At 50.4% G+C, this 144179-nt stretch overlaps 1 protein-coding gene across 1 annotated transcript; it reads left to right on the top strand.

Annotated features, from left to right (window-relative positions):
- The first annotated feature begins 28508 nt into the window (after positions 1-28508).
- LOC142302108 (NXPE family member 3-like) lies at positions 28509-128320 on the top strand. Its single transcript, XM_075343195.1, has 6 exons — positions 28509-28614; positions 101063-101572; positions 105386-105606; positions 108045-108115; positions 124282-124497; positions 127672-128320. The coding sequence occupies exons 1-6, from the start codon at positions 28558-28560 to the stop codon at positions 128205-128207; spliced, it is 1611 nt and encodes a 536-aa protein (XP_075199310.1). The 5' UTR covers positions 28509-28557; the 3' UTR covers positions 128208-128320.
- The last annotated feature ends 15859 nt before the right edge of the window (positions 128321-144179 follow it).

Below are 144179 nucleotides of genomic sequence, written 5' to 3'. Positions count from 1 at the left end.
ATCTCCTTCCTCCACACGGCGATCTCCCGCCTGCTCTGCTCCTTCATCCTGTCGGTTCATTCTCCCGACTTCAGCCTCCAGCTCAGCGGCGGTCATCGGCCTGGTCCATCCTGGCTCTTCCTGGTCTCCGCTTGCCGCCTCCATCTTGTCTTGCTCGCTGTTCACCAGGTTCTCCTTACACACTCCGCTCAGTTTCGTTTCCTGCACCCGACTGCAACATTCCTGGCATTCAGGGTCAGATCCGCCCCATCTTCCTTTCTCACGGCACCAGAGCGCTCCAGGGGTACTAGGCAAGCCACACCTCTTTGTGGGCGGTTACTTCTTTTTGCGTGGGCTGCTGTTGTTTCTTTGGTGCGTTTTCTGTGGTGGCAATATGGCAGCATTTCAAACTTTTCAAATCGGACCTCCAAAGGCGCACGGTCACCTGTCTTAACAGGTCTAGTCCTTATCCTGTTCGTGATGTCAGATGAGTCGCCCACCACAGCGCTGCAGTGGTCGCCTGCGGGACACTGCGGGGACTTCTCTGTAGGGACCCTTCTGGCCACAGGTATGTCAGGTTCACTTTCATAGGAGTCGTGACGCCACTCTCGGTTTTGCGGTCAGGGTGATGGGGGACCGCCACTGCAGTTTAACAACCATCTGGGGCTGATGGTGTCTACAGTCTGGTGGTATGGCCTCCCAAGAGTGAGGCTGGCCCCAGGGGCTTGGGTATATGTGTGTAGAACCACAGGTCGCAGAATAACTCAGTCGCAGTCCAGAAAGTCTTTTAACTTGTTTACTCACGTTCAGCTGGTTTTGTGAGGTAACCCGGGCGATACTGAGATAGACCAGAGAGAACCAGGTATCCTTTAGGCTAGTATAGGGGTGACTGCTGACTCGCCTTCCTAGCACTTCTTGTTTCGGACAACCCCTGACTTAAAGTACCGTGGGATTCATCCAGGGAAGTTGCAGCTGCCTATTCTCCCCTTTCTGACCCGTTTGCTGGCAGCGTAGACTAAGGAAAAGATGGCTCCAGGCTCGATCCTCCTTATGGGCCCCCTCGTTGCTGCTGATGCTCGGCCTCTGTAATGGTTGGTGTGGAACCTCTAGTCCTACCACATGCAGGATTTAGCAGACCACTAAATGGATGTCTGGCTCTAGGGACCTGTTCCCCGTGCGTGCTTTCATTACCAGGAGTCCTCATACTCGATTCCTTACTGCTCTCTCTCTTCAGGTGTCTTTCAGACTGAATGGGTGGTAATCTACTCCCCCGCCAGCAGCCACTAGTCAGACTCAGACTCAGACTTCAGACTCGGCTGCTCCACTCCTGCTCCTTTGACTGCCACCACAACACTCGTTTCCAGCTTCTCCTATGTGTATGTGTGCGTACACCCCCTACTCAGCCTTCAGGATTACCTGTTTGCACTCACCCAGCATGGGTGCAGCACTCAGTGGTGCCTGACCAGGTCAGGGGCGCCACACATACAGGCCGATATTGAGGTTTTGCGCAGGCGCACTTTGATCTGTCCTGCTTAGGGCAGATCAAAGTACAGTGGAACCTTGGTTAACGAGAACAATCCGTTCTGGGAGTGTCCTTGTTAACCAAGTAACTCGTTCAGCAGAGCAAGATTTCCCATAGGAAATCATTGCAATGCAGAAAATTCGTTCCACAACTTGTTAAATGTCCCATCCTGGTCCCCTATTGTGCCATTGCATACACGTACAAACACATACAAACACACACAAATACACACGCACGCACACATACACGCACACAGACATATTATGCTCACCTTACCTTCCATTCCATCGCCGGCCTCCTGGAACTTGCAGTTCGCCGGTACAAGATGTGTATGGGGTAACCATCGTGATGAGGGAGGAACTTCCGCTGCCAGAGTGCTGACGTCAAAGGCAGGAGCCACTTGCCTCTGATTGGCCAGTGCGCTGCCTTTGAGTAGCGGCTGACAGTGGAAGTTCCTCCCTCGTCGCGATGGTTACCCGATACACATCTTGTACCGGCGAACTACAAGTTCCAGGAGGCCGGCAATGGAACAGAAGGTACACATATTATGCTCACCTTACCTTCCGTCCATCGCCGGCCTCATGGATCTTGCAGTTCTCCGGTACAGGACGTGTATCGAGTAACCATCACGACGAGGGAGGAACTTCCGCTGCCAGAGCAAGTTCCTCCCTCGTCGCGATGGTTACCCGATACACATCCTGTACCGACGAACTACAAGAACCATGAGGCCGGCGATGGAACGGAAGGTAAGGTGAGCATAATATGTGTGTGTGCGTGTTTGTGCATGTTTGTGCGTGTTTGTGAGGACTGCAAGAGCGGGTTAGAGCGCAGTGAATGTACGGAACCGGAAGTGTGTGCAGTGAGTATTTCGCTCGTACAGACAAAGCTTGCTCGTAAACTGAGTTACAAATTTACAGCAAGCTTTGCTACTGTAGGTAAGCGACATACTCGCTAACTGGGTTACTCGTTAAGCGAGGTTCCATTGTACTGTAATGTGGAGAGTGCAAGGAAGAAGGGAATTTTGTTTACTTACCGTAAATTCCTTTTCTTCTAGCTCTAATTGGGAGACCCAGACAATTGGGTGTATAGGCTATGCCTCCGGAGGCCGCACAAAGTATTACACTCAAAAGTGTTAAGCCCCTCCCCTTCTGCCTATACACTCCCCGTGCTCCCACGGGCTCCTCAGTTTTGGTGCAAAAGCAAGAAGGAGGAAAAAGAATTATAAACTGGTTTAAAGTAACTTCAATCCGAAGGAATATCGGAGAACTGAAACCATTCAACATGAACAAACATGTGTACACAAAAAAACAGGGGCGGGTGCTGGGTCTCCCAATTAGAGCTAGAAGAAAAGGAATTTACGGTAAGTAAACAAAATTCCCTTCTTCTTTGTCGCTCTATTGGGAGACCCAGACAATTGGGACGTCCAAAAGCAGTCCCTGGGTGGGTAAAATAATACCTCGTAAGAGAGCCGTAAAACGGCCTCTTCCTACAGGTGGGCAACCGCCGCCTGAAGGACTCGTCTACCTAGGCTGGCATCCGCCGAAGCATAGGTATGCACCTGATAGTGCTTCGTGAAAGTGTGCAGGCTCGACCAGGTAGCCGCCTGACACACCTGCTGAGCCGTAGCCTGGTGCCTCAAAGTCCAGGACGCGCCCACGGCTCTGGTAGAATGGGCCTTCAGCCCTGAGGGAACCGGAAGCCCAGCCGAACGGTAAGCTTCGATAATTGGCTCCTTGATCCACCGAGCCAGGGTTGATTTGGAAGCCTGTGACCCTTTACGCTGGCCAGCGATAAGGACAAAGAGTGCATCCGAGCGGCGCAGGGGCGCCGTACGAGAAATGTAGAGTCTGAGTGCTCTCACCAGATCTAACAAGTGCAAATCCTTTTCACATTGGTGAACTGGATGAGGACAAAAAGAAGGTAAGGAGATATCCTGATTGAGATGAAAGGGGGATACCACCTTAGGGAGAAATTCCGGAACCGGACGCAGAACCACCTTGTCCTGGTGAAACACCAGGAAAGGGGCTTTGCATGACAGCGCTGCTAGCTCAGACACTCTCCTAAGTGAAGTGACTGCAACTAGGAAAACCACTTTCTGCGAAAGGCGTGAGAGAGAAATATCCCTCATTGGCTCGAATGGTGGTTTCTGAAGAACCGTCAGCACCCTGTTCAGATCCCAGGGTTCTAACGGCCGCTTGTATGGAGGGACGATGTGACAAACCCCCTGCAGGAACGTGCGTACCTGTGGAAGTCTGGCTAGGCGCTTCTGGAAAAACACAGAGAGCGCCGAGACTTGTCCCTTAAGGGAGCCGAGCGACAAACCCTTTTCCAGTCCAGATTGAAGGAAGGACAGAAAAGTGGGCAAGGCAAAAGGCCAGGGAGAAATACCCTGAGCAGAGCACCACGACAGGAAAATTTTCCACGTCCTGTGGTAGATCTTGGCGGACGTTGGTTTCCTAGCTTGTCTCATAGTGGCAATGACGTCTTGAGATAGCCCTGAAGACGCTAGGATCCAGGACTCAATGGCCACACAGTCAGGTTGAGGGCCGCAGAATTCAGATGGAAAAACGGCCCTTGAGATAGCAAGTCTGGTCGGTCTGGTAGTGCCCACGGTTGGCCGACCGTGAGATGCCACAGATCCGGGTACCACGACCGCCTCGGCCAGTCTGGAGCGACGAGGATGACGCGGCGGCAGTCGGCCCTGATCTTGCGTAACACTCTGGGCAACAGTGCCAGCGGAGGAAACACATAAGGGAGCTGAAACTGCGACCAATCCTGAACTAAGGCGTCTGCCGCCAGAGCTCTGGGATCTTGAGACCGTGCCATGAACGCTGGTACCTTGTTGTTGTGCCGGGTCGCCATGAGATCGACGTCCGGCACCCCCCAGCGGCAACAGATCTCCTGAAACACGTCCGGGTGAAGGGACCATTCCCCTGCGTCCATGCCCTGGCGACTGAGATAATCTGCTTCCCAGTTTTCCACGCCTGGAATGTGAACTGCGGAGATGGTGGAGGCCGTGGCTTCCACCCACAGTAGAATCCGCCGGACTTCCTGGAAGGCTTGCCGACTGCGTGTGCCGCCTTGGTGGTTGATGTATGCCACCGCTGTGGAATTGTCTGACTGAATTCGGATCTGCTTGCCTTCCAGCCACTGCTGAAACGCTTTCAGGGCAAGATACACTGCCCGTATTTCCAGAACATTGATCTGAAGCGAGGACTCTTGCTGGGTCCACGTACCCTGAGCCCTGTGGTGGAGAAAAACCGCTCCCCACCCTGACAGACTCGCGTCCGTCGTGACCACCTCCCAGGATGGGGGTAGGAAAGATTTCCCTTTCGATAATGAAGTGGGAAGAAGCCACCACCGAAGGGAAGCTTTGGTCGCCTGCGAGAGGGAGACGTTCCTGTCGAGGGACGTCGGATTCCTGTCCCATTTGCGAAGGATGTCCCATTGAAGAGAACGCAGGTGAAACTGCGCGAAAGGAACTGCCTCCATTGCTGCCACCATCTTCCCCAGGAAGTGCATGAGGCGTCTCAAGGTGTGTGACCGACCTTGAAGGAGAGATTGTACCCCTGTCTGTAGTGACCGCTGCTTGATCAGCGGAAGCTTCACTATCACTGAGAGGGTATGAAACTCCATGCCAAGGTATGTCAGCGATTGGGCCGGTGTCAGATTTGACTTTGGAAAATTGATGATCCACCCGAAACTCTGGAGAGTCTCCAGGGTAGCGTCGAGGCTGTGTTGGCATGCCTCTAGAGAGGGTGCCTTGATCAACAGATCGTCCAAGTACGGGATCACCGAGTGACCCTGAGAGTGGAGGACCGCTACTACAGTAGCCATAACCTTGGTGAAAACCCGTGGGGCTGTTGCCAGGCCGAACGGCAGTGCCACGAACTGCAGGTGTTCGTTCCCTATGGCGAAGCGCAAGAAGCGCTGGTGCTCTGGAGCAATCGGTACGTGGAGATAAGCATCCTTGATATCGATCGATGCAAGGAAATCTCCCTGGGACTTTGAGGCGATGACGGAGCGGAGGGATTCCATCCGGAACCGCCTGGTCTTTACGTGTTTGTTGAGAAGTTTCAGGTCCAGGACAGGTCGAAAAGACCCGTCCTTCTTTGGGACCACAAACAAGTTGGAGTAAAAACCGTGGCCCTGTTGCTGAAGAGGAACAGGGACCACCACTCCTTCTGCCTTCAGAATGCCCAGCGCCTGCAGAAGAGCCTCGGCTCGCTCGGGAGGCGGGGATGACCTGAAGAATCGAGTCGGGGGACGAGAGGTGAACTCTATCTTGTAACCGTGAGACAGAATGTCTCTCACCCAGCGGTCTTTTATTCGTGGCAGCCAGGTGTCGCAAAAGCGGGAGAGCCTGCCACCGACCGAGGATGCGGAATGAGGAGGTCGAAAGTCATGAGGAAGCCGCTTTGTTAGCTGCCCCTCCAGTGGTCTTTTTAGGACGTGACTTAGACCGCCATGCATCAGAGTTCCTTTGCTCTTTCTGAGGCCTTTTGGACGAGGAGAATTGGGACCTGCCCGCGCCACGAAAGAACCGAAACCTCGACTGCCCTCTCCTCTGTTGGGGTATGTTCGGTTTGGGCTGGGGTAAGGATGTATCCTTTCCCTTGGATTGTTTGATGATTTCATCCAAACGCTCGCCAAACAATCTGTCGCCAGAAATTGGCAAACTGGTTAAGCGCTTTTTGGAAGCAGAATCTGCCTTCCATTCCCGTAGCCACAAGGCCCTGCGGAGTACCACCGAATTGGCGGCTGCCACCGCCGTACGGCTCGCAGAGTCCAGGACAGCATTAATAGCGTAAGACGCAAATGCCGAGGTCTGAGTGGTAATGGACGCCACTTGTGGCGCGGACGTGCATGTGGCTGCTTCAATTTGCGCTTGACCTGCTGAGATAGCTTGTAGTGCCCATACGGCTGCGAATGCTGGGGCAAAAGAAGCGCCGATCGCTTCATAGATGGATTTCAACCAGAGCTCCATCTGCCTGTCAGTGGCAACCTTGAGTGAAGCCCCATCTTCCACTGCAAGTATGGATCTAGCCGCCAGTCTGGAGATTGGAGGATCCACTTTGGGACACTGAGTCCAACCTTTAACCACGTCAGGTGGAAAGGGATAACGTGTATCCTTAAGGCGCTTAGAAAAACGCTTATCTGGACAAGCATGGTGATTCTGGACTGCCTCTCTGAAATCGGAGTGGTCCAGAAACATAGGTGTACGCTTGGGGAACCTGAACCGGAATTTCTCCTGCTGAGAAGCCGACTCCTCTGCTGGAGGGACTGAGGGAGAAATATCCAGCATTTGATTGATGGATGCAATAAGATCGTTCACTATGGCGTCCCCGTCTGGAGTATTAAGATGAACAATATGATGATGTCGAGGGAAAATCTAAGCGAGCTCGCTTAGTCGGTCTGGGGCTGGGGTCTGTGTCAGAACCCTCAGCTTGGGATCTATGAGATACCCCGGGAGGACATTGTTGGTCCAACTGAGGGGGGCCAGGGAACAAAGATTCAACAGAGTCCCTGTGCTGAGATACCGGCCTGTACTGCAAGGCTTCTAGTATCTTAGCCATAGTCTCAGAGAGTTTTGCAAACTCTGTCCCCGTCACCTGGACATTGTCAGCAGGTGGCTCCCCCTGGGCCCCTCTTAGCAGAGGCTCTGGCTGAGTAAGTGTCACAGGGCCCGAGCACTGTATACAATGAGGGTCAGTGGAACCTGCAGTAGCGGGGTTGTACATGCGGCGCAGGCAGCATAATAAGCCTGTGTTTTGGCACCCCTGCCTTTTGTGGGCGCCATGCTATTATCTTCCCTGAGCAACACAATAGGGTATATAGCCAGAAATCAACTGTGCACTATACAGTGTAAAATAAACATATAATGTTACACTACTGCACAATGGGGCTAGCACCACAGGTGCTGCTTACCACCCGCTTAAAGCGGTTGTGATGCCACCAGAGTCCCTGCCTGGGTCTCCCAGATTTTGTCCCCCTCTGCGGCGTCCGAGGAGCTGACAGGAATGCGTCCTGAGGAGAGGAGGGAGCTGTGGGCGTGACCCAGAAAGAGCGGGAACTGGTGCCTGCACTGTGCACAGTGAGGGGAGTGGAGTATGCAAAGCATGCTCCAGCCCTCAGTGCTGCTCGTTCTGTGCAGCGTCCCGCCCTTCCCCTGCCTGTCAGGGCTATGGGCGGGAGGAAAGGAAACTAGGCCGCAAAAAGCCGGGGACTCTAGTAATAAACGCGGCCGCCGTAAAAGCGCGGCCGGCGTGGAAGTCCCCGGCGCACTACAAGTCCCAGCCGCGCCGCAGTGTTTCCAAGGCAGCGGCGGTCAATGCGGCAGTCCCTATACATAAACACACTCAGCAACGCTGAGTGTGTAATGGCACATATTAACCCGGTCAGCGCCGCGGTCCCCGGTGCACTAGCACACCCAGCAAAGCTGGAGTGTTGCTGTGCGCGGTCCCCACGGGGACACAGAGTATCTCCAAGTAGCAGGGCCATGTCCCTGAACGATACCCAGGTCCTATCCAGCAGGCTCCACAGGAGTTGTGGATGAAGCACGGTCTCATGTGCCTGGAGACCGATAGGATCCCACTTCCACCAGAACCCTGAGGGGGATGGGGAAGGAAAACAGCATGTGGGCTCCAGCCTCCGTACCCGCAATGGGTACCTCAACCTTACAACACCACCGACAAGAGTGGGGTGAGAAGGGAGCATGCTGGGGGCCCTATATTGGCCCACTTTTCTTCCATCCGACATGGTCAGCAGCTGCTGCTGACCAATCTGTGGAGCTGTGCGTGCGTGTCTGACCTCCTTCGCACAAAGCAAAAAACTGAGGAGCCCGTGGGAGCACGGGGAGTGTATAGGCAGAAGGGGAGGGGCTTAACACTTTTGAGTGTAATACTTTGTGCGGCCTCCGGAGGCATAGCCTATACACCCAATTGTCTGGGTCTCCCAATAGAGCGACAAAGAAAGGTCAAAGACTGCCTGCCCATGCGCACTACAATACTTTGATCTGCCCTGAGTAGGGCAGATCAAAGTGCGACTGCGCAGATCCTCATTGCTGACTAGTGTGGATGACGTAGGACGTTTCATGCACACGGGCCTCAGAAGAAGGAGGACGGCGATCACTGCAGAGAGGTGGCACCGGACCCAAGAACAGCGACACCCATCGAACTGGATAAGTGAAGTGAGCACCAATATATATATATATATATATGTATACAGAGTGCAAGCCAAAAAATACATAATCAATAAAGATGAAGGCTGCACATCCAATAATATGATAATGGTATAATGCTACAAACATGCTGACAATTATAATGAAAAATGCAATTTGCTAACTGGAAAGTGAACATGTGAATCATGAAATGCATACCTGAAGACTACAGGTAGTCCTCGGGTTACGACGGTCTTGAGTTACGTCGTTTCGTTGGTTACGACGCTCGGTCTCGAGTTACGTCGTTACGACGCTTTTTACGACACTTCATTCTGACTTCTTGTAGAGGCCAGCGCTGTACACTGTTCCTGGTTACATTGGAAAACAAGTGTTCTGCACCCCATAACACCCTTCATTATGGCTCCAAAACGAAAGCCAGACTCATCTGATACCAGTTCATCAAAGAAAAGGAAGGCCATCACTATGGAGGTGAAAGTGGATATTCTAAGGCGATCTGAAAAGGGAGAAACACCAACAGAAATTGTCAGGTCATTAGGACTTAGTCGTTCGACTGTCGCTACGATTATCAAGGATAAAGATCGTATCCTTGAACATGTGAAAGGATCTGCTCCTATGAAAGCGACAGTGATAACAAAGCAACGTAGTGGGCTTATTATTGAGATGGAAAGATTATTGGTGCTTTGGTTGGAAGACCAAAATCAACGCCGTATCCCTGTGAGCCTTATGGTTATTCAGGAGATGGCTAGGTGACTGTTTGAGACGTTGAAAAGACAAAAGGGGGAAGGAAGTGAAAGTGAAGAATTCGTGGCGAGTAGGGGTTGGTTTATGAGGTTTAAGGATCGTGCCAATTTCCATAACATTAAAGTGCAAGGTGAGGCTGCTAGTGCTGATGAGAAAGCAGCAACTGAGTTTCCTAAAGCATTGGCTGAGATAATTGAAGAGGGTGGTTACTGTGCCCAACAAGTGTTCAATGTGGATGAGACAGGCTTGTTTTGGAAACGTTTGCCTAACCGTACTTACATCGCCAAGGAGGAGAAGTCAGCACCAGGTCATAAAGTTGGCAAGGAGAGACTGACTTTGCTTTTTGGGGGCAATGCTGCTGGTGACTACAAACTGAAGCCCATGCTGGTGTATCAGGCTGAGAATCCAAGGGCACTCAAGGGCATTTCAAAGGGTCAACTACCAGTCATCTGGAAGTCTAATAGGAAGGCATGGGTGACACTTGCAGTGTTTGATGACTGGTTCACCAACCATTTTGTGCCAGGCGTGGAGAGGTATTGTACCTCCAAGGATATCCCGTTTAAGGTGTTGCTAATTCTGGACAATGCCCCTTGACACCCTGCCCATCTGGATGACTTTAACCCTAAAGTCAAGGTGGTTTACCTTCCACCAAATACCACCGCCCTAATACAGCCTATCGACCAAGGAGTCATTGCTACATTCAAGGCTTTCTACCTCCGAAAGGTCATTGGTAAGGTCTATCCCCCTCCTTTTTTTGCTTGGATCTGCACTCTCCCCATTTGGCACAGGTGATTTTAATCAGCAGGAGACTGCAAGAGGAGTCAGCCTTCTTTTTGCTCCCAGTCCACATATGGGAGCCAGTGGGAGGTGAGTGCACAGCTCCTCTCACTGTGTGCTGGTGCTGTGTGGTGGCTGCTGTTGTGGTGGTGTGGTGTCGGTGGGGCGGCGCGGCCTGGAGCCTTGGGGGCTTTGCCTTGCAGCATGGGTGCTGTGAGGCACCAGGTCGCCCGCCCTGCTGGCGCTTTGTCGCTGCGGCGGTGGTCAGTGCACGGTGCCGCACAAAAAGGTCAGGTTAGGGACCCACTCAAGAGGTTTGCCGTGACGTGGCAGTGGGCTTAATACAATCTGATCAGAATGGTAACAAAAGAACCTCATGTTCTATTTAATTTTTTGCCTAGCGGCTTTAGATCATTGTATTTTTGGGATGTGCAATCCATGTCTTTTTCTTCATAGTATGGTAATGCTGTAACAGCAACTGAAAAAAATAAGGACTTGACTCTAAAGGACTTTTGGAAAACATACAATATCCTTGATGCTGTGAATAACATTGCTTATTCCTGGGATGAGGTTAAGCAGACCAGTATGAATGGTGTGTGGATAAAACTGTGTCCCCAGTTTGTGAATGATGTCACAGAGGTCCAAGAATCAAGGACTAGTGTCATGAAGGAAGTGGTTGATATGAGTAGGATAATGAATCTGGAGGTGGAGGAGGATGATGTCACAGAGCTACTGGCATCTCATGGAGAAGAGTTATCTGCTGAGGACCTTATTCAACTGGAGAAGCAGATGATAGAGGAAGAGGAAGACATACGAACCACAGAACCCAAGAGATTTACAAGGCAGGGCTTGGCAGGAGGTTTTGCCCTGATAGAGGAAGTGTTGTCAAGGTTTGAAGCTGAGGATCCCATCATGGAGAGGTACACTAGGGTTGCCAGAGGAGTCATGGATTCCCTTAGGTGTTACAAGGAGATCTTGGAGGAGAAGAAGATGGAATCCTTCCAAACTAACCTGCAGCAGTACTTCAAGAACACAATTGAGTGCCAGATTATTTTTTTATATGAAGACAGGGTTGGACCTTATCTGAGCACCTATCATAACCCCCAGGAGTGCCGTGAATCCGTAATTTAATGTACAACCAATCGCAGACACTGTTACAGAGGGTGGGCGGAGAAAGCAGTGCATATTCATGAACGTTAATGATGTAGGTGGGGGTAACTCGATAAGTGTAATTCTCCTGGTTTAATCCCCGTAATACTCTGACATTATTCCTAGAAACCAACTGTGAGTTAGAAATGCATCCTGGTGTCTTCCCCAGGCTGTTACCATTCAGTTTCAGCACTTTTCCACCCATTGCAGCATTTTTACAGGCCTACTTCCAAGGTCCTCCAGAAAATTATTTGAGTTTCCCATTGGCTTGCATTAGGTTTGTTATTTTCTATGGACACATGAATAATAGAAATTATTTGGCACGAAGAATCCGAACCCAAATATTTAACAATTTCTAATCACAATGCCACAAAAGACTGCTGCCTATTGATTAATTAATAACCTTATTTTTAATAATTCACTAGAACTGCACTGTTCATGCCTCATGGACATAATCATAAATAATACATTGAAAAGACAATGCCTCTTTCCATTAGGGCAATACAACCTGTAGGTAGCCAAAATCAAGTTCAAGCAGTAAAGAAATTTAAATGAAACAATACCACTAAAGTATGTGTAATTTTTGACCTTTTATACCCAATCAGGGCAAGCATATAGATGTGTATTTTTCACTTAATTTGATATATATACTATATTCAGGCAGCAGAGTAAAGCGGGCTTTACACGCTACGATATATCTAACGAGATGTCGGCGGGGTCACGTCATAAGTGACGCACATCCGGCATCGTTAGTGATATCGTAGCGTGTGACAGCTATGAACGAGCAGAAATTCTCACCTTCTCATTCATCGTCGACACGTCGCTCATTTTCTAAAAATCAAACGTCCGGTTGTTCAATATTCTCGAGGCAGCACACATCGCTCCATGTGACACCCAGGGAATGATGAACTGCATCTTACCTGCGTCCCGCCAGCAATGCTGAAGGAAGGAGGTGGGCGGGATGTTATGTCCCGCTCATCTCCGCCCCTCCGCTTCTATTGGGCGGCCGCTGTGTGACGTCGCTGTGACGCCGAACGTCCCTCCCCCTTCAGGAAGTGGATGTTCACCGCCCACAGCGAGGTCGTTTGGAAGGTTAAGTACATGTGACGGGGGGGTTACAGCATTGTGCGACACGGTCAACAAATTGCCCATGCCGCACAAATGATGGGGGCGGGTGCGATCGCACGACATATTGAAACGTATAAAGCAGGCTTTACTCTGGACTCTGGCCTCTGTTCATCGGTGTCCGTGTTTTCGAAGTTGAACAAAAAATGACCACACTTTTGTGCACTCTTAAAAAGACAAGTAAAAAGATGGACACCGCAGGACCACAGGCCAGCTGGGAATTAAAGGTGACTCCCTCTGCCTCATTACAGTGAATTTTCTGTTGAGAATTATGCCTGAATCACGTTTTTTTTTAGAGATTTCCACGTAATCCCCGGTGTAAGCGCTCAACGTAGAAAGCAGGGTAAATGTGAGCTGCGCTGTACTGCGATCTATGGGAGATGGAATAAAGAAAATCAACAGCAGGTGAAGAATTGGCTTTATATATTTACTAGCTGTATTACCCGGCGATGCCCGGGATAGTAACCGTTTCTCTGTCTCTCTCCCAGTCTCTGTCTGTCTGTCTCTCTATCTCTCTGTCTGCCTCTGTCTGTCTCTGTCTGTTTCCATGTCTGCCTCTGTCTCTTTCCCTGCCTGTCTGCCTTTTTTCCCCTGTATGCCTTTGTCTGTTTCTTTATGTTTCTTTTTTCCCTATCTATCTCTGTCGGTCTCCCTGTCTCTTTCCCTGTCTGCCTTAGTCTGTCTTTGTCTCTTTCCCTTTCTGCCTCTGTCTCTGTCTCTTTCCCTGTCTGCCTCTGTCTCTTTGCCTGTCTGCGTCTGTTTTTTCCCCCATGTGTCTTTCTGTCTGGCTTTTTTTCCCCTCTGTTTTTCTCTGTGTCTTTCGCTGTGTGCCTCTTTCTCTGTCGGTGCCTGTCTGTCTGTCCCTGTCTATCTCTTAGTCTGTGTCTGTCTGTGTCTGTCTCCCCACCAATATCATATTACCTCACATATAAGCTTCTTATACTATGAATGTCCTTTGTTCCTATAGCAACCAATCACAGCTCCTATTAATGACCTGTAGCTTGCAGCTCCATTCACTTTAATTGAGGTTTTTTGGAGGGTAACTGTATAGCAATGGGTTAAATTTTCCTGTCAAAACATAGTCTATGACGTTCCCTGAGTTACATGGGGAGTCTGTGCAAAATTTCGTGATTGTAAATGCGACGGTGCGGATTCCTTTAGTGGACATATATATGTCGCGGGCGGCGGGGCGCTGCGCTCACCACGCTCGGGTCCAGCACTGCTGCTGCTCGGTGGCTCGAGCGGTGGGCCGGATCCGGGGACTCGAGCGGCGCTCCTCGCCCGTGAGTGAAAAGGGGGGGGGGTTACTCGGTTTGGGGATTTGGTCCGTGACGCCACCCACGAGTTGTGGTGAGGTTGGGCACTACCGCTGCTATTGACGGGGATCCCGGGAGCGATGGCAGGGAGCAGCTGGGATGTTTCTCTTCCCTCCGTGGGTAGTGGGGGTTGGTGGTCCCGGGGCCTGGTGAGGTGACAGGGAGGCAGGGTTGGCAAGGTGCAGGGTCGCTTGGACTGCGCAGCGCAGTGCCGGATGGCACGGTAGTACTCACTCAGCCACAAATGGATGCAAAGTCTCTGGTAAAACAAACGGCTGGATGGATGGGTCCCGCAGCCGGCTGCTGTGGTTTCTCCCTGACGGGTGGTGGTGGCTGCCTTTCCATGCACCTTTTGTGTATGTTCGGTCCCGATGGCTTCCCACTGGTAACCCGCTCCCCAGCGTGTATATGTGCCGGAGGAGCCCTTTTGCTCGCAGGCTCTGGCCCTGGGAACTCTAGCTGTGGCGGTAGCTGTATTTCCCTTTTACTGGTTGGACGGTTGCCTTCAACGGGTCTTGGCTGTGAGGAAACCCCTGGGGTTCCGGTCATGAACGGATTTGACCTGTTTAACGGCGACTCCAAACCTGGTCGGGGTCCGCAGGCCCTGCCGGTTTGTGCTGGCTTCACTTCGCTCCCTGGTTCGGTACCGGTGGGCCACCGCCCGTCCCTGGTCCTACGGTTTCGTGTCGATCTGCCTCTCTTGCAGACGGCCACCACCGTCTGCCAACCTTGCTCTCGGTGCCTGGGCCACGTACCCAGACACGGTCAGTTTACTCCTCTACTACCACTTCCCTAACTGCACTCGAGCTCTGCCCGAGCTGAACTCCACTAACTTCCTTTCCCGCCTCCACGACTGTGAACTCCTCAGTGGGTGGGGCCAACTGCCTGGCTCTACCACACCTGGTGTGGACATCAGCCCCTGGAGGCGGGGCAACAAGGATTTGTGTCTGACTGGTGTGCCTATCTCGGGGTGGGGGTGTCATGTTGTAGTCCCTGTGACAACCTGGCTAGTCCAGGGCACCACATATACATAGACTCAGCTTTATATATTAGGCTAGCTGTATTACCCGGCGCTGCCCGGTATCGTAACTGTCTCTCTGTCAGACTCCCAGTTTCTGTCTGTGTGTCGCTGTCTGTCTGTCTCTTTGTCTGTCTCGTTCCTTGTCTGTCTGTGTCTGTGTCTCTATATGGAGAGAGGGTATGCACACCAGTGACTATGTAAAGGGAATATATGAAAAGCAGAAACTGCTGTGTGAATTCTGACATGAAAAATTCAATAGCTATATGGAAGAGTGAATATGTGAAAAATGGAACCTGCATTACTGCCATGAACATATGAATAAAGAGAAATTTAGCTATTGAATTGATCAAAGCAATAGAGCCCCAACACTACGCCAAAGTATTTCTCTACGTTGGGGTCCCTAGCTGTGTATGTCCTCTCATGCAGTTAAAAAAAACTTACTGTGTATGGGAAGCTGAGACCCAGGCTTTATATGCATATAATGTGGACTGGCAATAGGTGTGAGTGGGGCCGGGTTCACAAACGAAAGACTACAAATCAATCATGAAATAACATCTGGAACACCATTCTGAGTCTGAACTGGGTGCAAAGATCCAAAAAAAATCTACACTATATGGAGAGAAGGTATGCACACCAGTGACTATGTAAGGGGAACATATGAAAAGCAGAAACTGCTGTGTGAATACTGACATGCACCCAGTTTTGTATGCTGTCCATCAGTATGATTACAGTTATACCAGATTTATGTAGTTTTTTAGATTTGGCTACTATCACATTATAAACATTTTTGTACATAATAAAGATTTTTTGCATCACTGTATTTTGAATGCTATAGTTTTTTTATTTTTCTGCCAACAAGGTCATGATAAACCTTGTTTTTTGTGGGACAAGTTAGATTTTTTTATTGGTGCCATTTTGGACCACATAATCATTTTTGATCGCTTTCTATTCCACTTTTTTTGAGGCAAAATCAAACAGAGCAATTCAGGATTTTTTTTTTTTACGCCGTTCAAACAATGCAAGTGGCTTGCATTGAGCGTACCAGAGCACCGCGATGTTCACGTGTGTGGTCAGCATACATAAGGCACCCGAACTCCAAACTCGAACTCTGATTTTATAGCAATGTCCATGTTAGGTATGAACACCAAAGTCCCGATAAACCCGCAGAACCCGAACTTCCATGAGTCCGCTCATCGCTAATAAATATACAGATTTCATTATAGGGTTTTCGTGGAGTTCAGCTGAGTATCACGGGTGCTCGGATTGTTCTCCGTGAAACAATAGAAGCTCTGAAAGTGTTCGACGTGAGTAACAAGAATAATGGAAGTCAACAGCCAGTTCTGCTCTCCGCCCATAAACACCCATAAACACAGCTTTTCCAGGTGAGAGAACGGGTTTTTTTAATTTGACACACTGCGTTGATTTATCCCCAGTGAGAGGCATTCAGAGGCTGTGAATGGCTTTCACTGGGGTGCCGGCTTCCATCATGGAGTGAAGCAAGCCTGTGCGTTGTGGTTGTTATTTCACAGATAAAACATCCCAGCACTCGGGATACTAGACCCAGCACTGCAAGTACCCGAGCACCCCTGTGGTAAATGAAGTAACAAGTAACGCAGGATCCACCTTCCACAATAGCTGATATCACAGCACACCTCCTCTCGTCTGTACAATGACTGATAACACCTTTATATATAGTAGATAACACAGTATCCACCATTCCCAATAGGTGACATCACAGCACACCTCCTCCTGTACAATGATTGATATATCTGTTATGATTCAGGGACTGAGAAGGATCAAAAAATGCGGAATCCCAAAAAGGTAACAGAGTGGCTGGAAACTTAACGGACTGCAGACCTAATCCTGACACACAACTAGAAGTAGCCGTGGGGCGTGCCTACGATGACCTGGACGCCTTGACAAAGCTGGAGAACTAAATAATCTCACAGATAGAGATAAAAAAGTTAATCTGCCTTGGAGCAGTCCCCAAAGATAGAGAGATAGCCCCCCACATGTAAAGGCTACTGTGATATAGAAAAACACAATACAAAGCCAGAAAAGACAGATTCAGCAAAGGTGAGGCCAAAACTATCTTTATAGGAAAGAGCACTTTCTGCAGCCGTAAAAACCCTAACATATACCAGCACTTCTGATACGGAAAAATCCTGAGGTCACACAACCTCTCCCCCATTGAATCAGCACTCAAATGTTACTGGGATCCAAAAACACTAAGGGCTCGTGCACACGTTGCGTACTTACATGCATTTACGCTGTGTATTGCACTGCAGCGTAAATGCATGCGTCCTGCGTCCCCTGCACAATCTATGAAGATTGTGCATGAGATGTGCGCACGTTGCTTTTATAAACACAGCGATTTGGGTGATAAAATTTTGACCCAAATCTGTGCATTCATAAAAGCAGCATGTCAATTATTTATGCGTTCTGGATGCAGCTCCCACTCTGTCTATGGTGGGGGCAGCAGCCATGGAGCATGAAATCGGCTTTTTTTAACAAAAATATGGCATGCATTATGCAGTGTTTCTGCAGCGATTTGAAGCGTACATGTGGTGTCAAATCGCTGTAGAATATTATGCAGTTACGTGCGCATGTGACTCGCCCACCCCAGGGCTATGGGACACCCGGTGCCGGGCCGGACTAGTCCGGTGGTAGTCAGTGGTGGCTGGGCCCGGCTCCGTGGCCCTGGTGGGTGTCAGTTGAATATGTGGCTTGCTTGTTAATGGTTGCGTTCGTGACGCCACCTGTGGCATGCGGCTATTAAGCCGCCGCTGCTGTGTGAGGCCTCCGGGATGATGATATAGCAGCTATGGTAGTACTGCTCCCCACAGGTGGAGCAATGCCCGGGGCACAGTTGGTGCTTGTGAAAGTCTATGGTGCTGTGTGACTAACACGGTGCAGGGCCGACAGGCGAGGAAAGAACCAGGCACAAACAACAGTCTCTTTACCTTTTCCTCTTTTACTCTGGGAACCGTCCAGTCCTGGGAGACCGTTACAGGTGGTGATGGGGATCCGGTCGGCCTGGAAGTACTTGGGGTGATCTTTCTGGCCAGCTGAGTATGAGGCCTACTCCTGTACCTTTCTTGGTGATGATAGGACCCTGCTTCTCTGAATCCAGCAATGGCCCTCTTCGCTGCTGGGACCAATAGCACGTCCCTTCCCTCTGTAGGTGGCTGCGCAGGCCCACTCCCTGGTGCTTCTCCGCTGGGGTCCACACCGGGCCCTGATGCTGCAGCTGTACCTTGGATGTCTCTGGGCCAGGGGCTTGCAGCTCCCCTGCCCTTCGGATTCGGCTACCAGGGACGGATTTTATACCCTGGCAACCACAGACTCCGATGTCCGAGTCTCTCTGCTGCCTCTCAGCTACTCCTGCTTCTCTGGGCCAAACTGCTCCAGCTCTAGGCCCCAGATTCGCAGGACAGCTCACTCTGTGTCTGTTCACTTCTGCTGCTCCCTACAGACTAACTAACTCCTCCCCCAGGTCAGGCTTAAGGAAGCTCCCTGAAACTTCAGGTTCAGAGCTCCCCCTACTGGCCTGAGGGAGAAACTGCGGTGGATGTTAACTTACTGGCCAGTAGATTTCCCCATTACCTCCAGGCTCAGCATTAACCCTCAGGAGGGCAATGCCGTTGTGGCGACCAGGTCCTAGGGCGCCACACTCCCCCTTAGTTAAATTCAGTACTCCCGGACTGTAGAAACAAAACATAACATGTCATACATTTCATCCCAATATGGGAGGCACATTCTCTTTAACGTTACAATCTTAAACATTTCTATAAGAGTCCAGTGTGGCTCCCTGCCGGGTGTCCATTACACTGCTCCATGGGGGACCCGCCGCGATCAAACCCCCAACGTAGGCTCTGGGCGTGCGTCAGAGCATTGATGACCCCACTCTATGCACGCCGGACGGGTTTTTCTTCAGGGGTGTTTGAGCACACTGGTGCTAACTATGAACAATTTAGGTGTTGGCCACCCATAGTCCAGTGGCCCAATTGTCCATTTTCGCAATCAAAGAAAAAGAAAACATTTTGTGCACAACATGACAGACATTTTGCATAACTATTTACACTCTAATAAGTACTCTTTACTTTATACAGTAGACTCCCTATACCTTAGAGGGGGTTGTCCCCGAGTGCTGCGCTGGGACCTACGTAGCTCTGGTGTTTGCCCCTGACTACGTGGTGCGTCTTCTATCTCAGCACTACAGGTGGGCCTAACCCCAATAGGTAAGCGTGATGGTTGCCTTTGTGGTCTAGGAGTCGCCAAGGGTATGACAGGTTCACCACTGACAGGGGGTTGATCCTCCTGTTCCACTGCTGGCGTGTCATCTCGTGCTGGAGCGGACGATTCTTTAGGTGGATCCGGAACCTTTTCTGTTTCTGGCTCGACCAACTGCGGAAACGCCAAAACTGGTACCACTATGGCATTGTTGATTCGGGTCCAAGTTTTGGGGAACTTCCCAAGGATGGTTTGAATCATCTCCCCTTCTTTCTCTTGACTTTGGGGACTTCCTTGTACTCCTTCCATTTCTCTTTGGATTCGGCACCGTTCAGGGCACGCTTTCAGGCGGTCTCGGGAAATTGCTTGACAGGTCTTGCCTTCATCTTTGCTTATGAGGCATACCTTACTATTGTCAAAGTTGGAGGGGATAATGGTGTAGGGCTCGTTTTCCCACTGATCATCCAACTTATGCGTCTTCCGCTTCTTCTTGAGGACTTGTTCTCCAGGTGCTAAGGGAGTTGCTGGGGCTGTTTGATTGTAATGCTGTTCTTGTCTCGTTCTTGCTTGAGACAGGCTCCTTTCCACGCACTCCTGGACCTTACGGTACCGCTGCTGCCGTTCTGCATCCCAATCCTCTATTTCTTGAACCGCCTCAGGCGACACAGTCCCCATCTCAAAGTCTACAGGCAACTTGCCTGGTCTGGCTCGCATCAGGTAAGCGGGGCTGCAGTTGGTCGAATTCACTGGGATGTGGTTGTACAAGTCTACCAGATCTGGCAACTTTTCTGGCCATTGGTTCCTCTCTTCCAGCGGTAGGGTCTTCAGCATATCAATAACCACATGGTTCATTTTCTCGCACAGTCCATTGGTCTGGGGGTGGTACGGTGTGGTTCGAATTTTCTTACAACCGTACATGTTACAGAACTCTTGGAACACTTCAGCCTCGAATGCAGGACCCTGATCCGTCAGTACCCTTTCCGGATAGCCGTGCGGTCGACAAAAGGATGCCTGGAACGCTCTAGCTGCCGTCCTGGCTGTCTGGTCCTTCACAGGCACTACTACCAGGAAACGAGAGTAATGGTCCACAATGGTGAGGGCGTACACATAGCCTGACCGGCTTGGTGTTAACTTCACGTGGTCCAGGGCCACCAACTCCAGGGGCTGCTTCGTGACAATTGGCTGTAGGGGAGACCTTTGGCTGGCATCATCCTTCCGCCTCAAGTTACACGGGCCACAGTCTCGGCACCATTTCTCGATCATCTTTCTCATGTGCACCCAGTAGAACCGATCACGGAGTAAGGCCTCCAACTTCTTCCACCCGAAGTGCCCTGCGTTATCATGATACGCTGCTAGGACCATTGGAGCATCCCTCTGCGGAACCACTATCTGCCAGACAAGTTCATTTGTTCGATAGTTGACATATCTCTTGCAGAGCTTGCCCTGGTAGGTGAACAGTCGTCCCCTCTCCTTCCACAGCTGCTGGGCTTCCTCTGGAGCGTCTGGGCCAAGATGGGTCTCAGCTTGCGCTAGCTTCTCTTTGACCAATCGCACGGCCGGGTCACCATTCTGTGTTTCTTCCCAATTATGGTGGAGTAATGGATTGACCGAGACCTCGTGCTGGTTTAAGCGCTTCACTCCCACAGCATGCTCACACTGTGAAACACCCTGGTGATGGAAAGCCGGTAACTCTATCTCTTCGAGTTCATCCAGGTCTTTTCCAGACTCGGGTAAGTGAGGCATTCTGGACAGTGCATCAGCATTGTTATTCTTCTTGCCAGCCCGATACTTGATGGTAAAGTCAAAGTTAGACAGCCGGGCCATCCATCGCTGTTCCATCGCACCTAACTTGGCTGTTGCCAGGTGTGTCAACGGATTGTTGTCCGTGAAGATGGTAAACTTGGCCGATGCCAGATAGTGCTTGAAGCGTTCAGTCACTGCCCACACAATAGCGAGGAACTCCAGCTTGAAGGAACTGTAGTTTTCTGGATTCCTTTCCGTGGGCCGAAGCTTCCTACTGGCGTACGCTATTACCCTCTCTCTGCCTCCCTGTACCTGGGACAGAACTGCTCCCAGTCCCACGTTGCTGGCGTCTGTGTACAGTATAAACGGTTGGCTGTAGTCAGGGTAGGCCAGAATTTCTTCTCCCGTGAGAGCCCCTTTCAGCCGGACAAAGGATGTTTCCAGTTGGCTGCCCCATTCAAATGGAGGGCTCTGCTTCTTAGCCTGCTTCGGCTGGCCCACCAGGAGATCTTGAAGGGGCGCTGCTATCTTGGTGAACCCATCAATGAACCTTCGGTAGTAGCCCACCAGTCCAAGGAACTGCCGCACCTCCTTCGCCGTGGTGGGTCTTGGCCAGTCCTTAATTACCGTGACTTTCTCCGGATCAGGTGCCACGCCTTCTGCGCTGACCACATGACCCAGGTACTGTACCTTTGGCTTCAAGAGGTGACATTTGGACGGCTTGATCTTCAGGCCATATTTCGACAAGGACTCAAACACTTCTGCTAAGTGCTTCAGGTGGTCCTCATAAGTCTTGGAGTAGACTATTACGTCATCCAGGTACAGCAGCACGGTTTCGAAGTTGTGGTGGCCCAAGCAGCACTCCATCAACCTTTGGAATGTCCCTGGGGCGTTGCAGAGCCCGAATGGCATACAATTGAACTCACAGAGACCCATTGGTGTCGTGAATGCAGTCTTCTCCTTGTCCGCCTCTGCCACGGGAACCTGCCAATACCCACTGGTGAGATCCAAGGTGGAGAAATAGTTAGCTGACTTTAAGGCTGTTAGTGACTCCTCTATTCTGGGTAGTGGATAGGCATCTTTATGTGTAATGCGGTTAATTTGCCTGTAATCTACACACATTCTCATTGTACCATCTTTTTTCTTTACGAGCACTAGTGGAGCTGCCCAGGGGCTACAACTATCTCTGATAACCCCAGCCTCCTTCATTTCCCGTAACATTTCCTTGGCACACTGATACTGTGCGGGGGGTACAGGGCGGTATCTTTCTTTAATGGGATGATGATCACCCGTGGGGATTTGATGTTGAACCCCTTTCACCTGCCCAAAATCTAGGGGGTGTTTGCTGAAGACCCGCTCGTACTCCTGTACCACCCGGTAAACCCCATGCTTTTGGTGTGAGGGGGTGGAGTCGGTGCCCACATGTAATTTTTGGCACCAGTCTTCCGGCTGCCCCTTGGAGCCATTGTCTTCCGCCTGGTCGGACGGGATCAAGGGTTCCACTGCTTTAATGGTATTGTTGCTGACAGTGTACAATTTTGCCACAGTGGCATACCGGGGCAATTTGGCTTCCTCCTCCCCACAATTCAGGACACGGACGGGCACTCTCCCCTTGCGGACGTCCGCTACCCCTCTGGCTATCAGGACTCCAGGCCTACTGTCTGAATACATTGGTTCTACCAAGGCATGGTAATCCTGACCCTTGAGGCCTATTGCTGCCCGACACCATATCAACATTTCACTTCTTGGGGGTATTACAATGGGGAGGGGGTCACTTACCCTCACACTGCCAATTTCTCCTCCGGCCAGCTCTACCTGCTGCCTCCTCATCAGGGCTCTGATCTCCCTCTGTAGGACACGCTGCTGCCCGGAGCTGGCAGTTTCAGACGCCTGTTGTAACAAAATTATCACTTCGGCAATACAATTTTCTATCACATTTGTACCAAGAGTTAGCAGTGGGTCAGATTCTTTGCGATCAATATCTACAATTATCATCCCCTGACATGGCAATTCCACCCGCCCCACTTTAATGGTTACTTCTTTGTACCCAATTTGAGGTAAGGGCTGACCATTACTGGCCACAATTGTTAAATCATCATCTGGGCCATGGTCAATGTCTGAATCGGCCCAATATCTTTTGTACAGTTTGTGGGGGATGGTTGTTACCTGGGACCCCGTATCCAGGAGGGCATTCAAAGGGATCCCATCCAGCACAATAGGAAGGACCGGTCGTCCTCCCACATACTTGCTGCGGCTGGGGGTTGAGCCGGGCTTCCTTACACCTGGGGGTCGGCTCCTGGCCCCAGGCTCGGCCCATTTAAAGGACAGCGTCGTGCAATGTGGCCCGCCTGGTTGCAGTTGCGGCAGATCGGTTGTCCTGTTGAATCGTACCGGTCTGTGTCTCTGCCTCGGGTCGGCGGAATCCTTCTCTGTCGCATCCATGGGACGTCCTCTGGGCTGGAGGCCAACTCGATTTTCGCAGGCGAGGGGGTCATTTGTAGAGACTGCACGGTCTTGGCAAGGGCAGCCACAGTCTTGGTCAGCTCCTGGACCTGTTGTCTGAGCTCCGCAGTGGGATCCTTATCCAGGGACTGCGCCTCAGCCCCTGCAGTGGCTCGTGTTGCAGGCACCACCCCGGGGTACGTGATAGCAGGAGGCCGGAGGGGTACTGGGTCATTCAGCGTAGATTCTCTCAGTACCCTGATGGCCTGGTCCTTAAACTTGGCAAAGTCCAGAGCAGGGTTCTGCAGGACCAGGATACGCAGCTGGGTCCTGTGGGCATCTGACAGGAGCCCCTCTATGAACTGCTCAGTTAGGAGTTTGTCTTCTTCACGTACACTCTCTGGGTCCACCTGTTTAACTGCTTTCAGGGCCTCTTGCAGGTTTAGGGCATAGTCCCTTATGCTGTCTGTGGCCCGCTGCTTGCACCCAAAGAATCTCATCTTTATCTCTGCTGCGGTGCGAGTGTCAAAAGTACTCTTTAGCTTGGCCAGTATCTGGGCTGCTGTCCCTTTATCTGTATCAGGCCATGACTTCGCTTCACGCTGGGCTGCGCCGGCTAGCTGTCCCATTAATATGCCCACCTTCTGGCTCTCAGTCAGCGGATACACCCGGAATAAGCTGTGCAGGCTTTCTCTGAAGTCACTCAAGGTATGGGACTCCCCGGAGTATTGCGGCAGCCATTCTGCTCCCGGTATGTATGGCATGGTGATCGGCATTACCGGCGCTACAGTGGGGGCCGGGGCGACGGCGACTGGGATTGCTTCTGCTGGTGCTGCGGCGTCTCGGGCTATGGCAGCCACCTGCCCTCCCTCTGAGTCGGACATCTTCCTCCCCCTTAGTGAACCTTACCAGGCTCCGTTCACTTTTCAAATTTTCTTCCGGGTCGCGCGGGGTTAACAGCGCTCTGCTCTGATGGCGCGCTCCCTTCGCGCTCTTTGTCAGGCACGCCCCCCTTCTTCCTGCGCTCGGCGAGGCTAATGGCGGCGGTGGTCTGCAGCCAGTACACAGTCTTTTAAGCACAATTCCGGCAGGCGCACAGTACCCGGTGGGACCGGGCACGAAATCCTGTTCGTGACGCCAAAATTGACTCGCCCACCCCAGGGCTATGGGACACCCGGTGCCGGGCCGGACTAGTCCGGTGGTAGTCAGTGGTGGCTGGGCCCGGCTCCGTGGCCCTGGTGGGTGTCAGTTGAATATGTGGCTTGCTTGTTAATGGTTGCGTTCGTGACGCCACCTGTGGCATGCGGCTATTAAGCCGCCGCTGCTGTGTGAGGCCTCCGGGATGATGATATAGCAGCTATGGTAGTACTGCTCCCCACAGGTGGAGCAATGCCCGGGGCACAGTTGGTGCTTGTGAAAGTCTATGGTGCTGTGTGACTAACACGGTGCAGGGCCGACAGGCGAGGAAAGAACCAGGCACAAACAACAGTCTCTTTACCTTTTCCTCTTTTACTCTGGGAACCGTCCAGTCCTGGGAGACCGTTACAGGTGGTGATGGGGATCCGGTCGGCCTGGAAGTACTTGGGGTGATCTTTCTGGCCAGCTGAGTATGAGGCCTACTCCTGTACCTTTCTTGGTGATGATAGGACCCTGCTTCTCTGAATCCAGCAATGGCCCTCTTCGCTGCTGGGACCAATAGCACGTCCCTTCCCTCTGTAGGTGGCTGCGCAGGCCCACTCCCTGGTGCTTCTCCGCTGGGGTCCACACCGGGCCCTGATGCTGCAGCTGTACCTTGGATGTCTCTGGGCCAGGGGCTTGCAGCTCCCCTGCCCTTCGGATTCGGCTACCAGGGACGGATTTTATACCCTGGCAACCACAGACTCCGATGTCCGAGTCTCTCTGCTGCCTCTCAGCTACTCCTGCTTCTCTGGGCCAAACTGCTCCAGCTCTAGGCCCCAGATTCGCAGGACAGCTCACTCTGTGTCTGTTCACTTCTGCTGCTCCCTACAGACTAACTAACTCCTCCCCCAGGTCAGGCTTAAGGAAGCTCCCTGAAACTTCAGGTTCAGAGCTCCCCCTACTGGCCTGAGGGAGAAACTGCGGTGGATGTTAACTTACTGGCCAGTAGATTTCCCCATTACCTCCAGGCTCAGCATTAACCCTCAGGAGGGCAATGCCGTTGTGGCGACCAGGTCCTAGGGCGCCACACTTGAGCCCTAATACAGATGAGGGACTGAATTAATACCAAGCATGTCAAATACAATACTTTGCAAAATCATGGAACTAAGTACACAGACTCTCCCAGCAGGGAATGATCCTATTCCACCAAGAACTCCACACAGACAAAATAGGAATCAAGGATTAGTATCAAAGCAGAAAAAACAAGAAAGTGGAAAACAAACAGCAGAGGTACAAAGACCACTTATCTGAGAGTAGTTCTGGTAGTAAGCAGAGCTGGTTACAGAATGTCCTTAACATACAGGAGACATTGACCACCGGCAAGTAACAAGAGAAAACTACTCAGTTAAATAGCCCAATCTGACCCTGATTGCCAGTCCTCCACAGGTGTGTGGCTTTCATTCCACACATCAACTGCACCGCCAGCACTAACCACAAGAGGGAGCCCCAAACTGGAAAACGTATTCACAACATATATCTATATATAGTAAATAACACAGGATCTGCCATTCAGAATATGTGAGGTAATAGCTCACCTCCTCCTGTACAATGATTGATAACACCTCTATATACAGGAAATAAGACTGGATCCACCATTCACAACAGGTGATATCACAGTTCACCTCCTCCCCCTCCTGTTCAATGACTTATACTGTAACACCTCTATACAGTGTGTCCACCGCCATTAACTTGAGAACGGCGGCAGCTATACGCATAGAAGTGGTGTCTAGGTGTATCCATGCGTTATGCAATGAAACCACCTATAGCGCCACCTGGTGGAAATCAACGGAGTTAGCATTTTAATCTCGAAAACGGAACGAGGTAGAGAAAAAAAGTGAATTACAAAGTCGTAGGGCATCATCAATTCAATACGAATCAACATCTTGCATACATAAATGCTATGATTAGAACGTGTAAAAGTCACAAGGCTGCGGACGTGAAGCGATACCTCATGGAGACCATCCTACAAGTCATTGGGTATGGTGGCTGTGTGGAGTGGCCTCCACACTCACCTGACCTGACCCCATTGGAATTCTGACTGACAACACCTCTATATACAGTAGATAACACAGGATCCACAATTCACAATAGATGATTTCACAGCTCACCTCCTCCTCTTCCTGTACAATTACTGATAACACCTCTGTGTACACTATATAGCACTGGATGCACCATTCACAATAGGTGATGTCACAGCTCACCTCCTCCCTTTCATGTACAGTGACTGATAACACTTCTATACACATTAGATAACACAGGATCCAACATTCACAACAGGTGATGTCACAGCTCACACCCTCCTCCCGTATAATGACTGATAATACATCTATGTACAGTATATACTGTAGCACTGGATCCGCCATTCACAATAGGTGATGTCACAGCTCACCCCCTCTCCAGTACAGTGACTGATAACACCTCTATATACAGTAGATAACACAGGATCCACTATTCAAAACAGGTGATGTCACATCTCACCTCCTCCCTTCCCAATGACCCAGTGACACGTGAAAATTGCAAGATTTCTCATTTTTATTTTTAACTAGCTGTAGTACCCGGGCGTTGCCCAGTATAGTAAATGTCTCTTTGTCTCTCTACCTGTCTGTCTGTGTCTGTCTGTCTATCTCTTTCTGTCTGTGTGTCTGTCTCTGTGTGGCTCTGTCTATGTGTCTGTCTCTTTCACTGTCTGTGTGTCAGGCTCTATCCATGTCTGTCTGTCTGTTTGTATCTATCTCTCTGTCTGTCTCTGTATCAGTCTCTCTGTCTTTCTATCTCTGTGTCTGTCTGTCTTTTTCCCAGTCTGTCTCTTCCCCCTCTATCTCATTCCCCCTCTGTCTCTTTTCCCCCCTCTGTCTCTTTCCCCCTCTGTCTTTTTCCCTCTCTGTCTCTTTCCCTCTCTGTCTCTTTTCCCCTCTGCCTCTTTGACCCTCTATCTCTTTCCCCCCTCTGTCTCTCCCCCCCTCTGTCTCTTTCCCCCCTCTCTGTCTCTTTCCCCCTCTGTCTCTTTTCCCCTCTGTCTCTTTCCCCCCTCTGTCTCTTTGCCCCTCTTTCTCTTTGCGCCCTCTGTCTCTTTCCCCCCTCTGTCTCTTTTCCCCTCTGTCTCTTTGCCCCTCTGTCTCTTACCCCCTCTGTCTCTTTTGCCCCTCTGTCTCTTTTGCCCCTCTGTCTCTTACCCCCTCTCTCTCTTTTGCCCCTCTGTCTCTTCTCCCCTCTTTCTCTTTGCCCCTCTGTCTCTTTGCCCCTCTGTCTCTTTTCCCCTCTGTCTCTTTGACCCTCTGTCTCTTTCCCCCCTCTGTCTCTTTTCCCCTCTGTCTCTTTTCCCCCTCTGTCTCTTTTCCCCCTCTGTCTCTTTTCCTTCTCTGTCTCTTTTTCCCCTCTATCTCTTTTCCCCCCTCTGTCTCTTTTCCCCCTCTGTCTATCTCTTTCCCTGTCTGGATTCCTCAGTCTGTCTCTTTGTCCCTTTCTCTCTGTCTCTTTCCCTGTTTGCCTCTTCCTCTTTTTGTCTCTCTATCCGTCTCTCCACTGACATCTTATTGCCTCACACATAAGCTTCTTATACTAACAATTTATTTTGTTCCTATAGCAACCACTCACAGCTCCTATTAATAACCTGTAGCTCGCAGCTCCATTTACTTTAATGGAGAAAGGTGTTTTGTAGAGTAACTGTAAAGCGCGGGGTTAAATTTTCCTGTCAAAAAATAGTCTGACGTTCCCTGAGTCACATGAGGCGTCTGTGCAAAATTTCGTGATTGTAAATGCGACAGTGCGGATTCCTTTAGCGAACATACACACATACATACAAACACTCAGCTTTATATATTAGATATAAAGTGTGAAATGAGAAAAGAAAAAATCAATTTAAAAAAAATAAATAAATAAATAAAAAAAAAAATATATATATATATATATAATATACATTTAATAAAATAATTTGATGTAAAGAATAGGTCAGTGTCTGATGACACATTCCATTGAGTATTTACAGTGTTTTGCAAAAGTATTTAACCCCTGAGGCATAACCCAGAGGCAGTGTGAACCACATATCTGTGAGTGAGCAGATCCAGGGCTGGGGCTGAGCCTTCATCAGGAGAGGGTGAGGTGTGTCCGGGGACTGAGTGTGGATGTCGTCCGCCCGTCCTCACACTCACAGATGGGGACCAGCAAACAGCTCCTGCTCCTGCTCTGCTGCCTGGCCTGTGTTATGGGGGTGAGTACATCTAACACCTGATGGGGTTGTAGTTTATGACTAAGTTTTTAGGTTGTCGTAAAAGGAAGAATCTTCCAGACACGACTGATATTAATGGAACGATGTGGTTTATATCTTACACGGAGCTGCATATATAATTACCGAGCTCGTGATAAAACATATTACACTCCGGATGTCAGCGCTGCGGGAAATACTAACTCTAGATGAAAAAACACACATTTTATTAACCCTTTCCCGTGCTGCCAAATTTTATTTTTGTGCTTTTGTTTTTTCTTCCGCTTCTTCCAAGATCCATCACTTTTTTTTATTTCCCCCCATATGAAGGCTTGTTGTTTTATTTATTTATTTATTTTTTTTAATTTTTATTTTTTGCAATAAAAATCGTAGTGAAAAAACTAATCCAGGTGGGAAAAAATATCCACTATTCCACCATTTATTTTTTTATTTGGGAAGTTTTATTGCATTTATTGTGCGGCAAAACTGATGTAGAGACGATAGTGGTGATACTAAATTTATAAGGGTTTTTTTAAAAAAAATAAAAATAAATAAATAGATAAAATTAGTGGTAAAAATTCTAAACTTTGGAAAACAAAGTTTAAAAAGGTTTTGGTTTGCGGTATTTTTTTTTTCTACGACCCGTAAATTGAGCTGGAAAACCCTTGGGAGATGCCTGCACTGGAACCTGATTGTATCTGTTGGGCGTATTCACTTTATATGTGTAGGGTCGGATTTTTTTGTATCCAGTATATAAAATATATTAAAGGTAAAGGCTCATTCACATTCTAGATTTCTCACAAATGTATAAAGATGAGTTTAATCAGAGTTTGGTCGGAGTTTGATTAGTTTTTCTCATGCATGAAACAAAAAAGAAGGTTTCTCCACCTTCTCCTAACAGTCCATGAAATCTGGAGACAGCGTGGTTTCTCCACCTTCTCCTAACAGTCCATGAAATCTGGAGACAGTGTGGTTTCTCCATCTCCTCCTGACAGTCCATGAAAACAGGACACAGCGTGGTATCTCCACCTTCTCCTAAGGCCCGTTTCACACGTCAGTGAAAAACACAGACGTTTTTCACTGGTGTGTAAAACACGCACATGTCCCTGCGTGTGCCGAAAATCACGGCACACGTGGGTTGTCTAAGTGCAATCCGGGCTCCGTTCTCCGTGGCCCGTGATTGCACTTAGAAATCAACTCACCTGCGCCCGCTCCCGCTCTCCGTGGTGCTGAATCCTCCCGCGACGCAGCATCCGGCCGGCGGTGACCCCCGCAGCAGCTGCTTCCGGGTCGGCTGTGTCGCGCATAATGAATATGCGCGAAAGTAATGAGCCGGCTCAGAAGCAACAAGCTGCACGGGCTGCAGAGGACATTGCTGGACGCCGGGTGAGTTAAAATGTTTATTATTTTAAATGCACGTTTTTTTCTGGCACGTGTTTCACGGACCACACCACTGCGTGCTCCGTGGGACATCAGTGATGCCAGAAAAAAATGGACATGTCTCCGTGCAGCAATCACGCACACGCGGGTACGCCGCACGGAGACACGTGCAGTGACAAATCACTGACGTGTGAGCAGACCCATTCATTATAATGGGTCTGCGTATGTCAGTGATTCTGGTACGTTTAAAAAAAAGCACAAACGTCCCAGAATCACTGACGTGTGAAAGGGGCCTAACAGTGCAAGAAAACTGGAGACAGCGTGGTTTCTCCACCTTCTCCTGACAGTCCATGAAAACTGGAGACAGCGAGGTTTCCCCACCTTCTCCTGACAGTCCATGAAAACTGGAGACAGCGTGGTTTCTCCACCTTCTCCTGACAGTCCATGAAAACTGGAGACAGCGAGGTTTCCCCACCTTCTCCTGACAGTCCATGAAAACTGGAGACAGCGTGGTTTCTCCACCTTCTCCTGACAGTCCATGAAAACTGGAGACAGCGAGGTTTCCCCACCTTCTCCTGTCAGTCCATGAAAACTGGAGACAGCGAGGTTTCTCCACCTTCTCCTGACAGTCCATGAAAACTGGAGACAGCGAGGTTTCCCCACCTTCTCCTGACAGTCCATGAAAACTGGAGACAGCGAGGTTTCCCCACCTTCTCCTGTCAGTCCATGAAAACTGGAGACAGCGAGGTTTCCCCACCTTCTCCTGTCAGTCCATGAAAACTGGAGACAGCGAGGTTTCCCCACCTTCTCCTGACAGTCCATGAAAACTGGAGACAGCGTGGTTTCTCCACCTTCTCCTGACAGTCCATGAAAACTGGAGACAGCGAGGTTTCCCCACCTTCTCCTGTCAGTCCATGAAAACTGGAGACATCGAGGTTTCTCCACCTTCTCCTAAGGCCGGCGCCACATGCTAAGATATATCGGGCGGTATGTCGTCAGGGTCACGGATTCCGTGACGCACATCCGGCATCGTTTGACATATTGTAGCGTGTGACAGCTACGAACGACTGTGAACGAGCAAAAATACTCACCTTATCGTTGCTCGTTGACACATCACTCATTTTCAAAATGTCGGTCCTCCTTCTGTGCTCCGGTTGTTCATCGTTCCCGAGGAAGCACACATTGCTCCGTGTGACACCCTGGGAACGACGAACACAGCTTACCTGCGTCCTGCTGGCAATGCAGAAGGAAGGAGGTGGGCGGGATGTTACGTCACGCTCATCTCCGGCCCTCCGCTTCTATTGGTCGTCCGCTGTGTGACGTCGCTGTGACGCCGAACGTCCCTCCCCCTTCAGGAAGAGGAAGTTCGCCGCCCACAGCGTCGTCGTCTGGGAGGTAAGTACGTGTGACAGGGGGTTAACGACTTTGTGCGCCACAGACAACTAATTGCCCGTGACGCACAAACGACAAAGGCGGGGGACGATCGCACGATATATCGTCCCATGTGACGCCGGCCTTACAATTCATGAAAACTGGAGACAGTGTTGTTTTTCCACCTTCTCCTGACAGTCCATGAAAACTGGAGACAGCGAGGTTTCTCCACCTTCTTTTTAGGCTATGCGCGCACGTAACTATTTTTTGTGGCTACAAAAATTCTGCGTTTCTGGCCGCAAAAAAACGCACAAAAACTCACCCGCCGCAAAAACGCAGCGGTAAAAACGCAACATTTTTAGTTGCAGTAAAAAACGCAGCAAAGCGCGTTTTGTTGCGTTTTTGACACCTGCGTTTTTCCAGTGCATTGGATGGGTTGAAAAACGTAACAACGCAGAAAAGAATTGACATGTTCATTTTTTTTTTCACTTTAAAAATGTAGCTTTAAAAAGAAGCCTTGTGTGGACAACAAAAATGAAAAGTTCTAGACTTTGCTGGGGAAGCAAAGTCATGCAGTTTTAAGACCAAAAACGCATCGCAAAACGCACAAACACGCGGAAAAAAATGCAAGGTGCGCACATACCCTAACAGTCCATGAAAACTGGAGTCAGCGAGGTTCGAGGTTCTCCAGCTTCTCCTGACAGTTCATGAAAACCAGAGACAGCGAGGTTCAGGCCCGGACTGACAGGCGGGAGGGGTGGGACTTCTCCCGGTGGGCTGGCCGGTGGAGGGGTGGGGGCAGGGCCGTATTTGCCACTAGGCACCCGTGGTCCATAATTTTTTTTTTTACATCCCCGCCCCCGTCCCTCCCTCCATTACACTCGGCTGTGTTCGGGGGGGGGGGGGTTGAGAGGGAGGAGAGGCGCACTTCTGTCTATTTAAATACATGGCAGGCGCCAGGCATAGTGAGCTGATTAACCCCGGAAGTTCCATCGCCTGCACTTCCGGGGTCAGAGGCGCGCGGGCGCGACAATCAGCTGACTGCCCCGTGCTGCAGCGTCCAATGCTGCAGACGACACACGCCGCGGAGGACGCGTCTGAAGCTGGAGCCAGCCAGAAGAGGAGCCAGCCAGAGCAGGGCGACGGGCACCGGGCACCAGAGCAGGTAAGGCAGAGGCAGAGCCTAGAATGTATGGGCTCCTTACAGGTTAGTTGATGATCGTTGCGATGCCTCTTTTTGTCCACTATAATCATGCAAGGGGAGGCTGGGGGGAGAGAGGCTGAGGCTGGGGGAGGCTGGAAAGAGAGAGAGGCTGAGGCTGGGAAGAGAGAAAGGCTTAGGCTGGGGGGAGGCTGGGAAGAGAGAGAGGCTGAGGCTGGGGGGAGAGAGGCTGAGGCTGGGGGAGAGGGAGGCTGGGGGGGGAGAGACGCTGAGGCTGGGGGGAGAGAGAGGCTGAGGCTGGGGGGAGAGAGGCTGAGGCTGGGGGGGTAGGCTGGGGGGAGAGAGAGGCTAAGGCTGGGGGGAAGGCTGGGGGGAGAGAGAGGCTGGGGGCAGAGAGGCTGAGGCTGGGGGGAGAGAGAGGCTGAAGCTGGGGGGGAGGCTGGGGGGAGAGAGAGGCTGAGAGGAGAGAGGCTGATGCTGGGGGAGGCTGGGGGAGAGGGAGGCTGGGGGAGAGAGAGGCTAAGGCTGGGGGGGAGGCTGGGGAGAGAGAGAGAGAGGCTGAGGCTGGGGGGAGGCTGGGGGGGAGAGTGAGAGGCTGAGGTTGGGAGGAGAGAGGCAGATGCTGGGGGAGGCTGGGAGGAGAGAGGCTGATGCTGGGGGAGGCTGATGCTGGGGGAGGCTGATGCTGAGGGAGGCTGATGCTGAGGGAGGCTGATGCTGAGGGAGGCTGATGCTGGGGGAGGCTGGGAGGGGGAGGGGGAGGGTTGGAGGAGGGAAGCTGATGCTGAGGGAGACTTGGAGGAGAGAGGCTGATGCTGGGGGAGGCTGGGAGGAGGGAGGCTAATGCTTGGGGAGGCTGGGAGGAGGGAGGCTGATGCTGGGGGAGGTTGGGAGGAGGGAGGCTGATGCTGAGGGAGGTTGGGAGGAGGGAGGCTGATGCTGGGGGAGGCTGGGAGGAGGGAGGCTGAGGCTGGGGGACGCTGGGAGGATGGAGGCTGAGGCTTGGGGAGGCTGATGCTGAGGGAGGCTGATGCTGAGGGAGGCTGATGCTGGGGGAGGCTGGGAGGGGGAGGGTGAGGCTTGAAAGAGGGAAGCTGATGCTGAGGGAGACTTGGAGGAAGGAGGCTGATGCTGGGAGGAGGGAGGCTGATGCTGGGGGAGGCTAGGAGGAGGGAGGCTGATGCTGGGAGGAGGGAGGCTGATGCTGGGGGAGGCTGGGAGGAGAGAGGCTGATGCTGGGAGGGGGAAGGTGAGGCTTGGAGGAGGGAGGCTGATGCTGGGAGGAGGGAGGCTGATGCTGGGGGAGGCTAGGAGGAGGGAGGCTGATGCTGGGAGGAGGGAGGCTGATGCTGGGGGAGGCTGGGAGGAGAGAGGCTGATGCTGGGGGAGGCTGGGAGGGGGAAGGTGATGCTGGGGGAAGCTGGGAGGGTGAGGCTTGGAGGAGGGAGGCTGATGCTGAGGGAGGCTGATGCTGAGGGAGGCTGATGCTGAGGGAGGCTGATGCTGGGGGAGGCTGGGAGGAGGGAGGCTGATGCTGGGGGAGGCTGGGAGGAGGGAGGCTGATGCTGGGGGAGGCTGGGAGGAGGGAGGCTGATGCTGGGGGAGGCTGGGAGGAGGGAGGCTGAGGCTGGGGGAGGCTGGGAGGAGGGAGGCTGAGGCTGGGGGAGGCTGGGAGGAGGGAGGCTGAGGGAGGCTGGGAGGAGGGAGGCTGAGGCTGGGAGGAGAGAGGCTGATGCTGGGGTAGGCTGGGAGGGGGAGGCTGATGAGGAGGGAGGTGGGGAGGCGGGAGGCTGATGCTGGGGGAGGCTGGGAGGCTGATGCTGGGGGAGGCTGGTGCTGGGGGAGGCTGGGAGGAGGGTGGTTGATGCTGGGGGAGGCTAGGAGGAGGGTAGCTGATGCTGGGGGAGGCTGGGAAGAGGGTGGCTGATGCTGGGGGAGGCTAGGAAGAGGGTGGCTGATGCTGGGGGAGGCTAGGAAGAGGGAGGCTGATGCTGGGGGAGGCTGGGAAGAGGGAGGCTGATGCTAGGGGAGGCTGGGAAGAGGGAGGCTGATGCTGGGGGAGGCTGGGAAGAGGGAGGCTGATGCTGGGGGAGGCTGGGAAGAGGGAGGCTGATGCTGGGGGAGGCTGGGAAGAGGGAGGCTGATGCTGGGGGAGGCTGGGAAGAGGGAGTCTGATGCTGGGGGAGGCTGGGAAGAGGGAGGCTGATGCTGGGGGAGGCTGGGAAGAGAGAGGCTGATGCTGGGGGAGGCTGGGAGGCTGATGCTGGGGGAGGCTGGTGCTGGGGGAGGCTGGGAGGAGGGTGGTTGATGCTGGGGGAGACTAGGAGGAGGGTAGCTGATGCTGGGAAGAGGGTGGCTGATGCTGGGGGAGGCTAGGAAGAGGGAGGCTGATGCTGGGGGAGGCTGGGAAGAGGGAGGCTGATGCTAGGGGAGGCTGGGAAGAGGGAGGCTGATGCTAGGGGAGGCTGGGAAGAGGGAGGCTGATGCTAGGGGAGGCTGGAAGAGGGAGGCTGATGCTAGGGGAGGCTGGGAAGAGGGAGGCTGATGCTGGGGGAGGCTGGGAAGAGGGAGGCTGATGCTGGGGGAGGCTGGGAAGAGGGAGGCTGATGCTGGGGGAGGCTGGGAAGAGGGAGGCTGATGCTGGGGGAGGCTGGGAAGAGGGAGGCTGATGCTGGGGGAGGCTGGGAAGAGGGAGGCTGATGCTGGGGGAGGCTGGGAAGAGGGAGGCTGATGCTGGGGGAGGCTGGGAAGAGGGAGGCTGATGCTGGGGGAGGCTGGGAGGAGGGAGGCTGATGCTGGGGGAGGCTGGGAGGGGGAGGAGGGAGGCTGATGCTGGGGGAGGCTGGGAGGAGGGAGGCTGATGCTGGGGGAGTCTGGGAGGAGGGAGGCTGATGCTGGGGGGAGGCTGGGAGGAGGGAGGCTGATGCTGGGGGGAAGCTGGGAGGAGGGAGGCTGATGCTGGGAGCAGGGAGGCTGATGCTGGGGGAGGCTGGGAGGAGAGAGGCTGATGCTGGAGGAGGCTCATGCTGGGGGAAGCTGGGAGGAGAGAGGCTGATGCTGGAGGAGGCTCATGCTGGGGGAGGATGGGAGGAGAGAGGCTGATGCTGGGAAAGCGATTTTTGCATGTTGGCTGCTTTGGTTTGAGTTCCAGGGCTGAATTTCAGTCCCAGTCCGGCCCTGGCGAGGTTTCTCCACCTTCTCCTGACAGTCCATGAAAACTGGAGACAGCGTGGTTTCTCCATCTTCTCCTGACAGTCCATGAAAGCTGGAAACTGCGTGGTTTCTCTACCTTCTCGTAAGTCCATGAAAATCAGAGACAGTGTGGTTTCTCCACCCTACTCGTAACAGTCCATGAAAACTGGAGACAGCGTGGTTTTTCCACCTTCTCCTAAAGATTTGGTCAATTCTAGTGTCTGTCCTAATGTCACCAGGGCTAATACTATTGTTATTTAAGAATTTAGGGCCAACAGTGGAGAAATACAAATCTGGATAATGATGAGTGATACTCGATCTAGCATCGGGGAGCTCGAGTATGCTCGGTTCTTGGTTGAGTATTGCGGATGCTCGCGTGTGTTATTTGGGAACAATCCAAAACATAGAGCTGGTTCCCTTCAGTGAATGATGGCAGCCGGCACCCGAGTGAAAGCCACTTGCAGTCGCTGCATGTTTTTACCCTCAGTGATGGCCAATGTGTTTGGTTACATGCGCACGCTGCATTTTTTGTCACGTTTTTTGGTGCAGTTTTGTTGTCAGAACTTTGACATTTGACTTTCCAGCAAAGTCTATGAGAAGTCAGATTTGCTGTGAGCACCTTGCAGTTTATTTGTCAGTGTTTTCTGTGACAAACGTTTACCACAAAAAAGAAGCGGCATGTTCATTCTTTCTTGCGTTTTTGTTAACATTTATCACAAAAAAATGCACCAAAAACGCACCAACACACACCTACATTTTTTTTACATTTCCAGGCTCTCTCTGACAAGGTAGAAAAAACAAAAAGCACAGGCCACAGGCTATTTACTTCATGCAGCATTTGCTTGGACCTGTCCCGCCCACAGCCATGACTCAGTCATGGGTACGGGATTGAAATAGACCAGGTGAGTGCTGCTGAGAGCAGTTCTACTATTCATATGTGAGGCCGTATGGCACATTTTATAAAAATATTTTAGTGTAGGACTGCCTCTAATGAGATTTGCCGTGACGTGGCGAGGCAGCTCAAGAAATTGCAATTTTTTGCCAAAAATCTCAAAAATTTTTTATAAGTACAGTTTGGAATGTTTAGTGCTGAAGTGCACATTTGGTGCTGGCTTTTTGTTTTTTCTCTCTGACAAGGTGCAGTTTTGGTTGCCTTTGTGTGCAGAAAAAACTGCAGCGTGCGCATGTAGCCTCAGAATGTTGTGTGTCCAAAAAACTAAACAACCCTCCCCCAGAAATGCTCTGTATATGGCTGGCTTTATACAGGCGGAGAGCCGAACTACTCAATCATTGCTTTCCATTATACTCAATACTTGAGTTGAGCCTGTCCAAGTGTCTGACCTGCTCGACTCTGTCGCGGGCGGGGAGGAGGATGTCAGCACACTACGCTCACCCCTTCTGCTCGGGTCCGGCGGTTGCTGCTCAGTGGTGGCTCGAGCTGTGGGCCGGATCCCGGGGGTTCTCGAGCGGCACTCCTCGCCCGTGAGTGAAAGGGGGGTGTTGGGTGTGGGGATAGTTTATTGTCCGTGACGCCACCCACGGTTGTGGTGATTTCACCACCGCTGCTCAATATGGGGATCCCGGGGATGGTGATGCGGAGCAGCCAGGTGTTGTGTTGCCCCTCCGTGGGTAGGGGTTGGTGATCCCGGGGCCCCGTGATGGTGTGGAAGAGTGCAGGGCCTGGTGGGCGCAGGGACGCGGGGGCAGCGCTGTGCCTTGCGGCACTGTGGTACTCACTCAGCCTGAGACGTGGACACAGTCTTACGGTAAACCACACGGCTGGAAAGGCGGTTCCCACGGACGGCTGCACTTGCTCTCCCAGTAGGTGACGGTGATGTCCCTTTTCCTTGCATCTTTGTTTCTGTGTTGGTAGCGATGGGTTCCCACCGGTAACCCGCTCCCCGATTTCAAGCTGGACCGCAGGAGCTCTACTCTTTGCCCGCAGGCGCTGGCCCTGAGAAACTGGTGCCCTGGCGGTGGCGGTGTCTCTGCTACAATGGTTGGGCTGTTGCCTTCTATCGGGACTTGGCTGTTGTTGGATCTACGTCCCCTTCACTGACGGATTCGGCAAATTATGGTGACTCCAAGCCTTGCCGGGGTCCGAGAGGCCCCTGCCCTGGTGCTGACTGTCCTTTGGTACACTGCTCCAGACCGCCGGGCCACTACCCGTCCACGGTCCTTCCAGGAACTTCCAAACGGTCCCCCTCCAGACAGTCACCGCCGTTGCTGACCTTGCTGACCCTGTCCTGCACACAGCTGGACTCTCTTCAGGCTTTCTTTCTGTCACCTTTCACCTTCCTTCAACTTCTCCTACTCCTCCTTTACCACTTCACTTCGACTCTGTTGTTTACTCCTTCACTCCCCTAGCTTGACTCCTCTCTAGCCCTCAGCTAGACTTCAACTCCTTCCACTTCCTCCTCCAAACTCTATCTGCCTGGTTCTTCCCGCCTCCAGAGCTGTGAACTCCTCGGTGGGTGGAGCCAACCGCCTGGCCCACCCCCTGGTGTGAATGTCAGCCTCTGGAGGAAGGCAACAAGGATTTTGGGTTAGCTTTGATGTTCCTAACTGGGGTGTAGGGTGTGGTGGTGTGATGACCTGTGACCCCTGGCTTGCCCAGGGCGTCACAACTCGATTAAAGAATAGTTGAGATCTTTTGGGCTCACTCATCGTTAAATCTGGACTTTTCCACCTAGAAGCTTCATGTATTCGAGCAGCTCGCGGAATAAACAGACTATTAATGAGCGAGCACTACCATGCTCGGGTGCTCATCACTAGTTACGAGTATTGAGCACCCGAACATGGTAGTGCTCGCTCATTAATAGTTAATGTGGTGCCCCTGACCTGGTCAGGCACCACTGAGTACTGCACCTGTCACGGGCGGGGAGGACACCGTCACTGCTGCGCTCTCGCTAACGCTCGGGTCCGGCGCTTCTGCGGCTGCTCGGTGGCTCGAGTGGTGGGCCGGATCCGGGAACTCGAGCAGCGCTCCTCACCCGTGAGTGAAAGAGGTGCAGGGACGCCAGGACTCTGCTGAAACAAGTTCCTGGATCCAGCCGCAAAATGTGCCAGGAGCTCCAGGCCCAAGTCCACTTCATGCTGGTGAAGTGGACGTCGGAGATGAAGGGCCTGGCCACAACCGTTTGAGCATCCAGAGTGGAGGTGGTCTCAGAGGAGCGGGTAAGTGACCCACGCCCCTATGTCCCCGAGGGACCGGTCGATATGGCTGAGGGGCCCGGCCTGCTGCCGTCCACCACACTACCTCCCTCACTGCCCATGCCCGTGGCCAATGCCCCGATCGACCCGTTACCCCTGTCACCGGTAGCGGAGCCCGCAGCGTCTGAGGGGGAGGGCCCAGACCTGTGACCCCCGGGCCTTACCTTTGTCACCGCCCTGGCACCCGTCCCGGCTTCCACCCCGACTGCGACGGAGATGACGACGGCCCCGGCAGTCCGCCCGGCCGCAGCAGAGGTGATCCTCGACCAGAGGCCAGCGCCGCAAGTCCCGTCAACCGCTCCCAGACCCCGGGCCTCGGCTGAGGCACGGCGGGGATGCAGCTGCCAGGAAGCAGAGCAGGTCCCTCATTATCGAAGGTACTGGTCATAGCCGGCACGGAGGGACTCTGTCTGGGCCCATCCCCCACACTGCCTGAACTGGAGCAAGCAGAAGGTGCTCCACACCGGGAGCGGCAACAACGGCAGCTGTGCCGCGGGATTGCTGTTTAAAGATGAGGAAAAGAGAAGTTGTTGTCCCCGTTGGGACCCTGAGCAGAATGAATGACCTTAATCAACCGTGATTTTCATCTGATTATCTGTGTGATTATCCCGGCCGTTGCCAGCAAGTAGTCCCCGGAGGGACCCTATGTGTTTACAACCTGCATGAGAGACTACATGGACATGGCCGAGAACTGGCAGGCCACCCACGAACTTGTGGGCTTGTAAATAAGTTGAAGGGTGATATTCCGTTGGAGCCGCCTCCGGAGAGGCGGATTGGAGGAAGGGCCCGCAGCAGAGCAGGCTGGGGCCCGGCCACCACCAGGACCGGTGGCCATCCTCCGGGGGTCAGGGGTCCCCCAAGGACGTGGAGTCCCCTGAAATGACAGCCAGGTGCGAGTCACCGTACCCGTTCCCGCTTGGGCAGCCTGAACTGGACTGGGGTCAAGGGGTGCTGCCCACTTCTTAGGGGCAGCATCAGGGCTAGGTTGCTTGGGTGGGAGAGCGGAAGACATCCGTCCGTCCGTCTGTTATTATTAAAAATGTTATATATGTGCAACGTTTGAAGTGTCCTCACAAAAATTCTTATATGTTTAAAATGTTTTACATGTTATTTATATCTTTTTACAGTTAAAAAATAAAGTGCAGCGTGCAGCACTAGTTACATGCCGCCGCGGCTGCGACCGCCGCTCCTCCGACGGCTCCGTCGGGCGCAGACATCTTTTTCCCGTCCCCCCCCTTGGTACTCTTCAGCACTTCCGTTTGTTAAGGGCGGGGCTTCGCTTTCGCGCCTTCCCTGCTCGGAGAAGATGCTCGAGCGGGAGATTTTCGCGCCAAGATGATGGCACTTCAAAATTTTCGGCCGGACACCGCCGGTGGAGATCACAAGACACACTTCTACTGGTAAGTAGATGGATTCAATCCTGGTCGTGACGCCAAGTTGTCGCGGGCGGGGAGGATGCCGTCTCTGCTGCGCTCTCGCTAACGCTCGGGTCCGGCGCTGCTGCTGCTGCTGCTGCTCGGTGGCTCGAGCGGTGCTCCTCGCCCATGAGTGAAAGGGGTGGTTGGTTTGGGGGATTTAGTCCGTGACGCCACCCACAGGTCGTAGTGAAGATAGGCACCACCGCTGCTGTTGACGGGGATCCCGGGAGCGATGGTAAGGAGCAGCTGGGATGTTATTTTCCCCCTCCGTGGGTAGGGGTTGGTGGTCCCGGGGCCCAATGATGTGACGGGGAGGCAGGGTTGGTGAGCTGCAGGGTTGCAGGGACAGCGCGGCGCGGTGCCGAATGGCACGGGTGTACTCACTCAGCAAGAAAGGTACAAAGTCCTCGGTAAACCAAACGGCTGGATGGACGGGTCCCGCAGCCGGCTGCAGTGCTTCTCCCCGGACAGGTGATGGCGGCTGTCTTTCCCTGCACCTTAATGTTCTCTTTCTGACTACTATAGATTCCCACCGGTAGTCCACTCTCCGGTGTATGGGTACCGGAGGAGCCCGTTTGCCCGCAGACGCTGGCCCTCGGGTCTCTAGCCTTAGGCTTAGCTGTATACCCTCACGGTGTGGGCGGTTGCCTTCAATCGGGACTTTTGCTGTTGTGAAACCCCTGGGGGTCCAGTCACATTCGGATCTGACTATTGTCGGTGGCTCCAAGCCTGGTCGGGGTCCGATGGCCCTGCCTGTGTGTGCTGGCTTCACTTCACTTCCCGGTCGGTACCGGCGGGCCGTCGCCCGTCCCCGGTCCTACAGTTCCACATTGCTCCACCACTCCTGCAGTCGGCCACCACCGTCTTCCAACCTTGCTGTCAGTGCCTGGGCCACAAACCCAGACACCCAAGGGCATACTCCTCACTCCTCAAACTACAACACTAAACTGTCACTTTTCCCGCCTCCAGGCCTGTGAACTCCTCGATGGGTGGGGCCAACCGCTTAGCTCCGCTGCACCTGGTGTAGACATCAGACACTGGAGGGAGGCAACAAGGGTTTTTGTTTGGCTGGTGTCCCTGTCTAATGGGGGTGGCGGGTGTTTGAGTGTTATCTGTGATGACCTGGCTAGGCCAGGGCGCCACACACCCATGCTGGGGGCAGTGCAATACAGGTAATCCAGATGGCTGACGTAGGTGTGACTACACAGGCGCATAGTAATTAGGTCTCACATATGTACCTTTGGGAGGACTCCTGAGAGCTTCCAGGAGGGGGCGTGGCCTCCATGTTCACTCAAGGGGTGTGGTGGAGAGCCTGGTTGCTAGGTGGCGTAGGCAGGCACAGTGGAGGAAGAAGGAGGAACAAGCAGAGTGAAGCAGAGTGTTGAGGAGTATGGAAGGGAGCAGAGGGGCTCTCATGCTAGCCAGGCCCTGCGGAGTGCAGTAGCTGAAAACTGGGTAGAAAGGGTACCTGTGGGTCAGCCTAAAAGACACTTAGAGAGAGAGAGGTGGCTGAGTAAGGGGATCCCTGGTATTCCAGCACGCAAGGTCCCCAGAGCAGCGAAATGAAACTGTAGGGATGTTGATGAATAATAACTTTCTTTTTTATTCCATCAGTCTATGCGTTTCGAGGTCGAAACCTCTTCCTCAGGACCAGTACATCAACAAAAGCCCTGTACAAACTGAAGGGGTTATTTACAGGGGAATTTAAGTAGTTCGTGATGCCACCCGTGGTGTGCGATAATGGGGAGTACTGCTGCTGACGTTGGGAGTAACCGGGGCGATGGAGTGGGGCAGCCAGATGACGTGACCCTCCACGGGTACGGGATTACCCCGGGACTCTGGATGGTGCCTTGGGAATGCAGGGGCTCGCAGGCTCGCTGTTTGCAGGGGTTAATCAGGTACTCACTCAGAAGAACGAAGACACTGACAACATAGTAAACCAAGTCTTTGAATGCCGCTGTCTCCTGAGGGGAGCTCATTCGGGTCCTGTCCCCTGCAGCACTGCCTAGTGGCCTGTGGCCTATCTCCTGGCACCTGAATTTAGATTGTTCATTGTGGCCCATCAGCCTGGAGTTTCTGGGCCCCGATCCTTGCTGTGGCTAGCAAGAGGAGCTTTCTCTCAGGAGCTCACGCTTGGGATTTCAGTGGGCTGCTTTTCTTGGAAAGCCCTATCTCCCTCGTTGCGCTAGTGCCCCCGATCTCTGAGCTGGTGGGAACAGTCCATATAGGCCCTGCCCTCCGCAGGTTAATTGCTTGAAGCTTCTCCCCGACCTAGGGTCCGTGTACCCCGACGTGCCTTCGGTCCCAGCCCGGCTGTTGAACTGTGGCTGCTGGCTATCCTCCGAGATTAGCCCAGCACCCAGTCACAACCTCCCGTGACTGGGTCTCCGACTCCTCCGGGCCCAGACCACCGTCTGCGACCTAAGCTGCTTCTCCTCTGGGAGCTCTAACTCTAACTGTTGGTGGAGGCAGTACTGCAAGATGGGGACCCAGAACCATGGGGGTTGAACCCTGCACAGGGAGAGAAAGATTGTGCAGAACCCTGTGATGACCTGACATGCTCGGGTGCTCGGTACCCATAACCAGGGATGAGCAAGCACTACCATGCTCAGATGCTCAGTACTCATAACTAGTGATGAGCGGGCACTACAATGCCCGGGTGCTCGTGTAGCACCCCATGGGACCTGCAGGGCTTACTCGTCACCGGACCAGTGGTATTTGGGGTTGCTGTTAATGGCCTGACCCGCCTCCGTGGCCCTGTCGGCTACATAACAGAGGGTGATGGGTAACAGGGAATGGGGGTTTGCTTTGCAGCACCACCCATGGTGCGCGGCCAGGGATTAGCCGCCGCTGCAAGATGTCACTCTCCACCAGGGCTGATGGCAACGCAGCTTAGATAGTCCAGCTCCCCACAGGTGGAGCGAGCCCCAGGGAGGACGGTGGTGATGGGGGAAGGGTCGTTGGTGCTGAAGCGCATGCGACGGTGCTGGCAAATCAGTCTCACACAGGGGCTGCGGTTCCAGGTGTTTTACTCATAGTTCTGTGCTCCCTCAGAGTGCCGGTCATCGCCATGATAGGCCCCAGCTGATCCTGGATGAATCAGAGGTCACCACCGGTGTTGTGAAGCGTGTGAGACCTTTCTCCTTGCACCTTGTAGTGTGGATCCCCGTGGCATGTAGCTACTTGGGGACTCCAGTGTCCTTGGCTTTAGTTGCCATCCCGTACACAGGCAGCGCCAAACTTGTTATGGACCTGACCGTGGCTGTGGCTCCTGTCTCTATATGCTGCTGGTGCCCAGGGACTTTTGGTGGTGGGCAAAGGGATGTGAAATCCCCCTTCCCTGCAGATTCTAGTAGTCCAACATGGAGTATGTTCTAACCTAGGGCTTCTGCACCCTATGTGGCGCCAATCATGAAGGGGCTGTTGGGGCTCACCCTCCGACTACCGTGCTACTCCTTTATCTCACAACTCCACTCGGTAGTCTCCTGCTTCTCTCTGTCTGTCCAGTACCCGGTCAGTCCCTCTGCCTCAAGCTGTTCTCTCTGCTGTGTCTGTTCTGAAGTCCTGCAGTGTTCTGCAGTGAAACGGTGTGTGTTCGCTCACTTCCCCAGACAGTCCCCACCTTCCTGATGACTCACCAGTGCTGGGTAAATACCCGTTGCTATGGTGCCCACCTGTGTTGTATAACTGCTGACTCATTGTGTTGTGTAAGCTAGAAAACACCAGTGGTTAACCTCTTCTTACCCGGATAAGCATTGCATCTTAAGTCAGATGCAATACCCTGTGGCATAACTCGGGATGAGCGAGCACGGGGTGCTCGGTACTCATAACTAGGGATGAGCGAGCACTACCATGCTCGGGTGCTTGGTACTCGTAACTAGTTATGAGCGAGCACTACTGACATGCCCACCAGGGCCGTGAGGCACTTGGAACTGGGTCGGTTTTATTTCAGGGAGGTTGTCACGGCGGCAGGGCCCGACTCCATGACGATGGCGGTGTAGTTTAAATGGAGGGAGTTATTTAAAAGGGGAGATGAGTTGTGATGCCACTCGTGGTATGCGGCAAGATATAGGCTGCCACTACTATTCAGCTCTGCTGAGGTTAATTGATATGCAGAAGCGGTGGTTCAGCTCTCCATGGGTAGAGCTTAACCCCAGGGCAGGTAAAATAGGGCGATGGAGTCTATCGTGTTGAGATGTAATGGAAGGGTGCAGGGCCTGAAGCACAGGCAATAACTGGGTAACACAAAAATGCAGTCACAAGTTCTTTACTCCTGTTGATAGTAACAGGTTACCACGACCACTCAGATGCGGCCCTCGGAGTGCTGGGCCCTGCTGTGATGGGCCCCAGCCGATCCACGGATATTTCAGAGGCACAACCCAGTGCACCCCTCTGTGTTCCTTCCCTGGTTATCATCCTGCGCTGGCCTTTCCCGCCTGCCCTGCACCTCTCACACAGTGCCCTGAGCCAGTGTCCGCGGATCCTTTTGATGGGTGGCTTTCCTGCCTTGTCCCTTGGTCCTATGTGGTCACCTTTTCAGTGGGTTATGTGCGGTGGTGGCTTCGGTACTTGAAGTAACCTTAGCCTCCGGTTTACTAGCTGAACCTGGTTGTTCTCCACTAGTCTAGGGACCGGTTCCCTATTGCGGCCAAGTCCCTCCACACCGGTATACTGGCTGTGGATACGAGCCCACGTGTGGATGGCTCACTTCCCATAGCTCTAAGACTCCTTCTTTTCTGATCCTGGGACAAGCTACTCCAGACCCCAGAACCTCTCTCCTCCACGTCCACCTTCCAACTCTCTCGTTCTACAGACTCCTCCCACTCACTAAATCCAACCTCCAGACTGGCTTTGGGACTGTGCTTTCCCTAAGGTGCAACTCGCCCTAACCACGGCCTAATGGAATCTCGCTAAATTAAGAGTGTGCGTTTGTGTATGTGTGTACAACGACCTGTGGCCTCCTCCTTACCCAGGAAAGGGATACCGCACCTCTGGCTGAAGTGCAGTACCTCTGTGGTGACTATTCCCTCAGGGGCGCCACACTACCATGCTCAGTACTCATAACTAGTGATGAGCAGGCACTACCATGCTCAGGTGCTCAGTACTGGTAACTAGTGATGAGCGGGAACTACCATGCTCGGGTGCTCAGTACTCGTAACTAGTGATGAGCGGGCACTACCATGCTCAGGTGCTCAGTACTGGTAACTAGTGATGAGCGGGAACTACCATGCTCGGGTGCTCAGTACTCGTAACTAGTGATGAGCGGGCACTACCATGCTCAGGTGCTCAGTACTGGTAACTAGTGATGAGCGGGCACTACCATGCTCAGGTACTCAGTTCTCGTATTGAACAGTCGGACGCTCGTACAGGCTACACTCGAGTAGCGAATATAACGCAAGGCAATGTGAAACTTGAGGACTTTTATTGGAATCTTCACTGCTAGAGCCGACGTGCAGGAAAAGATGAGGGCTCAGCATGTGAGCCCGCACCCAAGGCAGGAGAGACACCTATGACGTAGATATCATTAGAAGGAAAAGAGGGAGGGAAACATATCCAGCACCGATGTCTTTAAAAAAACTTGGAATTTATTAAATCGCATTAAAAAACGTATTAATCATCATGGCCCAATTATCCAATGCACGCCAACGGCTACTGTCACTCTTAGACCAAAGCTCACGCAGTTTTCGAGAGCGAATAAGAAGCAGATTTTATCAACTTGGAGATAGAAGCGGTAAGATGCTTTCCAGAGCATTACACCCCCGTAACTTAAATACATACATTCCACATATTTTGAACTCCTCTAAAACGAAGGGAGTTCACGTTGGAGGAGGTATCCGCGGCTATTAAAAGTGCTAAACCAGGGAAGAGCCCTGGGCCAATGTGGATTTCCTGAGTGCTCCTTTTCTTTCACTATGTAATTATATATCCGTGGGGGGATCTTTCCCACCTCAGGCACTCAGGGCACACATTTCGGTAATACTCAAGCCCGGAAAGAACCCATCTCTGTGTAGTAGTTATCGCCCGATCTCTCTTATAAACACAGATATAAAGCTATTCTCCAAACTAATAGCAAATAGACTGCGCTTCCTCCTCCCGACAGTGATAAACCCCGACCAGGTTGGATTCGTCATGGGAAGGGAGGCCAGAGATAATGTAATTAAAACGGTGTCTCTGATAGGCAGGGCGGGGGGTGGGGGGGTCTCCAATGTGCATCCTGTCGATAGATGCTGAAAAGGCCTTCGACAGGGTGCACTGGGAGTTTTTATTTCAGGCCCTTCGCCATATAGGCCTCCAGGAGGCCATGATAAACAGAATTCCCGCACTCTACTCCTCCCCCACAGCCCAAGTAAGAGTTAACGGCTCTTTGTCACCCCCTTTCCAAATTGGAAAGGGCACGAGGCAGGGGTGTCCCCTCTCACCCCTGCTTTATGTTATTTGCATGGAATTTTTGGCAGAGGCTATAAGACGTAACCCCTCCATTAAGGGCTTTCCTCTCAAGACTAAACTTTCATTATTCGCAGATGATCTACTTTTATACATTACATCCCCTATAATTAGCCTCCCCAACATTATGTCCGAATTTTGCAAATATGGCCACCTAAGTAACTTTAAAATAAATTTGCACAAATCGGAGATACTAAATATCAATTTGCCCGGACCTCTAGTCACCCATTTGCAGTCAACTTTCTCTTTCAAATGGCAGGGCCCCTCACATATCTAAGAGTCAAAATATCGGCTGACGTCACAAGTTTATTTGCTCAAAATTATGTTCCTGCCCTGCGGGTTAGCAGAGCGAGATCTTGAGCAATGGAACAAACTACACCTGTCTTGGTTTGGTAGGATGAGTGCGGTTAAGATAGACTTGTTGGACTTGTTGCCACGACTGCTATATTTTTTCCAAAGCCTCCCCATCTGGCTCCCAGCATCCTTCTTTTCCCGCCTCAAGAAAGCAATTAATAAGTTTATCTGGGCATCCAAGCGGCCCAGGCTATCCTTCCAGTTACTTAGTAGTCCTAGGAAGATTGGGGGATTAGGAGTCCCAGACTTTCGACTCTACAGTATGGCTTCCCTAGTTACATGCATACTCGACCTATATCACCACAGGGGTGGGAAGAGATGGGTAGACATTGAATACGACACGCCTGGTTGTAGCCCTCTGGTTTTCATCTGGTCTAACCATACCCCTTCGGCCTTAAGTATCATGCCCTCTTTCATTGTAAGAAACCTAGCTTGCTTTGTCAGACAAGGATCAAGGCTCTTGCGCCTCTTCTCAACCCCTAATCCCCTCATACCTATCTATGACAACTAACTCTTTTCAGCGGGGATTAATAGAACTAAATTCCTACACAAACATAGAGCAGATCATCCGACGATATCAGATTTTAGTTCTCCAACTACTATTATACCTGTCAGTAACCTATTTCAGAACTCCCAGCCCCCCCGACGCACGTTTTTTTTCACAGACAACTACGGAGCTCTCTCCATCCACAGGGAAACATTTTTAGATCATTGTTGCCCTTCGAGTTGCTCTTCAAGGTGAGGGACCCTCCAGAACATACTGTATCGCTGCTCTACAAAACTTTTATGGAAAGTAGAATTGCGTCAGTAGACCCACCCAACTTCTTCTCTAGATGGGAGGTCGATTTGGGCAGATCCCTGACTACAGAAGATAGAGGAAAAAATTTTGCTCTTTACACAGAAATCTTCACTCAGCGCATTGACACAGGGGGTACAAGATACTATATAGATGGTACCGTTGTCCGACTGCTGTCCATGCGATGTTCCCAACGACTCCGGACACCTGTTGGAGATGCTTACGAGACAGAGGCTCATACATGCATATATGGTGGTCATGTGAATCCATTAGAGGCTTCTGGTTGGCAGCATTTGATCTCATTAACCGGCTTTCAACGAGCAGAGTCACTCCCTCCCCAGAGCTCGCGCTTTTATCGCTCTGCAACTTTTCGATCTCTAGATTCAAAAAAAGTCTCCTTCGACACATCCTAGCGGCAGCGAGAAGACTCATACCTAGATTCTGGAAACAGGCAGAGACCCCTTCTCGGTTGGACTTGATCACAGAATTGAATGACATGTTTAGATTGGAGGAACTGATCGGACAGACCACGGAAACATCAGTGAGAGTCCTAGACCTATGGACTCCATGGATCTTGCTCAGGAATTCGCCTGATAGAGACTCATGGCTAGCCGAGGGGGACTAAGATGAGCAGGAACTGGTCCATCCCTGTTTGGGAGGGGGGGCCCGCGCAGGCTGGATGACATTTTTTTTCCCTCGGACTTCCCTTATGTTTGTTCCCACTTGCTTAATCTGTGATCCTTCTTGTTCCTTCCTCTCAAGTCCTTGTTTAATTTTCCCCTTCCTACTCCTTTTCTTACTCAGATCTTTCTAACCTACTCACCATCTTAAAACCTCCTGAGCTCCCACGGAGGAGATGTTTATTTTATGTTAACTGTTGGGATATAAACTCGTCTTATCTTTTTGTAATTACATGCCTTCTCAATGTGATTACTCCATATACTGATAAATTGATTTGCAATGTTGATGTTACTTTTTGTGCAAAATTATAATAAAACTTAATTTGAACTAAAAAATGTATTAATGGATCAATACAATCTCTCCTTATGCCTTACTACGCCTTACGCGTTTCAGAGAAAAACTCCTTAATCATAGGCATGAGGGTTTGTTTGTTTTTTTTTATGACGTAATTATGTCACTGGTCATGATGGAGTTAAAGGTTTGTCTCCTAGTAAGCAAAAAGACAGTAAGTTTGGAAATTTAGCTCCCCTAAACAGTGGTTTTGGATGTAGTGTGACAAAAAACAGACAAAGCAAAACTCACCCTCCTTTTCCCTCCAGAAATGCTCTGTTTATGGCTGGCTGTAAGTGGGCGGAGAGCTGAACTGCCCAATCAATGACTTCCATTATACTCGTTACTCGAGTTGAGCCCGTCCGAGTGTCTAACCTGCTTGACTTGAGAAAAGAGCCCCTGAGTAGTGTTCACTCATCATTACAAGTAACAAGCACTGAGCATGGTACTGCTCATCCATCACTAGTCTTATGTAATGATGGTCCAGCAATACAGTGCCCGGCACTGTAATACATTATGATGCTCAAGTTGAGCAGGTGAGACAGTAAGGATACGCAGGCAGTGTCAGCATCCATCCACTTTAAGACTGGTGAGGAGACTCTTTGGTAGTGCTGGCAGGACGGGCAGACTGAGAGAGACAAGAGAAGCCTGAGGACATGTTGGAGAACACTCTGTGTTGTTCTTGAGAGATCCGTGCCCAAAAGTTCCCAAACTGTCCTCTATGCTGCTGTGTTGAGAACCAGTGACGCTAGCGCTATTTGAGAGACTGTCCTACATGCTGGTGTGTTGAGTAAAGCAAGACCTGGGTGTTGCTGTGGTGAGAAACTATTCCTGGGAGTGGTTGCGGTCTATTATTGGAGCTGTATCCCCCTCAAGTGTCTGCATTAACACGGCTGGAGGAATCACATGCAGCCTGACAGAAAACCCCACCCTGTAGGACAAGCTACATAATCCAGTTTGGTTCCACCTTTCCCAGACGATCAAAGAACCTACAGAACTCTTGCCCATGTAGGTCCTCAGCTCAGGACTTACGGAAAATGTGCATGCAGAGTTCTTAATTGGCGCCAAACTAGGTTAGAAAGGCTGCAGCCCCTGTGAGGAGAACAAAACTCTGCTTTAGTGCAGAGGTTTAGTGCAGGTAACCTTTTGTTGTTTTGTGCGTTTTGGGCTGTGCTTAAGTTTGTGAACCATGAAAAATAGAGGATTATAGGGGGCACCACAGATATGTATTGGGATCTTAAACCAATTAACACACCAATAAACAGTCCAAGAAACAAAGAAAGCAGAGTGTGAAAATAATTGGGATCTCCAGTAAATGACAATAAAGAATGTAAACTTTATTATAAATGGTCAAAAACACACTAATACAGCATTAAAACATTTAAAATACCCAAAAAAGGGTGTTACAACCACATGTGTGTCCCTGTAAAGGGAACATGTCGCGGGCGGGGGACAGATCACAACCGGGGGGCCACTCGAGGCACTTGGATCTGAGCGGTGGCTGTGGCTCGAGTGGCAGCCGGATATGGGGCTCACACAGCTGTCCGTCGCCCACGAGTGAAAAGGGGTTTATTTACAAGGGAAATTGTCTGTGACACCACCCGTGGATTGCGGTGAGGAGATGGTGGCACCGCCGCTGCCTCTGGGGACACTGCCCGGGACCGATGGTGTGGGGCAGCAAGATGGTATCCCCTCCACAGGTAGGGGAGGTGTAGTCCTGGGGCCCAGTTGGGAGTTGTGGTGGTGGCAGGGATAGCACAGCGGAACACCGTCCGCAGGATTGGACCAGAGGAGACGGGTGTACTCACTCTGAGGATGACGCAGTAACTTCACACAAGTCCGTGAAGTAAACCAGAAATTGCTGTCGTCCGTGGACCCTTAGGTGGGTTGGTGCTCGGATCCCACATACGGTACAATGGTGCAGAGCCCACTCTCCTGCACACAGTTGAAAGTCACTTTAACTCCTCTGCTTGGAACAGGGGAAGTCCTCTTCCCTGCACTAGTCGGGATTCCCGCTCACAATACCGGCGGGCCACTACCCTGCCCCGGTCCACTTCGGGTTCCTTCATACAGCAACTTGTTGTGTGTCGCCCGGGGACCAGGGGGTACTCAAATCCGGGCCACAGGGTCACTTCTGCGGGTATCACGATGGCGTGACCCGGTCTGTGATCCCAGGCTCCACAGTAAAAGGGGTATTTGGGTGTTGGGATATTGTCCGTGACGCCACCCACGGTTGTGGTGATGTGTAGCACCACCGCTGCTCAATACGGGGATCCCGGGGATGGTGAAGTGGAGCAGCTAGGTGTTGTGTTGCCCCTCCGTGGGTAGGGGTTGGTGATCCCGGGGCCCGGTGATGGGGTAAGCAGGGAGCAGGGTGCAGTGCTGCAGTGCAGTGCCCGAGGGCACGGGTGTACTCACAAGAAAGTCACACGGAGTCACTGGTGAACTAAGAATTGCCGGTGTCCGCAGCCTTCGGTACGGGGGTGTTAGTGTCCCACACACGGTGCAGCAGCCCTTGTTGTTCCTTCCCTGCAGCAAAGTGCCTTTTTCTCCTCTCTCTTCCTCTTTCTCCTCAGCCAGGGACGGGGAATCACTCCCCTGTAGTGATCCGGGTACCCAGGTACCGAGGGGCCACCGCCCGGCTCCGGCTACCTGTTCTGGCCCCTTCCTCACTACGGCCTGCCCCGGCCCTTTTGGAGAACGCTTCACTCCCAGCCTGGGAGCTAACTCCAGACCTCTATCCTGTCTCCTCTCCACACACTGTCTGCTCCAGCCCCTCCCCTCTCCTCTGCTTTTCTCTTACACTGGGGGGCTGTGCTTTGTCATGCTGCACCGGTGTGAGATCAAATTACCAAGGAGGATTAACTCTTTCTGTGACAACCTGGCTGTGCCAGGGCGTCACACACCCCCTTGGTAAAACATGGCCCGTCCTCGGGCCGGCTAGGCACCAACATTTATTAAAACTGGAAAAGAATAAAACATTTTAAACATTTTCAATCTTCCCACAGCGGGATGCACATTGCTTCAACGTTGCAACAACAAACAACACTTTTAATAATAACTGTGTAACGGGTCCTTCAGTCACTCACCCAAACAACCTAGCCTTGGTGCTGCCCCTAAAGCCCAGGCAGCACCCCTTGACCCCAGTCCAGAAACGGTTCCAGATTGGTCAACGGGACCGGTACTTTGCTGCCGTTGCGGCCGGGCGGACTGCCGGAGCCGTCGTCATCTCCGTCGCGGCCGGGCGGACTGCCGGGGCCGGTGGCAGGGTGGTGACAAAGGTGAGGCCTGGGGACCCCAGGTCTGGGTCCTCCCCAACAGGCGCTGCGGGCTCCGCTACCGGTAACAGGGGTAACGGGTCGGTGCATCGCTGCGGCGGCCTCTCCAGGAACCAAACGTTGGCAGAGTCCTGGCGTCCCTGCCTTTACAGTCCTTGTCACATAAGCTGCGGTTCCTTCCTGCTGCTCCCCCTTGGTACTCGGGAGCAGTCCTTCCAGCAACTTTAAAGTTTCTCTTTCGCTTCCGGTCCTCCGGAGCTTCACTTCCGCCCGCGTTCTCAGGGGGCGGAGCCTCTTTTTCGCGCCCGCCGCTCGGAGAAGAAGGCGCCAAGCTGTTGTTTTTGGCGCCTAAAATGGCGGACTTCTGGATTTTTTTCCTCAGCGGGACGCCGCTGACGGACGGGGCAAGGCGCACTTCCTCCAGGTGACTGGATGGGCTCGATCCTGTTCGTGACGCCAAATGTGTCGCCCGGGGACCAGGGGGTACTCAGATCCGGGCCACAGGGTCACTTCTGCGGGTATCACAATGGCGTGACCCGGTCTGTGATCCCAGGCTCCACAGTAAAAGGGGTATTTGGGTGTTGGGATATTGTCCGTGACGCCACCCACGGTTGTGGTGATGTGTAGCACCACCGCTGCTCAATACGGGGATCCCGGGGATGGTGAAGCGGAGCAGCTAGGTGTTGTGTTGCCCCTCCGTGGGTAGGGGTTGGTGATCCCGGGGCCCAGTGATGGGGTAAGCAGGGAGCAGGGCGCAGTGCTGCAGTGCGGTGCCCGAGGGCACGGGTGTACTCACAAGAAAGTCACACGGAGTCACTGGTGAACTAAGAATTGCCGGTGTCCGCAGCCTTCGGTACGGGGGTGTTAGTGTCCCACACACGGTGCAGCAGCCCTTGTTGTTCCTTCCCTGCAGCAAAGTGCCTTTTTCTCCTCTCTCTTCCTCTTTCTCCTCAGCCGGGGACGGGGAATCACTCTCCTGTAGTGATCCGGGTACCCAGGTACCGAGGGGCCACCGCCCGGCTCCGGCTACCTGTTCTGGCCCCTTCCTCACTACGGCCTGCCCCGGCCCTTTTGGAGAACGCTTCACTCCCAGCCTGGGAGCTAACTCCAGACCTCTATCCTGTCTCCTCTCCACACACTGTCTGCTCCAGCCCCTCCCCTCTCCTCTGCTTTTCTCTTACACTGGGGGGCTGTGCTTTGTCATGCTGCACCGGTGTGAGATCAAATTACCAAGGAGGATTAACTCTTTCTGTGACAACCTGGCTGTGCCAGGGCGTCACAGTTGCAGCGGTCCCGGAGCTCACTTTCACTTCAGTTTCCTGAGCTTACTCCTCACTTCAGCTCCCAGCACTTGGCTCACACTGCACACTTCCACAGCAGCCCAGGAGCTCCAACCCCTGTCTGCTCTGCTCTGCTCTCCACTTCCTACTGCTTGTTTTCTCCCCAGACACTTCATATCCCCTGAGTGGGCGTCCCTACTGTTCTAGGACGGGGGGTTGTGTGTCTGTTGGATTGTACCAGTGTGGAATCAGGTGATAAAAAGGAGGATTAACTCTTTTGTGACTACCTGGTTTTGCCAGGGTGTCACACTCCCCCTTGGTAAAACACAGCCCGTCTGTGGGCTGTCCGGCCACCGACTTTTTTGCTTTTCAGAAGCAGTTAAAAATAAAACAAAGGTTACATGAAAAAAAAAACATTTCATCCCCCTAAAGGGAAGGCACATCACTTTCAACGTTAAGAAACTGTCCTGTCACCCTCCACCTGGGGGTCCAGATGGCCTCCTCACGTAACACGAGGACGTTCAACAAGGGTGCAGTCCTTAAACAGTCATTCTTTCAACTTTCAACTTGCGGGTAGCTGTCCATGTTCTGCTACCGCTGCTGCTGCCGCTCCCAGTATGGGGCACGGGTTCCGTGCTCCGCCTCCCGCTCAGGAGCCAGGGCCACTCGGATGCCCTCAGCGCCGGCTACGACCGGCCTCTCATACTGCCGTGGGCCCCATCGCTCGGTGGCCTGCTCCTCCTCTCTGCAGGTGCACTCCGGCTGCTCCACAGCCGGGCCGGAGTACCTGGGAGTGGCTGGCACCGCATCTGGGGTAGACTTCAAGTCGGGTGCCGCATCTGTTGTGGCCGGGCGGACTGCCTGAGCCGACGCCATCATCGTTGTGGCCAGGCGGACTGCCGGAGCCGACGTCATCGCTGTTGCGGCCGGGCGACTGCCGGAGTCGACGTCATCACCGTTGCGGCCATGCTCGGGGCTGGGTGAGATGTCATCGGGGTTGCAGCCTGCTGTGACATCTTGCCACGTTGGTGTCCAGGAACAGGTTTTTGCAGAGTCCTGGTGTCCCTGCACTTTACAGTTCTGGTTACATGCCGCTCCTCCACCTTACCCCTTGGTTTTCAACAGCAGTCTAGCGGGACCCACTGACCTTTGCGCTTCCTGTCTTGGAAGTTACCGGTTTCCGCCCGCGTTCTTAGGGGACGGGGCTTCGGCTTCGCGCCTTTTCTGGGGAAGAAGATGACGCTGTTGTCGTTTTGGCGGCAAAGATGGCAGGCAAAATGGCGGCAGTTCAAGACTTTGTAACGGTTTAAAAGAAGGCGCACGTCATCCAGGTCATGGATGGGGTAAGAATCCTGTTTGTGACGCCAAATTGTCGCAGGCGGGGGACAGATCACAACCGGGGGGCAGCTCGAGGCACTCGGATCCGGGTGGTGGCTATGGCTCGAGTGGCAGCCGGATCCGGGGATTGCACAGCTGTCAATCACCCACGAGTGAAAAGGGGTTTATTTACAAGGGAAATTGTCTGTGACGCCACCCGTGGGTTGCGGTGAGGAGATGGTGGCACCGCCGCTGCCTCTGGGGACAGTGCCCAGGACAGATGGTGTGGGGCAGCCTGATGGTATCCCCTCCACGGGTAGGGGAGGTGTAGTCCCGGGGCCCAGTTGGGAGTTGTGGTGGTGGCAGGGATAGCACAGTGGAATGCCCTCCGCTGGTGTACTCACTCTGAGGATGACGCAGTAACTTCACACAAGTCCATGAAGTAAACCAGAAATTGCCGGTGTCCGTGGGCCCTTGGGTGGGTGGTGCTCGGATCCCACACTGTCTTGCTAAATTCTACTAAAAAGGGGGCTGAAAGCCCGTACTTACGAAGCGCTCACTGATATCCTAATCAGGCACGAATACTAATATTCTTTATAGCAAGATACTATTTATTTTAATAGCACATGAATATATATAGTCAATGGTACATAGGCATAAGAACTATAGTCATAGAAACTTATACAATAACAGAAATATGCATCAACATTACCGTTATGTTGTAGCAATCCTTTCACATCGGAGGGAACTCGAGTTAATGATAAGGAATCAACATGGCATCTTGCATCACAGGAACAGTGCGTACGTACACTTCAATGTCCTGGAAGGTTTCCCTAACATTAAGCGAGTCTGGTGTATTTTTATAGGAAAACATTGTAGGTTGTGTTAAAATGGTCACCAGCATGTGACAGCTGAGTCATGTTCATGTAACTTGACCACAAAATGCTGTGGGCACCGGCAGCTTCCTGCACATTTCCTGCACATCCTGCCAGTTGACAACTGACCGACCACAGTTTGATCATAGTGTTAGTGAAATATTGGAATGAGCCGTAAATTTCATATGCAAGCTTCCTTAAACCTGTCTTTAAGCCAACCACAAGTTTCCGGTAAGTGGAACTGTAAATGTGACTTCCTCGTTATCTTGAAAACTGCTTCAAGACATGTATTCTTTGGTCATCATATTGGCCTTCCAAAGGACATCTCTTTGATACTGAATTATTGATAGGTCAAATAATATCTGGGATCACTCCTATCTTTTGATTATGATTCCTATCTAATTACATTCAAACTTCAGTCATATCACATTGGTATCACACACACACGGTACAATGCAGCAGAGCCCACTCTCCTGCAAACAGTTGAAAGTCACTTTAAGTCCTCTGCTTGGAACGAGGGAAGTCCACTTCCCTAAACTAGTCCGGATTCCCGCTCACAATACCGGCGGGCCACTACCCTGCCCCAGTCCACTTTGGGTTCCTTCCTACAGCAACTTGTTCCAGCGGTAATGGAACTCACTTTCACTTCAGTTCCCTGAGCTTAAAGGGTACTTTACACACTGCGACATCGCTAGCGATCTCACTAGCGATGTGAAATTCGAGATCGCACATGCGTAAAATAACCTATGTGCGATCTCGAAAGATCGCACTTGCGATCTCGCTAGCGATGTCGCAGCATGTAAAGTAGCCTTTACTCCTCACTTCAGCTCCCAGAACTTGGCTCACACTGCACGTGTGACGCCCTGGACTAGCCAGGTAGTCACAGATAGGGCCCCGCATTACACCAGTCCCTAACTAGGTAACACCAGCCAACCCCATAAAACCCTAGTCACCTCGCTCAGGGCTGGATGAACACACCAGGGGGTGGAGCCAGGCGGTTGGCCACGCCCACCGAGGAGTTCAGAGAGCATGAGGCAGGAAAAATAAGCAGTTCAGTTTTGCAGTTCTCAGTGAAGTCAGTTCAGAGTGGAGTGGAGGAGGACAGGCCTGTGTGACAGACCTGCAACAGACTGACAGGTGCCATTGTTGGAGCCCGGGCACCTTTGGCTAGGAGGCATATGGAGGCCTCTGCCTGCAGGAGCCAGGAAGACGGCTCGGTGGAACCGTGGTGGACCAGGACAGAGTAGTGACCCGCCGGAACCGACCCGGGGAACCGACTCGGCAACCAGAGCAGAAGAGGGGGTACTCAGATCCTGAAAGGAGGTCTAGAAACTACTGGACTGAGTTAATTAACTGACTGCGGTCTGGACTTTAGGTCCTTTCCCACCCAAAGTCCCTCATAGAAGACAACAGCCCAACGAGGGGGATAGAAAGCCACCGCCAAGGCTCAGAGATCCCATGGGCCAGCGTCTGCGGGCAAATGGGCTCTTCCGACATCCACAAGCCGGGGAGCGGACTCCTGATGCTGCAAGCGCAGGCAGCCCAACAATTCAAACAGGTGCAGGAGAAAGGCAAAGACCACCAACCGGGTGGGGGAACCCGACTGCAGCCGGCTGCGGGCACTGACAACCATCATCTTGGTTTACCAGAGACTCGAGTGTTTCATTTTAATAGTGAGTACACCAGTGCACTCCGGCCGCCCATCTCCCTGCACCGCCAAAGCACCCCCAGGTGCTTAATCCCTGCCCACGGAGGGGTTAATAACTTGCTGCATATCATCTCCCCCGGGTGCCCCGTAATTGCAGCGGTGGTGTCCACCTTCACCACATGCCGTGGGTGGCGTCACAAACTTAAAACACGGCTCCGGCCGTACACCTACGTCCCAAAACCGTCAACCCCCTTTTAGATTGGAGTGACAACAGGACCCCTGGGTCCGGAGACGCTCGAGCCACCCACCAGTGAGCCCGGATCCGAGTGGCTCGGTTGCAGCCAAGCACGGGAAGGCACACACGCTTCTGTCGCGGGCGGAGGAGGGGGCGCCACGCTCCCCCACTGCTCGGGTCCGGCTGCCGCTGCTGCCGCGGCCTCTGCTGCTCGGTGGCTCGAGCGATGGGCCGGATCCCAGGGACTCGAGCGGCGCTCCTCGCCCGTGAGTGAAAAGGGGATTGGTTTTGGGGATTTATTGTCCGTGACGCCACCCACGGTTGTGGTGATTGTGTGGACACCACCGCTGCTCTGTATGGGGATCCCGGGAGTGGTGGTATGGAGCAGCTAGATGTTGGCCCTCCCCTCTGTGGGTAGGGGGTTGGTGATCCCGGGGCCCGATGATGGGGAGTTAGGATGGTTGACAGGCGGGTTATGGGGCCTGTTGAGGTGCAGGGACGCAGGGGCAGCGCTGTGCCGCACGACACGGAGGTACTCACTCAGCCCAAGGATGATGACACAGTTCACGGTAAACAAGCGGCTGGTTGGATGGGTCCTCGGACGGCTGCGGTGTTGATGTTCCCTGCAAGTTAGCGGTGACTGTCTCTTCCCTGCACCTAAATACGGTTGTTGGTAGCGATGGATTCCCACCGGTAACCCGCTCCCCAGCTTGGATATGAGCCGGAGGAGCCCCTCTCTTGCCCGCAGGCGCTGGCCCTGAGAAACTGGTGCCTTGGCGGTGGCGGTGTCTCTCCAATATGGTTGGACGGTTGCCTTCAATCGGGACTTTGGCTGTTGGGAGACCCGGAGGTCCCCTTCACTGACGGATTTGGCAAATTGTACGGCGACTCCAAGCCTTGCCGGGATCCGAAAGGCCCCTGCCAATGGTGCTGGCTTCTCTTTGTGTACCGGTCCGGTACCGCCGGGCCACCACCCGTCCACGGTCCTTACGGTAGACTCCAATAGGCCACTCCTGCAGACGGTCACCGCCGTCTGCCAACCTTGCTGTCTCAGTCCGGGGCACACACCCGGACCAACTTCAGGCTCTGTTGCTGTCACTTTCTTCTTCACTTCACCTCCTTTCACTTGCTCCTCTACCACTTCCCTCTCACTTCCTTCAACTCTCAAACTAATCTGCCTGGTTTTCCCGCCTCCAGGACTGTGAACTCCTCGGTGGGCGGAGCCAACCGCCTGGCCCACCCCCTGGTGTGGACATCAGACCCTGGAGGAAGGCAACAAGGATTTTGTGTTCTGACCTTGGTGTTCCTGCAGGGAATGTGGGGTGTGTGGTGGTGTCATGACCTGTGACCCCTGGCTTGCCCAGGGCGTCACACTTCCACAGCAGCCCAGGAGCTCCAACCCCTCTCTGCTCTGCTCTCCACTTCCTACTGCTTGTTTTCTCCCCAGACACTTCATATCCCCTGAGTGGGCGTCCCTACTGTTCTAGGGGGGGTGTGTGTCTGTTGGATTGTACCAGTGTGGGATCAGGTGATAACAAGGAGGATTAACTCTTTGGTGACTACCTGGTTTTGCCAGGGCGTCAGAAATACACCATACCCCAGTATACAGGCTGTTTCATGCACAAACTCCAATGCAGAATAACGTTATTATTTACCAAAAATAAACAGAATTAAAAAAACTTCCCTACAATAGAATAAATGAAGTACAAATATTGTGCCAACAGATGGTTAGAGAATAGTTACCCTCCTGCAGCATGAGCTATGGTGAGGAATGAGTATCCGGGGGATGTGGGAGACCCCACGTGTATCGCCACACGCCTTTGGCTTTGTCAGGGGTAGAAATGAAAACTATCAGTGTTAGGGCAGATTAAATACCATGATCATAAAGGTATAATTACCATTCCATTAGAGGCTGAGCACGCCGGGAGAGATGGCGTCCGGAATTGCAGGGTCCGAATGCATGATGCTTGTGATGCTAGTCACGTATACAGGTGTATGCACGGGACGTGATGCGGGTGGCATAAAGCCGTAAAGTAGCACTACATCTTTGCCCCAATTAAATATATGCACTTGCGCAATATGCCGTACTAGTATTAAGTATGTAAGCTCCTGCGCAAATGGCGATCATGCGCGATCTACCATATAACATAGAACATATGCGCGTGTGTGAACAGTGACATAACAGATACCGGTACAATACATTGTTTTACACACCAAGGAGGCAGATTAAAGAATGTGTGCCATACACTGCAAAGCATGGGTATCTGTGACAGCTCCGCTGCTTGTGCTCATGTATATGATCTAGGTCATGGGATAGACTTACAAGTTAACATCTCGTACCAGCTAACGTTACACCAAGGGATCTATTTGTCTTCTATATGCGCATACATTGTAAAGTATGGGAACCTATGACAGAATCGCGGATATATATATATACACACATTATATATATATATATATATATATATATATATATATATATATATATATATATATATATATATATATAGTTAGGTCCAGAAATATTTGGACAGTGACACAAGTTTTGTTATTTTAGCTGTTTACAAAAACATGTTCAGAAATACAATTATATATATAATATGGGCTGAAAGTGCACACTCCCAGCTGCAATATGAGAGTTTTCACGTCCAAATCGGAGAAAGGATTTAGGAATCATAGCTCTGTAATGCATAGCCTCCTCTTTTTCAAGGAACCAAAAGTAATTGGACAAGGGACTCTAAGGGCTGCAATTAACTCTGAAGGCGTCTCCCTCGTTAACCTGTAATCAATGAAGTAGTTAAAAGGTCTGGGGTTGATTACAGGTGTGTGGTTTTGCATTTGGAAGCTGTTGCTGTGACCAGACAACATGCGGTCTAAGGAACTCTCAATTGAGGTGAAGCAGAACATCCTGAGGCTGAAAAAAAAGAAAAAATCCATCAGAGAGATAGCAGACATGCTTGGAGTAGCAAAATCAACAGTCGGGTACATTCTGAGAAAAAAGGAATTGACTGGTGAGCTTGGGAACTCAAAAAGGCCTGGGCGTCCACGGATGACAACAGTGGTGGATGATCGCCGCATACTTTCTTTGGTGAATAAGAACCCGTTCACAACATCAACTGAAGTCCAGAACACTCTCAGTGAAGTAGGTGTATCTGTCTCTAAGTCAACAGTAAAGAGAAGACTCCATGAAAGTAAATACAAAGGGTTCACATCTAGATGCAAACCATTCATCAATTCCAAAATAGACAGGCCAGAGTTAAATTTGCTGAAAAACACCTCATGAAGCCAGCTCAGTTCTGGAAAAGTATTCTATGGACAGATGAGACAAAGATCAACCTGTACCAGAATGATGGGAAGAAAAAAGTTTGGAGAAGAAAGGGAACGGCACATGATCCAAGGCACATCACATCCTCTGTAAAACATGGTGGAGGCAACGTGATGGCATGGGCATGCATGGCTTTCAATGGTACTGGGTCACTTGTGTTTATTGATGACATAACAGCAGACAAGAGTAGCCGGATGAATTCTGAAGTGTACCGGGATATACTTTCAGCCCAGATTCAGCCAAATGCCGCAAAGTTGATCGGACGGCGCTTCATAGTACAGATGGACAATGACCCCAAGCATACAGCCAAAGCTACCCAGGAGTTCATGAGTGCAAAAAAGTGGAACATTCTGCAATGGCCAAGTCAATCACCAGATCTTAACCCAATTGAGCATGCATTTCACTTGCTCAAATCCAGACTTAAGACGGAAAGACCCACAAACAAGCAAGACCTGAAGGCTGCGGCTGTAAAGGCCTGCCAAAGCATTAAGGAGGAAACCCAGCGTTTGGTGATGTCCATGGGTTCCAGACTTAAGGCAGTGATTGCCTCCAAAGGATTCGCAACAAAATATTGAAAATAAAAATATTTTGTTTGGGTTTGGTTTATTTGTCCAATTACTTTTGACCTCCTAAACTGTGGAGTGTTTGTAAAGAAATGTGTACAATTCCTACAATTTCTATCAGATATTTTTGTTCAAACCTTCAAATTAAACGTTACAATCTGCACTTGAATTCTGTTGTAGAGGTTTCATTTCAAATCCAATGTGGTGGCATGCAGAGCCCAACTCGCGAAAATTGTGTCACTGTCCAAATATTTCTGGACCTAACTGTGTGTGTATGTATGTATGTATATATATATATATATATATATATATATATATATATATATATATATATATATATATATATATATATATATATATATATATATATATATAATATATATATAATATATAATATAATGTGTATGTATATGTATGTGTGTATTTACTGGTGATCCCAATTATTTTCACACTCTGCTTTCTCTTTCTTTGCCTTTCCACACAGCCCGTAATCTACACCTCGTGACTAGAGTAGTTTTGTGCGCTTCTGTGCCACAGGTAAATTTTCTGCGTTTTTCCGGTAACATCGGTGGTCTGTGTCGGTGGGGCAGCACAGTGGTCTCGGTCAGTCCTCTCCGGGGGTGTGTCATTGTGTTGGTGGTTTCTCTTGCTGGTTTGTCGGAGATCCCTATTCATTGTCTCTTTAGGAAAACTATCCCAAAATCTCCAAAACTATGTGGTCTCATTTCTGATGTGTGACCCACTGTATCCTGAAACTAATTCCTCAGACTTCGGCTTACAAGACGCTCGGACGGGTTCAACTCCAGCAACGAGTATAATCGAAGTCCATGATTGGGCAGTGCAGGTCTCCGACCACATGCGGCCATTTCCAAGGGAGGGATTTTTGGACTCTCCCAATCCGAAAATGTTGTTTTTAAGCCCCAGTGAGAGCCATTCAGAGACTGCGAATGTCTCTCCCTGGGGTGCGGTTCCCATCATTCACTGAAGAGAGCCGGCATTTTGTGTTCGATGTTGCACAGAAGACCCATCCGTGCCCCCACGATACTAAGCCTCGATCGCACGCTCGCCCATCATTAGTCTTATGTAATATCTTAAAGGGAACCTGTCACCACTTTTTTGGCGTATAAGCTGTGGCCACCACTGGGCTCTTATATATAGCATTCTAACATGCTGTATATAAGAGCCCAGGCCACTGTGAGAATATAAAAAACACTTTATAATACTCACCTAACGGTCGCTTGGTTGGCCAGATGGGCGTCTCCGTTCTCCGGTGCCGGCACCGCCTCTTTCTGCCATCTTCGTCCTCCTTCTTCTCTAGCCGCGGTTCATGACGCGTCCGACGTCATCCACACTCACGGGCATTCAGGTCCTGAGCAGGGCAGATCAAAGTATTGTAGTGCGACTGCGCAGGACCGGCGAGTGTGTATGACGTAGACGCGTCATGCACACAGGAGTCAGAAGAAGGACGAAGATGGCCGAAAGAGGAGGCGCCGGCACCGATGAAGGGAGACGCCCATCTGGCCAACCGAGCGACCGTTAGGTAAGTATTATAAAGTGTTGTTTATGTTCTACACAGCGGCCTGAGCTCTTATATAAAGTATGTTAGAATGCTGTATATAAGAGCCCGGTGGTGGTGGCCGCAGCTTATAGCCAAAACCGTGGTGACAGGTTCCCTTTAAGAGATGTTTTTCTCCATTAAAGCAATCTGCCAATGTGGCGCCCTGGACAAGCCAGGGGCCACAGGTAACAACACACACACACACCCACCCCCAGCAGTTTCACAGCATACATCCCCAGTGAAACTTGATTCCTTTCCTCGGGCTCAGACTGACACACCAGGTGGGCGGAGTCAGGAGATGGAGACGCCCACCCAGGAGTTAGCTGGCCTGAGGCAGGAAACAAGCCCAGTCAAGTTCAGGCAGAGGAAGAGAGAAGGTCTGCAGAGAGGCAGACATAGCCAGGGGCCTAGGTTGGAGCCTAGGGCCTCGTACAGAGAGTCCGGCAGACGGTAGTGGCCGTCTGCAGGGAGCCGGGGAGACAGCTGGTGGAACCGTAGGTAGCCGGGGCTGGGCGGTGGCCCACCGGTACTGAATCGGGGAGCCAGCTGGAAGCCGGAGCGCAGGAGGAGTGTACGGAGGGTGCAGGAAAGGACTTACACCACCAAATTGGGTCAGGGGAAAACACCGCAGCGTCTGTGGGACCCGTCCATCCAGCCGAGTGTTTTACCAAGAACTGTGTCCTGATTTCTGGCTGAGTGAGTACCACCGTGCCGTGCGGCACAGCGCTGCCCCTGCGTCCCTGCACCCCACCAAGCCCTGCATCGGCCCCGCCATCCCTCATCCTCCAACTCATCACTGGGCCCCGGGACAACTACCCCTTACCCACGGAGGGGAGAAACAACAACTTTGCTGCTTCCTGTCACCGCTCCCGGGATCCCCATACAGAGCAGCGGTGGTGTTCCTACAATCACCACAACCGTGGGTGGCGTCACGGACAGTAAACAATCCCAAAAACCAATCCCTTTTCACTCACGGGCGAGGAGCGCCGCTCGAGTCCCCGGGATCTGGCCCATCGCTCGAGCCACCGAGCAGCAGGCCGCAGCAGCAGCGGCAGACGGACCCGAGCAGTGGGAGAGCGCAGCGTCCCCTCCTCCGCCCGCGACACCAACAGCTGCTGTATGACCATCACTTGTTTGCGGTGAAGCTGCAGTGATAATTACTATAAAAATCATCCAAATTGGAAATAAAAAGGCAATTTAGAATCTGAGGATGATTAATTATTGATGACACTGTACAAAAAAGATAAATATCCAACTCTTAATGGGTAAGTATCAGAAAATGGCATTATTTAAATCATATGTTTGTCTTTAAGTGAATCTGTCAGTAGGTTATTGCTATGTAACCGGAGACCAGCAGCATATATGAGCACAGAACCTGATTTCAGGGATGTGTCATTTACCGGGCTGCTTTGTTTGATGGGCCCTGGTGCAAAATTTGGACTTGTGCCCCTCCCCCCCACTCATGTTGGTCAGATGTATGGGCCCTCGTAGGGTTCTAAACCTAAAGACATATGAGTTGACCTCCCCATTATGTAGTAATGTACCCCATTCTGGCTCCTTCCTGGTAAATATTGTTCCCATTCTGGTAAATATATCCTCCATCCTGGTATATATGTTCCCACCCTGGTATATATGCTGTCCTTTTCGTGTGCCCCTTCCCCTTTCTGGTATAATTATATATATATATCCCCATACTGCTATACATTTCCTTATCCTAAGCCCCTTCGTGGTATATTTGCCCCATCCTGGTATAAATGTCCATTCCCTGGGCCCCTTCATGGTATATATGTCCCCATCCTAGGCTCTTTCCTGCTACCGATGTCACCATCCTGGTATACATGCCCTTATCATTGGTCCCTCTTGGGCTATATGTCCCCATCCTGGCCCCCTATTGGGCTATATGTCCCCATCCTAGCCCCCTCTTGGACTATATGTCCCCATCCTAACCCCCTCTTGGGCTACATGTCCCCCTCCTGGGCCCCTCTTGGGCTACATGTCCCCCTCCTGGGCCCCTCTTGGGCTTCATGTCCCCCTCCTGGGCCCCTCTTGTGCTTCATGTCCCCCTCCTGGGCCCTTCTTGGGCTACATGTCCCCCTCCTGGGCCCCTCTTGGGCTAAATGTCCCCCTCCTGGGCCCCTCTTGGGCTACATGTCCCCCTCCTGGGCCCCTCTTGGGCTACATGTCCCCCTCCTGGGCCCCTCTTGGGCTACATGTCCCCCTCCTGGGCCCCTCTTGGGATAGATGTCCCCCTCCTGGGCCCCTCTTGGGATAGATGTCCCCCTCCTGGGCCCCTCTTGGGATAGATGTCCCCCTCCTGGGCCCCTCTTGGGATAGATGTCCCTGTCCTGGGCCCCTCTTGGGCTAAATGTCCCCCTCCTGGGCCCCTCTTGGGCTACATGTCCCCCTCCTGGGCCCCTCTTGGGCTACATGTCCCCCTCCTGGGCCCCTCTAGGGCTACATGTCCCCCTCCTGGGCCCCTCTTGGGATAGATGTCCCCCTCCTGGGCCCCTCTTGGGATAGATGTCCCCCTCCTGGGCCCCTCTTGGGCTACATGTCCCCCTCCTGGGCCCCTCTTGGGCTACATGTCCCCCTCCTGGGCCCCTCTTGGGCTACATGTCCCCCTCCTGGGCCCCTCTTGGGATAGATGTCCCCCTCCTGGGCCCCTCTTGGGCTACATGTCCCCCTCCTGGGCCCCTCTTGGGCTTCATGTCCCCCTCCTGGGCCCCTCTTGGGCTTCATGTCCCCCTCCTGGGCCCCTCTTGTGGTACATGTCCCCCTCCTGGGCCCCTCTTGGGATAGATGTCCCCCTCCTGGGCCCCTCTTGGGATAGATGTCCCTCACATGGGCCCCTTTTGGGATAGATGTCCCTCTCCTGGGCCCCTTTTGGGATAGATGTCCCTCTCCTGGGCCCCTTTTGGGATAGATGTCCCTCTCCTGGGCCCCTTTTGGGATAGATGTCCCTCTCCTGGGCCCCTTTTGGGATAGATGTCCCTCTCCTGGGCCCCTTTTGGGATAGATGTCCCTCTCCTGGGCCCCTTTTGGGATAGATGTCCCCCTCCTGGGCCCATCTTGGGATAGATGTCTCCCTCCGGGGCCCCTCTTGGGATAGATGTCCCCCTCCTGGGCCCCTCTTGGGATAGATGTCCCTGTCCTGGGCCCCTCTTGGGATATATGTCCCTGTCCTGGGCCTCTCTTGGGATAGATGTCCCTGTCCTGGGCCTCTCTTGGGATAGATGTCCCCCTCCTGGGCCCCTCTTGGGATAGATGTCCCCCTCCTGGGCCCCTCTTGGGATAGATGTCCCCCTTCTGGGCCCCTCTTGGGATAGATGTCCCCCTCCTGGGCCCCTCTTGGGATAGATGTCCCCCTCCTGGGCCCCTCTTGGGATTGATGTCCCTCTCCTGGGCCCCTCTTGGGATTGATGTCCCCCTCCTGGGCCCCTCTTGGGATTGATGTCCCCCTCCTGGGCCCCTCTTGGGATAGATGTCCCCCTCCTGGGCCCCTCTTGGGATAGATGTCCCCCTCCTGGGCCCCTCTTGGGATAGATGTCCCCCTCCTGGGCCCCTCTTGGGATAGATGTGTCGCGGGCGGGGAGGAGGGTGTCAGCACACCGCGCTCACCCCTTCTGCTCGGGTCCGGCTGCTCAGTGGTGGCTCGAGCCGTGGGCCGGATCCCGGGGGTTTCTCGAGCGGCACTCCTCGCCCGTGAGTGAAAGGGGGGTTTAGGGTGTTGGGATAATGTCCGTGACGCCACCCACGGTTGTGGTGATGTGTAGCACCACCGCTGCTCGATGCGGGGATCCCGGGGATGGTGAAGGGGAGCAGCTAGGTGTTGTGTTGCCCCTCCGTGGGTAGGGGTTGGTGATCCCGGGGCCCGGTGATGGCTTGTGAGGTGCAGGGCCTGGTGGGCGCAGGGACGCGGGGACAGCGCTGTGCCTTGCGGCACTGTGGTACTCACTCAGCCTGAGACTTGGACACAGTTCGTACGGTAAACCAAACGGCTGGTAAGACGGTCCCACGGACGGCTGCTTTGCTTTCCCGGTAGGTGACGGTGATGTCCCTTTTCCTTGCACCTGTATGTACGGTTGGTTGCGATGGGTCCCCACCGGTAACCCGCTCCCCGGCTTCAAGCTGGGCCGGAGGAGCACTACACTTTGCCCGCAGGCGCTGGCCCTCAGAGACTGGTGCCCTGGCGGTGGCGGTGCCTCTGTTGTACAGGTTGGACTGTTGCCTTCAATCGGGACTTAGTTGTTGGGGGAATCTACGTCCCCTTCACTGACGGATTCGGCAAATTTGGCGACTCCTAGCCTTGCCGGGGTCCGAGAGGCCCCTGCCCTGGTGCTGACTGTCCTTCGGAACACTGCTCCAGACCACCGGGCACACAGCCTACGGGGTCCTTCCAGGAACTTAAAAACGGTCCCCCTCCAGACAGTCACCGCCGTTGCTGACCTTGCTCAATTGCACTGCACTCAGCTGGACCTTCAGGCTTTCCTCTCTCTCTGTCACCACTCTTGCTTTCCTCCTCACTTTCACTTAGGTGTTTACACTTGCCCTCCCTGGGCTAATCTGCTTGTTTACTCAAGCCCTGCCTGGGCTAATCTGCCTGGTACTTCCTGCCTCCAGAGCTGTGATCTCCTTGGTGGGCGGAGCCAACCGCCTGGCCCACCCCCTGGTGTGAATCATCAGCCCCTGGAGGAAGGCAACAAGGATTTTTGGCTCAGCTTAGGTGTGCCTACCTGGGATGTGGGTTGTGGTGGTGTGTGACCTGTGTCCCCTGGCTTGCCCAGGGCGACACAGATGTCCCCCTCCTGGGCCCCTCTTGGGATAGATGTCCCCATCCTGGTATATATGTCTCTGTAGCCAGCGCACACTGGCCGGCAGCTGACATCAACATTCATGCTTTAACGACGCATGACGTCACGAGGACACCCGATGTGAGCTGCTAGTCACTGTTCAGCTGGTAGCTTGTATTGCAGTGCTGGGACCCAGAAGGTCCTTGTATAGTGCCCTACGGGGAAGGCGGTTAACCTACTTGTTGCCGGGCCGTCAACTGTCATGCTTTCGGGCTGCCTAGCCCGGTTCCATTACCCTGAGGCATACAGAAGATAGATGGGGAAGGATGATGGGGGTAGTAATGAGATGAATGTAGTGACACCACCTGTGGTATGCAGCCAGGGAAGTAGCCGCCGCTGCTGTCGCTGTCCTCCAGGATGGATGGTAGTAGCAGCTATGGATGGTATCTCTCCCCACAGCTGGAGCGGACCCCGGGGAGGAGGATGAGAGGGAGCAGTATTGGCGGGCGCTAAGCGGCGGTGCTGGTAATCAAGAGACAGAGTCTATGGCTGCGGTTCCAGGTTATTTACTCATTTATTGTGCTGTGCCACTCACCCGGGTGGTACCGGTCACTTGCTGGGATGAGCTCCGTTAAACCCGAATCCTTTTAGAGATCAATCCGGTGTGGTGTTCGGTGGGTTCTCTCCTTGTAGTGCCTGTGTAGTGGATACCCTGGCTTGATGCTACGAGGGGACCAGGGTTTTCACCTATATGCAGGGGCTGTGGGTTCGCTGTGGGGTCTGGCGTTATCCCAGGCCTCGGGTCCTATATGGCACTTTGCTCTAGGGTGCTGTGTGGTCAAGGAAGATTGAAATTTTCCCCGTCCAGGCAGATTCTGGAAAACCAACGTGAGTTTGATCTACCCTAGGGTCCTGCCGCCCTGTGTGGTGTCGGTTCCAAGGGGAGCAGATTCCCACCCCCCACGGCAACAGTGTGAACTTCTCCTCCTTCCCACCAGAGCACCTTTCCTCTCCTGCTGGAGAACTCCCTAACTACTGTGTTGGCTCCTGACTCCTCCTGCTGGCTGCTCCTCCCCCCTCCCAAGCTAGTAGGACTGGGGGTCCTGTGTGAAGGCATCCTGTAAATGCCACTCTGTAGGCAACCCCTTTATTACCCGACCCTAGCCCAGTCCCCAGTGGGGACAGGGGCAACCTGGTGTGTATTTGAGTAAGTGGTGAAACCGGGACTGACCTCCTCAGGATCTGCATTTAGCGTTACACTCAAAATTGAGTGCAATACTCTGTGGCGACTGAAGCCTCAGTGGCGCCACACTTGCAACATGATGCATTTCAGCTGGAAGTGCATCCCAGGACACTCATCCAGCTGAAACAAGTGTTGGGGTCGGTGGGCCCCCTATTCCTCAGGTCGCAGTTGCAACCCCCTGTGACTGCAATTGTTCCGCCCCTGCAAGCAGAGCTCGGAATGCTGAGCTCTGTATAACCCCGCCTACACCAACAGAGTATGCAAAACAAGAATGCCGCGGAGACACCATCACATGTTTCTCAACGCTGGTAGGAAACTAGCCAGGTCTTTCACCGGGAAGGAACAACCATGGGAAGGGCAGTCTCCAATCAAGGAAACCGCCCATGCCAAAACATGGTATCCATCCACAGACAGCTGTTTCAGGGTATTTGCCCCTCATCAGTGTGGAGTAGACAACTGGCTAGAGGGAGTAATGCCTAGTAGAAAACTACATAGGTAAGGATGGTTGATCTCAGGGAGATTGGAGACTGCCCTTCCCGTGGTTGTTCCTTCCCGGTGAAAGACCTGGCTAGTTTCCTGCCAGCGTTGAGAAACATGTGATGGTGTCTCCGCGGCATTCTTGTTTTGCATATTTTCCCAGGGGGCATTGTTCTAGTGTCACTGCCTTGAGAAACACGTGATGGTGTCTCCGCGGTGTTGGATGTTGATCTCCCCGAGGTCAACCATCCTTACCTATGTACACCAACAGAGTGGCAGCTTCCTGTATATACCGTGCATTTTTGTAAGCATGCTAATCAGTGGTGGGGGCGGGGTTTAACAGATTAGCCTTACTGCCTGGTACAACATATCTAGTCCTCAAGTGATAATCTCCTGCTGATAAAACACTGGTTGTGTTGAAACTACTGCCACATGCCTAGAATCCTCGCCCACATCACTGATTGGCAGCATTCTGTATACACTGTACATTGACTGCCAATCAGTGGTGGAGGCGGGGTTACACACAGCAGGAGGACTAGATGGCACAAGACACCTAGTCCGGTAGAGATTATCTGCTGCTTATTTTTATTAGAATAACAACACACATCCTAGTAAGTGACACATCCCTGGAATCAGGTTCTTAGGCAGCACATTGTGCTGATCTCAGATTACTTAGTAAAAAACTGCTGAAAAATTCCTTTTAAGGACCAATGTGTTTGTGCATACTTGAAAAAAAATGAGTCCAATTTTTTGCACTACGTCCCAGCATATAATGCACAGGGTATAATATAGATTCAGAGCAGTAATCAGCAGCAGCATTGAGTCAATTGTGGCTTTAACGTGAAACCTAAAAATCTATAGGCAATGCCTGACGTCTGCTGTCACACAATGTCAGACGCCAGTATGAACTTGTCCGTACAGCATTCCAGGTGAGAGCAGGAATTGTAGTGTGAGCTGTAATGTTATATGCACAATATGCCTTTAGGTAGGGAATAACTTTTAAACCGGAGAGCATCCCTTAAAATGTGGATGCAGACGTGGCATGGCTACATTCAGCGTGCCACATGGTATGACTATAAAGACTGAGATGTGCACCATTGATTCTTAGCAGCTCAAAGACCCACGGTGTGGATTGTCCTTAATATAGAATTATCCCTTTTGTATATCCCTTTGATTCTGATAGGACAAGGATAGTTCTGACGAGCGTTTCGCCAGAGTTTTTGGCTTCTTCTAGGGGTGGATCAACTGTTCTCACAGCTTGTTTAAGGGCGGATGTATCGGCCAATAAGCAACGTTCCAGTACAAAGTTCTTAATCTGTAACTATACTGAACAAAAATATTAACGCAGCACTTGCTTTTCCTCCCATTTTGTCATGAGCTGAACTCAAAGATCTAAGACTTTTTTTTTCTATGGGCACTGCCACAAACACACCTCTTCCCCCTCCACCCCACGCCGCAAATCTGTGGATCAATATTCACTTCCTCCGGGCCGCAGGTAAACCGTGCTACCGGATCCCATTACCATGGGGGGAAGAGGACGCCGCCATGAAGTAAAAGGGTTTTATATGGGAAAACGGGATCCTATTGGACGCAGGCAAAAAGGGGGAGGTGTCCACATCTCCACAAGGCATCGGGACTAGGACAGCAAGCCCTAAGGGGCAATAGCAGCAAGCGAGGGGAGGAGGGAGCAAGAGGCGACCCAGAGCACCACAGTCTGGGGCACTTTCTTTACACAATATACTGCCTTCCAGCCGAGTTAATCCATCCACCTCACAGGTACGGCATATCATGATGCTGATTGGACAGCATGATTATTGCACAGGTGCGCCCTAGGCTGGCCACAATAAGTATTGAGCGAGCACTACTATACTCATTGCTCGGTAATCATTATGATGAGTGTATACTACGATGCTCGAGTGCTCATTAGTCAAGTCGAGCAGGTCAGGTGCTCGGACTGCCTCAACTGAAGCAACGAGTATAATGGAAGTCAATGATTGGGCAATTCGGCTCTTCGCCCACATACAGCCATCCATAAACAGGGCATTTCCAGGGGAAGGTAGGGCGGTGTTTTTTGGACTCGCTTCATCCAACAATGTTGTTTTTACCCCCAGTAAGAGCCATTCAGAGTCTGCAAGTGGCTCTCACTAGGGTGCCGGCTTCCATCATTCACTGAAGGGACGTGGCACTTTCTTTTCAATGTTTCAGGAACGACAAATCTGAGCACCTGCGATACTCGGCCGAGCACCAAGAGTACTCCAGGATCCTAATGCTCCATTGAGTACCGAACAGTGGTGAGCATGCTCACCCATCACTAATCGTAACCCAACACATACCGGATGTCATCATGAGAACTGTTATTTTTGAATTTCGGAGTCAAGAGATCCTGCCAGTTTACTCTTAGGGCAGGATTGTCGGCTTTCTGGACACAATCTAGTCCTCAGTTTTGTGACTTTCTGTGTTTTAAAGCATTCAAAGGTGCAACAATTAAGACTCAGGCAAAATATTTCCCCTTAGGAGATACCCCTGGAGGGATCTGAACTCCTGGCATCCAGTAGACTGTTTGTCACCGTGTCCTTTCTATATAACTTAGTCTGTATCTGATTATTGGCATCTCTTGACTCCAAAAATAAAAATTCCCATGATAACATCACGTTTGTCATGGATTACTATGGGCGTTGGAAGGAAATGTTTGGTATATGAAATAAACATTAGGAGATTTTCAGATCAGACCCTGATCTGAAAGATTAGCACCTCCACCTGAGACTGGAGAACCTTCTTACGAAGGAGCCCATACAGATTGGGATGGCTCATTCCCATCCACAAGAATGGAGCAAAGTAACAAAAAATGGATCTTAGTAGCAACTATGGGAAGTTTGGACACAAGACACCTGCCTGCCCAAGAGAAATGCTGGCAGAAAGTCACCAGCATCTAGGTGGGTCCAAGGATGCCATAAGGTCCTCCACGTCACCAGTACGGCAAGGGTTTTTGTTTGTTAATAAAATAAGATAGTGGTCTTAGACACTATATTGACTATTGGAAAATCCCTGTAAAGAATCAGTATCCTCTACTACTCAACACTAATCTCTATAGCCAGCTGTTGGGAGTACCAAAACTGATTTATTTTTTTTGTGCCTCTCCAAACATCCATTATGTTAATATAGCAATAATACCTTTTATCATGCTCTATCAGCACATGCTCATTGCAGACTCCAGCTCTGATTGGGTTAATCGACAACATCCTCTTTCCTGATTTCTTGTGTTCAATTACTACAGTTTGGATGATGCTTTGAGGAGGCCTGTGAGGCTGTATCTGTCACACCCACTCACAACTCCACTCAAACCTTGTCCTGCCCTCTTAACTGTATCTACACCTGCTGCATCTTATTGACGCACTGGGGAGAGAAAAATCACGTAAGTGTCACCGCTCAGACACCGGCTCCAAGCTCTGCACAACCAGGGGAAGAAAACTGTTGTCTTTCGCTCTGATATATTTCATAGTATATCCACTTCAAGATACATTTTATAATATACTAGCTGTAGCAGCCGGCGTTGCCCGGGGTAGTAACTGTCTCTCTCTGTTTCTCTCCCAGTCTCAGTCTTTCTCCCTTTCTGTCTGTCTGTCTCTCTGTCTGTCTGTCTGTGTCTCTCTGTCTGTCTGTGTCTCTCTGTCTCTCTCTGTCTGTTTCTCTTTGTCTCTTTCGATCTTTTTCTCTCTGTCTGTCTCTTTCCCTGTCTGTCTCTTTCCCTGTCTGTCTCTTTCCCTGTCTGTCTCTTTCCCTGTCTGTCTCTTTCCCTGTCTGTCTCTTTCCCTGTCTGTCTCTTTCCCTGTCTGTCTCTTTCCCTGTCTGTCTCTTTCCCTGTCTGTCTCTTTCCCTGTCTGTCTCTTTCCCTGTCTGTCTCTGTCTATCTCTTTCCCTGTCTTTCTCTGTCTGTCTCTTTCCCTGTCTTTCTCTGTCTGTCTCTTTCCCTGTCTTTCCCTATGTTTGACAACATAGGTGTGTTCCAGATACTAAATCATCACTACACTCATAGATGAATTCCCAGAGTGGTGCATTTTTCAAAATTTGGTCGCTTTAAGTTTTTTTTTCTGATCTGGCACTTAGGGGATCTTAGGGGCTCTGGCACTTGCCCTGGTCTTCTACCCCTGCCCCCAACCCCTGAGCAGGTCCTGGGTAAAAGTGATAAAACCAAATCTTAATCTCATGGAAGAGATTTTCCTTTTTACTTGTGCTTTTTTCCCGCATTATCCCCTGCAACAACCCTTTATCCCCAGACAACTATTGTAACTACTACATCCTGCTAAACTCCTGAACCCGAATGAACTGGAGTTACCCAAGCCTGAAGACCAACCAGCTCTGTAACTCATCAAAAAACTGCCCCACAAATCCATTACCCCATTATTAGGGCTCTGACTATCCCTTGAAGCTGCTCCCACATCACTAACCCTAATACCATTACCAAAACTCACCACAACAGGTAAATTAGAAACAATTGACGTCTCCTCACAAAGGTGCCTTGGAGATATTCTCAGAACAACCGAAGCATTGACCGCTGGATACACCAATGTGCCTGAGGATATTTCCCCTCACTGCTGGATTTTGGACTACCTATGTCATCAGGCAGAGGGTGGATCCAAAAGAAGAATAGGCTGATGATGTGTATGTGAACCCTCCCCAGTTATCACACCCTGTTCTTCATCTTCAACCACCCGCTTCCTACTTCGTCATCTGACATGAAGATTCTCCTCTTGATGATGGAGGCCCAAAGATCCTGACGGGATACCCCGACCTCTGACTCTCTGCGCCCTCATGCAACCTCCCCCCCCCCCCCCGGACTGTAGGGTGACAGTAAACCACTCCACTCCTGTGTTGCATTCGACTGCCGGGTCGCATCCCTCCGGGGGCCACTGCTGTACAAGTCCGGGGTCTAGCACGACACAATACAGCACTTGGGATGCAACCCCTATCCCTGCCAAGCACTGTTAGACTGATCCTTCACTTTAATTCTCTGGAGTCTACCCCTAACAAATAAGGAATAACGTTTGGAACACCATTCTAAGTCTGAACTGGGTGCAAAAACCTAAAAAAAACATCACTATGGGGAGATAAGGTATGCACACCAGTGACTATGTAAGGGGAATACATGAAATAGCAGAAACTGCTGTGTGAATACTGACTTGAAAAATCCAATAGCTATATGTAAGAGTGAAAATGTGAAAAATGGAATCTGCATTACTGCCATGAACATATGAATCAAGAGAAATTCTACCCCTGACACATCACCGGGGGGCTCCAACACATGGGTCTTAGGCCTAGCACGCCACAAACCCAAATTAGGATGCCATTTAGGACCAGGAATTCCGGTTAGGCTCGGCTTCAGCAAGGATTCCTCCTAAGGACCCAAGAAGAAGACACCAGTCCGCGCTTCTCCCCCAGCCACAGAGGGTCCCAAAAGGGGCTCCTGCAATACCTCCTGGCTCTCCTTTATCCTCTAATGAGTAGCGTTGTGGCTGACTGGACTGCTGAGCATGCCTTGTGGGAGTGGAGGAAAGACTCGCTGCAGCTCGAGGGATACACAGACTGAACGATGCTGCTCCTAAACACACTGGGCACCATGGACTACATTGGCAACAAGCAACATTTCAAGCAAGGCCGCAAGGTCTGTCATGGCTCTTCTGCTGTCCTATCGGTTCCTGAAACACCAGAGGAGAAAGCAACCCCTTCTCACCATTTATCCTCCCCCATGACCCAGCCCCATTTTTACCCCCTCCAGTCCTAAATATCAATCTATACAGACCTGCATCTGACCCCTTATAATATTTAACCCATTAATTCCCCCCACTCTATATTGTAATGTGGTTTGTATGTGTGTTGCCCCTGAAGCTTCAGTCACTAGAGGTACTGCACCTCAGCCAGAGGTGTGGTATTCCATCTCGGGTAAGGAGGAGGTCAACACCGGTTCACACAAAGCACGACACCCAGGCTCAGACACACCTCATCAGACATGGCACAGGGCGTGATTTTACCCAAAGCCAGGCTGGGGGGGTGGAGTCGTTGGAGTGGGAACACATAATACAAAGTGGGAACACAGTGTGAAATGTGGAGTTCAGTCTGAGGAGCAGTGGAGGAGCTAAGACCCGTGGCCTGGAGCTGGTACCGCTCGGCCCGGGTACAGACAGAAAGGGTCCGAGAGACCACAGGAGCTAATCTTCTGTGGCCTTGTTCCACACATAATCTACAGGTGAAAGGACTATTTTGCAACATGGGGATTGGTCCCAAGGCTAGAGGAGAAGAACCTACAGGCTCCGCTCTTAAAAACAAAGGCTGGGGTGACTTCAAGCACCGCAGCCACACCACACACTGCACACAAATTAGCTGGAAGGTGACCCAAAAGGACCAAGAGAGAGAGTTTCACCCCACAGGGTTCACGGGCACTGATACAGGGTTCAGTGAGTGAGGGCACAAGGTAGGAGGACAAAGCAAGTGTAGTGATGACCAGGAAAGAGTACACTTTAGAAAGGTGCACCTGACTCAACCTTTAAACTACCTGGGATCGGCTGGAGCCCATCACGGTGAATCCTGGCACTCCAAAGGTGATCCCTGTCGTGTGTAACTAGCTACAGTGAGTAAAAACCTTGACACTGCATCCCTGTGTCACTCCGTTATTCGCCTGCGCCCGCCATCATAGACTACTACCACCCCCATCCGCCCTGGGGCCCAGCTCTACCTGTGGATAGCTACACCATCTAAGTTGCATCACCATCTACCCTGGGGAGCCCCATCTCGCAGCGGCACCTCACTTCCCGCATACCACAGGTGGCGTCATGAAAAAACTATCATCCCCTTCTTATTTTCTAAACGACACCGCCGGGGTCACGGAACCGGGCCTAGCCACCGCGGTGTCCCAGCAGCAGAAGAACCGCGGCCTGGTAACGAGTCACCTCAGGCCCCGGTGGGCGCGTCTTATGCCTGATCTTGGACTCCCCGGACTTCTAAATGATTTTCTGTACATGTGTGACTTTTGTCACTTCTTTTCTCCACTTCAGACTTAAAACGTCATGAATCTGCTGAAAGAAGTGACATGCTTCTTCTTCTGGAGGCTTGGAAGCCACCACTATTATATGTACAGAACATAAAAAATATGCCATTTTCCGGAAGATCTCTAAAAATTCTCTTCAAAAACTACTTTTAAAAACTCATCCACTCATTTGTTGTTAATATATGTGCACACCGCATCTTTAAGACCTAGGCAGAACCGTTATGTCGAATCAGAAAATGCCGTTCATCATTTTCTTGAAGTGCCTTCTTCATATTTCCAGTTGATCGTGCAGCAGAGCCGATGTATTCGCTCTATACTTTTCAAGTACAGACACGGCCGAAGGTGTTTACATCCTTGAAACTGTTCCAGAAAATGAAGTATTTCTCCTAGAAAATTATTGCAATTACACGTTTTGTTATACACATTATTTCCTTTGTGTAGAAAAAAAAGGCAAATTGGAGATAATTTCACACACACCTCCATAAATCGGCCAGACACAACTGTTGTCCCCCTCAGCTTAATATTTGGTTGTGCTCTTTACCCTTTAGAATAAATTCCTTCCATCAGTCGCTTCCTAACACCATCTACAGGCTTCTTCCTCCTCTCACCTGGAATCTTGGACTCTTCTTTATAAACGTCTCCAGGTCTCTCATATTTGAAGGCATCTTCTCTTCTCCCAACAGCAATTGTAAGACCTCCCTACAGACGTCAATGGGAGTTAGATCCCTACTCATTGCTGCCACTTCAGAACTCTCCAGCACTTTGTTTCTATCCATTTCTGGAGGTTTCTTGAAGTGTTTGCGGTCATTGTGCTGCTGGAAGACCCATGACTTAGGACGCAAACCCAGCATTCTGACACTGGGCGCTACATTGCCCCCTAAAATCCTTGTGTAATCTTAATATTTTCTGATGCCTCATTGCATACTGTCAAGGCACCCAGTGCCAGAGGCAGCAAAACACCCCCAAAACATCTTTGAACCTCCACTATGTTTAACTGTAGGTCCTGTGTTCTTTTCTTTGTAGGCCTCATTCCATTTTTGGTAAACAGTAGCATGATGCACTTTACCAAAAAACTCTCTATCTTGATCTCATCTGTCCACAAGATGCTTTTCCAGAAGGATTTTGGTTGCTCACATATATTTTGGCTTTTTTGTGTTTTCGTATCAGGAGTGGAGTCCTCCTGGGTCTCCTCTATGGTGTTTCAGTTCATTCAGAATTGAATGGATAGTTTGTAATAACAGTGATGTCACCTAAGCCTACAGGACAGCTGGAATTACTTTGGCACTTGACTGGGGCTTATCTGGCATTCAGACTATCCTGAATCTGGCATTCATTGGGGCTTATCTGGCATTCAGACTATCAGACTAACCTTTTCATTGTTTTTTGTTTTTTTGTACTGTCCACATCCAGGGAGATTAACTACAGTGCTATGGATAGTAAACGTCTTGATTGTTATGCACTGTGGGCAGAGGAACATCAAGATCTCTGGAGATGGACTTGTATCTTTGAGATTGTTGATATTTTCCAACAATTTTGGTTCTCCAGTCCTCAGACAGTTCTCTTCTCCTCTTTCTGTTCTCCATGCTTAGTGTGGCACACACAGACACAATGCAAAGATGATGTCAACTTCTCCCCTTTTTATCTGGTTTCCAGTGTGATTTCCATATTGCCCACACCTGTTACTTGCCACAGGTGAGTTTAAACGAGCATCACATGCTTGAAACAACAACTTTGGAAAGGTGCCAACAATTTTGTCCTGCCCGTTTTTGAGATTTTGCATGAAATTATGCCCAATTTGCCCTTATTTTCCCCTCTGTTTTTGTGTTGTTCAATGCACACAAAGTAAATCAATCATGTATCACAAAACTTGTAATTGCAATCATTTTCTGGAACAAATGCTTCTATTTCTGGAACAATTTCAAGGGTGCCAACACTTTCGGCCATGACTATATAGAGTGGCTTCCAAACAAAGCCGCTAGAAGAATGACACTTCTTTTAAATACTGTACTTCAAGGTTTCTGAACCCTGAAGCGGTTATAAAAAATGACATAAGACTGAATAACTGCACAGCGGTGTCGTCTTCACAATGCTTTGCCTTTTTTGTGATACTTTTGCGGCGCTTTTTCAGTTGGGTTCCTGCCTGAATCCACCTAAAACAGACATGGTGTAAATTGTAGGTTTTTCTCCTGTTTCAGAAATCGCATTTCGGCTGATGGCATAGGGTGTGGTTGATGAAATTAAAAGTCTGCATCACCCCAATACAAATCTTGGCAATGAGAATCTAGAGCTATTAATGTATAAAGCCAACAATGTACGGTAAATAAAATGCAAGATCATCTCTATTCAATTCATATAGAAGTGACTATGCCGTAAAGTACGCTGAATTAGTTGATTGTATTGTCGAAAATTTGCAAAGCCTTTAGCTGCAATGGATGGAGTGGAGATCCGCTCATGACTGATAACCAGTTAAATATTGATGTGTCATGGAGCTACCACGACAGAAAGTGGCGTCTCCTATTTTTGGGGTTAGAAGCTGGCAGCACGTGGCTATACACACATCTGCACTGGTTGTGTGGCACCCCTAGGCTTCAGGCGCCACAGGGTATTACACTACTTTTCAGGGGTAATATCTATCCCGGGATAGAAGGGGGTTAACCTGCCGGTGCCTTCACAAAACACACACAAACAACAGCAGGTGCTTACTCACAGGGGTTGGACTAGGGCAGACAGGAGAGCCAGCCGTCACGAAGCAAGGGACTTCCCCAGTCACTAGGACAACCACTGGGGACGGGCACCACATGGGGTAGAAGTAGATGCAACCATCACACTTCAGACAGAACTTTCTTGGGCACAGCTTGGGAGAACGCCTAGCACTGACAACTGGAGTTAGTGTTCCTCTCTCTTCGTGGGCCTGTGGCTTGGAGCAGGAGGCTCGGCTCAGGTTCCAGATAGCAACCAAGGGACACTTCACTAACAGACTTTCACGGTCACCGGCGGTGACTGCCAACGGATCCGGGATTGGCTGGAGAATGGCAGAGAAAGGCACTTCGGGGCAGCACTTAAACAACCTGTTAGTAAACACAGTTGGAACTGCAGCCCGTGCCTCTGCCTCTCCTTTAACCGGCGCCGATGCCTAGCGCTGCGGCGCCTGCAGGGACTACCACCACCCTTGTCCTCCGCCATCCTCCCTGGGGTAATCCCGCTCCATCTGTGGGGAGCGACACCATCCTGGCTGCACTTAATATCTGCCCCGGTGAGAGACCTTGCAGCGGCGGCCCCCATCCCTGGCCGTGTACCACAGGTGGTGTCATGATCACCTTAAAAGACTTTACTAAACCTCCAACTACCACCTCCATCCTCCCTGCCACTCTCCAATCCTCCTTCCTGTACGCCTCGGGGCAACGGAACCGGGCCAGGCCACCCTGTGACGATGCAGAGGATCTGCACCCCCGGCCCGGCGATGAGTCGGTTAAAACACCTGCCTCGTGGGGCGCTACATTTGGCTTCATGAACAGGATATTCGTGCCTGCAACCATCGGGTACTGTGCACCTATTGAACTTTCTGTTTATGGACTGCGTGTGACGCATTAGCAAAATCCCAGACGCCATTACTGCACAGCGCGGTACCAGAGAGGGCATGTCTTTGTGGGCGGAGCCCACTACAAAAGGCATGAACAGGAGTTCCGCTGCAGAGCCAGTCAGAAATCAAAGACCACAAGTAAGTTGTCCACTGAGGAGAATCGCATACCTAAGTGACTCCAAGGATAGACTGTACAGCTTGCCTCAACTGCAGCTCCAGATCCTGGAACTGATTCAAGGCATGGCTATTTTGACCAAAGCGGTGCAGTCCCAGCAGGTGAAACAGCAACTGGTGACCATGGAACTCGCTTCCAGTGCTGATGACCTTCCGTGGCAACGACGCGGTAAGGACCCGGTGTTCCAAGTTCCTGATCGGTATACTGCCGATGGGTAGCCCATCTGTCGCCGTTGTGGAAAGCGGGACTTTTGCAAGAGGCTGTCCCATGTGTGTCCAGAACTAGGTGGCCGTGACCGATTGCCTGGTACAGCCATCTCCACCAGCAATTGCGATAGAAAATTATTACCAGAGATAGATAGATATACAGCAAAGGTAATAAAGCTAAAATGTAACTTTTAATTCTAAATATTAAAACGACTCAAAGTCTAAAAATTCACCCGTGAATGTGATCACACAGATAGACAGACAAAGACAAAATTTGAGTATTCAATTCCAGCAGGCAAAAAATAACCTTACTAGAAAGATATAAATCAGATATCAATTGCCCTCATGGTACCTTATTAATAAGTGTTCTTTGACCAAAGGGTACTGCAATTTGCACAAAATATCTGCTTTTTATATTTCACCTCAAATTACTTATTTGGCATCTGACAGAAGCAGGATATCATGTTTCACCCATCCTCTCTGACAGAAAAAAAAAATCAAGATATTACCTTAAAAGGGCATGGTATACATTGTCTATTCAGCCCAAAGATAATACTTAGAATATGCTCATAGCCCTCCTTGTTTTCTTCCCAACGCGTTTCCTCTTATCGATTCATCAGGGGAAAATTATCATCCATAAGAAGCGTGGTCCCTGGACCTGGTGTGTTATGGCAGCGCACACCTAGGACAACATAGGCTCCATGCTCCTCTGATAAGCCTCCAAATGATAATTTTCCCCTGATGAATCGATGAATCGATGAATCGATGAATCGATGAATCGATGAATCGATGAATCTGTCAGATGCCAAATAAGTAATTTGAGGTGAAATATAAAAAGCAGATATTTTGTGCAAATTGCAGTACCCTTTGGTCAAAGAACACTTATTAATAAGGTACCATGAGGGCAATTGATATCTGATTTATATCTTTCTAGTAAGGTTATTTTTTGCCTGCTGGAATTGAATACTCAAATTTTGTCTTTGTCTGTCTATCTGTGTGATCACATTCACGGGTGAATTTTTAGACTTTGAGTCGTTTTAATATTTAGAATTAAAAGTTACATTTTAGCTTTATTACCTTTGCTGTATATCCATCTCCACCAGCAGCAGCAGAAAAGAAAGAGTAATCGTAAATGTTTTCTTCCAAAAGAAAAAGTTAAAGTTTAATTTTGATTTACTATGCTGCACTTTGAATATGTCTTGATGACTTGCTGACCTGTTTGAAACAGTTAAAAATGTTTGAAATGTTTATTTGCTGTGCCTCCTATAATGGGAAGACATAATGTTTTGGTTTAAATGCATAACAAAAATGCGGTAATCTTTGTAAAATGTTGCAGCCCGGGAGTGCTGCCATTTGCCACCGGAGAATGTGGCACCCCTGGGCTTCAGGTGCCACAGAGTATTACACCACTTTTCAGGGGTAATATCTATTCCGGGTCATGAGGGGGTTAACCTGCCGATGCCTTCAAAAAACACGCACAAACAGCATGTGCTTACTCACAGGGGTTGGATTAGGGCAGACAGGAGAGCCAGCCATCACGAAGCATGGGACTTCCCTAGTCGCTGGGACAATCACTGGGGGCGGGTATTACATGGGGTAGAAGTAGGCGCAACCATCACACTTGAGACAGAACCTTCCTGGGCACAGCTTGGGAGAACAACTAGCACTAACAACTGGAGATAGGGTTCCTCTCTCTTCGTGGGCCCGTGGCTTGGAGCAGGAGGCTCAGCCCAGGTTCCAGATAGCAACCAAGGGACACTTCACTAACAGACTTTCACGGACACCGGCGGTGACCGCCGACGGATCCAGGATCGGATGGAGCCCATCGTGGCAGAGAACGACACTTCGGAACAGTACTTAAACCTGTGAGAAAAAACTCTTGGAACTGCAGCCCGTGCCTCTGCCTCCCCTTTAACCTGCGCTGACACCCAGCGCTGCGGCGCCAGCGGGGACTACCACCACCCTCGTCCTCCGCCATCCTCCCCGGGGTAATCCCGCTCTGCTTGTGGGGAGCGACACCATCCCGGCTGTACTTAATATCTGCCCCGGTGAGAGACCTTGCAGTGGTGTCCCCATCCCTGTCCGCATACCACAGGTGGCGTCATGATCACCTTAAAAGATTTTACCAAACCTCCAACTGCCACCTCCATCCTCCCTGCCACCCTCCAATCATCCTTCCTGTACGCCTCGGGGCAACGGAACTGGGTCAGGCCACCCTGTGATGACGCAGAGGATCTGCACCCTCAGCCCGGCGACTAGTAGGTTAAAACACCTGCCCCGTGGGGCGCTACAGTTGACATTGCTTTGCTTTCCTGTTAGCCATGCCAACCAAAGGTTAAAGCTGTTCTTCTGTCTCCTAAAGCTTCCCGTCCTGGGTTATCTCAGCTGTTCTCTTTTATCCACTCCCCTCTAGTATAAGTAATTACATGAGACCCCTGTGTCCTTGGAGGCCACCATGTCCCTAGCAATGCGAGTTGATAGTTGTCTCTTTGAGAGACCAAAGGCGAATCTGTTATCTATTGGGGTTCATGTTTCTAATGACCCTTGGTTTGAGTCCACCAAGTAACTCATGCAGTTAGGGGGTGGCGGGGCAAATTATATCAAGGCTTTGAAAGCCATTTTGTACTTGTTTAGCGAGTCAGCTCTCATTTATATCCACTTTTGACCCACAGTCTAACGGGCAGACTGAATGGGTGGATCAAAATCTTGAGACATATTTGAGGTCGGTGTTTTGTTTCTGAAAATTAGGAGGATTGAGTTTCTTATTTACCTTATTTAGCTGAGTTTGTGGTGAAAAAACAATTTTTCACAAATCCACAGGCAAGTCCCCGTCCTTCAGGGCATTTGGTTTTTATCTACAAATCTACACCTTTTTAATGGAAATTGTTCTTCAAGAGTTCCTGGTAAAGAGCGATTTCCCTCAATTGTAAACTATGTGTGGCGAGGGGTTCTGAATAATATGAGGGTGATGGATTCCAAATATAAAAGTATGTCTGACGTTGATGCTGACGTTGACGGTGACTCTGACCCTGACATTGACTTTAATGTTGACCCTGACAATGAGGCTAATGTTGACCCTGACCCTGATGTGGCAGTGACCCTGATGTTGACATTGACGCTGACAATGAGGCTGGCGTTGACGTTGACCCTGACAATGACGTTGGCATTGACCCTGATGTTGACTCTGATGCTGACAATGAGGCTGGCGTTGACATTGACACTGACGTTGTTATTGACCCTGACCCTGACGTTGACGCTGACAATGAGGCTGATGCTGACGTTGATGCTATTGCTGACAATGAGACTGATTCTGACTCTGACAATGAGGCTGATGCTTTGCTTTGTACAGCACAAACGATTGGATGATCAAAGCTTCAAGTCTCGGGAGCTAGTAAATGCAGTGAAAACTAAAAAAATTTAAAAAAAGTTTTAATAATGGGAAAAAATAAAAAGCACGGTCAAATCACCTCCCTGACAATGAAAACTAGAAAAAAGTACAGATATTTGGTATTGCTGCATTCAGAAATGTCCAATATATCGAAATATAAACTAAATTAATCTAACACAGCATTACATTTTACAATACATTTTACAATTACAATACATTTTTTTTGTTCACAACTTAGATACCAAACATGTATAGCATTTTTATTTGTGTGCTCTTGGGCTGCTTTCACACCTCCGGATTTTGCTATGCGGCACAATCCGGCACTTTGCAGGAAAATCACAACCGTTTTTTTTTGCTGCCGGTTGCGTTTTTCCTGCATAGACTTTAATTAGTGCCGCATTGTGCCACATGGCCTTGCGTTCCGTCCGGTTTTTGCCGCATGCCACAGATTTAGCCGATGCGGCAGCCGGATGGAACGTTGCCTGGCACGTTTTTTTGTGCGCAAAAAAACCCGCATCTCGCCGCATCCGGCCGATGCGGTGCATTTTCCAATGCATCCCTATTGATGCCGGATGCGGCACGATGCGGCAAAAAACGCATCCGGCCGCCGCATGCGTTTTTTGCCACTGCGCATGCTCAGTAGCATGCCGCAAGCGGCAAAAACCGGACGGGACGCATGTAAAAAACTTATGCAAAGGATGCAGTGTTTTCACCGCATCCGTTGCATAGGTTTCACAGCCGGATTGAGTTGCACGGCTCAAACCGGATGTGTGAAAGCAGCCTTATTGATCTGGAAAACCATACTACCAGGTCAGTTTTACCGTAAATTGATCAAGGTAAAAAAAAAATATTTCCACAACAAAGATGTCTTCCAGGGGCCCGTGGGCGGCAGGTCCATCTTCTTATATTACAACCATTGCAACAACAAAAATCTTCTGATAATAATGAACAGTTTGTACACCATGAATTCCATAGGAATATGACACTTGTATACCTAAAATCAGGGAAACAAGTCTCTAGACGAAATTGGCATCATGCAATGTTTTAATTGCTGAAAGACTGGTGAAATAATTGTTAGGTGTGGTTTTATAGCATTCTTTATATATATATATATATATATATGAATGTTCCCATTCATATGGCTCTTTTTGATGGGTTTCTCGGAGGATCACTCCAGAAAGTTGAGCAGCAGATAATTGTAGAGGTTCCTCACAAGATATTAAATACTAATCTGCAGCAGACGCCTGTGATAATGCCATGCAATTTTTTAGGGGAATCAATGGTTGATGGGTTTTTTTTTTTTGTAGCTTTTTATTTTGTTTTTATGCACCATACAAATAATTAATGTATGACCGACCACCTTTGACCTGTCCTCGGCATATTCCGGCCCAGGTCATATTGGGCAGCCACCCACCCCTGCCCAGCATCTTAATTTCACCTCTATTTTCATGCTCAGGATACAGGTACTGATGAAAATAATTATGAAGGAGAGAGGCACTGGCTCTTTCTTCCACCATTCAGCCTTTGTGACTCAAACAGTAGATGCTATTGTACCGCCCTGGGGCTCGGCCGGCTGCCGAGCCGCTCGGATCCGTGCTCGTCGGTGGGTGGCTCGAGCTCCTCCCGGACCCGGGGGTCACGTCGCTCTGAAGGGAAGCTGGCGCTACGTGTAGGGACTTCGGTGGAGAAGGTTCACGGCCGAGGCCGTGGAGTTTAGGGGTGTAAGTTCATGACGCCACCCACGGGTTGTGGTGAATGTGGACACCACCGCTGCCGTTAACTAGGCTCCCGGGGACGGTGTTGAAGTGGCCGCAGGTAAGACCGCGGCTGAGCTCCCATAATCTGCGCCAACAAAATCCCCACGCTCAGATTTTATGCAAGGGTACATTTCTTTACTGGTAAATATCTCAATGACACACGCAGCTGGCTTAGCAGCACACATAACCAGAATTTGCTATCCGGGTCTTTAACTTCAGACACACGGCGCAAAACACAAAAAAACAGCAATGATAAACAAGAATTCTGTCCCTGACTTGCCCTATAGGTTATATTACCAGTCCAAAACACAAGGAGGGAGGGCTCCCACGTAGCAGGCCTGGACTCCGGGTAAACGGCGGCGACTCCAAGGGAGAGAGATGGGAAGATCTTCAGCCCTCTCAACAGAGGACTAGCTTACAGTCTCTTGGTATGGAGGAAGGAGACGGTCCAGAGGTCCCTTGAGTCCAGTATCACGTCTGCAGCAGTTCTGGCAATCCCTCACACTTCAGCGATGAGGGCAGTCCGAGGCAGGTCTGTTCAGGTCCAGCTCCAGAAGCTCAGTGTCCTTTTTCCTGTACAACAAGTGCCTGTGGGAGGGGATCAGATTTTATAGCGTTCACCTCTCGAGCAATTTCAGCACTTGTCCACAAGGTGGCAGCACCATCCTGTGTAATGTCAGTCTCCATGTCCTTTTCAATCACAAAACAGTCAGAGCTGCTCGCCTCGTTACATATCCCCTCACTGAAAGGTTGGCAGTCCCTGTCAACATTCACAGGTTCCAAGGCAGCGAGGACTGAGGCTGTGGCAGGGGAAGGCTGAGAAGCGGACCATACATACTGGTCCCTATGAGACTGCTCAAGAGGAACCCCGGCAGTGGTGCGGGTAGTGCACCGCAGAGGTTGATTTCCCTCCACTCTATCACCGGTTACACTCTCTACCTCCGTCAGGTCCCTAGCGGGAGAGCCAGTCTGCGCAGTCGGGTAATCAGTCCCGGAGTCAACAAGGTCACTATGCTGAGTAATGTCAATGGTGTCAGTCAGGTCAGCAGTGTCATCCCCACCGGGTACTGTGGTCAGGGGGTCAGGCTGGGATCGGCAGGGGCGCAACATATTCCAGTGCAAGGTGCGAGAGTTGCCGCTCTCTTCGCCCCGGACTCTGTACACATGACCATCGGGGTAGGGGCGCTCAACTACCCGATAGATTTCAGCTTCCCACTTAGCTCGGAGTTTTCCTTGAGGCTTCTTAATACGAACCAGGACTAGCTGTCCTACTTCTAAGGGTTCTTCCTGTACGGGGAGCGGGTCAGCATGTGTCTGGCCCCTGATTTGCTGGCTTACCAGTCGGTATACAGTCTCCATCTTCTGACGATGAGTGTGTAGCCATGATGGATAGGTACCGCCGGTATCTTTTTCAGGACTGGTCAGGTTTAGGTCATGGACCCCTTTTCCTGGGCAGCCAAAGAGAAGGCTGTGTGTGGTAAATCCTGTCACGGAGTGGACTTGATTGTTGTAGGCCCAAACTAGATCCAGGAGGAATTGGGGCCATTGGTCTTTCTTGTCATCGGCTAAAGGCTACTTTACACACTGCGATATCGGTCCCGATATCGCTAGTGTGGGTACCCGCCCCCATCTGTTGCGCGACACGGACAAATCGCTGCCCGTGCCGCACAACATCCCCCAGACCCGTCATACATACTTACCTGCCCGGCGACGTCGCTGTGACCGGCGAACCGCCTCCTTTCTAAGGGGGCGGTCCGTGCGGCGTCACAGCGACGTCACGGAGCGGCCGCCCAATAGCAGCGGAGGGGCGGAGATGAGCGGGACGTAACATCCCGCCCACCTCATTCCTTCCGCATAGCGGCCGGGAGGCAGGTAAGGAGAGCTTCCTCGTTCCTGCGGTGTCACACATACCGATGTGTGCTGCCGCAGGAGCGACGAACTACATCGTTACTGCTGCAGTAACGATAATCGAGAATGGACCCCCATGTCACCGATGAGCGATTTTGCACGTTTTTGCAACGATGCAAAATCGCTCATCGGTGTCACACGCAGCAACATCGCTAATGCGGCCGGATGTGCGTCACAAATTCCGTGACCCCAACGACTCCGCATTAGCGATGTCGCAGCGTGTAAAGCCCCCTTAAGGTGCAGATCAACTGGAGTAGAGTCTGGTTAAAGCGCTCACATGCACCATTCCCCTGTGGGTGGTAAGGGGTGGTTCTGGACTTCTGGATCCCATACATCCGATGCAGCTTCTCGATAATTTGACCTTCAAAACAAGCCCCCTCATCAGAGTGTAACCTCTCCGGACACCCATAGACCTGGATGAACTGTCGACAGATGGCCCGCGCAGCTGACTCGGCAGTCTGATCTTTGGTAGCAACAGCAACTGCGAATTTTGTGAAATGGTCTACCATAACCAGACAGTATTGGTAGCCACCACTCGCCGTCCCAATCGACAGGTAGTCCACCATCAACAGCTCAAGGGGCCGGGATGTCTCAACTGTTTGGACAGGTGCACGCTGCTCAGCGGACTTGTAAAGCTCACAGGTGCGACAGGCTTGGCAGACATTTTCAACCAGCTTGCGGAGTCCCGGACAGTAGATGGACTGTTGGATCCACCGGAAGGTCTTGTCTATTCCAAAGTGGCCGGCACTACAACCTGTAGGCACTCCTCCAGCATGTGGGATAGGAAGATCCTCCGGTATAGCACTCCTTCTCTCAGAATCAGATGATCCCATTGGCTGAGCAGGGTCAGGGTACTGGTGGACAGTCATGACCGTGTGTCAGAGGCCGGCTTCTGCTGCTGCTTCACCCATTGTTTGAGTAGGGCACATTCAGCATTCCGGTCCTGGATTCTGCAACATTCCTGTGGGGACAGTGGGGACCCTACTGGAGTGCCAGCCTCATCCACAGCATACTGGCGGCGATCCATCATCTGCCGGGCTAGTCTTGCGAAGTCAGGCATCTCGTCTCCTTCCAGCTCTTCGTCCCGGTCCTTAGTGGGCGAAGGGGATGTCCTTCTGGACAGGCTGTCCGCATTCTGATTTTCAGCCCCAGCTCTATATTTAATTTTGTAGTTAAACTTGGAGAGCCGAGCCATCCATCGCTGCTCCATAGCCCCAAGTTTTGCATTTTCTAAGTGGGCCAAAGGGTTGTTATCCGTCAGGACTAGTACTTCTGTCCCCGTCAGATGTCCGGCCAATTTCTCAGTCATTGCCCGCATCAAGGCCAACAGCTACAGCCGGAATGAACTGTAATTGGTGGGATTCTTTTCACCTTCATGTAGGGACCTACTGGCATAGGCTACAACACGTTCCTTGCCTTCTTGTACCTGTGAGAGTACTGCCCCCAGACCCTGTAGGCTGGCGTCAGTATGTAATTGAAAGGGCAGGGTGTAATCTGCATATGCCAGGATTGGGGACGACGTCAAGGCACCCTTTAGAGCTTGGAAGGACTCTTCTTGGGTAGGTCCCCAATTGATGAGGCGTCCTCTGGGACTGTTGGTGGTGTCTCGAAGCAGGTCGTGCAGTGGTGCGGCAAGCCGGGCGAAGTTCTTGACGAACCAGCGGTAGTAGCCTGCCAGTCCCAGGAAAGCCCTGACCTCCTTGACAGTTGTGGGCTGGGGCCAGTCCCGTACAGCAGCTATTTTCTCCGGCGATGGTTGTACACCTTCGGCCGAGATCCTGTGGCCCAGGTAATCGATCTCCTGCTGTAGAAGACAGCACTTGCTGGGTTTCAACTTCAAGCCATGTTCCCTTAACCTCTGAAACACGCGGCCCAGCTTCTGTAGATGTTCTTCGAACGTGGCTGAATAGACCACAATGTCATCAAGGTAGATGAAGGTGAAGTCGAAAATGAAGTCTCCCAAGCAGCGCTCCATCAGCCTCTGGAAAGTTCCCGGCGCGTTGTTCAGGCCGAAGGGCATCCTGTCAAACTCGTACAGGCCCATGGGTAGGATGAAAGCGGTCTTTTCTCTGTCCATTTTCGCTCATGGGTACCTGCCAATAGCCACTGGCCAGATCCAGGAAGGAAAAGTACTTGGCTGTCTTCAGAGCCGTCAGGGATTCTTCGATCCTCGGCAAAGGGTATGAGTCCTGGATGGTGCAAGCATTCAGGCGGCGGTAGGCCACACAGAACCTCAGGGATCCGTCTTTCTTTTTAACTATTACCACCGGTGCAGCCCAGGGGCTCTGGCTCTCTCGTACCACTCCGGCATGGAGCATGGAATTCAGGAGGCTTTTCACTTCTTGGTATTGCTGGGGTGGTATCTGCCGGTATCTCTCACGGATAGGAGAAGCGTTACCTGTAGGGATCTCGTGTTGGATACTGGTGGTGCATCCAAAGTCGGTGTCATGCCGGGCAAAGGACGCCTGGTGTTCCTGTAGTAGTTTTTCCACCTGGGACACTTCCTGTTTAGAGTATTGGGATGTATCCAGCTGACACTTCTCTAGCAGCTCCTTTCCAGCTTCAGTGTCATCTGTGGCAGTGGCCATGGTGGAGACAGTCACTGTCCAGTCTCCCTCTGTCGATGGGACAAACTGGAGGGGGCCTTTGGGATTCACCTCTGTAGGTAGGGCGTAGACTCTGGCAAGCTGTGTCCCCACTTCTAGGTCGACGCCTACACTAGCTGTATTGCTCAGACGGACAGGGATCCTTCCCCTCCTCACGACAGCTAGAGTGCGAGCGACTAATGGGTTCAGTTTTCCCTCCCTCGGGGTTCGCGACTCAATCAGTACTTCCACGCCTTCAAGTGGTCTTGTGGTGCTAAGGGGTAGCGAGATAATTGTCTCCTTTTCAGCTGGTAAGGTGATCCTAGTGTGGCGAGGCACGGTGATAGTGGCTATGGGCCGTTGTTTTTCTGCCATTTGCTGTAGGCTTCAGGCCCGAACCACTCTTCGGAATGCTCGGTGGGTGGCCCCGTGTGTGGTAACTTCCTGCCAGTACTTGGGTCCCCGCTTGGTAAACAATACCAGGTCCAGGTCTTTCAGGATGTTCATCCCAATAATCATGGGCGTTTCCGAACCAAAGCCTTCTTTGACCACGATTATCCCCCTCTTCCTGAGGTCCTGTCCACACATTTCGGTGTTCATCCAAGTTACTCCCATTACTGAAATGGGTAGATTATTGGCCGCTTTGATCTTGATGATGGTATTCGGGTCATAGGCAGCCCGTGGTTGTAGATATTTCTCGTAAAACTGCTCTGAGATGGTGGACACCTGGGATCCAGTATCCATTAGTCCTTGCACGGCAACTCCCTCTAGCATTACTTTCAGTGTAGGGCAGTTTGATGCAAGCTTGCTCCTTTGTTGGCTCCTTTTCTCTTTTGGCCTTCCCGGTCGAGTGAGCCTCCTCAGCGGGGGTGTCTAGTTTAAAGGTGGCTGCTGTTGAGAGGCACGGCTTGGCGGTTCTAGTGAATAGGCCTGGTGCTCCTCCCGCTGTTTCGAGTGAAATTCCACTTGCTGGGGTGTTTGAGAGTCCATTCGATGGAACGGCTGCGGGTCGGGTTGTAAGGCGTTCTGGGGGCAACGGTTTGCTCTGTGACGGGGATCAATACATGTCCAGCACTTTCCCATAGGCCGGCTAGGTTGCCGTCTCACTTGCCTATCTGCCTGTCGGTCTAGTGTGCTTCTGTAAATCCACCACCATCTGCTTCAGTTCCACCGTGTCGCTGTTCGGAGTATTTGTACTGTACATGGATCCGCAAGTAGCGGTATAAGTCTCTGTTCCCGTAACAGGTCCCCTAGAACCTTCTATGGCTTCTTGTTTAACCTCAGCAAACGTAAGGGCTGGATTTATCCGGAGTAAGTCCTGCAATGAGCGGTTGAGATACGGATCTCTCAGTCCTATTACAAATTGGTCCCGCAGCACCAGGTCGCGGGAGAATGTACCAGCTAGATTTTCTCCATTTTTGCAGGCTTGTTCCAGCAGTACTTGGAGGGCGTTCGCATATCGGGGAATGTCCTCCCACTCGAGCTGTGTACGCTGGAAGAACATGTAGCGCAGTGTTCCCAAGGTATCTGGTCGGCCCATAGGTGTTCTCTAGCACCCGTATTAAGTCATCTAATGTACGCTGGCCCCTAACCGTCTCCAGTCTGACTGTCGTCCATGCCTCCCCCTCTAACAACAGCATAGCCATTTCTGCTAAGGTCTTAGGGTCAGCATTATACATTTCCCCCACTATCCTGAGTTGTTCCGCCCATTCAGGTACAGGGTAATTCCGTCCATTAAACTTTCTCACTTGATTTACAATAGACGCCGGAGGAGCTGTCTGACTATAAGCTACCACCGGGAGGGGATTTTGCTGGTCACAGATCCTGCCGACTACGCCAGATGAAGTGGCCACGGGTAAGACCACGGCTGAGCTCCCATAATCTGCGCCAACAAAATCCCCACGCTCAGATTTTATGCAAGGGTACATTTCTTTACTGGTAAACATCTCAATGACACACGCAGCTGGCTTAGCAGCACACATAATCAGAGTTTGCTATCCGGGTCTTTAACTTCAGACACACGGCGCAAAACACAAAAAAACAGCAATGATAAACAAGAATTCTGTCCCTGACTTGCCCTATAGGTTATATTACCAGTCCAAACCACAAGGAGGGAGGGCTCCCACGTAGCAGGCCTGGACTCTGGGTAAACGGCGGCGACTCCAAGGGAGAGCGATGGGAAGATCTTCAGCCCTCTCAACAGAGGACTAGCTTACAGTCTCTTGGTATGGAGGAAGGAGACGGTCCAGAGGTCCCTTGAGTCCAGTATTACGTCTGCAGCAGTTCTGGCAATCCTTCACACTTCAGCGATGAGGGCAGTCCTAGGCAGGTCTGCTCAGGTCCAGCTCCAGAAGCTGTGTCCTTTTTCCTGCACTTTTTTTTCCTGTACAACAAGTGCCTGTGGGAGGGGATCAGATTTTACAGCGTTCACCTCTCGAGCAATTTCAGCACTTGTCCACAAGGTGGCAGCACCATCCTGTGTAATGTCAGTCTCCATGTCCTTTTCAATCACAAAACAGTCAGAGCTGCTCGCCTCGTTACAGTGTTATGCATCCTGGTGTTGACCCCTCCGTGGGCAGGGGGTGATGGTCCCGGTGATTGTGAGGTGCAGGTGGTGTGGTGCGGTGCGTGGCCCGAGGGCACTGTTGTACTCACTATGACAGATACACCGGAGTCTTTGGTAAACCAAAAAGGATGGTGGTCGGTGCCCGCAGCCGGCTGCGCTTTGCCCCTTTCTCAGGTTGGTGGTTCCCGCCTTTCTCCTGCACCTCTGTGGTAGAACTTGACTGCCTATGCTTCAGCAACGGTAGTCCACTCCCCAGCTTTATGTGTGTCGGGGAACCCGTTTGCCCGCAGGCGCTGGCCCGTGGGATCTCTCTGCCTGTGCGGTGGCTTTCTATCCCCCTCGGTGGGCTGTTGCCGTCTTTCGGGTCTTGGGACGGGAAAGTGTCGTGGGCGGCAGGGCACCGCTCGCCACGCTCGGGTCCGGGGCTTCTGCTGCTCGGGGGCTCGAGCGGTGGGCCGGACCCGAGGACTCGAGCGGCGCTCCTCGCCCGTGAGTGAAAAGCGATGGTTTTGGTTAGGGAGATTGTTCGTGACGCCACCCACGGGACGTGGTGATGATGGCACCACCGCTGCTGGTAACGGGGATCCCGGGAGAGATTGTAGGGTGCAGCTGGGATGTTGTCCCCTCTGTGGGTAGGGGGTTTGGTGATCCCGGGGCCCGGTGGTGTGACGTGGAGGCTGGACGGCTGGGGTGCAGGGACTGCGCGGCGCGGTGCCGGACGGCACTGGTGTAGTCACTCAGACAATCACTGACAAAGTCTTTGGTAAACCAAAACGGCCGGATGGCCGGGTCCCGCAGCTGGCTGCAGTGTTGATGTTGTGCTCTCCCCGGACAGCTGATGGTGGCTGTCTTTCCCTGCACCTTTGTGTACTGTGTTGACTCCGATGGCTTCCCACTGGTAGTCCGCTCCCCGACGTATAGGTGCCGGAGGAGCCCGTTTTGCCCGCAGGCGCTGGCCCTTGGATCTCTAGCCTGTGGCGGTGGCTGTATATCCGCACGGTGTGAGCGGTTGCCTTCTGACGGGGCTTGGGTAGTTAGGAAACCCCTGAGGTTCCTTTCACTCTCGGATTTGACTATTGTCGGCGGCTCCAAGCCTGGTCGGGGTCCGATGGCCCGGCCTGTCGGGCAACGTCACTCCGCTCCCCGGTTCGGTACCGGTGGGCCACCGCCCAACCCCGGTCCTACGGTTCCGCAGAGTTCCGCTGACTCCTGCAGACGGCCACCACCGTCTGCCAACCTTGCTGTAGGTACCTGGGCTCCAACCCAGACACGTCAGTAGTTTACTCCTTTCACTTCTACCTCCAAACACTATCTGAACTCTTTTCCCGCCTCCAGGTCTGTGAACTCCTCGGTGGGTGGGGCCAACCGCCTGGCTCCGCCCCACCTGGTGTGGACATCAGACCCTGGAGGGAGGCAACAAGGGTTTTTGTCTGACTGTTGTAACTGCCTAGGGTGGGGGTGTGTGTGTGTGTGTTGTTGTTTCCTGTGACCCCTGGCTAGTTCAGGGCGTCACATTCCCCCTTGGTAAAATGCAGACCGTCCGCAGGCTGCCCGTCCATCACCGGTTTTATTTTTCAACTGAAAAAGATAAATTACATTTTAAACACTCAACATAAGTATATTTGGAAATCTTCCCTTACGGGAGGTGCAGTGCTTTAACGTTTCAAACATTGAACATTTTTATTAAACGGACTGGTTCGTGGTCATCCGCTCTCCCACCCAAGCAACCTAGCCCTGGTTCTGCCCCTAAGAAGTGGGCAGCACCCCTTTACCCCAGTCCAGGTTCAGGCTGCCCGAGCGGGAACGGGTACTGTGTTTCGCACCCGGCTGTCACTTCAGGGGACCCCATGTCCAAGGGGAACCCCTGACCCCCGGAAGATGGCCACCGGTCCAGGTGGTGGCCGGACCCCAGCCTGCTCCGCTACGGGTCCCTCCTCCAACCTGACTCTCCGGAGGCGGCATGGACGGAAAATGGCCCAACAAATTATTTACAAACCCACCAGTTCGTGGGTGGCCTGCCAGTTCTCGGCCTTGTCCATTAGTAGTCTCTCATGCAAATGGTAAACATGTAGAGTCCTTCCGGGAACAACTTGCCTTAAACTGACGATAATCACGGTGGACAATCAGATTAAACTCGTTTGATTCGTATTCATTCACTTACAACTGCTGAGGGTCCCAACGGGGACAACTTGCTTGCAACGGAGGTCCGCTGCCGATTCAACTCTCTTTAAAATAAACGCGGGCATGCACATCCGCTCTCCTGCCCAGGGGCCAGGACCACCTGGGTGCTCACAGCGCCGGCCACGACCGGCCTCTCACACTGCCGTGGGCCCCACGATCAGTGGCTTGCTCCGGATCAGCCTGCATGGGGGACGGGCCCAGCTGGAGTCCCTCCGTGCCGGCTACGTCCGGCACCTTCAGTAATGAGGGACCCCGCTGTGACGTGGCCTGCTCTGCTGCTTGGCAGCTGCGTCCCCACCGTGCTTCAGCCGAGGCCGGGTGTCTGGACTTCTGGGCGAGGGTCGCCTCCGTTGCGGCCGGGCGGACTGCCGGGGCCGTCGTCATCTCCGTCGCGGCCGAGATGGAAGCCGGGACGGGTGCCAGGGCGGTGACAAAGGTAAGGCCCGGGGCCCCAGGTCTGGGCCCTCTCCCACAGACGCTGCGGGCTCCGCTACCGGTGGCAGGGGTAACGGGTCGGTCGGGGCGTTGGCCGCGGGCATGGGCAGTGAGGGAGGTAGCGTGGTGGACGGCAGCAGGCCGGGCCCCTCAGCTGTATCGACCAATCCCTCGGGGACATAGGGGCGTGGGTCGCTTACCCGCTCCTCTGAGACCACCTCCACTTCGGATGCCCAAACAGTTGCGGCCAGGCCCTTCATCTCCGCCGTCCACTTCGCCAGCATGAAGTGGACTTGGGCCCAGAGCTCCTGGCACGTCTTGCAGCTGGATCCAGGAACGTGTTTCAGGAGAGTCCTGGCGTCCCTGCACCCTGCAGTGCTAGTTACATGCCGCCATTCCATCTGCGGGCGCCGCTGCAGCTGCGACCGCCACTCCTCCAATGGCTCCGTCGGGCGCAGACATCTTCTTCCCGTTCCCCCCTTGGTACTTTCTACCACTCCTTCTTTGGGGGCGGGGCTTCGCTGTCGCGCCCTCCCTGCTTGGGGAAGACGCTTGAGCGGGAAATCTTCGCGCCAATGATGGCGGCGCTTCAAATTTTTCTGCCGGACGCCGCCGGCGGGGACTGCAAGGCACACTTCTACTGGTAAGTAGATCGGTCCAATCATGTCCGTGATGCCAAGTTGTCGCAGGCGGCGGGGCCCCGCTCGCCACGCTCGGGTCCGGGGCTTCTGCTGCTGCTGCTCGGTGGCTCGAGCGGTGGGCCGGACCCGGGGACTCGAGCGGCACTCTCCGCCCGTGAGTGAAAAGGGATGGTTTTGGTTAGGGAGATTGTTCGTGATGTCACCCACGGGACGTGGTGATGATGGCACCACCGCTGCTGGTAACGGGGATCCCGGGAGAGATTGTAGGGTGCAGCTGGGATGTTGTCCCCTCTGTGGGTAGGGGGTTTGGTGATCCCGGGGCCCGGTGGTGTGACGGGGAGGCTGGACGGCTGGGGTGCAGGGACTGCACGGCGTGGTGCCGGACGGCACTGGTGTAGTCACTCAGACAATCACTGACAAAGTCTTTGGTAAACCAAAACGGCCAGATGGACGGGTCCCGCAGCTGGCTGCAGTGTTGATGTTGTGCTCTCCCCGGACGGCTGATGGTGGCTGTCTTTTTCCCTGCGCCTCTGTGTACTGTGAAACCAAGGAAAAAAAAATGTGAAAACATACCCTGCTGTAACTAAATAAAAGCATAGTGCATATAAACATAGGGTACTTAGTAAACACTGTTTTTGATCAAAAAAAGCATAAAGCTATCCCACCAAACGTCAAGGTGTACCCAGTTGGGATAGTACCTACACTCTCTAATATTAAAACCTTACCATGGGTCTAAAATAGGCCTCAATGTGGCTAAGGGCTGAGAGCGACCGGGTCCCAACCGGACACACACAGTCAGGGGGATTCACAGAATGAAATGTCCAGCTCGCTGAGAAGGGGGCCACTCCCTGTTTGTACTGAATACAACAATTTTTTCCTTGGTTTCTCTTTGTCTCATGGCCAGTGTGAACATGGTCTCACAAGTTCCATGTATACCATCTCATACTCCGGCTCACTTTTTTGTTTTTACCTCTGTGTACTGCGTTGACTCCGATGGCTTCCCACTGGTAGTCCGCTTCCCGACGTATAGGTACCGGAGGAGCCCGTTTTGCCCGCAGGTGCTGGCCCTTGGATCTCTAGCCTGTGGCGGTGGCTGTATATCCTCACGGTGTGTGCGGTTGCCTTCTGACGGGACTTGGGTAGTTAGGAAACCCCTGGGGTTCCTGTCACTCTCGGATTTGACTATTGTCGGCGGCTCCAAGCCTGGTCGGGGTCCGATGGCCCTGCCTGTGTGCTCAACTTCACTCCGCCCCCCGGTTCGGTACCGGTGGGCCACCGCCCAACCCCGGTCCTACGTTCCGCAGAGTTCCGCTGACTCCTGCAGACGGCCACCACTGTCTGCCAACCTTGCTGTAGGTGCCTGGGCTCCAACCCAGACACGTCAGTAGTTTACTCCTTTCACTTCTACCTCCAAACACTATCTGAACTCTTTTTTCCCGCCTCCAGGTCTGTGAACTCCTTGGTGGGTGGGGCCAACCGCCTGGCTCCGTCCCACCTGGTGTGGACATCAGACCCTGGAGGGAGGCAACAAGGGTTTTTGTCTTACTGTTGTAACTGCCTAGGGTGAGGGTGTGTGTGTGTTGATGTTACCTGTGACCCCCTGGCTAGTCCAGGGTGTCACAAAAGGACCTAAGGTCCAGACCTCAATCAGTGAATTCGACGTGGTCCAGTGGCTTCTGGACCTCGTTCTGGGTCTGAGTACCCCTCCTGGTGCTCCGGTTTCCAGTTCGCTCCCCGGTTTGGTACCGGCGGGCCACTACCCTGTCCCGGTCCCTTACGGTTCCACCAGCCGTCTTCCCGGCTCCTGTAGGCGTCAACCACCATCTGCCTCCTGGTCACAGGGAATCTGGGCTCCTACCCAGATCCCTGACAGACGTTAACACACTGCTACTACTCTTCTCTCCTCCCTAACAGATCTGCTTTTGTATTTTTCCCGCCTCAGGCTCTCCGAACTCCTCGGAGGGCGTGGCCAACCGCCTGGCTCTGCCCCCGGGTGTGAACGTCAAGACCTGAGAGGGGTGAATCAGGGTTTTTAGGTTGGCTGGTTACACCTTTTTAAAGGCTGGTGTTTGTGCAGGGGGTCTACCTGTGACTACCTGGCTAGTCCAGGGCATCACACTATGGTGTCACTAAATCGTGTCTGGTGCACACCACAAAGACCAGGGTAACAGGAGAAAGGGTATTGTTTTGTTCTATTTTGTTCAATGGTCAGCCAGTCCTGTGGTGTATATGTGGGAGCATCATACCTTGTCAGAGGCTGTGGTGGTCATCATACCCTATTTTTGTGTGTGTGGGGTGGGGGGGGGGGCTGTGTGTCAGGGGCTGTCATACTGTGTATAGGGAGGGAGACTGAAAGGACCATTATATTTTGTAAGGGTCTGTGAGGACCATCATATCATGTGTGAGAGGCTGTAGGGACCATCATACCATGTGTGAGAGCCTGTGGGGACCATCCTACCATGTGTGAGAGGCTGTGAGGACCATCATACCATGTGTGAGAGGCTGTGAGGACCATCATACCATGTGTGAGAAGCTGTGAGGACCATCATACCATGTGTGAGATGCTGTGCGGACCATCCTACCATGTGTGAGAGGCTGTGCGGACCATCATACTATATGTGAGAGGCTGCAAGGACCGTCGTACCATGTAGAGGGTTGCTAAGAGGACAATCAAACCATGTGTGAGGGGTGGTGAGGACCGTCATACCTTGTAGAGGACAGCATAATGGCCTCCCTTAGTAGCCCCCACTTTGTAGGACAGCCCCCTTAGTAGCCCCCCTTAAGGGCCACTTAGTAGCCCCAATATTGTATCATGGCCCCCTTTGAAGACTCCATGCTATATGATAGTCCCCTTAGTAGCCACCACTCTGTATTATAGGCCCCTTAGTAGCACCCACTCTGTATGATGGTCCTTTTAGTAGATCCCACTCTCTATGATGGCCCCCTTTATAAGCCCCTATGCTGTATCATTGTCCCCTTAGTAGCCCCCACTATGTTTGAGGGCCTCCTTACTAGCTGCCTCTTTGTATAAGGCCCCCTTAGTAGTCCCTACTACATACTGTGTAAGGATCCCCTTTAGTAGCCTCCACTATGTTTGAGGAGCCACTTAGTAGCCCATACTAAGTATGAGGGCCCCTTTAGTAATCCTAACTAATTATGGGGCTCCCTTGACAACCCACACACATAATGGCCATCACACAGCATTAAAATTAAAAACATAAACATAATATACTTACCTTAGTGGCAAGTCCAGGGAAGATCGATGTGGTGACATCATGGCGCCAGGACAATGATGTCCTGCTGCTGCTACGCATACCAGTATAGCTAAGGGTAAAATTACCTCCGGGTGGGCCCCTCAAAGTCAGGAGACTGAGCGACTGCCCTCTATGCCTTCCAGGTACATACATTACTGGTTCCACCCCTATCCCAATCAGCAGCTATTTCTAATTCTCAAAGTTGACATCATGGAGAAGAGGGAGCGCCTTTGTATTACAAAGTTGGCTATGTTCACATCGCCAACCACACCAGAGTCTCCAGGTGAGTAGAAACCTCATCACAGATCTAGAATACGTGACACCCAAGATAAGAAGAGAACCCCAGACAGGCTGGCTGGAGGGACTTGTGCTGCCAAGCTCTGATGTATGAGCCAATCATTAGTCATAAGGGTGTCGCATGATTACTGGTGAAATAAACTCTAGGATGAGAGACTGCCACCAAAACAAGTAGGAGCTGTAGGGAAAAAGGGAGAACAGAGATGGGAGGGGAGAAAGGGTTTGCATCTAGGGGGCTACTGGAGTGAAAACTGCTGCTCATTGGAGCCCATTGGGAAAGTGATCCTGCTTGAAATGTGTCTCGGATAAGGATACATTTCGAATGATGTGGAGTCAAGGAAAAGCTGGTTAGAAAATAAGTATGTAGCGCCCCTGAGTACATCAGGGTGCTACAGGGAACTGCATCCTTCTTCCCTAATGTGCAGGACCTACCCCCCATGGGTCCAGGTTCCCAGAAACAGGTGTCACCCCATCAGCACCACAAATCCCAACCAACACCTCACATCATGGCCTGTCAGATACACCAGTGGGTTGGTCTAGGTGGGACCGGGCCACCCACCTAGGGGTCAGGCAGACTAGTGAGAGGGACTAATTCAGACTAGTGACAGCTCTCAGAGTGAAAGGAGCTGGAGTGTTAGCTCCCGGGGAGCTAGTAAGACCAAGGTTTGGTCCAGACAGTGGTCCGGGACCAGAGGAGTCGGTGACCGGGTTCAGGGACTGACAGAACTGACTGGTACTGAGCAAAACTGGGTACAGGACCCCAAGTCAGGAGCTGATTTAACGCCCTGGCAATTACCTGCAGAGGAAGGGGGCCTTCAGGGATCTTCCTAGGAGCTCAGAGATTGAGGGCATCAGCACAATGAGGGGGACAGGGTTTCCCAGAAAAAGCAACCCACTGAGGTCCCAAGTACCAGCCCTTAAGAGCAAGACTTCATTTAAAAACTGAAGAACTGGCCCTTACAGCTTCAAGCTATAGGGACCCACACAGACAAATCAGTGAAAGGAGGCAGACTCCGGATTACTAGTGACACGGGGACCTGGATGTGCTCTAAGCAGCAACAGTTGTACACGGAGACTTGGTTAAGAACAGTGTGTGCTTCAGTTTATCCCCGCCGTACAGTGCATCAACCACCACAGTGAGTACACCTGCCCCTGCACCCTGCCGTCTATACATCCTCATCACCCGAGCTGTGGGGCCTTCCCTACCTGCGGAGGTACTGTCATCTCGCTTGCCCCCCACCATCTGCCCCGGTCCTCATTGCAGCAGCGACGGTACTCCCATTTCCGCACCCTGAAGGTGGCATCACGAACATTATTGCCTTGTAAATACCCCCTTCATTGGGTGTCCACTAAACCCCGGGTCCGGGGACCCTCGAGCCACAGCAATCCCGGATCCGAGCAGTTTTCCTGCTTAGGGGCGGCACAAGTAGAGATCCAATAAATTAATAAAATTGAGAGACCAAAATTCTCCATCACTGTCTATGCCAACATCTAACTCACTAATGTCATCAGTTCCTCTACAGGTTTCTAAGGATGGACCATTTGGATACATACAGATTTCTACCTTTCAATGCCTTCGAACAACCCGACATCAATATTTCTTTTTCGACACTCTTCCAAATGAACTCAAGTCTATTAGAATTTCTCAAGCTCATTGATTGGCCTGAGCCTTCATCGACTGTCACTGACGTCAAGTTCTCCACAAGTCCCAAGAAATGTGATTACCACTTATTAAATCCACGAGATTCGTACAAGGTTGGGGAGTTCTTGGAAGTGTTTATCACGGCTCGGGATCACAATGGACGACCTAAGAATTATGGTGGAGATTTCTTCCAGGCTAAGCTTCATTCTAAAAAACTGAAGGCCGGAGTGACTGGACAGGTGAAGGACCATGGCAATGGTAGTTATGTAGCCAAGTTCCTCCTTCTGTGGACCGGAGAAACTGAAGTGTACATCAGACTCATTCATTCCAGCGAGGCCGTGGATGTTCTCAAGAAGACGAGGGAGCATTATCCTGGAAAGGTGATCCATAAAGGCTACAGCATATATCTTACTAATGTAGCCTAACCTTGAATGCCAACCAATATGGACCAATTAAGAGCCTACTATAAGATGTCCTGGACTCTTGAATGGTTCAACATGGTTGAGCAATATCATTACATAAATTGTATTGTGTTTTGTACACACCTCCCATGCAGGCTAAAAGGTCTTCATGGTAACCGACTAAAATCAGTTTTTGTGTGGTCCAATCCAGCTGTCATGTTACCATCCAACTTTCAGATGCTTCTTTCAAGTTTACTGAATATATGTTATGAAACAGTCGTGGCAAGATGGAAGGGACGATGTCGACAGGATCAGACTACACAAGTTGTGTTTGTAGTCTGTTGCTATGGCCACGCATAGGTTTGCATAGGAGATGTAGGCAACAAACCCCCAATGGGATATTTTTTAAATATCCTATTGTAAAGTTTTATTAATTTTTTTATGTCAGCTGCACTGGAGCAACCAAAAAAACCTTCAGGCCAGGGTGGTCATACACTATAAAGGAGAAGGTTGGTATTAAAAGGGCTCCCATCAAGTCATGAAAGTTTCAAGCTGTGAGGATGTGCTGGGAGTTATAGTTCCTCATGACGGGGAAGAGTCTTATAGTAATTTATTTTAACAAATTAATCTAGAATTTGGGTTTGGCCCGAAAATTTGATACATATCAAATTAATTTGAGAGCACCATATTATGCCCCCGACCATAATAAACAATGGGGGAATTTTTTTCTTAAAACTAGTCCTCACTTCTAATCTGCCTCGCTGCCGCAGCTCCATGTCCATTGCTCTGAGTAGCTCCCTCTGGCTTCTTCTACATTGCCTTGAAAAAGTATTCATGCCCTGTGAACGTTTCCACATGTTTTAGCATTACACCCACCAACTTAAATGTATTTTATTGGGATTTTATATGGTATACCAATACTAAGTAGGAAACAATTGTGAATTTCAAAGAAAATTTTACATGGTTTCCTAATTATTTTAAAATTTTGAATCTGAAAAATTGAGACATGGATTTGTATTCAGCCCCCTTGAGACAAACTTTGTAGGACTTTTCGCTGAAATTACTGCTGAAAGTCTTTTAGGGTTGGTCTCTCCAGCTTTGTACACCTAAAGGTGACATTTTTCCCCCGTCGTCTTTGCACTCGAACTCTCCAGTGAGATTGGATGGAGACGGCTGTGATCAGCAATATTTACATCTTGTCACAGATTCTCATTGGAATTTGGGTCTGGACTGTGACTGGGCTGCTCACATACATGAATATGCTCTGATCTAAACCCTCCATTGTAGCTCTGGCATGATCTTTAGAGTCATTGTCCTGCTGGAAGGTGAACCTGCACAAGTGTTCTTGTAGGATTGCTCTTTCTTTTCCACCATCCATCTTCCCATCACCTCATACCAGCTTCCCTGCCCCTGCTGAAAAAAGCCTCCCCACAGCAGGATGCTGCCTCCACCATGTGTGATGGTGGGGATGGTGTTTTCAGGATGATGTGCAGTGTTAGTTTTCCTCTACATATATTGTTTTGTATTCAGTCCAAAAAGTTCTACTTTGGTCTCATCTGACCAGAGCCCCTTCTTCCTCTGCTCGCTGTGTCCTCTACATAGCTTTTACAAACTACCAACCAGACTTCTTATGGCTTCTTGCTTTCAAAAATGTTCTTTCTGCTACTCTTCCATAAAGACCAGATTTGTGAAGTATAAGACTAATCATCCTGTGGAAAGATTCTCCCCTGAGCTGTGAACTCTGCACCTCCACTAGTGACCATGGGCCTCTTGGCTGCTTCTCTCATTTGTGCTCCCCTTCTTTGAGATGTCAGTTTAGGTGGACGGCCATGTCTTGGTAGGATTGTAGTTGTGCCGTGCTCTTTTCATTTTTCGATTTATGAATTGAACAGTTCTCCATGAGATGTTCAGAGCTTGGACTATTTTTCTATAACCTAACCCTGCTTTACTCCTCTCCACATCTTTATCCCTGACCTGTCTGGTGTGTTTCTTGGTTTTCATGTTGCTGTTTGATCCCTACTGTTCTCCCACAAACCTCTGAGGTCTTCACAGAACAGCTGTAGTTATACTGAGAAGAAATTACACAAAGCTAGACTCAATTTACTAATTAGGTTATTCTCTCAGGATTGCATTTAGGGAGATCAGACTAGATGGGGTTGAATACAAATGCATGTCACAATTTTCAGATTTATATCTTTAGAATAATTGTAAAACCTTGTATCATTTCTTTTGCACTTTACAAATGCTACTTAGTGTTGGTATATCAAATAAACGTCCAATAAACTATATATACATTTGTGTGTAAAGTAGAAAAAAAAATAGAAGAGGGAAGGGATCAGTGAACAAACTGCTTACTTGAATCGAGCTGGTCCAATGCTCAGAATCGCTCATTTTGGGTAAGGAGTATAATGGAAGTCTGTGGGGAACTTGAGTATTTTTCAGGCAGGCCCGGCTGAGAGGGTGGAAAAGGCCGACAAAATGCATGCAGAGGTCACCTGGACGCATCTGTGACTCCCAAGTCACTGATAGGAAGTAAAAAATTAATTAAAAAAGAAAGCTTGGGGTCCCTCCAAAATCGGACTGGCTACCAGAGGAACCTCCAGTAATACCAGGCCTGGCTGCGGTTACCTGCATTGAACTCCGGAGTTCTCGCCTGATCTTTGGAGTGCAGCCTGGACTGAACTCTGGTTTGTAGGACTGAACCACGAGCGCCGACTGATTCCCCAGCGATTGCGGTTCATGTCACAACTGCGGACAGGCCGGGCTGAACTCCGGAGCTCAGATGAGAGCTACGGAGTTCAGCTCGGCCTGTCCACAGCTGTCATGAACTGAACTGCAATCGCCGGAGAATCAGTCAGAGCTCGCGGTTCAGTCCTGCAAACTCTCAGCTGAGCTCCGGAGTTCAATCCAGGTAACTGCAGCCAGGACTGGTATTACTGGTTCTTCTGGTAGCCAGTCCGATTCTGGGGCCCTCTCATTTTTGATAACCCGGAAACTAATTGAAGACCATGGTCGGTGATCTCAGTAAATCCAAGGTGGGTGAAACCGTATCCATGTTAGGATTTATTGGTAAAAAAATTATAGGCAAATGATATTTGTCCCTACACTATAACATACAAAGGTTGTAAAGTTTTTCCATATATCTTAAAATACGTGTTTCGCCTCATTAAAAAGCCTTCTACAGGTATCGTTAAGATTAATAAATATTGAGTTGAACAATATCAAAGTGTTTTTAGCTGTTTGCTAACTAGCTAAGCTAAAGCAGACCTGTCTTTTTTAATCATTTATTTATAAGGTTTAACAAGACTAAACAGTGTTTAGCCTGGTTTAATCTAATAATTAAATGTAAAAATTGGTGTGGGTTCCCCCCTATTTTTGATAACCAGCCAAGGTAAAGCAGACAGCTGGGGGCTGGTATTATCATGCTGGGAAGGTCCATGATTCTTGGGCCTTTCCCAGCCTAAAAATATTAGCCCACAGCTGCCCCAGAATTGGAGCATCACATTAGATGCGCCAATTTTGGTGCTACGCCCTGGCTCTTCCCGATTTGCCTTAGTGGGGTGGCAATCAGGGTAATAGTTTTATGGTTGAAGTCAGCTGTGTAGTTTCAGCTGATGTCAAACCAGGGGTTAGTAATGAAGCGGCGTCTATTAGGCACCCCCATTACTAACCCAGAATTTCTAAACTGAAAAACACACACACAGGAAAAAATAGTTTATTTGAATATTTACCCCTAATGTCTCATATTTGCCCAATTCCAATTTGCCACTAATGTGTTTTTTTTAATTTTAGGTTTATTTTAATGGATATTTCCTCTATAATGGCAGCAGCGCAGTGGCAGAGTGTAACGTGCAGGCTGTTGGTAATGATGTCTGCACTTATACAGATCCTGTTAGCGGTGACACGTGGCATTGTGCGAGACCCCAGAAGATGCCGTGCCATTCACTAATCTATCACTCGATGGGTGGATACAGAAAAGTGACAAACAAACTGGAGGACTCTCTACTTAGTGCGTGAGTGATGACGTCTTTCCACAAAAGGTTTTAATTACCGTACTCCTTTATTTCAGCAGATAGGAAGAACCAAAGAAATGGTACAGTGGAAGTATCTGAGGACAGCCCACCCACAAGGACTTAGTAGATCAGATAAAGTTTAGTAATCCGTGTCAGGCAGCTGCTGCAAAAGCCAACAGAACCACAGCATGCATCAAATAGATATACAAGATTAAGAATATAGTTTTATTTCTCTTCAAATCATTAGGCAGGTTGTATAAGCAAAGTTTTGTCGAAGCCAAATACCGGGATGTATACCGTATAAAGCATGACATATCAAAAAGAGAAAAAAAATGCAGTCTCAAAAATGCGATGAAAATGCATATGTAAAATATCACAAGTAACCTATTTTAGAAATTTCGTGCAGCAATTTTACAGAAAATCAGCAACATCAAAAACTCACCAAACACTCGTCCTGGGAAGTTGCCTCTAAAAGTTTTGATATATTGAAGAATAAGTCAATGATTCCTTAAAGAATCGACCTAATCCTGATATTTCCACTTTAATGTGTGGAATATTCTCTTTTCTTACCATAGGAAGTGCAGAAATTCTTACTGTCCGGCTGGGTTCACACAACCATATTTTTTTTTTTTGATGGGTAGCACTTGAAAATATGGTGGTCTGCAAGAGCACTCAATTTGATTATTTTTTTTTATCACTGTAACTCACTATTAATTAGTTTTCTTCACAATAAACTCTGTCTACAATTTATCCTAAATACATCAGCCAGGTTCATCTTTTGGTCCTGTCACTAAACAGATGCCTCCATGCTGTACCAGCTTTTGCACTGGTTGTCTATTCATTATACAATACAACACAAACTTAAGGCTGCTTTACACACTACGATTTATCTGCCGATATGTCGTCGGGGTCACGGTTTTCGTGATGCACCTCCGTCATCGTTAGCGATGTCGTTGCGTGTGACACCTACGTGCGACTCCGAACTATCGCAAATAGGGTAAAAATCGTTGATCATTGACACGTCGTTCAGTTTCAAAATATTATTCGTCGTTTGGAATGCAGCAGACATATTGCTACGTTTGACACCCTGCCAACGACGAACAACATCCACACGACCGCCTTGGTCAAACAATATATTGCTGAACGATGTAGCGTCGTTTGTGAGATGGGTACGTGTGACCGCTACAAAATGACCTATGAGCGATCTCGGCAAATCGTAAAAACAACGATCTGGGCGTGTCACATCACTAACGAGATCACTAGCGATATCATTGTGTGTAAGGCAGTCTTTATTCTCAAAGTTCTCCACAGTGCTGCAGTGCCCTACATCTATTCCTCCTCGCTATCCACCACCTTTCCCATTCTCTCCACAGTACTTAACTACCCTACATTATCTCCTTCATCTGTCTACCACCCTACTTGTTCTTTCCACAATTCTGCATGGCTTAAATCTATTCCATTTTTACCTGTCTACCACCTTACCTTGACTATCCATTTTGCTAAATATCCAAGACTAGCATGTTCCATAAACTGAACTTCCCCCTCAAATCTTCAATACTTTTCTCGTGCTGCACCTAATTACCTAACTAAACACTAATTAGTTTATGTCTATTACCAAATAAGGTCTACACTTTAATTCAGTAGATCCATTTTGATCCATATAGATGTGATCAATCCATACATTGCGCTGTAAACCGCTGTCCTGCAGTGTTGATCAATAATTCAATTTATAAAGTTATAGACGTCTCCAAAACATTAGCGGAATCCTAGTGCAGCCATGTTAGTATTCTGTGGCTACTGAGCTTTAGCCCTGATAACCGTATTCTATGTGCTGACATCCCTGGCTCCTCTTTTTTTTTTATCATCATTATGCACACATGTGTTTCGCTAGGCTGCCTAGTCAAGAGAAGTCTGCGCTAGGCCAGTTAGCCAAGGGGTGTCTGTGCTAGGCTGCCTAGTCAAGAGCAGTCTGCGCTAGGCCAGTTAGCCAAGGGGTGTCTGTGCTAGGCCAGCTAGTCAAGAGCAGTCTGCGCTAGGCCAGTTAGCCAAGGGGTGTCTGTGCTAGGCCGGCTAGTCAAGAGCAGTCTGCGCTAGGCCAGTTAGCCAAGGGGTGTCTGCGCTAGGCCGGCTAGTCAAGAGCAGTCTACGCTAGGCTGGCTAGTCAAGAGGAGTCTGCGCTAGGCCAGCTAGTCAAGAGGAGTCTGCGCTAGGCCGGCTAGTCAAGAGGAGTCTACGCTAGGCCGGATAGTCAAGAGGAGTAAGAGAAGTCAACTCAGCAACCAACGAATACTGATATGGCTACTGGAAAAGGACCCTTCAAATTCATTATTCTCATCTCTAGTAGAAATATAACCCCAGAAACTATATTTGGTGTAGACCGGTGGTGGCTCGGACAGTTTCGGTCACTATTCAGATTATCCATGATTTTCCTCCTTCAGCTCCGTCACTGACAAGACTATATCTGGTTCAGTTCCTCCAATCAACATCAAGCCTGATGAGAGCTTCTCTGGTAAGGTTGTAGGCCACAATATGCTTAGGTTATGTTTACATGAAATTAAATCCTTTGAACCCCTTTATGACGGAGCTAATTTTGACCTTATTGACCACTACAAATTTTAGATATCTGACCAGTGTCACTTTATCAGGTAAAGCTGTGCAACGCTTCAACAGATCAGTTATTCTAAGAATGTTTTTCTTGTTTTTTTTTGTGACGTATTGTTCTTTGTTAGTGGTAAATGAGTGATTGCGCGCGTGCGGTGGGATTATGAACCACACAATGGGGTGTAACCAAGCATCAGACTGACCTTGTAATGGGGTGTAACCAACCACGCACCAGACTGGGTATGTGCAGACTAAGAGCAAACATAAATACCTGGTGTACATGTCCTGCCACTCTTACCTTGTGTATGAAAAGTAGAGGGAATAGCGCTATTAGTGCTTCTATTTTCAATAGGCTACTCCTAGATAATGGAGAGCGCTATTGGATAGCTCTACACGTTCTCTTTCATTAGCGGTAACATAGCGCTATCCGTCCTCTTTCATTTTAAGTAGTGCTATCAGATAGTGCTAGCCCGACATAGTGTTGCCTCAGAAATGTTGCCTCAGTGTTGCCTCAATATTGCCTGAGTGTTCCCTCAATGTTGCTTCAGTGTTGCCTCACAATGTTGCCTCACTGTTGTGTGAATGTTGCGTCATTGTTGGCTCACAGTGTTGTCTCACACAGTGTCTTTGTCAGGGGACATCTTTGTCGTTAATACTGTTTGGGTAGAGTTATCCAATAGCACTATCCATGAAGAAAGTGAACGCGTAGACCTATCCCATAGCTCTATTCCTAAAGGAAATGAACGGGTAGAGCTATCCAAAAGCACTACTTTTTCGACACGTGTTCTCGTCTTTGTGAAATTTGTGTCTGTCTGTGCATTGCGTGTTGCTCGCTGTCGTGCAGAATTAGATGTTCTATGTGATTCAGTTACTAAATTTGTTTTCCTTTGCGCTGGCCGCCCTCTGTCGGGCTGCATCAGCAGTTCTTCGACAATTTTGTTTGTTTTCTGTTCCATTAAAACGCAGGTTACGCATCCGTATGCGATTTGCTTCTCTACGTGCAGCAGCGTGATCAATTTGATCCATCATTGCAATGTTGCCTCAGTGTTGCCTCACAATGTTGCCTCCCAGTGTTTGCTCGGCAACATATTGCCTCACACTGTTGTCTCAGTGTTGCCTCTATTGCCTCACAATGTTGCCTCACAATGTTGCCTCACAATGTTGCCTCACAATGTTGCCTCGGCAACATGTTGCCTCACACTGTTGCCTCAGTGTTCCCTCAATATTGCCTCACACTGTTGCCTCAGTGTTGCCTCACAGTGTTGCCTTGGCAACATATTGCCTCACACTGTTGCCTCAGTGTTGCCTCAATATTGCCTCACACTGTTGCCTCAGTGTTGCCTCAATATTGCCTCACACTGTTGTCTCAGTATTGCCTCACACTGTTGCTTTAGTGTTTCCTCACAATGTTGCCTCACAGTGTTACCTCACACTGTTGTCTCAGTGTTCCCTCAATATTGCCTCACACTGTTACCTTAGTGTTACCTTAGTGTTGCCTCAGTGCTGCCTTAGTGTTGCCTCAGTGTTGCCTCAATATTGCCTCAGTGTTGCATCAGTGTTGCCTCACAATGTTGCCTCACAGTGCTGCCTCAGCAACATAGGGTAGTGGATGGTTGCCTCGGCACCATAGGACGGTGGATGACTCATTACGCACAGACACACGGACACGTCCAAATTAGGTATATTGATTTAGGGCGATTTTTTTTATTTTTATTTGTAAAAAAAAAAAACCATGGAACATTTTCCAAACATTTGGCAACTTTCAAACATTGAATTTTTATGTCCTTAAACTAAACAGTTATGTCACACAAGATAGTTAGTAAATACCATTCCCAAATGTATACTTTACATCAGAGCAATCTTTGAAACAATTTTTTTGTTAGGAAATTAGACGGGTTCAAAGTATATCAGCAATTTCTCACTTTTCCAATGAAATTTTCAAAAGCATTTTTTTAGAGACTGTATCACATTTGAAAGGACATTGAGAGGCCTAGGTGACAGAAAATACCCCAAAGTGACCCCATTCTAAAAAAAACACCCCTCACAGTGCCCAAAACCACATCTATGAAGTGTATTAATCCTTCAGGTGCGTCACAGGAATTAATGCAAAGTGGAATGAATTTCTTTTTTACATTTTACTTAAAAATGTAAAAATGTTGCTTTAGCCCCAATTTCTTTACTTTTACAAAAAATAGCAGGACAAAATTTACCCCAAAATTTGTTACCCAGTTTCTCTTGAGCGCGCTGATACCCCACATGTGGTCATAAACCTCTGGACAAATGGCAGGGTTCAGAAGGTAAGAAAAATATTTTGAAAAACAAATTTGGCTGAAATAGATTGTGGGCACCAAGTTGCATTTGCCAGTCCCCTAAGGTTCCTAAACAGCAGAAAACCCCCACATGTGACCCCATTTTGGAAACTAGACTGCTCACGAATATTTTCCAGGGGTATAGTGAGCATTTTGAACCTACAGAAACTTCACAGAATTTGATAACATTAGGTCGTCATATTGAAAATTTCCATTTTTTTCATAAATGTGTTGCTTTAGCGCCAAATTTCTCACTTTTACAAAACTCTACAACAAAAAGTGGACACCACAGGTTGCGCAACTTGGTGTTTGGAACGTAGATTATGTTTGAATAGATTCTGGGCTCCATTAGCAGAGCCCCTGAGGTGCCAGATCACCAGAAACCCCATAAGTGATCCCATATTGGAAACATCACTGCGAAAGGAATTTAATCTAGGGGTGTAGTGAGTTGTCATGAGTGGACCCATGGAAGTTCGGGTTCGGCCAGGCTTTAAATAAAAGTTCGGTTCAGGGCCTGGACTTGACCCAAACTTGACCACGGACAATCAACCCCATATAAGTCAATGGAGACCCAAACTTGTGTGCTGTAAAATGTTCGTAGTAAGGGTTAGGGGGCTGCAAAAGGAAGCAAAATGGAGGCAGGTTCCCTGCAAAAAAATGTGGATAGGGAATAGATAAAAAACAAGTTGTATGGTTCTGCCTATTTTTGATAAAAACAATGCAGGTAAAGCAGCAGCTGTGGACTGTAACCCTCAGCTGTCAGCTTTTGCTTGATTGGTTCTCAAAAATACAGGGGATCTCATGCCTTTTTTAAATTACTAAAATAAATAACTCAAAAATATTGCATGGGGTCCCCCCTATTTTTCATAAGCAGCCAAGGTAAAGCAGACAGCTGAGGCTGGTATTATCAGGCTGGGAAGGCCCATGTTTATTTGTCCTTATCCAGCCTAAAAGTACCAGCCCATAGCCATCCTAGAAGTGGCACACCAATTAAATGCGCCAATTCTGGTGCTTTACCCAGCTCATCCCAGTTGCTCTGGTGCAGTGGCAATTGGAGTAATGGTTCAGGGGGTTGATGCCAGCTGTGAATTGACAGCTGACATCAAGCACAGGGGATAATAATGGAAAGATGTCTGAGATCCCCCCATTGCTAACCCAATAAATATAGAGTTTAAAAAAAAAACAAAAAAAACACAGGGTTTGGAAAAAAAATATTTGAATAAAATCTCCCCCACATACCCTCGTTCACCAATTTATTAATAAAAAAAAATCTTCAACGTTCTGACATCATCCAATTGGGGAATAAACACTTCCCCACACCTCTCATTCACCAATTTATTAGTGAAAAATAATTCCTGGAAGTTTAGATGTAATCTAAAGAGTAATGTCCCACAACATCCATTAATCCTATGGAGCTACATTCTGATAACTATGGCCCTTCCCACCCCATAATATCAGCCCAAAGCTGTCTTCTTTACCTTGGCTGTCTATCAAAAATAGGGAGGAATGCACATCCATTTTTTTTTTATTAGTTTTTATGTTAATAATAATTTTGTCTTGGGATCCCCTCTATTTTTGATAACCAGAAGACAAGCAACTTCTGCATGCAATTAAGCTTGTTGATTGGCTGAGCTGTAGCCTTTCCAGAAACTTTATTGAGGTATGAACAGCACCAGAACACCGAACGTGGACTTTTTAAGTCCGTATTCGAGTTTGACACCAGGTGTCTTCTACGAACTCCGAACTTTACCGTTCGGGTTTGCTCATCTTTAGTAGTGAGTATTTAGAACCCATTGGTGCCTCCCAGAACTTTATAACATTGGAATATGGAATTATAACATTTAAGTGGTAAAAATATAATTTTTGTCATTAGCTCCAAATTTGTCATCTACACAAGGCTTAAAAGGTGATGATAACCCCACAATATATAGCACAATTTCTCCCGAATGTGGTGATGCCCTCTGTCATCAGACACTACTGTTTGGCCACATGGCAGGGATGAGCAAGAAGGAGCGCTATTTGGTTTTTGGAATACAGATTTTGCTAGAATAGTTTGCGGTAGACATTTGCAGAGCCCCCGAGGTGCCAGTAGAGCAGAAACACCCCAAAAGTGACCCCATTGTGGAAATTGCACCACTCAAGTAATTTACCTTGGACTGCAGTTACTGTTTTGTAGCATCCACACCATACTGTTTCTGGACAATTACAAATATTCCAGTTTAGTGCCCACGTATATTGTAGCGCCCCATATATTGTGCCCCCATGTGACGTGCACACGGGGTCTCTGGCCCACTCGTCACTGGGCTGGTTTGGGATGTCACAGCGGCCTGACCCGGTTCCGTGACCCCATCAGTGTCTATAAAAGATGAGAGGTATTGGGGATGTTGGGAGTAGTTGTCTCGTGATGCCACCTCTGGTATGTGGCTATAATGGGAGCCGCCGCTGCGGAGTGTCTCTCTCTTCTGGGGCGGATGTAACGCAGCTCGGGTGTTGCAGCTCTCCACAGGTAGAGCTTGGCCCCAGGGAAGATGATAGGAGTTGTAGTCTATGTTGGTGCGCATGGCTGGTGGCGCAGGAAGAAAGAGAGTGACACAGAGATTGCAGGCAAAGTTCTTTTACTCACTGTAATTTCATCACCCTTGGAGTGTCGGTTTCCACCGTGATGGGCTCCAGTTGATCCTGGATAGTTTGAAAGTCACCGCCGCTGTTGTGGACTGTGAGCCCTTCCTTTCTGCGCTGTGTAAGATGAGTCCCTGTGACCTGTAGTCTTTCAGAAACTCCTGTCCTGGGATTAGTTCCCTTCCCGTATAGCAGGCAGCTCGAGTCTGTTATTGGGCTGGATCGTGGTCACAACTCCTGGCTCTATCTACTGCTGTGCCCCGGGCACTTGAGGTGGGCAAGGAAACTTGGAATCTCCTGCCTGGCGGATTTGTTAGCGGGACAGAAAGTTCCCCCCAACCTAGGGCTCTGCACCCTGTCTGCACCGGTCCTGAGGGAATTAAAGAGCTCTCCCCGCAGTGACTGTGTAACTCCTGCGTCTCACATCTTCCCTGTCTCAGATTGCTCTCCCTCAGTGTGTGTGTGTGTGTGTGTGTGTGTAACCTTACTCCCCACTGTGTAGCTCCACCCCCCAGGTGCTGACCAGTGAGTGGAAAGTCCCGTTTCCATGACGGCCACCTCTAGCCCAGTCCCAGTGGGTGGCTACAAAGCTGTATGTTGTATGCAATGAGATAAACACCGGTGAATAACCTCCTCCTTACCCGGAATTTATACTGCACCTTAAGTGAGGTGCAGTATCCTATGGCGACTGAAGCCTCAGGGGTGCCACACATGTATTGTAGCGCCCCCATACATTGTGCCTCCATACATTGTGCCCCAATGTATTGTAGCATCCCGTACATTGCGCCCACATGTATTGTAGCTCCCCCATGTATTGTAGCACCTCAATGTATTGTAGTGCCCCGTACATTGTGCCATCATGTATTGTAGTGCCCCCTGTGTTGTAGTCCCCCATACATTGTTCCCCCATGTATTGTAGTGCCCCCGTACAATGTGCCCCCATACATTGTGCCCAGCTTGTCCTTCTGGAGACACGCACCCTGTAAATTGTTAGGTGCGCTCTCTCCACTACAATAATGCCACACACATGGCTGCTTACTGCGGTTTAGGCACAGAGGGCTTGAAAGGGACGGGGCATTTAGATTTGGGGGCACAGTTTTAACTGGATTTTATTTGGGGGGTGGGAGCCTTATCACTTTTCCAGAGTCTTTATTCTACAAGTAATATAGGAGCCCCCAATATATTCAGTGACAAATGACGAAGCTGAGTGGGAGCTGTTTTTGTGGGGGTAAGTTAGGGGTTTTATTGGTAACATTTTGGGGTACAGAACATTTGTTGTTGGCCTTCAGTATAAGATTGGGTGGGATCACATTCTTGTGTTCTGTGCTGAGCATTTCAGGATTTCCATGTAAATCCCCCAAAAATGTGATTCACAAACCCCCCCCGAAGAAACCACTCACTCTAAAGAGGCAGATGGAGACACTTTGGACTCTGATGGCTGTTTCGCTCATGTTGATCTTTTCAGGCGTGCACAGAGGTGCGGTCATCCACATTTGTGCACTAAAATGTCACCTACAATGATGGGACACCACAGAAAACAGTCTGAGCCCAGAGTGTCTCCATTTGCCTCATTATAGTGAGTGGTTCCAGTGGGGTTTTCTCTGAATCGTGGCTTTTGGGATTTACACAGATACCCCGATGTAAGTGCTCAGCGGAGCACGCAATATAAATGTTGGCCAAGCTATATTCTAATTTTTGGGAAGTAGAATGAAGAAACAGACAGCAGTACAGGAATAGTTCTTAATTTTTATTTTTGCACGGTTCACCATGCAGTATTAGTGATAAGACGAATTTATTCTGATCCTACCCACACTAGGCTCTCTACGTACAATGTACATAGACAGTGAGCTGCTAATCACAGCTGAGGGTGTACCGAACTACCTTACCTTTAGCTGACTTAGTCCGGCAATCATAATCTTCTGAGGCTAAAACAAACATTTCAGGAAAACAATAAAACACAGTGTGATGAGAGACACTCAAATGATATTCCTGTGTTAACCCCTACAACAGCGATACCCAACCTATAGCTTGGAAGCCATATGTGACTCATGGGCCTATGAAATGTAGCTCGCAGCTGTCTGCTAGCTGGTCTAACAAACAATGATGAAGAGCAGGTCTCCAAATGGTGACTTTTGTGAGTAGCTTCACATAGAAGAGCAGCTTTGAATGGAGGTTGGAACCCTTGGATATTGGTATACTGCTTCAGTGTGATTTCCGTGGAGAAGCTTTGGCTGTCATTAATGTAATGGTGGCTCTGGGTGGCTCTACTGTGAGGGGTGGGAGCTGGATGTGCCTCGCAACCCTCTCTTAGGGCTGAAAGGGTCTCTCAAGGTCATAAATTTTTGGGACCACTGCCCTACAGGATAGTTTCTTCAGATTACACAGCAAAAACCTGCTGACAGATTATCTTTAATCATTTTCTTAACACATCCAAGATCTCTGCTTCATGCCAGGGACTTAAGCGGCGTTACACGCTACGATATATCTAACGATATGTCGTCGGGGTCACGTCGATAGTGACGCACATCCGGCATCGTTTGACATATCTTAGCGTGTGACAGCTACGAGCGACTGTGAACGAGCAAAAATACTCACCTTATCGTTGCTCGTTGACATGTCGTTCATTTTCAAAATATTGATCTATTTCTTGGATGCAGGTTGTTCGTCGTTCCCGAGGCTGCACACATCGCTCCGTGTGACACCCCGGGAACGGCGAACACAGCTTACCTGCGTCCCGCCGGCAACGAGGAAGGAAGGAGGTGGGCGGGATGTTACGTCCCGCTCATCTCCGCCCCTCCGCTTCTATTGGGCAGCCGCTGTGTGACGTCGCTGTGACGCCAAACGTCCCTCCTCCTTCAGGAAGTGGATGTTCGCCGCCCACAGCGAGGTCATTCGGGAGGTAAGTACGTGTGACAAGGGGTTACCGACTTTGTGCGCCACGGGCAACAAATTGCCCGTGACGCACAAACGATGGGTGCAGGTGCGATCGCACATGCATACATATCCATGGGACTCTCAAGACAAAGGTGGCTCATGGGGATAGAGCATACTTGTTGCCGCAATCCTGATGGGAATCTACCCAGGGGACCATACGGCTAGAACATTTTCCAAGTTGTCTGACCGTATTCCATCTATACGGTCCTATCACATTATCTTATCAAGCCTATCCCACACTGCCTAAATCGACAAATGAAAGGTTTTCCATTTAGAGGCAAGGGGAATTTTCGCCGCCATAGTAATGTAGCAAAGAAGACGGAATGATTTGTTGGCTAGTCCCACTGACTTATCTCCTAATAAAAGGGTGGACGGGCCCAGATGTAGTTTGCTTCTCAAGGTATTATGGATTAGCTGCTTAACAATGTTCCAGAAGGCTTGAGCTCTTGGGCAGTTCGGTTTAGCTCGGCCTTTCTCCAGGTCTATCTCTTGAATGTGAGAAAGGTGGATGAAGGTCACAGTAGTGGACAGTGAAATTATCAGGGTGTACTCTCTGTATAGGAATTTGGATGGTCCACAGAGAACCTAACATCTGTGTGATGTGTGTCACACCCAGAATGGTTTTATAGGTTTATTATGTCGGCAATATTTTTATCGGTTATGTTTTTTAACTGGAATATGTGTTCCATGGAAAGTTTCCATTTGTGGTTTGTATTATTATGAATGATAAGCATGGTCCTCTGGGACGTAAGGAAAAATATTATGGTTTCTGCTAAATTTTATGGCCTTGTAGTGTCATGGGGTCCTTCTCCCATATCACACAATCAACAGAGCGAGAGATGAGTGACAATCCAAAGAACGTTTATTCCAAGCAAATCAGAGAACATAAGATAATCCACCACACAGAAGGTAAAATAGTCCAGAAACACAACTATAGTCCAGTAAGTGATAAGTGTTCAGGTCTCTCTGAGGAGCCGCAGCTTCTGCCCTAGAGGATGACTCTTCCTGCTTCTCTTTAAGTTCTCCGACTGACTAAATCTCCAGGTAAAACAGAGAGTTTAGGTGGATCCCAGGCTCCCTCCCCCAGATTTAGTGACAAAAGGCAGACAGGGGATGATTAAACCTGCAAACAAAACAATGTACACACAAGGAATACAGAATGGACAGAACAGCACACGTAAAATACAAACCTACACAAAATTATACACAAACTCCCCATATTCCACCATCACAGTAGTATTGAGGTGCACGAATGCAGGATAGGCTCCTTCTGTTGGCACCACAGAATGATGTAAAAAGTGGAGCGTGTTTTTATCTCCCTGCAGAAAGTTTAGGCATGTCTTTGTTTACCTACAGCTGGAGATGGGGGAAAAAAAGGCGCAAATAGGGTTTTACCTGGTATGATACTTGATAATGCAGAAAAAAGGTACACTCACCTGGTTTGGTTGTGCCAGTCACAACCCCTTATGCACGTGTGTGAGTGTCCTCGCGGTTCAGCAGCGGCCCCGTGGATAACGTGGGTTAGTATAGATCACAGAGGAAAACGGGTTATTGCCGCGCTAAAAACCACTGATTCCGGTATATTTAAAAATGTCTTTTTTATTTCACAATCCTACGCGTTTCAGAGACATTACCCGTCTCCTTCTTCAGGAAAAAGAAATCAACTTTAGTGACAAAAGGCAGACAGGGGGTGATTAAACCTGCAAACAGACCACTGTACACACAAGGAATACAGAATGGACAGAACAGCACACGTAAAATGCAAACCTACACAAAATTATACATAAACCTCCCATATTCCACCATCACAGTAGTATTGAGGTGCACGAATGCAGGATAGGCTCCTTCTGTTGGTGTGACGCCCTGGGCAAGCCAGGGGTCACAGGTCATGACACCACCACACCCTACACCCCAGATAGGTACACCAAAGCTAACCAAAAATCCTTGTTGCCTTCCTCCAGGGACTGATGTCCACACCAGGGGGTGGGCCAGGCGGTTGGCTCCACCCACCGAGGAGTTCACAGCCCTGGAGGCGGGAAAACCAGGCAGATCAGTTTAGGGAGAGTGAGAGTTAAGAGGAAAGTGGTAGAGGAGCAAGAGAGAGGACTTAAGGTGGAAGAGAAAGTGACAGTTGAAAGCCTGAAGTTGGTCCGGGTGTGTGCCCCGGACTTAGACAGCAAGGTCAGCAGACGGCGGTGACCGTCTGCAGGAGAGGCTGCTTGGAGGTTGCCGAAAGGACCGTGGACGGGTGGTGGCCCGGCGGTACCAGAGCGGTATACGAAGAGAAGCCAGCACCATTGGCAGGGGCCTTTCGGATCCCGGCAAGGTTAGGAGTCGCCGTGAATTTGCCAAATCCGTCAGTGAAGGGGACCTCTGGGTCTCCCAACAACCAAGTCCCGATTGAAGGCAACAGTCCAACCGTTAGAGAGAGACACCGCCACCGCCAAGGCACCAGTTTCTCCGGCCCAGCGCCTGCGGGCAAAGAGGGGCTCCTCCGGCACATATCCAAGCCGGGGAGCGGGTTACCGGTGGGAACCCATCGCTACCAACATAGACTTAGGTGCAGGAAAAGGGACCGTCACCGTCAACTACTGGGGAAAAGCAACAGCAGCCGTCCGTGGGAACCATCTTTCCAGCCGTGTGTTTTACCGAGAACTGTGTCCCCGTCTCAGGCTGAGTGAGTACCACAGTGCCGTGAGGCACAGCGCTGCCCCTGCGTCCCTGCACCCCACCAAGCCCTGCACCGGCCCCGCCATCCCTCATCACCCACCTCATCACTGGGCCCCGGGACAACTACCCCCTACCCACGGAGGGGAGAACCAACAACTTTGCTGCTCCCTGTCACCGCTCCCGGGATCCCCATACAGAGCAGCGGTGGTGTCCACACAATCACCACAACCGTGGGTGGCGTCACGGACAATAAACAATCCCCAAAACCAATCCCCTTTTCACTCATGGGTGAGGAGCGCCGCTCGAGTCCCCGGGATCCGGCCCATCGCTCAAGCCACCGAGCAGCAACAGGCCGCAGCAGCAGCGGCGGCCGGACCCGAGCAGTGGGAGAGCGCAGCGCCCCCTCCTCCGCCCGCGACATTGGCACCACAGAATGATGTAAAAAGTAGAGCATGTTTTTATCTCTCTGCAGAAAGTTGAGGTGTGTCTTTGTTTACTTACAAGAAGTGGAGGTTTCTTTGTCTCTCCACTGAAAGTGGGGTGTGTTTATCCACGGGAAGTGGGGCAGGTCTTTATCTCTTTGCAGGAATTTGAAGTGTGTGTCTTTTCTCTCTACAAGTAGTGGTGAATTTTTAACTCTCTAGAGGAGTTGGAATCATGTCTTAGAGCAGACCTGGGCAAGGGGCGGCCCGCGGGCCACATCCGGCCTGCCTACTATCTGTGACCGGCTCGCCCGTCTTCAGCCGGTACAGTGGAGCCGGGCTGCAGCTCCGCACAGTGCAGGCAGCGGAACGCAGGAATCTCTCCTCTGTTCCCTGCAGCACTTTCTCTGTGACACACGCGCGCGCTCTGATGTTGTCAGTACTGCGCGGCATGTGTCATTTCAAAAGTTCCCGCCGGCAGGAGAAGAAGCAGCACAGCGGGGACCTTCACGGAGAGAAGCAGCGGCGGGGGCCCCTCGGAGAACAGCATCGGCGCAGCCAGGGCCCGTACAAGAGAAGGAGCAGCTCAGAGGGGGGCCTGTACGGAGGTGCCTGAGGACGGGGACAATAAGAATGGAGAGGTAAGTAGTGACTACTAATCTGAGGAGGGGACAATGGGGGCGGGGGGGACTGGTGACTAATACTGGGGGTGTAGTGGTGTAGTTTTACAGGTGTAGTATATGGTGTTGTGTATATAGAGAGGTAGTATATAGTGGTGTAATACATGGGGTGTAGTGATGTAGCTTTATTACAGGTGTAGTATATAGTGGTGTAGTAAATGGGGCTGTAGTGATGTAGTATATTACAGATGTAGTACATGAGGGGTGTAGTATATTACAGGTGTATTATATGGGGATGTAGTATATGGGGATGTAGTATATTACAGGTGTAGTATATGGGGATGTAGTATATTACAGGAGTAGTATATGGGAATGTAATATATTACAGGAGTAGTATATGGGGATGTAGTATATTACAGGAGTAGTATATGGGGATGTAGTATATTACAGGAGTAGTATATGGGGATGTAGTATATTACAGGAGTAGTATATGGGGATGTAGTATATTACAGGAGTAGTATATGGGGATGTAGTATATTACAGGTTTAAATGGGGGTGTAGTGATGTAGTATATTATAAGTACGGTATATTATATGGGGATGTAGTATATTACAGGTGTATATAAGGGTGTAGTGATTTAGTTTATTACAGGTGTAGTATATAGGGGTGTAGTGATGTACTATATTACAGGTGTAATATATGGAGGGGGTGTAGTGATGTAGTTTATTGGGTAGAACTGAGGTAATTATATTAGTCTGGCCCTCTAAAACCATCCCAATTTCTCATGCGGCCCCATGGGAAAATTAATTGCCCACCCCTGCTCTAGAGGCACTGGAGTTGTGTCTTTGGCTCAATATTAGGGAAAAGTAGTTGAAGCACCTCTAGCTCTGACAGAATGCCAATAAAAAGAAACCCACCATTCAAAAAACATGGATGGCAGGGTACAGAAAATGAGAATCAGGATAGTTTTCAATACACTAGATTGATATGTGCACTAAAAGCAGCCCTTGGCTTGGTGACCAGATTGTGATGGTCAGCGGATGGTCAGCATCCTTCATATACTACCAGGTCAGCGGATATCTATGGCGCTGATCACATCAGGTGGTTCAGATGTGAAAGGGGTTAGGTATGCTGAAACCACTGAGATTGCTCCACATCCAAATGGATTGCCCACCTGATAACTTCAGCGGGGGGGGGGGGGGGGGCACATGAAACCTGCATAGCCTATTGAAAGCATGTCTCTTTTTTGTAATTTACCTGTTATTTAAGATTCATTTATCTTAAATAACAGGTAAATAACAAAAAGAGTAATGTTGAATTTTAGGAAATTTTCTGGACCTGGCATATTCATCGAATTTGTGATTAAATGTGTGCAAAAGAGTGCAGTCAGAATGCCACGTTTTGCAGAAAAGGCTCACATGACCCCAGGAGTGGCTTCATGGGATTTCCCATAATGCCTTGCAGCTATTGTGTTGCCCAGGGATATGGGGTACTTGGTCCCGGGCGGTGTATAACTGGGGAATGTCACTGGGGTGGCCGTTGCCCAGTTCTGTGCCTTTTTGTAATGGGGGTGTATTTACAGGGGATTAGATTATTGTTCATACATCACGCCACTTGCGGTGTTGCGGCTATACGAATGGAGCCGCCGCTGCAAAATGTACTACTGGGGCTGGTGTTAATTGCAGCCTGGATGGTAGCCCTCCACAAGCCGGGCCAGGCCCCAGAGGATGGGTGATGTGATGGGCGTCGGAAGAAGGTAGTCCACACAAAGGTATAGTGCAACTGGTCTTTACTCACTGCTTGTTAGTGGTAACTGGTTGCCCGAGGCCGGCTGGTTTCACCTCCAGGTCCCCTTCGTCCCAGTGCCAGTGTAGTAATCTGGTACCTTCTTCCCCTGCACCCGTCTCTGGTTAATGGGTCTCAGTGGCGTAGAGCAACTGGGGGTCCCCGTCCGGTGGTTTGTCCACTTCTGTCTGCCTGATGGTAGCGTGACTACTGTAGGGTTGGAGTCTCTGGTCCTGTCCCCGGATCTCCCTTTGCTACTGAGTCTCGGATTCTTTTAGGCTAAGTAAGGTCCTTGATGGTCCTCTCGCTGTGCAGGTGTTAACAGGCCGACTTGAGCTTCTGCCTGTCCTAGGGTCCTGTACCCCATCGGTGTGTAGTTCCGGGAGTACTCCACTACCCTCCTGGGCACCAGGTTACTGTCACCCCGTGCCAGTGCCTCTCCTCTTGTCCACCTTCACTCCTCGACTCTCTCAGACTATCTGACTCTCTGTCCTCAGTCTGCCCCTCCCACCTGGTCAACTAGTGGACTGGACTGGCTCCACCTCTAGGCGGCATCCATTGGTCCGACCATAGCTCTGTACCATTGTATGGGGGATTGTTGTGGAAAACTAGGATTACCTAGAGTTTTTTGTGTGTTACCGCCACTGGTCTTCCAGGGCCCTAGGGGGTAGGCCCTGCATCCTGGTGAGGATGCAGAACCTTATAGCACCCTGATGGCTTCAGGGGCGCTACACTATCACATCACATGGTATAGCACAGCCAATCGGGAAGGGACTATCATACCTTATGTAAAAGCCGAGGTAGGGAATGCAGCAGATATTTTGTGAATCTGGATAGTGAGAGGACATCAGAGCTCACATCTCAGCAATAGAGAGAGGGAGCAGAATCTTTAAGAAAAAGATTAGAGATGGCATTTGTTGCCGAACTCACCGATATTAATGGTTTTGGGTGACAGTCTAAGGTCTATGAGAGGCCTGATCAATTGATTGTCAGGGAAGTTAAGGATCAGGCTTGTCCAATTTTTGACTGTTGATCCATTTGTTCTCCCACAGACAAACTTCCTCATAGAGTGGCATTTGGCTTAATAAGTGTTCGTGTTTAAAGGAGAGCAAGCGGACTTTAGCTTCAGAGTACCAAAAAAAAAGCACCAGAGGCAAGGAGGTGCAGGAGTTGCGATCACACCTGGCCCTTAAAGAGGACCAACCACCAGGATTTTCATAGATAAGCTAAAGCCAGTGCTATACTGGCGCTAGGATACTAATTCTAAACATACCTTTAGTTGTGAGATCGGATATATACTTTCTGAAATACCCCTGCAGCAGACAGGGGTGGGAATAACTAACAAAACCTTATCCACCTATTAGATATTCTGTAGCTGCTATCAATCAAATAACAGTGCATTTCACAAACTTTACTTGCCTATATTTCAGAAACTATACATCCGATCTTACAACTAAAGGTATGTATAGAATCAGCATGATAGCACCAGTATAGCACTGGCTTTAGTTTATACATGAAAATCCTGGTGGATGGTCCTCTTTAAGCTTGGGGATCCTGTAAGATCCCTTTGGCCCCAAATGAAAAGCCTTATTTTATTAAGGATCTATGTTAGATGCGGTCTCTGTTGGAGATTTTTCCATTGGGGCCCTCAAACTTTAAGTTATGCCATTGACCAGAGAGGTACACATAGTGGACGGAAATGGTGGTGTGAGTTGTTAACTAGTGTCTGGAGGTTTTAGCCTGCAGTGATGGGGCAGTTTGATGGTTGCGCTGTCAGGCATTATGGTGTGAGTTAGTGCTCATAGGATAGGGATAGGTCCACACCCCCCATGTATCTCACGTGGGGGACAGACACTAACGAGACATTCAGGAGGAGCTATGTCCATGAGTTCTCCTCCCTTGGCGGTATTACACTTACATTTAGGGTTATCAGAACCAGGCCTCATTATTCAATGTGACAGTATCTTTTCATACTCATTCGACTCTGTCTTTAGCTGTATTTACATCTACATACCTATGATCTGTCTCATTATACCTATTGTCCATGCATTCATAAAGCCAAACACACTCCCTACCGTATGCTAATATTGATTGCCACCAGCCTCTCCATTGCTTGTTCCTCTGCTGGTGGTGACATGCTTTGTTTTCGGTTTATATACTATGCAAGTTATGTCAAAGTTGACCCAAGTCCTTTATACGTGTGGGTTCACAAATTCTTGAAATCCTATTTTCTTTTGATTGTACATATCAATTATTATCTTTGAATCTATGCGTGTGGTGACATCGGTCGAAAGTTCTTGGTTTTCCATGTGTTGGTCGCTCAAATATAAGATGTTCGGTGTCTACTTGAAATTATTAATGAGGTGCCGTGGGATGGATTTGGGTCACTGTGACCCACGGCTTGGCATTAATGTTTATTCTGTTTACACTGCCTTACAATAGTTAGTAACAACAAAGGCCACACTCATACTGGGAGCTGTGACAAGAAGAGAACCATGCCTTTCAGAACAAAGAAGTGAAACCTACGCCATACGGTAGAAACTAAATACACAACACCGGGAAATAACTTCAAATTTACATAATCTACACTATGTAATGGTTCAGCCACAGTCCACATTATTCCCTGGGGTCCATCATGTCAGGAGGGCCTCTGTTACACCGGTCTGTGTAGACCTTGCCTCATCTTTTAACCTTGTTCATTCCATTGTCTTGTAGATCTCATCTCCAAACTTCCCACCTGTAGACCTGGAGTATACTCCTCCCAACCATCGGGATTCTATTATGAAGACTATTGGACATCCTTAGTGTGCAAGGGACATCATTTTCCTCAACCTTCGGCTGCCCTTGACTGTCTTAAGGGGAAAGACATCCACATGTTTGGGGACTCAACTCTGCGACAGTGGTTTGAGTATCTGGAGAAGTTCATACCTAGTAAGACTGTATTTAATTTTTTTTATTTAACATCCCATTAGTTCTTCTATGGATAGGACATGACTATATGATAGGTTTGATTCCAAGTTCCATGACTTCCACCAATAAGCAAAACGAAGTGGTAGGTGGTAGCCACGCTCCGTGGAGAAATATCCGACACAGTGATGTCCATAGGAGTGTGACTGTGCCTGGTGCTGCAGCTACATGTGGATGTCGCTTCTCAAGATCCAAGACTCTGAAGGGAACAACTTAAACTACTTTTGAGAACTTGTCTTTTATTCGCCTCCCGCCAGGACATTTTCCTGTTTACATAGCTTTTAGGGATCACCTTATTAGTGGAGAAGGACACTGATAAAACAATAGATGATGAGGAAAAGTGTGTGAACGGCTGCGCTGCACAGGAAAAGAACTGTAATCTGCTTACTCCATGTTTCCTGAAACAGACTGAAAAAAATAATTTAGAAGTGCAACAAGACCAAAAACAAAAAAATGAACTCCGAAAATGTAGAATTTGTTAGATTAAAGGGAACCTGTCATCAGAAATGTGGCTTTCAACCTAAATGTTTCCCCCTCTGCAGCTCCTGGGCTGCATTCTAGTAAGGTTTCTATACTTTTTGTGCCCCCTTTTAAACCAAAATAAATACTTTATAAAACTGTACCTTTCGGTTTGAAAATCTTGTAAATTCTCCATGGGGGCGGGCCGTCTGGCGTCCGTTGCTGTATCTTACGCCGTCCCCCATGCTCCAAATCATCCCTCAGGACGCCACCCACTGCGCCTGAGGTCCCGTGCACGCCAGGACACCTGGTGACGTGGTCGCAGGCACGAGAGTATGGGCGGCGCTGTGATTGCATCGCAAGTGCCCGCCCATACTCTCGTGGGCGCGCTCTCCCCTCTGTACGTCGCTCAGATCCTCCGCTTCTCCTGTAGTGGCCTGCTCCGCTCCTCCCATCTATTTCCTGCTGCAGGGTACGATGGGAAGGAGGTGACGTCGGGCCGGCGCAGAACGCTGGAGGCAGTGGGCAAAGGGCGGGCACGAGAGTATGGGCGGGCACTTGCGATGCAATCACAGCGCCGCCCATACTCTCATGCCTGCGACCACGTCACCAGGTGTCCCGGCGTGCACGGGACCTCGGGCGCAGTGGGCGGCGTTCTGAGGGATGATTTGGAGCATGGGGGACAGCGTAAGATACAGCAACGGACGCCACACGGCCCGCCCCCATGGATAATTTACAAGATTTTCAAACTAAAAGGTACAGTTTTATAAAGTATTTATTTTGGTTTAAAAGAGGGCACAAAAAGTATAGAAACCTTACTAGAATGCAGCCCAGGAGCTGCAGAGGGGGAAACATTTAGGTTGAAAGCCAAATTTCTGATGACAGGTTCCCTTTAAATATTAAAAATGAGAAATAGTCCCATAATAAACAACACTCCTTAGAAACAACTATGTGGTAATATATATAAGGGCAAGGGAGGCTGACTCTAGTGGGCCCTACTCTTACCGCAGCCTTGCCGCAAAGGTCAGCACCTTAGTCATACACAAATGGCGCCCCCACCGGACGACTGACCCTCAGAGCCCTGTAGAACCCTAAATGCAGGAGAAAGGGACAATAAGCAATACAATTACCACATAACAGAAATTATGCACCAAACACAGGAAAGGTAAGTACTGTGAATAACCAAAAAACACAGGATATTGAGCAAATAGCAGAATGTATGAATGACATGGAGTCAATTTTAGATATCTATGTCATAAAGGTGGACCATTGTTTTTAAACTCAAGTCATCTTTGGACAACCCATTTATATCATTATAATGCAATGAATAGAGCAGAGTAGAAGCAATAGGATCTTGTTACGCAAGGCGGGTTCATGCAATGGTAATGGATCCTCTAAACCCTATGGCCTGGTTGGACACATGGATGCCAGTCCAGCAGCCAGATGTAGCTTATATAACAGCAAGGTAAAATACAAAAATAATAGCGTAATAAATTAATGAAAATCACAGACAGATTTAAAGAACATAATGGACTAAAGGCCTGAACAGCAGGAGCACATTGCAGCATATCCGAAGACCTTGGATGGATGGCGAAGTAGCAGAAGAGCACAGAAGCATATGAGGAATACAGACAACTGTAAGAAGGATTGCAAGAGGCTGCCGGAAGGCAGCTAGTAGAGTTACTGATGATCTCAGACAGGTAACCGCATGACTGAAGACCACTGGCAGACAGGTAAAAGGATGACTGGAGATCGAAGGCAGAAGGGTAACAGGGTGACTGTAGATCGAAGGCAGACGAGTAACAGGGTAACTGGAGATCGAAGGCAGACTGGTAACAGGGTGACTGGAGATCGAAGGCAGACGAGTAACAGGGTGACTAGTGATAGGAGGTAGACTGGTAACAGGCTGACTGGAGATTGAAGGCAGATGGGTAACAGAATAACTGGAGGCAGCTGGCAGGCAGACGGGTAACAGGATGCCTGGAGATCAGTGGAAGATGGGTAACTGGATGACTGGAGATCGAAGGCAAATGGGTAACAGGATGACTGGAGGCAGCTGGCAGGCAGGTAACAGGATGACTGGAGATCGAAGGCAAATGGGTAACTGGATGACTAGAGGCAGCTGGCAGGTAGATAACAGGATGACTGGAGACCACTGGCAGGCAGGGAACAGGATGACTGGAGACCGCTGGCAGGCAGGTAGAGTTACTGATCACAGGCAGAAGGCAGATGACTCCAAGGAGTAATACAGAAATCTGGCAAACTTGGAAGCCACACCAAACCAAAGTGGACTTAAGACAGAAGGTCCAAGGACCCAGAAGCCAAGATGCAGCATAATAAACTAACTCCAGCCCAGTTCCTCAGAACTCACTCAAACAGGGTTAACCTTCATCAATATCAGGGCCCATGGTTGAGTCCAAGAAGCCCATAAAGAGGTCAAGGCAGTTCAGCAAATTGAAAAATGCCATGCTACTTGAAAGGCCTGATATGACCAGGGACAGATCTATTGTTGCTGGGGAAGTCAATCAGTTTTAATAGACATTAGGTTGTTGGATGCTGTGGATCATTGATTTCCACTAACAAGCTTCATAGAAAAACAAGGAATATATGTAAATAACTTGAAGTTTTTTTCATGACTTAGATGAACATGGGCTAAGTACATTTTATTTTTTTCTGTAGGTCTCAACAGGATAGACCTTCATGTCAATTACAAGTCAGGACCTCTGATAGCTGTAGATGCCACTGCTGGTCTGGTCATGCGATGGCGAACTCATGGATTACCTATAAGGACCTCCAAGTCCATGATGTCCGACATACACTATGAAGCGGCTGACTTGGCTGGGATCGGTGGAGGGCCCCACACCGTGATCGTTATCACCCTATGGGCTCACTTTACCACGTACCCTGTGATAGTTTACCTAGAAAGGCTGGAGAGAGTCCGGCAGGCAATCACATCTCTCCTTTTTCGAAGCCCGGAGACGACGGTGATCATCAAATCGGCCAATACTGGTTATAAGTCGATATACGGCAGTGACTGGTTGTCTCTTCAGCTGGACATTTTACTGAGGGCGGCCTTCAAGGGAATGGGGGTGATAATCCTGGATGTGTGGGACATGACATCCTGCCACTATCTTCCCGACAATATCCATCCAGGACCCCCGGTCATCAAGAATGAGGTGGACCTTATGTTGTCTTATATATGTCCACAGAAATGAAGAAGGGACATTATATTTTACTGATTGCTGCTGTTGATATAAAAATGTGCAATATAATTTATATCCTGATACATGTAATTGGTAGAGTTTATTTATTTTAACAAATTCTGTGTCATGGGTTTTTTTTTTTAGAATTTTTTTAACTTTATTTTTTACTGATTAAAATTAGAAAAAAATCTACTGGCTTACATCTCATTATATTCCCTATTGGCAAGGAATGTATATATATAGAAATGTGCCCCTGAGGTCCTTTTAATGAACCCGACGCAATCAATAAGGGGGTTCTTACTTCAGCCTCTCCCCTTGAATCCCACAATTAAAGAAGATCAGATGTTCTACCAGTGTAGATGAGAGGAACGAGGCAATGGCCTGATTGGTGATTTACCACTTACATCGAGTAATTGTACTTTTTTATGCATCTTTTTATACGGTTTTAGATTTTTATGATATTTATTTTTTGCTAGATTTATATCTTTATAATTGCAAATTTATCGAGAGCCACACACCTCTCCAATTATTGGTGGTGCGGTTTTAACAATACATCTTCATACAGGCGGAAGCAAAGTAAACCTATTTCTTAGGTTCACATATATTTCCAATCCTGCTTTACTATAAAGTTATTCTCACCCCCCGAGATGGGGATAACTGTTCTTAGGTCTGGGGGCTTGAGTGCGAAAATAGTCGAGCGCAGCTGCACACCCGGTTATCATAGCGTCCATAGAAATAAATGACAAACCCTCACCTGCTGTAGGTGCTCCAACATTCATATCTTCCGGGAATGGAGTCGTATCACCACTTTCTGGGGTATAGTGGGGAGTTGGGAGAGGGTCTTTTCTCCATTCACCTTTCTCTAGACCCCCTAAATTATTTCTTGAATATTTCCCTCTGCGGGATTGGAAAAAGTCAGCTAAAACAACCCCCTCCATCTAATCTAGTTCTATATTGGTGCTAAAAGGGAACCTGTCACCGGATTTGGTGACTATAACCTGCAGCCAGCACCACTGATCCCTTATATACAGCATTCTAGAATGCTGTATATAAGTGAACAGGCCGCGCTGTATAGTGTAAAGAACACTTTTACAATACTCCTCTAGGGGGCGATCCGGTCCGATGGGTGTCTTGCTCTCCTGTCCGGCTCCTCCTCTCTCTCTAGTGTGGTGCCTCCTCTCTGCTACGATATCAGTCCTTCTTCTACCCAGCCCAGTGTGGATGGCATGTTTATGTCTGGTTTGGGCCCGGACCCCGAACCCCATATAAGACTATGGAGACCCAAACTTTACTGCTATATAATGGTGCTAGTAAGGATTAATGGGCTGCAAAAGGAAGCAAAATGGTCATTAAAGCAAAAAAAATACTTATCTAGTTTCTGCGAGGCTGTCACACTGTTTCCGGGTCCGCTCATTAAACCTTATGAATATTCAATGTTTTCCTCTCTGTGACAGCATCTGTGATTGATTGCAGTTAGACTGCGCCCCAACCCTCTGTGCCAGCATTTGATTGGTTGCCGTCACACTAGCTTTCTTAGTTTCTGAAGTGGAGTGTAAAAATAAATACATAATTGGAAAAAATTATGTGCTATCCTCTGTACTTTGATGCCCAGCACAGATAAAGCAGACAGCTGGAGGCTGCAGCCCCCACTGTGTGCTTGATCTTAGCTGTGTATCAAAATACAAGGGACCCCACACATTATTTTTTTTTATTAAAAAAAAGACAACATGGGGTCCGTCCTAACTTTGATACCCAGCCTAGATAAAGCAGTCAGCTTGGAGCTGATATTCTCAAAACTGGGGAGGCCCATGGTAATTGGGCCTTCCACAGCCTAAAAAGAGAAGCACATAGGAGACCCACAAGGGGTGCATCCATTAGATGCACCAATCCTGATACTTACAAGGCTCATCCCATCTACCCTGGAGCAGTGGCAGTCGGGCTAATATAATGGGTTAATGATAGCTGTAACTTATCAAAATATCACAGTTGCCACAAAGCTGTGGAATAGTAATGGATAGGTGGTCTAAACACAGAAAAAAAATTCTTTATTTAAAAAAACCCTCTTTATACAAAACACCCCTGCAGGTCCGACGTAATCCACACCATGATGTTCTGCAATGATCCCTGCTCTGTTGCATCCTGAGGTCGCAGTATGCAGTCACATTAGGCAACCTGACCGAACACTGTGGCCTGTGGGACATACTGACTGAGTCACAGCTATGAGAGCGGTGACATCAGAGACTTCACCTGAGGTCACAGCTGCCAGTTCCCACGGTACCCCAGCTGTGACCGCAGGTGAACTCTTCTGAGATAAAGCCAGTCAACCCAGTCAAACCCAGGGGCGCACAGCGCACTCTTTGGCTATGTGCGCACTAGAAAAGTGATTTTTCTCAAGAAAATTTCTTGAGAAACTTCTGGGAGTTGAAGCTTACCGCACCTGCGGTAAAAAACCGCACCAAACGCATGCGTTTTTCTCGCGGTTTTACCGCAGGTAAGGTTAGTCCCTGTGTTTTTTTTATGCTGTAACTGCAATAAATAATATAGATAATAGATAGATAATCGATAGAGAGACAGATAATGGATAGAGGGAAAGATGAATAGATAGAGAGAGAGATAGATGAGAAAGACCTATAAAATGTCCCACCTCCCTGCATCTTCTAAGCTGGCACCCTTTAGTGACTTTCATGTGGCACTAAAGGGTGCCTAGCCTTGTATTTAGCCATAAAATAAATAAATAATTTAAAAAAAAACGACGTGAGGTCCCCCCATCTTTTGTAGCCAGCTAGGGTAAAGCAGACGGCTGCAGCCTGCAAACCACAGCTGGCAGCTTTACCTTGGCTGGTAATCCAAAACAGAAGGCACCCCACGCTGTTATTTTACATTAAATGAATAATTTAAAACAAAAAACGTGGGGTCCCCCCCAAATTGGATCACCAGCCAAGGTAAAGCGGACAGCTGTGGTCTGGTGTTCTCAGACTAGGGAGGTCCACTGTTATTGGACACTCCCCAGCCTAAAAATAGCAGGCCGCAGCCGCCCCAGAAGTGGCGCATCCATTAGACATGCCAATCCTGGCGCTTTGCCCCAACTCATCCCATTGCCCTGGTGCGTTGGCAAACGAGGTAATATATGGGGTTGATGCCAGATGTGTAATGTCACCTGGCATCAAGCTCTGGGGTTAGTGATGTCACGCGTCTATCAGATACCTGACATCACCAACCCAGTCAGTAAGATATAAAAAATAGACAACAAAAAAAGTTTTATTTGAAAAAACACTCCCCAAAACATTCCCTCTTTCACCAATTTATTGAAAAGAACAATCAATTCCACGTCCGGCGTAATCCAATAAGGGGGGGGTCCCACGGCGATCCATACCATAGTCACTGTCCCAGTCAATGAAGAACAGAATGTTCCCCATTGGCTGGGAAAGCAATGTAGTGACCTGAGCTAACATCAATAGCCCAGGTTGCTGCAGGGGATGATGAGCGCTGCTGTCAGGAGGATAGATGAGATCATTACCTGCTGTTATCATCTCCTGTACTGCTGACGTCAGCACTGTCACTGACTTCTATGCCCGCCGCGTTCTCAGCAGTATCGCGAGAGCCTGTGACGTCACCGCTAGTGACAGTCTCGGGCTGCTCGCAAGACGGGCATAGACAGCAGTGACCGCGGTGACGTCGGGAGAGCAGGAGATCGTCACAGCAGGTAATGATCTCATCTCACCTCCTGACAGCACTCGGCATCCCCGCGGCTGCACGCACTGCTGTGTGTCAGTGTCTGCCAGCACTGCAGTGTGACAAGCAGCTGATACTGTGGGCAGACACTGACACACTGCAGGGCAGGCAGCGGCGGGGCTGGAGCGGGACACAGACTGCACGGGCACCTGGAGGTCGCACGGAAGTGCTTCTGTGCGGCGTCCAGAGAGTGTGACGTGTGTGTTTACTCTCTGCTCCTCTTCCTGTCATAATGACATCACTTCCTGCAAAACCGCAGGCAGCGATGAGCATTACCGCAGGTAAATCGCGGCTATACTGGGGGTATACCGCACATCATTTGCTACCTGCGGTATACCCCCTGTATTTCGCGATTAAATTACAGTGAATGGAGTGAAATACCTCAGGTACCTTCGGAAAAAAAGTGACATGCACATTTCCTCAAGAAATTTTCTCAAGAAATTCTTCAGAAATAATTTTCTTGAGAAAAAAACGCGGTGTGCGCACAGCTATTTTTTTCCCCATAGGTTTTGCTAGGAAATGTCTGCAGAAAGATTGCAAACATCTCTCAAGAAATTTCCGCAGCAAAACCGCGGGTAAAAACGCCTAGTGCGCACAGGGCCTTAAATATGGGCTGACATCTCCAGGTATGGTTCTCCCTTCAAAACACATGAGATGGTTCACTGGCAAATTTTTTTATAGCAGGCACTAAAAAGTACCACTACCTATTTGAGATGGTTCAATGGTAAATTAAACTAAAACAGTGGAGCTCCCCATTTTGAAAATTAGAAAACTCAAGGAATTTATCTTGATGTTTAGTAAGCACCTTTGAACCCCTAGGTCAGTGATGGCGAACCTATGGCACGCGTGCCACCAGGGGCACGCAGAGCCCATTCTGCTGGTGTGGCGCCCCTGACCTGGTCAGGCACCACAGAGTATTGCACCCATGCGGGAGCAATGCTTCCAGGTAATCTCCAAAGGCCAGGATGAGGTGCACACACAAACACATAGTGATCAGGCCTCCCACATCACCAGAGGGGACCCTTGGGTAGCCAGAAGGGGTTAACTTTCAATTCCCAGCTAGGGGTGTGTTCAGGGGCTAGTTGCTAGGAAGCGGGGCAGAGAGAGAGAGAAAAAGAGGGGAGTCCAGAGGAAGAAGTTGAAGTGTGTGGAAGGGAGCAGAGGAGCTCTCGTGTCAGACAGGTCCTGAGGAGTGCAGTAGCTGAAAGCGGGGGAGAAAGGAGTACCGTAGGTCGGCCTGAAAACCATCCAGAGAGAAGGGTGGCTGAGTACGGGGATCCCGGTATCCGAGCACACAAGGGGAACTAGATCCCCAGTACAGGCAGCAGATCATCCAGAGCTGCTTAACCTACAGGTGGGGGGGGGTACTTCATGCCCTCACCACGACTACACAGAGCTTGAGCCAAGCAGCAATCACCAGGCCCATAAGGGGACAGGGCCAGAAGCCATCCCACCAAGGCCACGCTGCCGGCAGACGAGCCAGAGAGAGGGGAGCAGGGTGGTAACAGCTTCCCTGGAGGGGTCCTACCACGCTTCAAGCAAAGGATCCTCCTAAAACAGAAAGAGTGCAAGGAAGGCGAGTGGACAGCTACCCTCAGAACGGCCTCCTGGAATTCCTGGTTCAACCTGGTTATCACAGTGTCGCCCGGGCATCTCACCGTGACCTCCAAACAGTGAGTAAACACGTTGAAAGACTTCTTGGACTGTGTTTGAGTCATTCTGCGACCTGTGGTCCCACACACATACACCGGGGCCTGGGGCTTGCCTCACTCTCAGGAGGCTATTACAACTGACTGCACCCACCATCAGCCCCAGGCATCCCTTAATCTGCAGTGGCGGTCCCCGCTGACCGCAATACTGAGAGTGGCGTCACGACAATCAAAAAAGAAGGTTCCCTACCTGTGACCAGATCCAGCTGCGTGGAGTCCCTGAAGGTAATGCACCGACACAGCGTTTCCGGGGCTCCACATCTGGCGTCACGAACAGGATAAGGACTAGACCTGTTCAGACAGGTGACCGTGTGCCTCAGAGGTCCGACCGCAAAAATTGAACCGCCGCCATATTGCCATCTTCAAAAGCGCGCGCTGCAGCCCGCGCGAGGGAGAAGAGCACCGCCCACGAAGAGGTGTGGCCGCCCCAGAATCCCCACAATTCAGAGAGCGTTCTGACCCAGGAAGTGGAAAGGGAGCGCGCAGATTTTTGAAGAAAAATGGACGCTGCAGGAGGTAAAGGTAATGCCCCTGGTCAGGGCGACGCAGCCCAAGCGATGCCAGCCCCCGTCGCGCTGGACGCAGCAGCGCCTGGTGCCGGTGCCGCGGTCGCAGCCGCGCCGGCTGAAATCTCCCCCATAATGCCAGTTTCCTTGCTGTATGTCCCAGGAGCGCAATGGCTGCCCCAATACGCCGGTAAAATAGACACGCTGACCGGGTTTAAGAAGAAGATCAACACCCTGCTAGACATGCACGCGATGACTGGTAAGCAGAGGGCCGCTGTGGTGCTGGGACAATTGACTGAAGCAGCAGAATTGGAGGCTGAGTCCTGGACCAATGATGACCGGAGCTCTGTTGAGACCATCTTTGCCAAACTAGCAGCTGCTTTTGAACACCGCACCGAGGGAGAGCTGAGGACGGACTTCTATAACTGCCGGCAGAAGCCCCAAGATAGCATAAGAGCCTATGCCCTCAGGCTGCAGGCTGCACTACGGGCTCTCAAGCTGGTGGACCCTGTCAGTGATCAGGAAGGAAACCGGATGATGAAGGAACAATTCTTGCGGGGCCTGCGCTCTCCTGAGGATGGGAAGCAGATGAAGCTGTGGTCCCTGGAACACCCTGACGTGGACTTTGCCATTCTGAAAGACAGGGCAGTGAAAGCACTCCAACCTCCTGTGGACACAGACCCCGTCGCACCAGCATGGCCTGCCAGTTCCACGGCTGCAGGAGCGGAATCCTCCTCGCAGACCCTAATAACTGCAAAAGGACTCAACGCGCCAGCAGAGACCATAAGTACGCTATTCTCCCAGGTGCAACAGCTCACTAAGGACGTCGCACAAATCCTGAAAGCAATGCAGTTGCCCTCAGAGACCAAAGTCCCTCATCGGATCCTGCTAGCTGACAACCCAGAGGACGTCCCTTGGATGCGGAGGAGAAGAGGTCCCCCAACCCGAGGCAGGAGCAGTGATCGCTATGACTCATCTGGACAACCCATCTGTCGTCGTTGCCAGGAGGCGGGACACTATGCAAGGGCCTGTCCTTTAAACGAGCCAAACCTGGGGCCGGGGGCCAGTCCTCAGGATTAAGAAGATCAGGCCCAGGTCGCTGCTGTGATCAGTACGTGGGTGGACGTCCTGTCCTGTCCATCGTCCTGGACGGGATCCCTACCCCGGCATTATTGGACACCGGCTCTCAGGTCACCACGATCCCGTATGTCCTTTATCGGAGGTTTTGGTCGGACGACGATCTCCGACCACCGGACCCCTCCCTCACCATCTATGCTGCCAACGGACAACCTATAGACCAGATCGGGGTCAAAGAGGTAACCATAAAGGTGGGAAGGCAGGAAATGAAGGGACAAGGACTGATTGTTGTGGACACTGATATTAGAGAAAGGAACCCGCAAATGATTTTAGGCACTAATGTCATAGAAAATTGCTTAGGGGAAGTGTTGTTGTTGCTTCACCAGATTGTTGAGGGTGCTGAGGGCAGGTCGCAAAGAGCCTTGCAAAAGGAGATCCGAATCATTCTGAGGAAGCAACAGGTAAAACAGACTGGCGGTGAGATTGGTAGTGTACGGGTGATGGATGCTAACCCCATTGTGATACCCCCACGGAGTGAAATGATGATGTGGTGTAGAGCAGCGGTAGGTCTCAGAGGACAGGATTACCAGGCTGTACTAGAGCCCACTCATTCAGACCACTGGCCCACGATTCTGACAGCCAGGGGGGTAGTTGATGTACACAAGGGACGAGTGCCTGTACGAGTGTTGAACTGTGGGGAGGAGGAAGCCAGACTACCAAGGTACGCTACCATAGCCAAACTGTTTACATGCTCAGATGACGCCATAACACCTGTTGGTCCCCTGACACAAGCTGACTCAAAAGAGGGTGAGACCTCCCAAAAGCAGTTAGAGGATTGGTGCCAGAAACTACACGTGGGGACTGACTCTACACCCGACTACCAGAAACATGGGGTTTACAGGGTCGTGCAGGAATACGAGCAGGTCTTTAGTAAGAACCCACTAGACTTTGGTAGGATCAAAGGGGTGCAACATCACATACCCACAGGCAGTCATCCTCCCATTAAGGAAAGACATAGGCCTATTCCACCAGCCCATTACCAGCGCACAAAGGACATGCTGAAGGACATGAAGGAGGCAGGCGTCATAAGGGACAGTTGTAGCCCCTGGGCGGCTCCCCTGGTCCTGGTAAGAAAGAAGGATGGCACGATGAGGATGTGTGTGGATTACAGACGGATAAATCAGATAACACACAAGGATGCCTACCCTTTGCCAAGGATAGAGGAATCCCTCGCTGCCTTGAAAGCCTCTAACTACTTTTCTACCCTAGATCTTACTAGTGGCTACTGGCAAGTATCTGTAGCAGAAGAAGATCGGGAGAAGACGGCCTTCACCACCCCAATGGGCCTCTGTGAGTTCAACAGCATGCCATTTGGACTCTGCAATGCCCCCGGGACCTTCCAGAGGCTTATGGAATGCTGCCTAGGGCACCTCAACTTTGAAACCGTCCTGCTCTACCTGGATGATGTCATCGTGTACTCCAAGACCTATGAGGACCACCTGAAACACCTGGCTGAAGTCTTTGAAGCACTATCCCGATATGGAATGAAGCTGAAACCATCCAAGTGCCATCTACTGAAGCCAAAGGTCCAGTACCTAGGTCACGTGGTCAGTGCAGAAGGAGTAGCACCGGACCCAGAGAAGGTCACAGTCATCCAGGAATGGCCCACACCTACTACCGTCCGGGAGGTACGTCAGTTCCTTGGCTTGGTAGGCTACTACAGAAGGTTCATCAAGGGCTACACGAAAATGGCAGCGCCTTTGCAAGAGCTCCTGGTAGGCCACCCAAAGAAGAAAGGAAAGATCTCCGGCCCGCCATTTCACTGGGGAGAAGCAGAAGAACACTCCTTCAGACAAATGAAAGGGGCCTTGACGGGTGAAGAGATCCTAGCCTACCCTGACTACGGTCTGCCATTCGTACTGTACACAGATGCCAGTAATGTGGGACTGGGAGCAGTGCTTTCACAGGTGCAGGGAGGCAAAGAGCGTGTGATTGCTTACGCCAGCAGGAAGCTCAGGCCTACTGAAAGAAACCCAGAGAATTATAGCTCATTCAAGCTAGAGTTCCTGGCCATGGTATGGGCTATCACAGAGCGGTTCAAGCACTACCTGGCAGCCACCAAATTCACTGTCTTCACGGACAACAACCCCCTGACCCACTTGGATACTGCTAAATTGGGTGCCATGGAGCAGCGTTGGGTAGCCCGACTGGCGAATTATGACTTTATTGTCAAGTATCGAGCTGGCCGCAAGAACGGCAACGCAGATGCTCTGTCCAGGATGCCTCACCTAGCAGACGAGGGTGAAGATGTAGATGATCTTGAAGAGATTGAGCTGCCAGCGTTCCATCGCCATGGAGCAAAACAGTGTCGGCAGTCGCGTGCCAACCGCCAAGAGGTGACCCTGAACCCACTACCTCACTACAACTGGAAGGAGACCCAGGAAAATGATCCAGCAGTAGGCTTGGTAAAGAAACTGATCAGCCAGCCTGGCGCCAGCCTTGACAAAGGAGCCCCACCTGAGGCACAGTACCTATGGAAGGAGAGGGGTCGATTATTCATCTATCAAGACAAACTTTACAGGAGCATCATTGACCCGAGGACGCATGAGAAGGTGTGGCAAGTGATTGTACCACAGAAGGATACGAGGATGGTGCTAGAAGCCTATCACAATGGTGCAGGCCACTTTGGTTGGAAGAAACTGGAGGCCCTACTTAAAGTAAGATTCTACTGGGTGGGCATGAGATCTGCCCTAGAGAAGTGGTGTCGAAACTGCGGGCCCTGCAATCTTAGAAGAAAAGACCAGCACAGCCAGAGAGCACCACTCCAGCCAATCCAAACTAAACGGCCCCTGGAGATCGTGGCCCTGGACCATGTAAAGTTGGCACCCAGCAGACAAGGCTACAACTACGCTCTCACTATGGTTGACCACTACTCCAGATTCCTGGTGGTAGTACCAGTCAAGGACTTGACAGGTCAAACTGCAGCCAAAGCTTTCCAGACACATTTCTGTCGACCACATGGCTATCCAGATCAAGTGCTCACTGACCAAGGACCAGCCTTTGAAGCTGAAGTGTTTAAGGAGTTTTGTAACCTATACGGCTGCCAGAAGATCCGTACTACGCCTTACCATCCCCAGACCAATGGCATGTGTGAGAAGATGAACCACATCATTCTCGATCTTCTGAAGACGCTCCCATTGGAAGAACGAAGTCAGTGGCCGGAAAAACTGCCCGATCTAGTGGACATGTATAACAACATCCCTGTGAGTTCCACGAACTGCACACCGGCATACCTGATGAGGGCCAGACCAGGGAGATTGCCAGTAGATCTGGAAATGGGAGTTGAGACCCCTGAAGACCATCTACAAGGTGCTGATTGGGATTCCAACCGCCAAGCCCAATACAAGAAAGTACAAGAGTGTGTGGAGCGAAGCCTGACTCAGCAGCGTGAGAAACAAGAAAAGGCCTACAATCGGAAAGCACCTGCTGTTCCTTTGATGCCAGGAGATATAGTTCTCAAGAGAAAGAGAAGACATCATAAACTTGACAATCACTGGGAAGAAGAACCCTATACTGTGTTACCATCGACGCTTAGCAATGAAAAGACATGCCGTATCAGCAAGGATGGAGGAAAAACAACAGCTGTCGTTTCTAGAGATCGCCTAAAGAAATGTCCTGAACAACTAAGAACCCCTGAAGAAAGTCCCAACCCTTTGCCAGTTCAAGAACCAAAAGAAAAGATGATCCATACTGTACTTGGAGATTTTCCAGCAAGTTGGCCTCAATACAATGGAGCAGTAGTTATTCCGGTTATTACATTCCCTCGATCTGGAGAAGTAAGAGACCCAGAAGAACCTGTTCAGAACCTGGAAGAGCCAAATGTAGCTGAAGCAGAAGACCATGCACTGGCATCAATACCTAGCACACCAATTATTCACATTGAGACACATACATCGGGTGGGAGGACACAACCTCAGACAGATGACAGTATGGTACTGCGTAGATCAACCCGCAGCAACTTTGGTCAGCTCCCATTACGCTATAGAGAAAGTACAGTTTAGTTCAAAGTGACGGTATGAAATGTAATGTTTAACCTGTTATAGTTAAGTAACGTTTAAGCGAAATGTGCCCACAAGGACTATTGTGAGACCTCCTTAAAATGTTAGACCACTGGTTATGAACTGGCTTTAACCACAAACTTTGCATTGTAAAAAAGTTGCCTCCATGGTATCAACCACAGAGTCTGCCTGTTGAGGGGCATGGCTCTGCACCAACAAGGGGGCACGCCTGCTTATGGGGCCTGCCCTCCAACACTCGGAAGCGGGTACGCCTGTTTATGGGGCCTACCTTACACCACTCTCCTCAGGAGAGGAAGATTGGAGGAAAGGTCTGGGGAATGTGATGGCCCAGCCCTGGTCACCAAAAGGACCGGCGACCTACCTCCTGGAGGTTCTTGGGTGGGGTTCGGACATGTGGGTGGTTGGTGGTGGAATGGTACCTGGCATGTTTAAATGTAAATAATTGCCCCTGTGTGGGAAAAGTTTGTATTTACCTTTTCCTTTTCTCTTGTCTTTGCAGCCCGAGGACGTGCTGATGATAACTAAGGGGGAATGTGGCGCCCCTGACCTGGTCAGGCACCACAGAGTATTGCACCCATGCGGGAGCAATGCTTCCAGGTAATCTCCAAAGGCCAGGATGAGGTGCACACACAAACACATAGTGATCAGGCCTCCCACATCACCAGAGGGGACCCTTGGGTAGCCAGAAGGGGTTAACTTTCAATTCCCAGCTAGGGGTGTGTTCAGGGGCTAGTTGCTAGGAAGCGGGGCAGAGAGAGAGAGAAAAAGAGGGGAGTCCAGAGGAAGAAGTTGAAGTGTGTGGAAGGGAGCAGAGGAGCTCTCGTGTCAGACAGGTCCTGAGGAGTGCAGTAGCTGAAAGCGGGGGAGAAAGGAGTACCGTGGGTCGGCCTGAAAACCATCCAGAGAGAAGGGTGGCTGAGTACGGGGATCCCGGTATCCGAGCACACAAGGGGAACTAGATCCCCAGTACAGGCAGCAGATCATCCAGAGCTGCTTAACCTACAGGTGGGGGGGGTACTTCATGCCCTCACCACGACTACACAGAGCTTGAGCCAAGCAGCAATCACCAGGCCCATAAGGGGACAGGGCCAGAAGCCATCCCACCAAGGCCACGCTGCCGGCAGACGAGCCAGAGAGAGGGGAGCAGGGTGGTAACAGCTTCCCTGGAGGGGTCCTACCACGCTTCAAGCAAAGGATCCTCCTAAAACAGAAAGAGTGCAAGGAAGGCGAGTGGACAGCTACCCTCAGAACGGCCTCCTGGAATTCCTGGTTCAACCTGGTTATCACAGTGTCGCCCGGGCATCTCACCGTGACCTCCAAACAGTGAGTAAACACGTTGAAAGACTTCTTGGACTGTGTTTGAGTCATTCTGCGACCTGTGGTCCCACACACATACACCGGGGCCTGGGGCTTGCCTCACTCTCAGGAGGCTATTACAACTGACTGCACCCACCATCAGCCCCAGGCATCCCTTAATCTGCAGTGGCGGTCCCCGCTGACCGCAATACTGAGAGTGGCGTCACGACAATCAAAAAAGAAGGTTCCCTACCTGTGACCAGATCCAGCTGCGTGGAGTCCCTGAAGGTAATGCACCGACACAGCGTTTCCGGGGCTCCACACTGGCACGTGCGCTGTGTCCTCATCCTGCCGCTTTGATCTGCTGGTGCAGTCGCGCTGGCAGATCAAGGCTGTGTTGGAGCGGAGGAGACATTTCTCCTCGCTCTGACACTCCTCCTCCCCCGGCTGCAGGTCTGTTGCCTAGGAGACGGAGGAGCGTCAGCGAGCGGCGCCGGCGTAATGAGGTCTTCTGGCCGCGTAGGAACTGAGGACCCAGCGGCGCGCAGCGGGGGAGCGAGTACAGGAAGGTGAGTTGTGTGTTGCTTTTTTTTTTTTTTTTTTTTTATAACTCGTGTGCGGCTGTGCCAAGGTGGGGATGGAGGGGGCAGTGCCAGCGCCAGCATGGGGTGGGGGAGAACACACATGCCAGTATGGGGGGGGGGGGAGCGCACATGCCAGCATGGGGTGGGGGAGGGGGAACACACATGCCAGCATGGGATGGGGGAGGGGGAACACGCATGCCAGCATGGGGGGGGAATGCACATGCCAGCATGGGGTGGGGGAGAAACACACATGCCAGTATGGGGGGGGGGGAACGCACATGCCAGCATGGGGGGGGGACGCACATGCCAGCATGGGGTGGGGGAGAAACACACATGCCAGTATGGGGGGGGGGGGAACGCACATGCCAGCATGGGGGGGGGGGGACGCACATGCCAGCATGGGGTGGGGGAGAAACACACATGCCAGTATGGGGGGGGGGAACGCACATGCCAGCATGGGGGGGGGAACGCACATGCCAGCATGGGGTGGGGGAGAAACACATGCTAGTATGGGGGGGGGGAAACGCACATGCCAGCATGGGGGGGTGACGACATGCATGCCAGGATGGGGAACAATGCATGCCAGGATGGGGAAAATATACATGCCAAGATGGAGGAAACATGCATGGCAGGATGGGGAAAACATACATGCCAAGATGGAGGAAACATGCATGGCAGGATGGGGAAAATATACATGCCAAGATGGAGGAAACATGCATGGCAGGATGGGGAAAACATACATGCCAAGATGGAGGAAACATGCATGGCAGGATGGGGAAAACATACATGCCAAGATGGAGGAAACATGCATGCCAGGATGGAGGAAACATACATGCCAGGATGGGGAAACATGCATGCCAGGATGGAGGAAACATACATGCCAGGATGGAGGAAACATGCATGCCAGGATGGAGGAAACATGCATGCCAGGATGGAGGAAACATACATGCCAGGATGGGGAAACATGCATGCCAGGATGGAGGAAACATACATGCCAGGATGGAGGAAACATGCATGCCAGGATGGAGGAAACATGCATGCCAGGATGGAGGAAACATGCATGCCAGGATGGAGGAAACATGCATGCCAGGATGGAGGAAACATACGTGCCAGGATGTAGGAAACATACATGCCAGGATAGGGAACATTTACCAGGAAGGGGAACATGCCAGGAAGGCGGACATTTACCAGGATTGGGGTACATGCTAGGAAGGGGGACATTTACCTGGATGGGGGTAAATTAACCAGGATTGGGAACATTTACCAGGATGGAGGACATTTACCAGAAATGGGGTACATGCCGGGATGGGGGAACATTTACAAGGATGGGGTACATTTACCAGCATGGGGGAACATGCCAGAATGGGGTACATTTACCAGGATGGAGGACATTTACCAGGATGAGGTATATTTACCAGGATGGGGCCAATCATGTGGACAAATATACCAGAAAGTAGGAAATATATATCAGGATGGGGGAAATGTTTACCAAGAAGTGGCCCAGGAAGGGGGACATAACTACACAATGAAGGGGGAGGGGAGCAACTCGCATTTCTTTATGGGTTTTCAGGATGTTCAGACTTTGAAATGTAGATGTGGATTACAGGGTGACCTCTGATTGCATTCCAGGCTAAAATCTCTGTCTAATATGCTGCAATTTTTTCCAGAAAGATCAACTGCTGTGTCTGGAAAGGGCAGACACCCATGGTGTCAAACGCAGTAAATGTTGCAGAATTAAAAATTGCAAATAAGTCCTTGTTGTCCCCAGTACACTGCAGTGCCCATACACACATACATGTGCCCAGCTTGTGCTTCTGGAAATCTGCACCCGATACATTTAAGTGGGCTCTCGTCACTACAACAGAGCCAGATATGTGGACGCTAACTGTGGTTTAGGCACATTGTGGGGCTCAGAAGTGAGGGGGATATTTGGATTTGGGAATGCAGATTTTGCTAGATTTCTTTAAGGTAGGGGGCGGAGCTATAGCCTATTTCGAGAGCCTTTATGCTACCAGTAATATGGAAACCCCCTATATTTCTGTTAAACGATGATAGACCTGAGTGGGAGCTTGTGTTTTTGTGGGTTGAGTTGAATGAAATTTGGTGGCGATTTGGGTACAGAAAATTTTGGATCAGTCCCCATTTATCCTGTGCTCTATGCTGAGCGCTTACATCGGGGTTTCCATCTACATCTCCGAAATATGTGATTTAGGTGAAACCTATGACAGATTCATTCACTAATGAGGCAGAAGAGTCACTCTGTTTGGCCTCTGTTCAGCGATGTCCATCTTTTCAGAGGTGAACAAAACTGTGGCTGACCGCACTTTTGTTCACACCTAAAAAGAGGTGTAAATAGATGGACACCACCAGACTACACACCAGACGAGGTCAGAGTGACTTCCTCTGCCTCATTACAGTGAATCTTTAGTTGGGAATTTTGTCTGAATCCTGTTTTTCAGAGATTTAGGGTACATGCCTACAATCCGCATGAGCTGAATCCTGGATGCAGTGTGTCTTCTCTTGCAGAGGTGCAAGTGTTCTGCGCAGGAGACCTCAGCTGCCTGTGTTGATGATCCACATATGCTGAGTCCTGCACGCAGCGTGTCTTCACCTGCAGAATATATTAATTTCTCTCAGTGAGAGAAACAAAATTAAAATTTTGTAGTTGTGGTACCTTTCACCTGCAGAGACGCAAGTGTTCTCCGCAGGAGGCCGCAGTTGACCCACGTCCATATTAGGGTTTGGGGCACTGTGGAAGTTTTGCTCTGTTTTCACCGCGGAGATTAACTTGCGTCAGCGAATGCATAAATTGACATGCTGCAGCTAGGCAAGCTGCACCGCATGTCAGTTTACGCTGCGGGGAAAAGAAGCACAGTGGGCAGGGGATTTCTATAAATCCAACCACTGTGCAATGCAGCATTTTGGAAGCAGCGAATACATGTTGCATCTAAAACGCTGCTATTCCTGATTATGAGCATGCCCCCTTATACGTAATCCCGGT

Source organism: Anomaloglossus baeobatrachus, chromosome 4 (assembly GCF_048569485.1).
Source record: "Anomaloglossus baeobatrachus isolate aAnoBae1 chromosome 4, aAnoBae1.hap1, whole genome shotgun sequence".
NCBI lineage: Eukaryota > Metazoa > Chordata > Amphibia > Anura > Aromobatidae > Anomaloglossus > Anomaloglossus baeobatrachus.
Note: the sequence above shows the minus strand (reverse complement) of the source record. Positions and strands in the feature narration are given on the sequence as shown.

Excerpts from the sequence above, each read along its gene's own strand:
- LOC142302108 (XM_075343195.1), top strand. The coding sequence starts at position 28,558 with ATGGGGACCAGCAAACAGCTCCTGCTCCTGCTCTGCTGCCTGGCCTGT. Across the intron at positions 28,615-101,062 it reads GCCTGGCCTGTGTTATGGGG|TTCCTCTACAGGTTTCTAAG; the intron begins GTGAGTACATCT and ends TAATGTCATCAG. Across the intron at positions 108,116-124,281 it reads GCCTGATGAGAGCTTCTCTG|ATCTCATCTCCAAACTTCCC; the intron begins GTAAGGTTGTAG and ends ATTGTCTTGTAG.